Below are 144,179 nucleotides of genomic sequence, written 5' to 3'. Positions count from 1 at the left end.
TCCATTGCCTTGGTTTAATCACCATTGGAGGAAGATGGATGTGTCTATTCTAGGGAGTCTTAGACATAGAGTGCCTATTCTTGATGGAAAGTATTTTCATGAGTGGAAAAATGAGATGCTTGTAATCTTCAATCAATATCATTTGAACAAGTATATTGCTAGCCCTTGTGCACCCCATATTGATCCCTTGCATACTACCCTAGATGAAGATATTGACATGATTCGCAATCTTAGAACTATTGAGCTCATCATTAGAGGATTGCCCAAAAATTTGATTGCTAGTTTTCCTACTCAAAATAGCGCCTATACTATATGGAAATTTCTTGAGGAATGGTTTCCCAATCATTCCTTGAAAACTTTGGATGAAATTCTCCATAAATCTATTGCCTTGAGTAAGATGAACTCTAGTGATCCTAGTTTTGGTAAATGTCTTCTTGAACTTGCCAATCTTAAGCATGCTAAAGGAGATGTTGGAATCATTAATGATATCATACCCAAAGCTATAAGAATTCATAAAAGTGACCACTTTGATGATCATTTATCTGATGAATTACCCTCTCTAGGAAACGATGAATCACAAGATCATGATGAACATGAATATTATGATGATGATGATAGTGACTTCGATCTTGATGATGCAATGAGACATTTTGGTCTTATGGCAAATCTTCGGGGATATGAATCAGGAGGAAAGGAATGGGTTCTTGATAGTGGATGTACTGATCATATGACCGGAGATGAAGAGATGTTTCGTGAGCTTGCTGAAAATGACGGTCCTCGAAAATATGTCACCTTTGGTGATAATTCAAAGGGTAAAGTGGTTGGCCTTGGTAAGGTGGCCATCTCACATGATAGTTCCATTCAAAATGTCATGCTCGTTGAATCTCTGGGCTACAACTTACTTTCAGTATCTAGACTTGCTGATTTCGGTTTGAATGTCCTATTTACTGAGGTAGATTGCCAAGTATTTCGTCGAGACAATCATAAAATGGTCTTTACGGGTATGCGTAGAGGAGATCTTTACATTGTCGATTTCTCTAAAAAGGCACAACCTAAAACTTGCTTTGTTGCTAAATCCTCAAAAGGTTGGTTGTGGCATAGACGACTAGGTCACGTTGGCATGAGAAACCTTGACAAGCTTATTAAAGGAAATCATATCCTTGGAGTTAACGATGTCATATTTGATAAGGATAGACTTTGCAGTGCTTGTCAAGCAGGTAAACAGGTTGGAGGAAGACATCCCGTGAAGAACATCATGACCACAAGGAGGCCACTCGAGCTACTTCACATGGATCTTTTTGGTCCCAACGCCTACAAGAGTCTCGGTGGAAATTCTTTTGGTCTAGTTATAGTTGATGACTTTTCAAGATTTACGTGGGTGTTCTTTCTTAATGACAAGTCGCAGGTCCAGAAGATCTTCAGAAACTTCGCTAGGAAAGCCCAAAATCAGTTTGATGTGAAGATCAAGAAGGTTCGGAGTGACAACGGAACGGAGTTCAAGAACGCAAATGTGGACACCTTTCTTGACGAAGAAGGGATTTCACACGAGTTCTCGGCTACGTACACACCTCAACAAAATGGAGTTGTTGAGAGGAAGAACCGGACGCTCATCGAAATGGCAAGAACGATGCTTGATGAATACAAGACGCCAAAGCACTTTTGGGCAGAAGCGGTTGAGACAGCTTGTCACGCAACAAATCGCTTATATCTTCACAAGCTACTCGGCAAGACGGCATACGAGCTCCTCACCGGTAACAAGCCTCAAGTTGGATACTTTCGAGTATTCGGCTCAAAGTGCTACATTCTTGATAAGCATCGTCGTTCAAAGTTTGCTCCTAAATCTCATGAAGGTTTTCTACTTGGTTATGGCTCAAACTCTCACACTTACCGTGTCTACAACAATTTCACTCGAAAGGTTGAAGAGACGGTAGATGTGAAGTTTGATGAATCTAATGGCTCGCAAGTAGAGCAATTGCCAATTGATGTAGGAGACAAAGACCCTTCAGAAGCAATTCAAGACTTGTCCATTGGCAAAATTCGTCCAACGGAGGTGAAGGAGAGTACTTCATCCGTCCAAGTGGAAGCTTCTACTTCACGACAAGGTGAACCAAGAATCGACACTGGAAGCATCCACAAGTGGGACACACCAAGATGAAGAAAATGAGGAAATACGTCAAGACGAACATCAACAACCTCCTTCTCCACCACGACAAGAGAACGACGACGTCAACAATGAAGAAGGCCAAGAAGAAGAACAAGATGAAGAAGATGGTCAACGAAGACCCAAGCAAAAGCTCTCATGAGTTCGAGCAAGAATTGCCAAAGATCATCCCGTCGAGCAAATCCTCAATGACATACAAACCGGGAGAATCACTCGCTCAAAAACTCGTTTAGCTAACTTTTGTGAAAACTATTCATTCATCTCTAGCATTGAACCCATGAAGGTTGAAGAAGCATTGGAAGATCCGGATTGGATAAACGCTATGCATGAAGAGCTACATAATTTTGAAAAAAACTAAGTTTGGACATTGGTTGAGAAGCCCGACAACAACCACAACATCATTGGTACCAAATGGGTGTTTCGCAACAAGCAAGATGAAGATGGACAAGTGGTTCGCAACAAAGCACGTCTCGTCGCCCAAGGATACACACAAGTCGAAGGTATGGACTATGGTGAGACGTATGCTCCCGTTGCTAGACTTGAGTCCATTCGCATCTTACTTGCCTATTCTAATCACCATAATATCACCTTGTACCAAATGGACATTAAAAGTGCTTTTCTAAATGGTGAAATAGAGGAGGAAGTTTATGTCAAACAACCTCCCGGCTTTATCAATCCTAAGAAACCAAATCATGTTTACAAACTTCACAAAGCTCTTTATGGTCTTAAACAAGCTCCTAGAGCATGGTATAAATGCTTGACCAAATTCCTTACTACAAGTGGTTTTGAAATTGGTAAAATTGATTCTACTCTTTTTACTAAAAGGGTTAATGGAGAACTATTTGTATGCCAAATTTATGTTGATGATATCATATTTGGTTCAACTAACCCCCTCTTTAGTGAAAAGTTTGGAAAGCTAATGTCAGAGAAGTTTGAGATGTCTATGATGAGTGAACTCAAATTCTTTCTCGGGTTGCAAATCAAGCAAACTAAGGAAGGTACATTTGTCTCTCAAACAAAGTACACCAAGGACTTATTCAAGAAGTTCAATATGCAAGAATGCAAAGGTATGTCTACACCCATGCCTACTAGTGGACATAATGATTTAACCAAAGATGGTGAACCGGTTGATCAAAAGGTTTATCGCTCTATGATTGGTTCATTGTTATACCTATGTGCTTCACGTCCCGATATTATGCTAAGTGTGTGCATGTGCACGATATCAAGCTGCTCCTAAAGATTGTCATCTTAAGGCTGTGAAAAGGATAGTGAGATATTTAATCCATACACCCAATTTTGGCATTTGGTATCCTAAGAGGTCTTCTTTTGATCTTGTTGGCTATTCCGACTCGGATTATGCCGGAGACAAGGTTGATAGAAAGTCCACTTCGGGTACTTGTCAATTTCTTGGTAGATCTCTTGTGTCTTGGTCTTCCAAGAAACAAAACTCGGTGTCCTTATCCACCGCCGAAGCTGAATACATTGCCGCTGGTTCATGTTGCGCTCAATTACTTTGGATGACTCAAACTCTTAAAGATTATGGGATTTATGTGAAACATGTTCCACTGCTTTGTGACAATGAAAGTGCTATCAAAATTGGTCATAATCCTGTACAACATTCTCGGACTAAGCATATTGAAGTTCGTCATCATTTCATTCGAGATCATGTTGCTAAGGGTGACATCAATCTTAAGCATGTTCGCACCGATAAGCAATTAGCGGATATATTCACTAAACCGCTTGATGAGAAAGTGTTTTGCAGGTTGAGAGGAGAATTGAACATCATTGATGCTTCGAACTTGGAGTAGAAACTCCATTGGATACATGCAAGACATGAGCTTATGACTAATCCATGATATATCTCTTATGATAACTATCTTATGTCTTGGATATATTTGCACCTTGCATGTTGTCTAACCCATGTAGGTGCTTGGTTGAATCTAATTCCATGAGATTGCGACTCACTCATATTCTGAGCGATCTCTACATCACCAAGACTCTACACAATAGTGGTTGAAGACAAGGAAGCACAAAACCATTCAAACATATCCTTTGACAAATTCTATATTAAGCTTCATGATTGTCATTTTTGGATACACAAGTGCTTTTCCTTGCAAGAACTAACCCATGTAGGTAGATGAACTCAAACTCCAAATGGTGCTCCCAACTCTCGATGAGCTACATCAACCTTGAGCACTCACACAAGTTCAACTACATGAGCAAGAACCACATCACCCCCAAGGTATGTTATTTCATCTTAGAGAAGCTTTACTCCAAGACATGATTCAAAGCAACTCAACAAGATGTAAATACATCAAGATGCTTAAACGAAAAATGGTAACCCCATTTTGAGCTTAAACGATGAGTATGACCTATGATCAAGTGTTCTCACTTGACTCCTAAGTCAATATACTCTAACATAGGTGACTATGTCACTGCCCAATTCTAGATGAAGTTCTCTTGTGTTCTTTTCTGAGTTATTGCATTTGTCCCTTGCATATTTGTTTCTTTCTTTTTCAATCCAAAAAAAACTTCATCTAGAAACTTTCACTCTTTTCTTTTTGATTTTTTTTGTTCTGCATATTTCTGCATCAAATTCCTTGCAAATCTTTCAGCTAATTCATCGCAAATCTTTGTGAGATCTTACTTGACTAGTGAGCTGAGGTGACAAGTGTTTCTCTCTGTGATGAACTCGGTTTCACCGAATAGCTATTCTCGGTCCAACCGAATCCCTTCGGTACTACCGAAACATGCCACTCGGTGCCACCGATTTCAAAACAGGAAAAACTAGTTTGCCACACATTCTATATTTCTTCTGATCCAGCTCCACTCAATGAATCATGTCCTCTACAAGCATCACAGTTTTATTCACTGCTTTGTACTGAATCTCAAGGACCAAACCCATTCGACGGATTCCAGGAAAAACCTTCTTGGAAATTGATGTCAAAGGGGGAGAGAGAGATCACATCAAAGCTTATCATCAGAGAGAGAGAGATCACATCAAAAGCTTATCACCTACAAAGAAGAAATCTCCAAGGGGGAGAGAATACTCAAGGATCCCAATCCCAAATGCTTGATGCTCAAGAGGAGAGATGCCACATGTCTTTTTGGGGGGAAAGACATGTTCATATGAACTCATTTGAATTTAGTTCTACTCATATCCTTCAGCTCTGATTTTCTGTTTCCTATCTTCTCCCAATATCCCATGTAAGATTCAGGGGGAGCAAGACACCTAAGGAAAAGAAATCAGTCAAATTCATTGCATATCTTTATTCTTGGGGACATGTTGAATTCAATATGGTACCTTGTACTCACTCTCTACATGTCATCCCAATCTTGGTATTCTTGTGGTTTCTTTTGTTTGCTCTGGCTAGTGGACGTACCTGTGTTATCTAACCTTGTTTGTGCAGGTTCATTCCATCCTAAGCCAACTCAAGACCACAAGGAAAGTATATGCATCAAAATAATGAGTATGAGGAGTTCTTGCTTATGTACATACTGTTTGCAAGAAGGACTCATGAGCACGAAGGTATTTACATGTAAATATCTTGATGGTTATGGCCAAGATGCATATGGCCAAGATGCATGTAACACATTGCCTACTTTGTCATGGTTATGCTCTCACATGTCTCTATATTTCATATTTACATGAGTTCATACATGTAGGGGGAGCCTATGCTTGTTACATGTTCTTCCAAAGCTTTACCTGCTGTTCTTTATATCTTTATCTAAAGCTTTGATGTATGTTGCCATCAATTACCAAAAAGGGGGAGATTGAAAGCACAAGTGCTCCCTAGGTGGTTTTGATAATTGATGACAACATATCTCTTGTTGGACTAACATTTCGATCTAGCATGTTTCAGATAAGTTCAACAATGGAGTGGCATGGACTAAAGGTTGTGGGAACCCCTTCAAGATGCTAAGGACAAAGGATTGGCTAAAGCTTCAAGCACAAGACTCCTCATTTTACATTTTAGTGATCCAAGATCACATTGAGTCTTTAGGAAAAGCCAATACTATTAAGGAGGGATGAGGTGTTGCTTAATGAGCCTCTTGCTTCATGTGCTTAGTGATATGCTCCAAAACCCTCAGCTACTTTCCCACTTCCACATATGACCTAAACCCTAAGCCAAACTCGGTCCTACCGATTCTTCCTATCCGGCGCCACCGAGTTTCACTTGTCATTAGCCACTGCCAAACCCTAGCAATTCGGTCCTACTGATAGGGATCTCGGTCTCACCGAGATGGGGTTGCAAACTCTCTGTTTCCCTTTCGTAACTTTTCAGTCTCACCGAAAGAGCGAATCGGTCCCACCGAGATTGCAATGTAAACTCAGTGTTTCCCCTTTGTAACTTTTCGGTCTCACCGAGTTCCACTCGGTCTCACCGAAAGAGCAAATCGGTCCCACCGAGTTTGCCTGACCAACTCTCTGGTTAGCTAATTACCAAATTCGGTCTCACCGAGTTTGTGTAATCGGTCTCACCGAGATTACGTTATGCCCAAACCCTAACCATATCGGTCCTACCGAGTTGCATATCAATCCCACCGAAAATCTCTAACGGTCACTAGGTTTACATTTTCGGTCCGACCGAGTTTATTGATTTGGTCCCACCGAGATTGGAAAACTGTGTAACGGTTGGATTGTGTGTGGAGGCTATATATACCCCTCCACCTTCTTCTCATTCGAGGAGAGAGCCATTAGAACACACACACCATTCCAACTCATATGTTCTGAGAGAGAACCACCTACTCATGTGTTGAGACCAAGACATTCCATTCCTACCATATGAATCTTGATCTCTAGCCTTCCCAAGTTGCTTCCCACTCAAATCTTCTTTCCACCAAATCCAAATCCTATGAGAGAGAGTTGAGTGTTGGGGAGACTATCATTTGAAGCACAAGAGCAAGGAGTTCATTACCTACACACCATTTGTTACTTCTTGGAGAGTGGTGTCTCCTAGATTGTCTAGGTGTCACTTGGGAGCCTCCGACAAGATTGTGGAGTTGAACCAAGGAGTTTGTAAGGGCAAGGAGATCGCCTACTTCGTGAAGATATACCGCTAGTGAGGCAAGTCCTGTGTGGGCGATGGCCATGGTGGGATAGACAAGGTTGCTTCTTCGTGGACCCTTTGTGGGTGGTTGCTTCTTCGTGGACCCTTCGTGGGTGGAGCCTCGTGTGGACTCGCGCAACCATTACCCTTTGTGGGTTGAAGTCTCCATCAACGTGGATGTAGGATAGCACCACCTATCCGAACCACGGGAAAAACATCCGTGTCTCCAATTGCGTTTGATCTCTCCAAACCCTTCCCTTTACATTCTTGCAAGTTGCATGCTTTACATTCCGCTGCTCATATACTCTTTGCATGCTTGCTTGATATGTATTGTGTGTGTTGAAATTGTGCCTAAACTTCACTTAAACCAAAAAGCCTAAAAATTGCAACTTTAGCATTAAGTGTCTAATCACCCCCCTCTAGACACAGCTACTTCTAGATCCTACACTGAGGCTCCTGTCCGGCACCCCCCTCGGGAAGACAGCGAGTGGCCAAGATGGCCAGGGGGCTCGAGGCATGCCCTGCCCCACCTTGGCAGGTAGGAAGGCGTGCCTCTCATCGACATCAGCCCCAAGACCTCTGGGAGGGGCAATAATGGGATTACCAACAATCTCCAGCCCCACCTCCCGGCCGTGCCTCGAAGAGACCAAGAGATTCGCCACACCAAGGACCAGGCTCACTCCCTGAGCATCAGCACCAGCATGGGACAATAATGACCCCAAGCAGGAGTCCGGGGCTGGCCCCAGGCTTTTCTCTTCGGCATCGACAGCGAAAGCAGAGAACAAATGAAGAATAGGAAGAATGCAAAGATGGACGACTCCGCCCTCCTCTGCCCCGTCCTTTTTTAGGCCGGGTGGGGAAGGGCAGCCACTCCATCAATGGATGACCACCGCCCTTCCCCGCCAATTCAAGGAGGGTGGATCCTCTCCAAAATGCTCTCTTGCACCACGCACCTCCATTACCTACCCCACGTGATGCATGCAGCATACATGGCCAAGGATAAGGGCGTGCTATGGGAAGAGTAATTTGGCAATTTCTACTCCATGCATTAAAGTCATTCACGGGCCATCACTGGAGCGGCCCCACCACTATTGGCTTTACACCATGTGCGGGGAAACAAGAAGCTAGACCAAAATCAAGGCTGATGAAGCAGCAACGATAACCTCAAGGGGCCAACCCCTTCAGCAACCCTGCATGTGCACTTATTAGGCCCTACCCCGATGACGCTCAACATCGCGTTCGGGGAAGGCCCGGGGGCTTCTGTCGGTGCAACAGACCTTTTGTCTGTCGCCCAGACTCTGCACAGGAACGGGAACAAGATTGGAGGACTAGCCCAAGTCACAGGTTGAAGGACCAAGGGATTTGAATAACCAACATATGGCTCGGAAGGACCAAGATCGAGCCAGAGGAGCAAGATGTCAGCAAGAGAAGGGCCTCCCTTGCCGGGTAGGCGAGCCCAGCAAGGGCCGAGGCCACCACCAGAAGTAGGCAACCCAGGCACCCCGGCAAGGTCTGCCGGGGCTCGTGGGGGCAGAACCACCCCACCAACCACTCAAGCACGACCCCCGTCGTCAATCAGTGCGGTGTCAAGCCGCAAGATGATTAAGTGGCAGCCCTTCGCCACATGGCAACCATTTCCTATAGAAGAAACCCACAAGTGACACTCGTCCTACAACGTGTCAAGAGAACAGGTGCGGAGCTGGCAAGGTAGCCCAGCAAGCCTTGTCGGGTAGCCAGTGATGTGACACTAAGCAGTGCATTTAATGCACCCTGTCAGCCCGCAGAGTTAGGTATGATAGCACTATTTTCTATCATATCAATGGATAATGACTACTTTGCCATTGTGGTGACCCCTTAATTTATAAAAGGAGGCCCATGGGACCCGTAGGAGGGGTTAGAAGGTTAGAGAGTTGACAAACCCATACGCGCGTAGTCACAACTACCCATAGGCAACCCCTGTCGGGCAAGTGTACTACGCCTCACCACCTCCATGCCACCATCAATCCACAAAAGCAGGAGTACGGTTTTACGCCTCACGGCGGCCCGAACCTGGGTAAATTGCTTGTCTTCTCTCTGTCATGCTGCCATGCACTGGTCTACTCTTTGTGCAACGCGACGTCCCCCCTGCCAAACCAGCAAGGGGCCTCCTGGTCCCATAGGCGGACATGGATATCCCACGACATGGGTGGTGCAGGCAAGCTATGGTTCGAGCGGGGGGGGGGGGTCGGGTGGACCATGGAGGGGGTAGGGTGGTGTTTGAGGATACGCCGCGGCTACTAAAAATGTTAGTAATGGTGGGTGGAGATGGTGGTCGACGAGGGAGGGTGATGGCTCAAATGCCTCGGCTACTGGAATTTTACTATAAGGTCGGTGGTGGAGGAGTGGGGCCAAGGGTTGAGATACTGTAGCTACAAAAATTTGGGTAAAGGAATTGAAGAGGGGAGGAAGCAACCAAGATCGCACACCATGCAAAAAAAACAAGATCGCACACAGTCGAAATAGAATATGCGTATTTGATAATTAGGAAAAGAGGCAGAACCGCCGATTTTTGCATCGCTCGAGGTAGGTAGTTTGTTTTTAGATTTCTAGCTATCTGGTCCATCGCACACGGCTCGTACTAATTTTCATATGCAGACGTGGAATTCGTCCTAAATAAACTACCCACCTTGAGCTTGCGCAGTCGTGGTGACTTCGCAGCGCACTAGCATCACACACGTTTAAGCCAGTACCTCCACCCTTGCTCGTCCTTGCGTAGTTGTGGTGATTTTACAGTGCACTAGCATCACACACGGTCGCGCCATTACCTCCACCCTTGATCGCGCTTGCGCAGTCATGGTGATTTTAATGTGCACTAGCATCAACATGGTTTAGCCAGTGCACCCATGTCTGTTGCGCGTCATCCGAGTCTTCATATATAGCACCATTAGGCAGCAAAAAGAAATGTGAGAGAGGGTCAGAAGACAACCACACCAGCATGTGGCCCAAATATATATGAATGTAAATGGTGGCGTGTCATGTTCAAATTCCCAATGCACAACTCCGATCACTTGGGCCCACGGGTGGGTGAGGGAGTCCTGGACTAATGGGTCCTCGGGCGTCCGGCCTGCTATCCATGGGCCGGACTGATGGGCTGTGAAGACATGAAGGCCGAAGACTATATGTGAGTCCGGATTGGACTCTCCTTGGCATGGAAGGCAAGCTTGGCGACCTAATATGAAGATTCCTTCTTATGTAACCGACTCTATGTAAACCCTAGACCCCCTCGGTGTCTATATAAACCGGAGGGGATAGTCCGGAAAGGACACATTCATTACAATAGTCATATAGGCCAGGCTTCTTGGGTTTAGCCATCACGATCTCGTTGTATATCAACTCTTGTAACACCCATATTCATCAATATTAATCAAGCAGGACGTAGGGTATTACCTCCATAGAGAGGGCCCGATCCTGCGTAAACATTGTGTCCCTTGTCTCCTGTTACCATCGATCCTAGACGCACAGTTCGGGACCCCCTACTCGAGATCCGCCGATTTTGACACCGACATTGGTGCTTTCACTGAGAGTTCCACTTTGCCGTCCACGAAAGGTTTGATGGCTCCTTCAATCGTCTACAGCGACGCTGTCCATGGAGAAACCTTCCTTCCTGGACAGATTTTCATGTTCGGCGGCTTCGTACTGTGGGCCAACTCGCTTGGCCATCTGGAGCAGATCGATAGCTACGTCCCTGGCCACCAGGTCAGGTTTGGAAGCCTGAACTACCTCGCGGAAATCTGTGGAGACTTGATCTTCAATGGATTCGAGACCGCAACAATCGCTCCTCCTCGCTCCGATGAACATGACCTAAATTTGTCACCGGATCACATCCAGCGGATGGTCCCTGCTGTTGCAACGGCCTTAGAACCAGAGCAAATCGTGCCATCCGAAGCCACAGAGTCCCTGGCGATGGAATCGCACACGGACTCGGCACCCCGCGATATCTACGTCAATGGAACTCCGGACTCGTTTCCAGCTATGAGTTCCAAATCGAGTACGCCTGCGGACACCGAGCTGGATCAGTTATCGATTTTCGAATTTGGCGCCACAGACATCTTCCAGCATTCACCCTTGGGTGATGTGCTAAACTCTTTAAAGAAATTCTCCTTGGAGAAGGACTCAAAGCCGAACTATGTTCGGTTCGAGCAAGAGGTTGATGATGGGAAATTCTGTTTCCCACCCGCCACCCACTTCATAGCCAATGTCGATGATTTAACCAACGTGCTCGATTACGGCTCCGAAGACATCGATGGTATGGACGACGATGCCGACTAGGAGCAAGGCCAAAAGCCGCCATTTACTGGACGTTGGACCACCGCCTCTTCGTATGATGTATACATGGTCGACACACCTAAAAAAGCTAGCGACGATGCCAAATGAGATCTAGTTGCGAATAAACCTCCTGAGACACAGTCCAAGTGTCGGCACCCTCAACGCCACTCTAAGCCTCGTCGCTCAAATGACGGGAATACTGGCACCAGAGAAAATAGCACTCCGGGCGACGCAGAAAATAACGAAGACCGTGTCAGGGCTGCATGCGAACAGGAGGAACAAGACAACGGCCAAATTAACCCTGATAATCAGACCATGCCCAATGACCTAGACGATGATAGTTATTGTCCAGTCTCCGAGGATGATGAGATCCTCGGCAATGAGGACTTCATTGTGCCTAAGGCACCCCTCGAGCAGGAGCGCTTCAAGCGCCAGCTAATAGCCACCGCGAGAAGCCTAAAGAAGAAGCAGCAGCAGCTTCATGACGATCAAGACCTGATCATTGATAGGTGCACTGATGTCCTGGGAGCCGAAGAAAACGGCCTCAAGTGCACAGCCAAGAGTTACGCAAAGCCTAGACTGCTACCTCAGTTTGATGAGGAGGCACCAAATCTGATACCTACCTCACGGAATGCGAACTGACCGCCACGTGGTCTGGATGGTGCGGCGGATCGACCACCCCGTGGCCGAGATAAAGCGGCAACTCAGGCTGAAGAATAGCCCGCCCCACTACCTCGCAAAAACAGGGACAGAACAGCTCAGGACCATACATACGACCTTCGGCAGGAATCGGACAGCAGAGCATAACACACCATATCAATCTACGGATCACGAGGATGCTTCCCAACTCAGGATGACGGCTACCTATTCGGGCATGACAAAGCTAGTCACACCCGGGCCGATAACCGCAGACGCACTCCATCGGAGGTGCGCTGTGATGCGGCCCGATATAGAGGCGCCACACACCCTCTCTGCTTCACAGATGAGGTGCTGGATCACGAATTCCGAGGGATTCAAACCCGTCAATATTGAATCATAGGACGGAACAAACGACCCCGCAGTATGGATTGAGGACTTTATTCTCCACATCCACATGGCCCGGGGAGACAACCTCCATGCCATCAAATACCTCCCATTGAAACTCAAAGGGTCAGCTAGACACTGGCTAAATAGCTTGCCCGAGAATTCCATCTGCAGTTGGGAGGACCTGGAAGAGGCCTTTCATGACAAGTTCCAAGGTACATATGTCCGGCCACCCGATGCCTATGACTTAAGCCACATAGTTCAATAGTCCGGAGAATCAACCAGAAAATTCTGGACTAGGTTCCTAACGAAAAAGAACCAGATCGTTGACTATCCGGATGCCGAAGGCCTAGCGGCCTTCAAACACAGCATCCGTGACGAATGGCTAGCACGCCACCTCGGCTAAGAAAAACCGAAGTCCATGGCAGCCCTTACAGCACTCATGACCCGCTTTTGCGCGGGGGAGGACAGCTGGTTGGCTCCTAGCAAAAACACAACCAGCGAGACAGGCCCCTCCGAGGCCAAGAACAGCTCTAGAAAGATCCGGCGCAATAGACACAAACACCGAAGCAATGGCGAAAACACCAATGACACCACCGTTAAAGCCGGATTCAGCGGCTCCAAGTCCGGATAGCGAATGAATCCCTACGAAAGGAACATCGAAGGACCATCCAGCCTGGATCGCATACTCGACCGTCTGTGCCAAATACATGGTACCCAGACAAACAAGCCAATCACACCAACAGAGACTATTGGGTTTTCAAATAGGCTAGCAAGATAAATACCGAAAACAAAAAAAGGGATCACAAAGTGAGGATGAGGACAAAGAGCCCCGACAGCTGAACACCGGAGGGCAGAAGAATTCCCCCCCCCTCGTGTCAAAACGGTGAACATGATATACTCTACACACATCCCCAAAAGGGAGTGCAAGCGAGCACTTAGGGACGTCTACGTGGTAGAGCCAGTCGCCTCAAAATTCAATCTGTGGTCGTCATTCCCGATCACCTTCGATCGTCGAGATCATCCAACTTCGATCGCCGCACTGGTCCTCAACCCAATCATCGATGGATTTCACCTAACACGAGTCCTAATGGACGGCTATAGCAGCCTCAACCTGCTCTATCAGGATATAGTGCGGAAGATGGGCATTAATCCCTCACAAATCAAACCCACAAAGACTACCTTTAAAGGAGTCATACCAGGCGTTGAGGCCCGCTGCACGGGCTCAATCACGCTGGAGGTGGTCTTCGGTTCCTCGGACAACTTCCGAAGCGAGGAGTTAATCTTCGATATCGTCCCCTTCCGCAGTGGCTACCACGCATTACTCGGACGAACCGCGTTTGCTAGATTCAATGTGGTACCACACTATGCTTATCTCAAGATGAAGATGCCCGGTCCGCGTGGCATCATAACAGTCGACGGAAACACATAACGCTCCCTCCGGACAGAGGAGCACACCGCCGCCCTAGCAGCAGAGGTACAAAGTGGCCTTCTCAAGCAGTAGCACAGTCTGGCTGCCGAGCCCCTAGACATCATTAAGAGGGTCCGGACCACACTGCAACAAGACAGCGCGGCTCTTTAAGAGCTCGATTAGCAATTCGGCCTCCGTCCCAATCCCGATGAGGTAGTGGCATTCATACCACGCGTCCATAACTACGCACTCAAAATTCTATGGGCATCGACGGAGGGACAAGCTATCCTGGATCCACAGTTCGGCCAGACCGATCCCGGACACACATATAACTTTACTATCCCTTTTTCCTTGTTTCAGGTTTCTCCTATGGGGGCCTCCTTCGACCGCCTGATTAACGACCCCATCAAAGGACAAACACACCGTATTGACACGGAGAACAGGCATACATGGTAAGCCCTAGAGGCTAACCTTTTTCAGGACCCACGCGCAATCCGCCTTCGGGTATGGCATGTCAAATAGCCGGTTTCTTTTTGCATTATCTTGTACCAATGTGCTTGGACGCTTAAACCCAACTATAATGGAAACAGTTTATGAGCCAAGTTCAAGGCCTCTGGACCCTATCTTTGTTCTCCCTCTATTTTTCCTTTATATTACTTATTTCCTAGCAGTCGTACAATCTGGTACATACCATATTTTCCAGGGGCTTCCCATCGCCCCATGATACGGCAACAAGGTCCGAACAACCCCTAAAGATAAGTTCGGCACCCCGAATTTAGCATTATATGCATTGGCTCCGAATCATGTCTTTGGTCAATAGTTGGGTTGCCCGACTCCTGTGCTTGCTACCCTATGTTCCGCTAAATCGGCTAGGGTAGTAAAGGGAGAACTACTGCGATTGTGCCCTGGCCTTGACCAGATGAGCACCTCAGTAGAGAAAGCTGAAAACTAACTGTCATGATACGGTGAGAGCCGGTCAGCTGTTCGAGGGTCACAAATCGTTGGAGATTTTTTCCGCATTATGCGAAAGATCGGCACTTCCCGAACAGATGCTGACAGCCCCCTGGTTCGAACCAGGGGCTGCACCTATGCTTTATTATAAAACTCCTATGGCTAAGTGAGGGCGTTTAAGTCTACAGTCTAATTTCCTTGTTCGTTGCGCTAAACAACTCCTTCAAGGACCATACAATTGGATCAAGATTGTTTAGATTCCATCCCGAACACCTCCGTACTACCTACGTGAGGGAAGAAGCCGACGACTAGCCAACCCTCAGATTACATACAAAACAGCCGCGCTGGAGGAAACAATTCAAAGCATAACAATATTACATTACAAAATAGGCTTTGTTCCCATAATACAAGGCAAAGGTAACATGAATACATTTACTCAAATACAATATCCTATAAACATTGTGCTGCCGCAAGACGAGAACCCTCCAAAACATCCGCAAAATACCGTTTGGGTGTGCGGTGTTCCTTGCCGTCCGGTGGCCCTCTGGTCACCTCGACAGCGTCCATCTTCGCCCACCACATCTTGCAACGGGCGAAGGCCATGCACGCACCTTGAATGCAGGCCGAGCGCTTGACGACGTCCAGCCGAGGACAGGCGTTCACCATTCGCCTCACGAGTCTGAAGTAGCTTCTTGGCATAGCTTCGGCTGGCCATAGCCAGATTATGAAATCCTTCATGGCTAGTTCGGCCACCCTATGCAGCTCCACTAGCTGTTTCAGCTGATCGGTGAAGGACACGGGATGCTCTGGCGTCGCATACTGTGACCAGAATAGCTTCTCTGTAGAACCCCCTCCTTCGGCTCGGTAGAACTCCACGGCGTCTGATACACTGCGTGGCAAATCCGCAAATGCTCCTCGGGAACTCCGAACCCAGGTTAGTAAAAGGTACTGCTTCTCCGCATATTTGCTTTGCATCTTAAATGCCTTAACCGTCGTGATCTTCTTGGCCTCCTGGATCTCCTGGAGGGCAGTCTGGGCCTCATTTCATGTGGTCTCTGCGCTCTGATGAGCCTTCATGAGTTCGGTCCCTTGAACCGACGCGTCATGCTCCAAGGCTTCGCATTTCTTGACCGCATCCTGGAGCTCCTACTAGATTTATTTGACCTGGGCCTTGGACTTCTTATGGGCGGCCTGCTGCTGGACAGCCTTTTCCTCGGCCTCGCCCAGGGCCTTCTTCAGGGCCTCGACCTTGGTCGTGGCTCCTACACATATTACGACACAGCGGTCAATATACAACGCTTGTCCTTTCCCAACACACAGCAAGTAGTCACTCACGTTGCTTCTCCTGGAGCCGAACCTTAACCTCGCCGAGCTTGTTCTCAGTTCTCTCCAGCCTCTACCTCAGCTCATAGACTTTGGCAGCATGGGAGGTTGCGGCCAACAACGATGCATGCTCATTCATACATATTACATTAGTCTCCTACAATAGAAGAATTGATCCTCTGTCCGATTATTCCTGCCGAACACCAGACAGTGTCTCAGGGGCTACTGGCTAAACGGGGTTTTCTCTTTCTTACCTCGAAACCTGTCAACAGGCGGCTACAGGCTTCATTCAGTCCACTCTTGGCAGACTGAATCTTCTCGATCACCGCACCCATAAGGACATGGTGCTCATCCACGACAGAGGCACTTCGAAGATCCTCCATCAGGTTATCCAGCGCCCCTGGATGGACAAGGGCCACCGGTGGAAGTGGCTCATCCCCCCTTTAAAGGGTGTCTCTCGCCCGACTCCGGAGCCAGATGGGACTCCGAAATCATATTCGACTGAGGGTTGAACTGGATACGGCCCTCTACGCCAATCTCCTTGGGGATTGGCTCCACCATGTGTCCGGCAGTGGAGGTCTCGCCTTGTGGCGCCTCCCGGACAGTGCCCTGGGCTCCTCCCTGGTTAGGACCGGCCCTCCGAGATAACACTTCAGTGTCGTCCCTGGCCCCAAGGGAATAAGTGGGCAGTGGCGACATGCTCACCATCTCCAACGGAGCCAACGAACCCCCAGATGAGGATCGCTGGATAAGGTTGCGGGCCGGGCTGCAATAGCACAATTAACTATGTCATGATAATGAAGAGCCGGATGTGCGCATGAGTGAGCTGTGTCACTTAAGATGCGGCCTGGGGCTTAGTGCAGAGGCGTCTCTTCCAACTGCTATCAACGTCCCACGCGGTGTTGACCGCTGGGACGCTCTTCCCCTTCTTGGGCTTGTCCGCCTCTGGATGCGCCGAAGCCGTCCTCTTCTTCTTCCTCTCCTCAGGGGTAGGGTTGTTTTCCTCCTCCTCCTCCTCCTCCTCTTCCTCGTTGTTGTCCTCAGGGACAGAGTAATGGGCTTCGTCGTCTTCGGACATCATGTCCGAAGTGCCCTTATGACGCGGGCCACCCTTGGCCTTCTTCTTGGCTTTCTTCTCCGGCGCCTTATAAGGCACCAACACCAGCATCTTCGCTAGACGCGGGATGACCGGTTCTTTAGGCAGCGGAGATGGACACTGGATCCGCTTCGCCCTCTCCATCGAGTCCTGGAAATGCAATAATAAGCTCAGACATAATCCTCGAGATGATTAAGTTGGGGATGCATCGAAAATAGCATACCTCACTGGCGAGGTGTTTACAATCATGGCCACGGTTTGAATCTGTGGCCGGTGGCTTCTCAATTGCCATTAAAGAGAAATTTCCATGCGCCTTCGTGAGTAGTCTCGAAGAGCCTCACCAGAGTCTGATCCTTCTTTGGGTTGAATTCCCACAGAGGACGGCTTCGGCGCTGGCATGGAAGGATCCGGCGAACCAGCATCACCTGGATCACATCAACGAGCTTGACCTTTTTGGTTGACATGCTCTGAACGCGCATCTGCAGCGCTATAACCTCGTCAGGAGAACCCCAGTCCGGAAACTTCTCGGCCCATGAGGTCAGTCGCGTGGGGGCGCCGGAGCAGAATTCGGCAGCTGTGGCCCAGGTAGTGCCGCGAGGTTCCGTAATGTAGAACCACTACTTCTACCACTCCTTCATTGTGTCCACAAAAGTGCCCTTGGGCCAGGATATGTTGGACAGCTTGCTCACCATAGCTCCTCCGCACTCCGCGCGCTAGCCGTCCACCACCTTCAGCTTCAGGTTGAAGACATTGAGCCATAGCCCGAAGTGGGGTTGGATGTGGAGGAAGGCCTCGCACACAATGATAAACGCCGAGATGTTGAGGAAGGAATTCGGGGACAGATCATGGAAATCTATCCCGTAATAGTACATCAGCCCACGGACGAAAGGGTGGAGTGGAAACCCTAGCCCGCAGAAGAAATGGGGGAGGAACACCACCCTCTCGGTGGGCTTCGGCGTGGGGGCTAATTGTCCCTCGGCCGGCAGGCGGTGAGTGATCTCCTTCGCCAAGTATCTGGCCGCCCGAAGCTCCGTAATGTTCTCCTCCTTGGCGGAGGAAACCATCCGCTTGCCCTGACCTCCGGATCCGGACATGGTTGCTTGGGTGGGAAGGAGTCGAGAACTCGGGCGTTGGAGCTCGAGATTGGAAGGCGGAGACAGAGAGAGGGCATGAGGGAGGAAGAGGGAATCCTTATCCCCTTATAAAGGCAAGGAGTATTGAACGCCTCCTCACTCGCCTTAAGATTCTCCTATTCCCAAGGGTTGTATAAACGGCATGGTTGGGTTACCCACGCTTGTATTGATGAGAATCCCGTAATAAGGGGGCACGATCTCTGCTTTGACAAGACATGCCAATGGCAACCATGTCTCAAAACATTGAGCGGCAGACGAAAAACGGTCCAGAATTATTACCGGACAGAAGTGATGTCATACTGTAAAAGCTGTCAGCTGATTAGACTCGTGCAAAAATATATGTTCTCTCTACGATTATGAATGGTGTGTGTGACAGGTCTGGATACTATCATCGTGTCCGGAGATGCTACCTCTTGAGCACTGTGTTGGTTTTCCCTTGAAGAGGAAAGGGTGATGCAGCAAAGTAGCGTAAGTATTTCCCTCAGTTTTTGAGAACCAAGGTATCAATCTAGTAGGAGGCCACGCACGAGTCCCTCGCACCTACAAAAACAAATAAACTCGTCGCAACCAACGTGATAAAGGGGTTGTTAACCCCTTCACGGTCACCTGCGAGAGTGAGATCTGATAGATATGATCAGATAATATTTTTGGTATTTTTATGATAAAGAGAAATAAAGATGCAAGTAAGATAAATGGCAAAGGAAATAACTAAGTATTGGGAGATTAATATGATGGAAAATAGACCCGGGGGGCATAGGTTTCACTAGTGGCTTCTCTTGAGAGAATAAGTATTACGGTGGGTGAACAAATTACTGTTGAGCAATTGACAGAATTGAGCATAGTTATGAGAATATCTAGATATGATCATCTATATAGGCATCACGTCCAAGAAAAGTAGACCGATTCCTGCCTGCATCTACTACTATTACTCCACACATCGACCGCTATCCATCATGCATCTAGAGTATTAAGTTCAATAGAACAGAGTAACGCTTTAAGCAAGATGACATGATGTAGAGGGATAAACTCATTCAATATGATATAAACCCCATCTTGTTATCCTCGATGGCAACAATACAATATGTGCCCTGCTGCCCCTACTGTCACTGGGAAAGGACACCGCAAGATTGAACCCAAAGCTAAGCACTTCTCCCATTGCAAGAAAGATCAATCTAGTAGGCCAAACCAAACTGATAATTCGAAGAGACTTGCAAAGATAAGCAATCATACATAAAAGAATTCAGAGAAGATTCAAATATTGTTCATAGATAAACTTGATCATAAACCCACAATTCATCGGTCTCAACAAACACACCGCAAAAGAAGATTACATCGAATAGATCTCCACAAGAGAGGAGGGGAACTTTGTATTGAGATCCAAAAAGAGAGAAGAAGCCATCTCGCTAATAACTATGGACCCGAAGGTTTGAAGTAAACTACTCACACTTCATCGGAGAGGCTATGGTGTTGATGTAGAAGCCCTCCGTGATCGATACCCCCTCCGGCAGAGCTCCAGAAAAGGCCCCAGGGTGGAGGGCACGCCTGGGGGGTAGGCGTGCCCCCGTACCTCGTGCCTTCTTGGTTGATGTCTTGACGTAGGGTTCAAGTCCTTTGGATCACGTTTGTTTCGAAAATCACGTTCCCGAAGGTTTCATTCCGTTTGGACTCCGTTTGATATTCTTTTTCTGCGGAACTCTGAAATAGGCAAAAAACAGCAATTCTGGGCCGGGCCTCCGTTTAATAGGTTAGTCCCAAAAATAATATAAAAGTGTATAATAAAGCCCAATAATGCCCAGAACAGGATATAATATAGCATGGAACAATCAAAAATTATAGATATGTTGGAGACGTATCAGAAGACTACCTTGAAGTTCGGATAAAAGGGAACCCGCTTTGCAATGCCAAAGACAATCTGCACGCCAAACTCCTCGTCATTTAAGCCAGGTTCAGGGGCTACTAAGGGAGTCCTGGACTAAGGGGTCCTTGGGCGTCCGACCTATTATCCATGGGCCGAACTGATGGGCTATGAAGACATGAAGGCCGAAGACTATACCTGAGTTTGGATTGGAATCTCCTTGGCGTGAAAGGCAAGCTTAGCGACCGACTATGAAGATTCCTTCTTATGTAACCAACTCTATGTAAACCCTAGATCCCCTTGGTGTATATATAAACCGGAGGGGATAGTCCGGAAAGGACACATTCATTACCATAGTCATATAGGCTAGGCTTCTAGGGTTTAGCCATCACGATCTCGTGGTAGATCAACTCTTGTAACACCCATATTCATCCATATCAATCAAGCAGGACATAGGGTATTACCTCCATAGAGAGGGCCCGAACCTGGGTAAACATTGTGTCCCTTGTCTCCTGTTACCATCGATCTTAGACGCACAGTTCGGGTGTTTCCCCAACCCCCCACTTTGTGTCGGTGGGACGCATGCACGTGCTCATACTTTTGTCATACATGCATGTCGCCATGACCTACCATAAGATGGACCAGTGAATCTATCGCTTGGTCAAACGAACACAGTTGTTGTTGATAAAAATGGATAGAATACAGTGTTGGGCCAATAGATTAGACCATCATCAAAAATCGCACGAGAGGGACCACAAAACCAGCACCGCCCGCATGTGGACCAAAATGAAGTACGTTGTGAGGGGTGATGTGTTTTACATATCAAATAATGTAGAATTTAGATGTGGCGTCTGCCCCTTGATACAGATAACCCCCATGAAAGCCAGGTAATTAAGGATGGCATACGTAGTGTACGGTGTCGGTCCAACCCACCAATTCAAGTGTGTGGGAGGGACTCCTGATAATGCATGACCTTGAACTTTGCTTGAGCATGTCACCATGACCCTCCCTAACACGAACTAGGAGGAATCCATTGTAACACCCACGATGCGGCTATATCTCCCACGTGTCGGAGCACGACTTAGAGGCATAACCACATTGTAGGCATGTCGCAAGAGGGGTAATCTTTACACATCCCATGTACTGAATAAGAAAGAGATACAAAGTTGGCTTACAATCGCCACTTCACACAATACATGAATAAAGCATTACATCATCTAGAATACAATCAAGGTCCGACTATGGAACCAAATAAAGAAAGACAACCCCTAATGCAACAGATCCCCGATCGCCCCGACTGGGCTCCACTACTGATCAACTGAAACAAAACAACACAATGAGCAAGATCTTCATCGAGCTCCTCCTTGAGCTCGGTTGCATCACCTGCACGGTATCATCGGCACCTGCAAACTGGTTTTGGAAGTAATCTGTGAGTCACGGGGACTTAGCAATCTCACACCCTCGCGATCAAGACTATTTATGCTTATGGGTAGGAAAAGGTAGTGAGGTGGAGCTGCAGCAAGCACTCGCATATATGGTGGGTAACTTACGCAAATGAGAGCGAGAAGAGAAGCAAAGCACGGACGTACACTAGAAGTGATCAAGAAGTGATCCTGAAAATACTTACATTCAAGCATAACTCAGCCACCGTGTTCACTTCCCGGACCCCGCCGAGAGGAGACCATCACAGCTACACACGCGGTTGATGCATTTTAATTAAGTTAAGTTTCAAGTTCTCTACAAACCGGACATTAACAAATTCCCATCTGCCCATAACCACGAGCACGGCTTTCGAAAGTTCAAAACCCTGCAGGGGTGTCCCAACTTAGCCCATCACAAGTTCTAACGGTCAACGAAGGATATTCCTTCTCCCAGGAAGACCCGATCAGACTCGAAATCCCGGTTACAAGACATTTCGGCAATGGTAAAACAAGACCAGCAAAGCCACCCAGATGTGCTGACAAATCCCGATAGGAGCTGCACATACCTCGTTCTCAGGGCACACCAGATGAGCAAGATGCCGGGTTGGCATAAACCCTGGTTGCCTAGGGGGCGCCGGGCATCGCTCAGGTTGGACCAACACTTAGTGAAGCACTGGCCCGGGGGGGTTAAAATAAATATGACCCTCGAGTCTGCAGAACCCAAGGGAAAAAAGGCTAGGTGGCAAATGGTAAAACCAAGGTTGGGCCTTGCTAGAGGAGTTTTATTCAAGGAGAACTGTCAAGGGGTTCCCATTATGACCCAACCGCGTAAGGAACGCAAAATCAAGGAACATAACACCGGTATGACGAAACTAGGGAGGCAAGAGTGGAACAAAACACCAGGCATAAGGCCGAGCCTTCCACCCTTTACCAAGTATATAGATGCATTAAGTAAATAATATATATTATGATATCCCAACAAATATCCATGTTCCAACATGGAACAAAACTCCATCTTCACCTGCAACTTGCAACGCTATAAGAGGGGCTAAGCAAAGCGGTAACATAGCCAAACAATGGTTTGCTAGGAAAGGTGGGTTAGAGGTTTTACATGGCAATATGGGAGGCATGATAAAGCATGTCTTAGGTAGCACAGCATAGGCATAGCAATAGAGCGAGCAACTAGCAAGCAAAGATAGAAGTGATTTCGAGGGTATGGTCATCTTGCCTGCAAAGTTCTCCAAGAAGACAAAAGCTTGATCCTCGTAAGTGTACTCAACGGGTTCCTCGATCACGCACTCGTCTCCCGGCTCTACCCAAGACAAGAACACAAGAAAAGGAACCAACAATCAACCATGGTGCAATGCGCAAGCAACATGATGCAAAACATGGCATGATATGCGGGATGTGATATGCAATGCATATGCGTGCTCCGGAAGGAAAAGATTGAACCAGGCATCAACGTGGCAAACCAGATGCGCCGCTGGAAAGATGAGTTGATTTCGGTCGAAATCGATATAAAGATCACCGGAAACGGATGCACGGTTTGCAAATGGCAAGCAAAACAATAATGGCACAAATCTGCGATTAACAGCATGATGCCATCTAGAATGCAACAAGAAACTAAGCTACTTCACTCCAACATAACAACAAAGCACATGGCAGTGATCTACTCAAGATGCTTGACAAAAGATGAACACTAAGCTATGGCTAAATCACACAAGAGCAGGTTCAAACAAGCATGGAAAAAGTGCAAAAGATAACAGCATCACAGACTTGGTTAAAATAACATGTCAGGAATTAACATCGGGAAGCAATGTTTAGAGCAAGTTATCAACATGCTACAGGAACATATCATGGCAAGGCAAGGCATGGCATGAAACTACTCAAAGCATATAACAAAAGTCCCTTACTGACCATAAGCCAAAAAGGATCAGAAGATATGATGGCACCCACGTAAACATAGGAATTTTCGTTAACAGATCTAGACTTAGCAGAAAACTGGACATGGCATAAACAGAGTTACGAAGGCATGTTGGCGAGCTCGATGCACTCACCACAAGGCATTGCATGCCAAACTAATCATACTCCCAGCAAGAAGCCATGATCAAGAAGCTATACATGGCAAGAACAACCTCATAGCATGCATGGATAAACTACAACAACCTTGGCAGAATTGATTAACACGTAAACAATCTGCCAGGAACATTTTATAGAAAAAGTAGAGCAAGATTGAGTCATGCTAGGGCACTCCATAAATGCAAACAATAGCATGGATGGATAGAGCATAACAATATCTAAAAATCATCCTTACTGAACATACTCAAAAGAAGCATGGATCCCTCTATAGCAACATGAATACATGGCATAAAAATAACATCAGGGAAATGACTTAGAAGAATTATAAGTCCGTGAAATCAGCAACATCACGAGAGCTACTTTGCATGCTTGTGCTAGTCACCACATTGATCACAAAAATACATGGCATACACCCCTGTAAAGATGGCATGGCATATAACAAAACACATGTAGAGCTCATAGCCATATGCATCACACAATAATCATGATAAAATGACAAATGCTCATAAACTGATAAGAAACAGCACCTAACATTTTATAGCACAGCAATTAGGGCATCAAGATGGACTCAAACAATCATGGTGCAATGGAATGAAATGAAGAGTACATCCTAATGAACAATTTGATGTCTCAAGAACGCAAAATGGAGCATTACACAGGAAGTTATGGCATGAATGACATGGGCACATGAATCTGGAAACTTCGGGGACTTGGTGAAAAAAACAGTGTCGGGCGATGGATACTAAACACTGCACAGGGCGCGAGATAGAGGCTGGTGCTCACCCTAGGCCACTTGGGCCATCTCGGTGACGTGGGACAGAGAGGCCATAGAGGGCCAGGGCCCGCGCGGGGGAGTGAGGCAGGCGGCGCACCCGTCGTCGTCCTCCCCGACGGGAGCGGCAGAAGGCCGGAGCGGCACAAGCGATGGAGGGCACCGGGGAGCGCGAGACGGGATAGATCCGGCCGTGGCAACCCCGGATCCGGCGACGGCGGGGCCGGGCGGCGGCGAGGAAGTCCAGCGACGGCGAGGCAGTTGCCATGGCGACGGCGGCGAGCTGCTGGTCTGCGGCGGCGCTCGGCGTGGAGGCGGCGGCGAGGAAGGTGAGGTGAGGCGGCGGAGAGGCGCTGTGTGACGCCCTCGATTCAATCATACACTAATCATACACGGAAATGTGTACGATCAAGATCAAGGACTCACGGGAAGATATCACAACACAACTATAGACACAAATTAAAATAATACAAGCTTTATATTAGAAGCCAGGGGCCTCGAGGGCTCGAATACATAAGCTCGAAAACACAAGAGTCAGCGGAAGCAACAATATCTGAGTACAGACATGAGTTAGACAAGTTTTCCTTAAGAAGGCTAGCACAAAACAACAATGATCGAAAAGGCAAGGCCTCCTGCCTAGGAGCCTCCTAACTACCCTAGTCGTCTGCGGTCTACACGTAGTAGTAGGCATCCTCCGGGTAGTAGTAGTCATCAGTGGTGTCGTCTGGCTCCTGGGATCCGTCATGTAGTCGCAACAATCGGGTATGGGGGAAAAAGAAGTAGCAAAGCAACCGTGAATACTCATCCAAAGTACTCGCAAGACATACATCAGATCTAAACTATGTATGCATCTGTATCAAATGGAATGGGTTGTATTTTTGGCCTAAACTGCAGAATGCCAGAAGGGAAGGGGAAAGCCTAGCCTATCGAAGACTAGCATCTTCGAGCATCTTCAAGCATCTTGCAGCATATAGAAGAGTACAGATCAACATAATGTAAGTAGTAGTGTTATCAACCTCGGCCAGAGATCCTTTCTTGACTCCCTGCGAGAAAGTCCCAGAGCCATACTATCCAGTTATCATCTCATATCCAAGTCTCATCTCCATGTCTCATCTCAAGTATCCAGTTCTAGTTGTATCGATGGGGATACAACTCCAAGTGTCCGTTACCGTAGGACAGGCTATCGATAGATGTTTTCTTCCCTGTAGGGGTGCACCAACTTACCCACCACGCTCGATTAACTCCGGCCGGACACACTTTCCTAGGTCATGCCCGGCCTTGGCCAAACAATACGCCACAACCCGACCTAGGCTTAATAGAGAGGTCAACACGCCGGACTAAACCTATGCCTCCAGGGGTCATGGGCCATCTCCCCGGAAACTCCTGCACGTTGCGAACGCGGCTGGTGAGCAGACCTAGCTACCTCCTTCAAAAAGGCAGGTGCTGACGCAGTCCAACCCGGTGCGCTCCGCTCAGTCACCGACATATATTAAGCTTTGGCTGATGTATACGACGCAGAACGCCCATACAATGCCCACGTGATGGTTAGTGCTATCAGGCCAGAGGCCCCTCGGATCAAATATCCAAATCATAGTGGATTAGGAACGCACGGTAACAAGCAGAGACTCACGAAAGATGTGACCCCGTCGCCCCGTCTCGAGTACTTGCGGCAAGGGCTAAGAATGCCCGGCCACGCCTCGTAAGTATCTCGCGGGTACCTTCCAGGTCCACCCGACTCCTCATCACTCGCGGGTACCCCTCAGGGTCGACCCGCCTATCCAAGTAACAACTGTAAAGTCCAAGTATCCGTGTGTGCAAACATCAAGGGGAAAACCCAAGGAATCACCCCCAGAAAAGTCCACTCGATGTAATCATCAAGGTGGACGTAAGAGGAACCACCCTCGAGGTTCACACTTAAGGGGTTGCACGACAGAGCCGTATTGGAAGTGGTTAAGGAGGAAATCACCCTCGATGACCACGACCGATTAGCTACACTACAGACGTCTCATCAGGAATGATGTAAGAGGTTCCACCCTCGGCACTCGATGGTAACTCTGCAGAGTCGTCCAACTAGGGGGTTGATGTGCGGCGTCGGGGCCTGGACGTGGATCAAGTTGATCGAGTCATCGAACATAAAGCAGGGCAACTGGGACAAGGTGGGGGTCACTCATGGATCACTAACCATCCTATACTAAGCAGTTTAGGATAAGCAGATAAGGTATGAAAGCAGGTAACAACAACATGCTATGCATTAGAGTAGGATCATACAGAAAGCAGTAGCAATTCTAATGCAAGCATGAGAGGGAAAGAAATGGGCGATATCGGAATGCTCAATGGGGGTTTGCTTGCCTGGTTGCTCAGACAAGGAGGAGGGGTCGTCGTCGACGTAGTCGATCACAGGGGCAGCATCGGTCTCGGGGTCTATCGGAGAGAAGAGGGGGAAGAAACAGTAAATATAAAGCAAACATATTAAATAAACCGTAGCTCCGATCGAAAAACTTTATACATGAAAGTTGCTCAGAACGACGAGACGAATACGAATACGTGGTCCGTTTACCTGTCAGATGCCTCTAACTATCTGAACATGGAACATTCCCCCTCCGGTCATCTGTCTGACACTGGTCCGGAACCGGGATTACATTCCTGGTTGAATTCCCCCTTCACCTATATCGTGTAGCCATATAGGTCAACAGAGTTCTGTCATAGCCTAACAACCAATTAACAGTTTTAATTAACTAATAAAGTTAATTAGGTTCCAAACAGAGTTAATTAAGTTAACTAATTACCTATTTAATTAATTAACTAATTACTTATTTAATTAATTAAATAATCAACTAATTACGTACTTTTTAAAAAAACATTTTCTTTTAAACGTTTTGGGGGTGGGCCCCATTATCTGTCATATGCCCAGGGGCAACCGGGCGAAATGAGTGCGGGCGCCCGCCCGCATGGCCTTGGGCGTGAGGGTGTTGGAGCTGGGTGGGGTGGACCCAGGCGACGGTGTGGCCACCGCGGGGCTCTCCGGCCAGCCGCGGCAGGCGGAGGCGGGCGCAGGGGCAGCCGCGGTGTGGGGCAGCAGGCGGCGGAGGTCGAGCGGCGACGGCGGAAGGTCTGCACGGGCGGTGGTGCTGGCAGAGCAGAGCCGCGGGGCGGGGCTCGGACGCGCGAGAAGGGGAGGTCAGGCGCGGCTGCGGGCAGCGCCCGGTCACGGCGGCGGCGGTGATGGCCGCGAGCGGTGCAACGGGTGCGCGGTCAGGGCGAGGCGAGCACGCGCTCGCCGCGAGCGCGGGCGCGAGACGGAGAGGGCACGGTGATGGCATTTAGTCGACGCCGACGTGGAACGAGGGGGGGAAAGGAGGGCTCACCCCGTTGCAGGGGTACGGCAGCGAAGGCGGGATGGCGCCGGTGGGGAGGAGGACGGGGACGTTCCGGCGACGGGGATGAAGGCGATCTGGCGACGGGGTTGGCGCATCGAGGCGGTGAGGGCGTCCAGCGAGGCAGAGCTTCGTGGAGGCGAGGCGGCGGCAGCGGGGCGGCGCGTTCGCTGTGGCGGCGATTGGCGCACTTCGGCGGGGGCGAAGGGGTCCGGGCACGCCAGGGTCGCGGGGCCGGTGGAGGCCGCTGCCCCCGATCTGGATTGGGGGAGGAGCAGAGGGAGCGAGAGATGTGGTGGGGGGAATCGTGGGAGGAGTGGGGGGTTACGGGCTAGGGTTCTGGTCGGGGTGGGGATAAGGAGGGAGAGGTGTGCCGACCTGGCTGAAGTGGGCCGAGGCCCAATGGGAAGCCAGGGGCTCTGGCCCTTTTCCTTTTTTTGCTTTTGTTTTAACTTTTGCTTTTCTTTTAACAACTTTATGTTATAGCTATTTTAGGCCAGTTTGACAATTTGTAAAAAAAAGTTGGACCACCACCAATATTATCAAAATAATAATTGCCACATGATGAACATTTTAGTTTTCATGTCTGAGCATTTTGAATTTCACATGGAATTTGAATTTGAATTCAACTGGAATTTGAAAGAACATGAGACAATAATGATAAGGCTCATGTTTAGCAAAAGATTAACATAACCCTAGGGGTTACTGTAGCAACATTACACCGGGGTGTTACAACTCTCCTCCTCTAAAAGAAATTCTCATCCCGAAAATTAAGAGGTAGAAGGGAACAGTTCGGGGTATTCAGAATGGAGGTTATCCTCGCATTCCCATGTGGCTTCATCCATAGAATGATTTGACCATTGCACCTTGAGGAACTTGGTAACCTTCTGGTGTGTTCGACGTTCAGCTTCTTCAAGAATGCAGATCGGATGCTCCTTGTATGTGAGATCATCTTGAACTTCAATCAATTTTGGATCCACTTCATGTTCCGGATCCTTGAAGCATCGACGAAGTTGCGACACATGGAAGACATCATGAACATGAGAGAACTGAGGTGGCAACTCCAGTTGATAAGCCACCAGTCCACGACGGGCCAGAATGCGGAAAGGACCAATGTAGGGCGGAGCTAGCTTGCCCTTGACTCCGAACCGATGAGTGCCTCTCGAAGGAGTGACACGCAGATAAGCTTGTTCACCAGGTTGATAAGTTGAACCCCAGTGTTTCCAGTCATAGTTGCTCTTCTGACGGGACTGGGCCGCTTTGAGATTATCCCGGACAATGTGAACCTGCTCTTCAGCTTGTTGAATAATGTCTGGACCAATGAGCGTCTGTTCCCAGTTTCTGACCAATTCAGAGGGGTTCGGCACTTACGTCCATATAGCACTTCGAAGGGTGCCATCTTCAAGCTGGCTTGATAACTGTTGTTATAAGACAACTCCGCATAAGGGAGATATTCTTCCCACTTCTTGCCGAAAGAAATAACACAAGCCCGAAGCATGTCTTCAAGAATTTGATTGACTCGCTCGACTTGGCGTTGGGATTGGGGATGATAAGCAGTGCTCCAGGTAATATGAGTTCCCATTGCCTCTTGGAAACTATCCCAGAAATTTGAAGTGAAAATACTTCCGCGGTCTGAACTGATCTCCTTCGGAATGCCGTGGAGCGACGCAATTCTGGAGATATACAAGTTTTCTAATTGACTAGCAGTGATAGTCTCCTTGACTGGCAGAAAGTGAGCAACCTTTGAGAATTGGTCGATGACGAAAAAGATAGCATCATTACCTTTCTGAGACTTGGGAAGGCCAGTGACGAAGTCCATCTAAATCTTATCCCACTTCCATTCAGGAATCGGAAGCGGTTGTAGAAGTCCAGCCGGTTTCTGATGCTCTGCTTTGACGCGACGACAAACGTCACATTCTTCAATATATCGAGCAATGTCTTGCTTCATATTAGACCACTAGTTCCTCTGACGGATGTCAGGATACATCTTGGTACTTCCCGGATGAATAAAGAGAGGGGTGTCATGTGCTTCTTTCATCACCTTCTCTGTCATAAGCTCAAACTGGGGTACTACAATGCGATCTCTGAAGTATAAGGTTCCATCTTCACCAAGTGAGAAATCTCTGGATTTCTCTAAGGCAAGATCCTTTTTCATCAAATCAACGTGAGCATCTTTGTCTTGAGCAGACTTAACTGCTTTCAGTAGAGTTGGTTCCAGGACAAGGTTACTTAGAGAACCCTGTGGAACTAGTTGGAGGTTCAGCTTGCATAGCTCTTCATAAAGGCGGGGTTGAGCTTTGAAAACCATGCGATTGTTGCAATAAGACTTACAGCTCAGGGCATTGGCCATTACATTAGCCTTACCAGGGGTATAGGATATACCGCAGTTGTAGTCAGCAATAGCTTCCATCCATCGCTGCTGGCGGAGGTTCAGATCTGGCTGAGTAAACAGGTACTTCAGACTCTGATGATCGGTGAAGATCTCGCAATGATTACCGAGAAGGTATTGTCGCCATAGCTTGAGTGCAAAGATAACCATAGCAAGCTCAAGGTCATGAACTGGGTAGTTCTCTTCGTGAGGACGCACTTGACGGGAGGCATAAGCAATCACTCTGCGCTCTTGCATTAGGATACAGCCTAATCCTTGACGTGAAGCGTCGCAATAGATGACGAAGTCCTTGCGAGAATCAAGGGGAGCAAGCACTGGGGCAGAAGTCAGCTTGTCCTTGAGTGCTGGAAACTTTCCTGACATTTGTCTGTCCAATCGAACTTAACGCCTTTGTGAAGAAAATTAGTCAGTGGCTTGGCGATCTTGGAGAAGTTCTCGATGAAACGGCGGCAATAGCTGGCAAGTCCGAGAAAGCTTCTGACTTGCTTGACAGTCTTCGGAGGGGTCCAGTCAAGAATAGCCTGAACGCGCTCTGGGTTGACAGCAATACCATCCTTGGAGATGACATGACCAAGGTAGGTGACTTCAGGAAGCCAGAATTCGCACTTGGAATACTTGGCATAAAGTTGATGCTCTTGAAGCTTCTCTAGAACAAGTCGAAGATGTTCAGCATGTTGCTCTTTGTTCTTCGAATATACCAGGATATCATCCAGATAGACTACGACGAACTTGTCGAGGTAATCCATGAATATGTAGTTCATTAGACGAGAGAATGTAGCTGGAGCATTGGTCAAACCGAATGACATGACGGCGTACTCGTAAGAGCCATAACGAGTAACGAAGGCGGTCTTTGGAATATCCTCTTCACGAACACGGATATGGTGGTAACCCAACCTCAAGTCGAGTTTAGAGAATATTGATGAACCAGCAAGTTGATCATAGAGATCATTGATCCGAGGAAGCAGATATTTTTTCTGAATTGTAGCTTGGTTGATAGGACGATAGTCTTGGACCAAACGGTTCGTTCCATCCTTCTTATTCACAAAGAGAGAGGGTGCTCCCCAAGCCGAGGAACTTGGACGAATGAAACCACTATGAAGAGATTGGTCGATTTCCTCCTTAAGTTCAAGGAGTTCGTGAGGCAGCATCTTGTAGGGTCGTTTGGCAATAAGAAAGGTGCCTGGTTTCAAGTCGATGACGAACTCGACAGCCCGTGCAGGAGGTATTCCTGGAAGTTCTTCTGGAAAGACATCTGGGAAGTCGTGAACAACTGGAATCTTTTCAATTCCCTCAAGACGTGTTGCATTCAACACATTCAAGACATAAAGTCGAGCTTCAGCATTTTGAACCAGACAAGCATTGTATCTTACTATTTCATCTGAAGGGTGCAGAAGGTGGACGGTTTTAGTGGCGCAAACGATAGAAGCCGTATTTTCTTTCAACCAATCCATTCCCAGGATGAGGTCAATATTGGAAGACTTCAGAATAATGGGGGATGCAAAAAATTCCAACCCTTCGATTTCAACTGAAACGTTGTGGCTAACCATGGAGGTTTGGCATTGGCCCGCAGGGGTTTTTACCACTAGTGGAGTGTGCATCTCTTCGTATTTAATGCCATGCATGAATGCAAACTCTTCTGATATGAAAGAATGCGATGCTCCTGAATCAAATAAAACAGATGCTGGTACTGAATTAACGGGCAGAGTACCCATCACAGTGGCAGGTTGGTCTTGAGCTTCATTCAGATCAACATGATTAGCTTGACCACGACCATATGGTCTAGCATTGTGGTTGCGGGGTTGATTGATACCACGAGCATTAGAAGGAAGAGCCAGCTGATTCTGATTCTGAGGGCAGTTCCTGGAACGATTGTCTGGAAGGCCACACTTGAAGCACAGACCATCATTGGGATTGGGAGCAGAAGCTTGGGGTGGTACAGCCCGAAGGGGCTGCCTCTGCGGTGGAGGAGGCAGACGGGGTGCAGCATAGGTCTGTCTTGGTGCAAGTGCAGCTGGACGATACATGTTGTGGGGAATCCATATCCGACGCTTCTGCGCTGACGGGCCCGAAGATGAGCCAGCGTCACGGTTGCGCCTAAGGGATCCCTGGTGTTCCTGAAGACCAGTCTCAACCTGAATAGCCTTGTTCACCTAGGTGGCAAAGTCGGCAAAATCATGAGCAAGCAGTGCTAGCTTAATATCAGGGTGAAGTCCATCACGGAACTTTTCTTGCCTACGAGCATCAGTTGCAATGTCTTCTTTAGCATAACAAGACAAGTCCAGAAATTCCCGCTGATAAGCATCTATAGTATTGTTGCCTTGGGTGAGGTTGCGGAAATCTCGCTTCTTCCTGTCCATGATTCCCTAAGGGATGAAGCGGGCACGGAAGGCAACTTGGAAATCCGGCCAAGTGATGACCATTCCAGTAGGCAGGGTACGCCTGTGGCTGTCCCACCATTGAGCAGCGGGACCCTTTAGAAAGAAAGATGCAAAGGTGACATAGCTAGCAGGGGCCACACTAGCAGACTCCATTTCATATGTGATGTCACGGAGCCAGTCATCAGCATCAAGGGGTTGAGTTGAGCTATGGTAAATAGTTGGGTTGAGATGCATGAAGTCCTACAGAGTTCCTGAGGTTGGCTGTTCATTCATGTTCGGACGAGGAAACTGAGCTATCATTCCTTCCATGAACTGGCGATTCAACTCAAACTGTTGCATCATTCCAGCAAAGAATTCAGGCGGTGGTGGATCGTTGGCACCACGGCCACGACCAGCGGGTCTAACCATCCTGCTAACATGTAATAGGGGGTAGTTCAGCATTGAGCATTTGCAAAGACAAGGATCAATCATGATGAAACATGCATGATGAAAGAGGTACGATGGATACCAGTTAGTAGTCAACACGACAGTGTGTGTACTATCCAGAACACTATTCTAAGGAAAACTATGGCTTATCCAGCTTTGGGGTGGATGTGGTCACGGGATCCTAATGTTAGAGTTAGTAAAACCATTTAAACCCGAATAGAAGAGAGATCAGAGTCCCATAGTATAGATGAGGAATAAAAGATCCTAATACCACCCATATGGCGATGTGGGCCCGTAAGCCACATAGCCATGTTAGTAAAAGTTTTTGTAGTGACTAGACTCGACTTCGGCCAAGGAGTTGGAAAGGGGGCTACCTACAGGCAGTCGGCTCTGATACCAACTTGTGACGCCCTCGATTCAATCATACACTAATCATACACGCAAATGTGTACGATCAAGATCAAGGACTCACGGGAAGATATCACAAGACAACTATAGACACAAATTAAAATAATACAAGCTTTATATTACAAGCCAGGGGCCTCGAGGGCTCGAATACACAAGCTCGAAAACACAGGAGTCAGCGGAAGAAACAATATCTGAGTACAGACATGAGTTAGACAAGTTTGCCTTAAGAAGGCTAGCACAAAAACAACAACGATCGAAAAGGCAAGGCCTCCTGCCTGGGAGCCTCCTAACTACTTCTAGTCGTCTGCGGTCTACACGTAGTAGTAGGCATCCTCCGGGTAGTAGTAGTCATCAGTGGCATCGTCTGGCTCCTGGGATCCTTCATCTGGTCGCAACAATCGGGTATGGCAGAAAAAGAAGTAGCAAAGCAACCGTGAGTACTCATCCAAAGTACTCGTAAGACTTACATCAGATCTAAACTAAGAATGCATCTGTATCAAAGGGAATGGGTTGTATCTGTGGACTAAACTGCAGAATGCCAGAAGGGAAGGGGAAAGCCTAGCCTATCGAAGACTAGCATCTTTGAGCATCTTCAAGCATCTTGCAGCATATAGAAGAGTACAGATCAACATAATGTAAGTAGTAGTGTTATCAACCTCGGCCAGAGATCCTTTCTCGACTCCCTGTGAGAAAGCAATCCCAGAGCCATACTATCTAGTTCCAGTTGTATCGATCGGGATACAACTCCAAGTGTCCGTTACCGTAGGAAAGGCTATCGATAGATGTTTTCTTCCCTGCAGGGGTGCACCAACTAACCCACCACGCTCGATTAACTCCGGCTAGACACACTTTCCTGGGCCATGCCCGGCCTCGGCCAAACAATACACCACAACCCGACCTAGGCTTAATAGAGAGGTCAGCACGCCGGACTAAACCTATGCCCCCAGGGGTCATGGGCCATCTCCCCCGAAACTCCTGCACGTTGCGAATGCGGCCGATGAGCAGACCTAGCTACCTCCTTCAAAAAGGCAGGTGCTTACGCAGTCCAACCCGCCGCGCGCCACTCAGTCGCTGACATTCATTAAGCTTCGGCTGATGTATACGATGCAGAACGCCCATACAATGCCCACGTGATGGTTAGTGCTATCAAGCCAGAGGCCCCTTGGATCAAGTATCCAAATCATAGTGTATTAGGAACACGCGGTAACAAGCAGAGACTCACCAAAGATGTGACCCCGTCGCCCCATCTCGAGTACTTGCGACAAGGGCTAAGAATGCCCGGCCACGCCTCATAAGTATCTCGCAGGCACCTTCCAGGTCCACCCGACTCCACATCACTCGCGGGTACCCCTCAGGATCGACCCGCCTATCCAAGTAACAACTATAAAGTCCAACTATCAGTGTGTGCAAACATCAAGGGGAAAACCCGAGGAATCACCCCCGGTAAATTCCACTCAATGTAATCATCAAGGTGGATGTAAGAGGAACCACCCTCGAGGTTCACACTTGAGGGGTTGCACGATAGAGCCGTATCGGAAGTGGTTAGGAGGAAATCACCCTCGATGACTACGACCGATTAGCTACACTATAGAGGTCTCATCAGTAGTGATGTAAGAGGTTCCACCCTCGGCACTTGATGGTAACTCTGCAGAGTCGTTCAACTAGGGGGGGTTATGTGCGGTGTCGGGGCCTGGACGTGGATCACGTTGATCGAGTCATCGAACATAAAGCAAGGCAACTGGGACAAGGTGGGGGTCAATGATGGATCACTAACCAACCTATACTAAGCAATTTAGGATAAGCAGATAAGGTATGAAAGCAGGTAATAACAACAGGCTATGCATTAGAGTAGGATCATACAGAAAGCAGTAGCAGTTCTAATGCAAGCATGAGAGGGAAAGAAATGGGTGATATCAGAATGCTCAAGGGGGGTTTGCTTGCCTGGTTGTTCAGACAAGGAGGAGGGGTCGTCATCGACGTAGTCGATCACAGGGGCAACATCGGTCTCGGGGTCTACCGGAGAGAAGAGGGGGAAGAAACAATAAATATAAAGCAAACATAGCATCACAAAGCATAAACGTGGCAATATGTTGTGCCGGGTGTGACCTAACGTATGGCTACATGATATAGGTGAAGGGGGAATTCAACCGGGAATGTAATCCCGGTTCCGGACCTGTGTCTGACAGATGACCGGAGGGGGAATGTTCCATGTTCAGATAGTTAGAGGCATCTGACAGGTAAATGGATCGCGTATTCGGATTCGTCTCGTGGTTCTGAGCAACTTTCATGTATAAAGTTTTCCGATCCGAGCTACGGTTTATTTAATATGATTTTCTAAATATTAAACCATTTTCTGGATTTATTTATATTAACAAAAAAGGAAAAATGACGTCAGCAGAGTGTCAGCATGACTTTAGCAGGTCAACAGAGTTGACCAAAGTCAACCATGACGTGTGGGGCCGTTCTGTCATAGCCTAACATCAATTAACAGTTTTAATTAACTAATCAAATTAATTAGGTTCCAAACAGAGTTAATTAAGTTAACTAGTTACCTATTTAATTAATCAACAAATTACTTACTTAATTAATTCATTCATTAACTAACTATTTATGTATTTAAAAAAACATTTTCTTTTATACGTTTTGGTGGCGGGCCCCACTGTCATATGCCTAGGGGCAACCGGGCGAAATGGGTGCAGGCGCCCGCCCGCATGGCCTCGGGCGTGAGGGTGCTGGAGCCGGGCGGGGTGGACCCAGGCGACGGCGTGGCCACCGCGGGGCTCACCGGCCGGCCGCGGCAGGCGGAGGCGGGCGCAGGGGCAGCCGCGGTGTGGGGCAGCATGCGGTGGAGGCCGAGCGGTGGCGGCGGAAGGTCTGCACGGGCGGCGGCGCTGGCGGAGCAAAGCTGCAGGGCGGGGCTCGGACGCACGAGTAGGGGAGGTCCGGCGCGGTTGCGGGCAGCGCCCGGTCGCGACGGCGGCGGTGATGGCCGCGAGCGGTGCAATGAGTGCGCGGTCAGGGCGCGGCGAGCACGCGCTCGCCACGAGCGCCGGCGCAAGACGGAGAGGGCGCGGTGATGGCATTTAGCCGATGCCGACGCGGAACGAGGGGGGAAAGGAGGGCTCACCGCTGTTGCAGGGGTACGGCGGTGAAGATGCGATGGCGCCGGTCGGGAGGAGGACGGGGACGTTCCGGCGATGAGGATGAAGGCGATCTGGCGACAGGGTTGGCGCGTCGAGGCGGCGAGCGCGTCCAGCGAGGCGGAGGTTCGTGGAGGCGAGGCGTCGGTGGTGGCGCGGTCGCTGTGGCGGCGGATGGCGCACTGCGGCGGGGGCGAAGGGGTCGGGGCGCGCCAGGGGCGCGGGGCCGGCGGAGGCCGCTGCCCCCGATCTAGATCGGGGGAGGGGCTGAGGGAGCGAGAGACGTGGGGGGATCGTGGGAGGAGTGGGGGGTTACGGGCTAGCGTTCTGGTCGGGGTGGGGATAAAGAAGGAGAGGTGGGCCTGCCTTGCTGAAGTGGGCCGTCGCCCAATGGGAGGCCAGGGGCTCTGGCCCTTTTCCTCTTTTTTGCTTTTGTTTTAACTTTTGCTTTTCCTTTAACAACTTTATGTTATAGCTATTTTAGGCCATTTTAACAATTTGCAAAAAAAGTTGGACCACCACCAATATTGTCAAAGAATAATTGCCACATGATGAACATTTTAGTTTTCATGTCTGAGCATTTTGAATTTCACACAGAATTTGAATTTGAATTCAACTAGAATTTGAAAGAACATGAGACAATAATGATCAGGCACATGTTTAGCAAAAGATTAACTTAACCCCAGGGGTTACTGTAGCAACATTACACCGGGGTGTTACACGCTGGCAGCGGCGGCGAACTCTGGCAAAGCGCCGGCGAAGATCTGGCGAGGCGGCGAGGCGCGGGTCTCCTCGGGCCCGGCACGGCCCGAGGCGGGCCGGAGATGGGCTCCGCGGGCCCGGTGGCGTGGGGACGACGGCGGTGGACAGGTGGCGGCCTGGGAGTGGAGGAGAGAGGCGGTGTCACTGAGGTGTCGGCCTCTCATTGGCCGGAGTGATGTGGCGGCAGGGGTGGACGCGTCCGGCGTGGACGGAAGTGTCCGGCGGAGCGGTGGAGAAGGGGCTAGGGTTTGTATCGCGAAAAATTCGGGGAGGCACACATATATATAGGTAGAGGGAGCTAGGAGAGTCCAAATGAGGTGTGGTTTTCGGCCACGCAATCGTGATCGAATGACCGAGAGGATGGAGGAGGTTTGGATGGGTTTTGAGCCACTTTTAAAGGGCGTTGGGCTGCAACACACACGAGGCCTTTACGGTTCCTCGGTTAACCGTTGGAGTATCAAACGAACTCCAAATGGAACGAAACTTGACAGGCGGTCTACCAGTGGTGAACCAAGGCCGCTTGGCAAGTCTCGGTCCAATCCGAGAATGTTTATCACCCGCACATGAAAAGAGGCAAAAGAGGGCGCCGGAGGACATAGGAGTGCCGGATTGAGAAACGGACAACGGGGAAAATGCTTGGATGCATGAGACGAACACGTATGCAAATGCGATGCACATGATGACATGATATGAGATGCATGATACCCCAAAAAATGACAAGGCAACAACAGCGAATAACTGGAAGACACTTGGCACATCGGTCTCGGGGCGTTACATCCATTCATGGCCAAACCCTCCCTCGTTATCGGTCAAAGGGACTGTATATATATAGAACTCAGGGAGCCGCCAGATATGTGTGTTGCCTAAAATTGCACAAGGGAGACGAGGGTGATCAAAAGACCGCCTATACCCTGCATGCGGCCCAAAAATATGTATGGGTGTCGTGTGATATGTTCAAATCCCCAATGCACAACTTTGATGGGGCAACATCTACATTACAAACCGAACACCATACCGCCAAGCCAGGTTCAAGATGACTGATGTCAGTTCCCCAACTTTGAGGTGTTGTGGGGGAGGGTATCATCCAACACATGTGCTCAAACTTGATTTGGTCTAACATGGCACAAAGAGCAAGAGGAAACTGTCATGGCCAAACCCTTCTCGTACCTTGGGTCAAAGGGTTAGACGATGAACCCGTCATGGTCAAACCATTGTCATAAGTTGGGTTAAAGGGTTAGACGAGGAATCTGTCATGGTCAAACCATTCTCGTACGTTGGGTCAAAGGGATAGATTGTGTGGGCCTATACATCTCGATCATTCTCCAATTTTTTAGAACAAGAAATAACGAAAAAAACTTCATTCTACAAATTACCAAAACAAGGATCCCAAAGTTTATATAATCGACATGACAGGTCACTACAGACACATATTTAGATGTTAAAATTCTGTAATCACCGTATCATGGCGCTTAAATGAAGAGGGGTAGATTTTTTGGGTCCAGAGATCTCGATCATTCTCCAATTTTTTAGAACAAGAAATGTCAAAAAAGTATCATTCTAAAAATTACAAAAACAAGGATCCCAAGGTTTATATAATCGACATAATAGGTCACTACAGACACATATTTAGATGTTAAATGTCTCTAATGACCGTATTCTAGTGCTTAAATGAAGCTTGAGATATGCAACTTCCCACCGGGTCACCCATCCTTAGACACCTCCAGCCCTAGCACGCTTAACTTCCGCATTATATTCGACTCGGCTAGTGGTTGGGATGCCGCCCCTTGCTGATAAGAGTTGCCTCCTTGCCTTTTAAGGCGTTTCATGTTGGTCACTGTGTGGGACCTACTCCCTACTATCATACACGCTTGTGCTTTTAGAAACTGTGTGCAATGTTTACATGGCCGATGTGTCGCTGCCTAGTGTTCTATGAGCACTAACACTTGCAGCAGGAAACCAATTGTAGAAGAGGCGAGAAACTAATGGGAGTAGTGGTGGGAAGCGATAGCGCATTTGGATATATAACGCCATTAATATGGAAAACTTAGTAAAGAAGGAAGCGCAAGCTAGCACAACGCGTGCGCATAGTTCTTACCGACAGGTGCCGCACGGTTGACCGGAACTACTTTAAATATTCAGGGTTCATTTGGCCTTTTTATACATTATAATGGAGTTTTCCAAGCATTAATTTAATGTGCATAATTCAAATTTGAACTACAAGTACATGCTATAGTGAACAAAAATGGATACAAAAATCATACATGTGTGCTTGGATGCATGTTTAGGTCCCATGCAAAGAATGTGAATGATTTACAACCGTCTCGGTGTCTTGGCTTGGCCTCAAACATTGTGAATCTTGATTTTTAAATCCTCTCGTAAATCCAATACTCACCAAAAAATCATGAAACTTGCCATGGTATCACGACATGGCACATATATGTCGTGGTAAAAAAATTGTCCAATTTGGGGCAAGCTTTATTACAAGCCTCTTACGAACCAGAGCTTCTCTAAAGAAGCCTCTTGGTTCCGATAGGGGAACGTGTCCCCCTTGTGGGCAGAATGATAATCGATGCCTCTTCTCACCTTGTATTTTTTTTCTACGGGCAACATGGAACAACAGGAGATTCGAGCTGAAATTTGAAATTATTCAGGGTTTGTTTGCCATTTTATACATTAATTAAGTGTCCATAATTCAAATCTAAACAACAAATACTTGCACCAATGCACCAAAATGGCTAGAAAAATCATACATGTGTCCTTGGGTGCATGTTTAGGGCCCATGCAAAGAATGGGAATGAATTACAAATGTCTCGGCATCCTGGCTCGGCCTCAAACATTGGGAAACTCGTTTTATTAATCCCGATAAATCCCAAACTTACCAGGAAATCATGAACTTGGCATGGTGTCACAACATGGCACATATATGTGGTGGTAAAAAATTGTCCAATTTGAGGCAAGCTTTATTACAAGCCTCTTACAAACCAGAGCTTCTCGCAATAAGCCTCACGGTTCCGGTAGGGAATGCGCCCCCTTGTGGACGAAATGATAATCGCTGCCCCTCCCCGCCTTGTATTTTTTTTCTACATGCAACATAGAATAACAGGATATTTGTTCTGAAATTTGAAAGTATTCAGGGTTTGTTTGGCCTTTTGATATATTACTTGAGTTTTCTAGGCATATAATGTCCAGAATTCAAATTTGAACTACAAGCACATGCTCAAGTGTGCCAAAATGGGTTGAAATCATACACGTATCCTTGGGTGCATGTTTAAGTCTCATTGAAGGAATGGGAATGAATTACAAACATCTCGTCATACTGAAACATTGTGAGTCTTGGTTTTTAAATCCCCATAAATCAAAACTCACCCAAAAATCATGAAAGTTGGGATGGTTTCATGATATGGCACAGATATGTCGTGGTAAAAAAATGGTCCAATTTGAGACAAGGCACACACATTAATAACCAAAGTAGTCCTTTTGGAACAAATAGTTGACACGTCACTATCGCAAATGATTGTATCATTTGAACCGTGTGTGTGTTCCTGTAACCATTTAAGGCTGGCCACGCGCCCCACTTTTTATTGGAGAGTACTACCTCGGTCCTGGTTCATTGGTCCTCTTTCTATTTTGTGCCAAAATTAATTTAACCATAGTCGGTGGCATGTGTGCAGCTGTTTGATTAGATAGGATGGGTGCGAAAAGTCTGCTGTGTAGGCTCGACGTGACAAGTGCGAGCAATCCGCCTTGCAGGCTTGATGGGACTCATGTGACATGTCCACCGCGCAGGCTTGAAGGGACGTGTGCGACCTGTCCGCCATGCTTGCTCATCGAGAAGTGAGCTCTTTGACATCTATCCACCAGCCACCCGCTTCGCTCACAACTTCTCCATTTAGGGTAGTCGAGCAGCTATTTAACATGCGGTTAATGAAAGCACCTAGACGGAGGGTGTTTAGTTGTGTCCCCATGGCCCCGCTCAATGTTAGCATTTTATTTGTCTGTGCCTCATTGAGAACTTGATTTTAGCTGTCTTTCAACTCGTATTCCGTATAATTTAAAATGGCACATGCAACAACGGATAATACAACGACAAAATAAAATGGCAATGGATAATACGATGACAAATTTACAATGGCACAGATAATAATTGTCTTACATATTCTGGATAATTTCAAATGCCACATGCTGCAACGCCCGAAAGACACAGGGGCAAGAGAAAAAGGAAATCATAGACAACGATCTGGGTCTATACTGTCTCTACTCCTTGATGGATCGTCGGGCGATGAGTTTCTCCAGCTCCTTCTTCAAATCCCCATGAATTTGCTTGACAGAAGCCACGGATTCCTCCACCTCCATCTCGCACTCGATGCGAATCTTCCTCGAGTCTCCCATCAGTTCCTCGACGACTACTTTCAGCGTCATCACGGAGGCACTGCTCTGCTCATGGAGCTTCTTCGAGCCGGCGGCCTCCTCCTCCTTCTTGCCGAGCTCCTTAAGGAGCTCTACATTATCAACCATGAGTTGCACGACTAGGAGGGTCGCCTTCTCAACCGAGGCATCACTAATCTCGAGCAGCTTCACCAAGCCGTCAACCATCTCCTGCTACTTAATTAGGCCAGCGAGACTGTCATCGTCGCTGGCCAAGGACTTTAGCACCGCTAGCTCGTCACGATAGCCGATGCGGCGAGTGCTCTTGTGAGATCCCTCGCCTGCCAGTGAGAGCTCATTCAAGGGCTCTGCGGTGCACCAGCACATTGCTGTTGCGGCTGCCGCGTAGCGGCAGGACCTCTCTAGTGCTTCCGTGGCCTTGGTCTTTCACTACAGAAAAATACACTTCTGTGATGATACGTGTTTGTCACAATAGGTTACGTTTTCTGTCATGCATGTACATCCATGACAATTTTATGACAGAATCAAGATAGTCATACCCGTCCTGTTGTGGAAGTGTTCCACGACAATACTAAAGTTATCATCACGGAAGTTTCCACTTCCATGACGATAAATATCGCGTCATGGAAGTGTTTTCATCAAGGGTAACTGACACGTGGCTTGAACCATAAGGGGTCGATGTTAAGCTATCAGGTTCCGGTTTGCATCCGATGACCCATTAACAGCCCAGACCAATGGGGATTTTCCATGTGTAAAATTATCATTGGCCACAGGAACCACGTGTCAACTCGTCATTGGGACAGAGAGGCGCCCATTATATGTCAACATGTGGCATGCCCAACAACGGCCCATTTAGTTTACAAAGGCCGGCCCGTTTGACTAGGTCAAAATCTAGCAGGCCAACCCATGAAAAGCCTATTAATGGTCTGTTCGCATATAGCCCATTTTATGGCCCGGTAACTCACAACCCGCTCTGGTGTTCCCGAATTCAGCCCAAGAGCATCATGTGGGTCATCCAGTATAATACCGGCTCGTTTCACTTTCGGCCCATGTATGGCCCACGACGTTTTTCAGCCTATATAGGGCCTTTCGTATCTTTGGGCCCTTTAGTGGCCTGCGGTGACTTTGGCCTATAATAAATAGTAAAATTATTTATACCCATTAAGGGTCCATGATTCCCATGGGCCATTTCCAGCCCGTGTTAGCTTTCGGCCTACTGTCGGCCCATACGTTCTTGGGCTCCTATCCGACCCTCGATTACTTCCCGTCCGTTACTGGCATGTTCTCCTAATGGGCCAAATTGAGCCTGTGGTTAGAGTCGGCCCGTTTGTGGTTTGTTAACATGTTGCGCCGTTTCCAACCCGTCATGTATTCTGGCCCATTAACGAACCGTTATGCCAGTGATAGAATTAAGCCTTTGCTGTCTTCTAGCCTATTAACGGCCCATTACCATGTTATCCCAATACCAATTACGCCTATTTACGACCCATAATGGCCATTTATCCGATACCCCATAGGAGGCCCATTGATTCTATGGGCCGTAGGAGGCCCATTTATCCGACGGCCCATAGGAGTCCCATTTATCCTATGGCCCGTAGCAGGCTGAAGGTTAGCACAATCCGTACTTGGCCCATGGTTGTTGCAGCCACTAGCAAACCAAGGGAAAAGAAGACTAGGGAAATAGATAAGCCAGAAACTAATGCTAGGCTATTAAGGCGATTGCATAGATTACATCCACTGGGCATCAAAGTTTGCCACCAGTGCAAATATAGGGAACACCCTACACTACACAAAAATGGCTTGTTGTTTTCTTCGGCAGGTCGCTGCACCTTAAGAAAAAAAGTTATCGCAACAAAAAAAATTACAATCATAAAACAGAAGGAAGGCTGCAATAAAAGTTAACAGTCCGGCAGATAAATGCACCACCAGAAGTTTAGAAGCTCAGTTCATTTCACCTGAATGTTAAGTTTTCATGTCGTACTGTCCGATGGAGCACCATAACCTTCGCCTTCAATTCTCCTAGGCTCCTGAACAACATAGAAAATGTCTGATAGTCTAGTTTCAAAACCATGCATATCTTGACGACATCGAACAATGGTTGTCCTTGTTTCACAAAGGGTCTCTTTTGGGGATTGGACTTGTGTCTGGAGCACAGATATACCATTGTTTTGAGCTTGCATATCTTGATCATGAGGCAGTTTGGATGAGATCGCCTTAACAACCAACCCAGTATTACGTAGGAATGTGATTTTGGCACTGTTAGTGGTTAGGTACTGACTCACTACAGCAAGAGGTGACATTGCAGTTATAGTTGCCCCGTCACCTTCAGAAGGTGGTGGTTCCACCATTTGTTCCATAGCATGTTGAAAGTTGAGTTTCTACATTAGTAGTACTAGAATACAAGATATTAAGGAGACAGCAAAACCAAACAGAATAGCTTTGGTCTATATAAAGAACTTATTCTAGTGAACCCATGTAAAATATTAGTTGTATTTTACTAAAAAGTACATAATAAAACCAGGTTCCAAACATATGGCCATGTACCATGGCTAATGCATTGTCTATTTCTTCACATTGTATTGTCAGCTAAGGAGAAAGAGACAAAGTTTATAAAATTGTAAGCATAGTATGACATCATTCATATCACAAAACAACTGAGAACAGACAAACAGGCAATTGTACGTTGTGTGGGCAAGTCTAGGACGGAACTAGATTACCGATCAAGATCAAAGAAACATCACTCCTCTCTTTTAAACCTTGTAAGGTGCAATGATACGCTAATACAGTTGTGTATAAAATTGAAAAGAGTAAGAGACATTGGCTACAAACTATGCAGTTCAATGCACAAGTCAGAGTAAGTAGTAGTTAAAAGGCATGAGGATTAAGGACTTACAACAGCGGATTTGACTTTTGTAGACTTGCCCTTCATCTTGCTGGTGTGAAAGTCCTTGAAGATTTCCACAGCATTTGGTTCAGGTATTTTTTGGTCCTTGTGGGCTTTCCTCTACAATTGTAAGAAGTCAATATAGATTTGATAATATGGCACAGCAAAAACAGTGAAACAATAGGTACTTACAAGAGCCTCGTAGTGTGCAATATAGCTACGAGATCATGTCATCTATTGGAATTTCACTTTCATATGGTTGACCTTGTTCTTTGATAGTTAACCTACAAGAAGATAGATTTGTGAGGTACATGCATAAATAAGAGTTCAACATGTGATTTGGTCACATATATATAGCGTACTTGATACTTTGGATCAGACCAGTGTTTAACAAGGCTTCTCAAGTCTTTATCCGATATGTTTTCCACTGGAGTTGTTTGGGCAAGTTCACTGTAGCCTTGCCTTCAAAGTGAGTTTTCCTCAAGTTATATCGATAATGTTGTAGAGCAGACTTGAAAACATGGGTTCATCCTTGTCTGATTGCATCATCTTGGCTATCCAACTTGAACATCATCTGTTGAAAATTATTGGAGTCTCATTACCAGCAACCTCGAAAGTGCGGGACAAAGCAAGAAGATATTACTAATTTCCATACATAACCATACATAAGATAAATAGTCGAGGAAGGTGTTAAACTGGGTTTCGTCTTTGTCATTCCTGTACTGAATCCATGTTGGGAGGATACGTGCATGACACCTAACGGCAACGGCTGCCTCTAATACTAACTTGGCTGACTCTATAGCATCTCGTGGCTATTTTAAACCTGCCTCAAAACATATCTCCATTCTTCCTCCTATAGATTCAGTTATCATGTCGAGCATTATCCTTGATGTATGTTTCCTCTTGCGCCTAGGTGCTAGTACAACAACGAACATGGGAAGTGTTAGTGTACATCAAACTGTGAGACTACATATAAAGAAGCATGTAACTATAACATGACTCGAGCAACTACCTTCTTACTGTTGAAGCTCACAGGATTCATCTGATGTTGCCAACTCCTCTTGTGTCAAGAGTGCCTCATAAGTACTGTCAGGTGGCAACAGAGCTTGGGAACTTGCCGCCAGTACAGGTACCGAACGAGTAACTTGTGCATATGTTAGTACTATGGAAGGTGCTGCTACAACTAGGGCTATAGTTGCTTGTTTGGTGGCAGCTATTCATTTGTGTTTGGATTGTTTTGCAGCTGGTGTAGCAGGGGACACCATGTTTGTACAATTTTTCAATGGACTACGACCTTCTATTGCACCATCAGTACCAGCAGAATCTACATAATTCTTCTGCTTCCATTTATGTGTGTCCTAAGTAACGCCATCCCCTACCATTATGTGTTCCTTCCTCTTTCTCGTTGCCATGTCAAGTCAAGCCGACAAGAAAAAGGAATAAAGATTTAGTTCTTCAAAACAAATTGATGCGTGATACAGACGAACTGAACTGTGATGTTAGACAAACGCATGATAGGAGGATGTGATATGTACGAAGACAAGGACGACATGAGATAATCAGAACTATGATTTTGTAAACTAAGAAGAAGGCATTTCAATAAATTAGAAGAAATGCAATGGAAGCTAGACACCATATGAAAGATGATACAAATATCGCTCTGCCAAGTTAACAGTGTCTCGCTATCACTAGCATTTAAACAAATGTGAAGTAGTACATGAAATAAATCATATGAAAGATGCAAACAACATCACACTACCAAGTTAAGGGTCTCTTGTCATTAGTGCCATTGCATATTCACATCATTGCACATTCATAGCTATGACGTGTAAAAAAGCAAAAGGCATTTCAACAAATTCGAAGCAATGAAAGCTAGACACCATATGTAAGATGCAATGGATATCACTCTACAAAGTTAAAATTGTCTCGTCATTAGTGCCATTTCAACAAATTAGTAGTACAAGCTAGAAAATAATGTGAGAAGCAACTATCAGACTCCCAAGTTAAACGTGTCTTATGGTAAGTGATTGTTGAAGGTTACACAATAGTCGTACTTTGATGTAAGAACATGGTGTGATAGGCATACATTGCATGTTCTACAAATAGGAACATGTGTCTTATTCACAAGTATAATGTGTAAAGTAAGCAGATGGAATTTAACAAAATTAAAAGCAATACAAGCTAGGCATCATACATAATATTCAACCACATATAACAGTGCCATGTTAGAGGGAGCACATGTGATGGTGGACTAGGGGAGACGTGCTGATCATCAACACAACTACGTTGAGTGTCTATGCATGTGTTGTCTTCCAAATCTTGTTGGGGATGGCAGAGTAGAATCTGTAGAGGACCTCCATTTCAGTTGGTTGGAAGGAGCACCTTTATCCACTGCCTTGCTAGTTTCCTTCAGCTTTATTAATTTTGCATTGTCCAGTAAAACCAACAAGAAAAAACAATAAAATTCACTCTTCAGAACTCATTCATGCATGATAATGACAATCACTACCTTGATGTCAGGCAAACACATGATACGAGGATGGAATAGGTGCTAAAAACAAGACGGCATGGCATATTCACAACTATTTGTGTAAACTATGTAGAAGCCATTTCAACAAATTAGAAGCAATACAAGCTAGACACTGTATGCAACATGCAAGACAATATCACACTGCCAAGCTGGAGAAAGCACCTGGGATGCCGGTTTTGCCGGAAGACCGCCATCAGTCCCTGTCTTAATTTTTTCCTTCCTCTTACTTATTTTTATTGCCTTGTCAAGTCAAACCCACAAGAAAAATGAATAAGAATTCACTTTTCTGAACTCACTGATGTAGGAGCACTAATTTAATGTAAGGCGACTGCATGATAGGATGATTAAATGTGTATAATAAAAAAGGACAACTTTGCATATTCACAGCTATGATGTGTAAACTAAGCAGAATGCATTTCAACAAATTAGAAGCGATGAAAGCTAGACACCATATCAAAGATGCAACGAATATCACTCTACCAAGTTAAAATTGTCTCATCATAAGTGCCATTTCAACAAATTAGGAGTAGTACAAGCTAGGAAAGAATGCGAGATGTAACCTATATCACACTCCCAAGTTAAATGTGTCTTATGATAAGTGATTGTTGCAGGTTACACAACAATACTACTTTGATGTAAGAACATGGTGTGATAGACATATATCGTATGCTCTAGAAACAGGAACACGTGTCTTATTCACAAGTATAATGTGTAAAGTAAGCAGATGGAATTCAATAAAACTAGAAGCAATACAAGCTAGACATCATACATAACATGCAACCAGATATAACAGTTCCAAGTTAGAGGGAGCACCTGTGATGGTGGATTAGGGGAGACATGCTCATCATCAACACAGCTATGTTAACTGTCTATGAATGTGCTGTCTTGCAAATCTTGTTGGGGGGTAACGGAGTAGAATCCATAGAGGCCCTCCATTTCAGTTGGTTGGAAGGAGCACCTTTATCCACCCAAACTAAGAAGAAGCCATTTCAATAAATTAGAAGCAATGCAAGCTAGATACCACATGAAAGATACAACCAATATAACTCAGCCAAGTTAAAAGCGTCCCATCATAAATGGCGTTTCAACAAATTAGAAGCAGTGCATTCTATAAATAATATGAAAGATGCAACCAATATCACACTGCATGTACTAAAGGTGTCTCGTCATAATTGATTGTTGCGGGATACAAAAAATAGTAGTTTTATGTAAGGACATGCTTAATAGACAGATGTACTATGTACCAAGAACAGGAAGGCATGTCATGTTAACAGGTATAATGTATAAACTAAGCAAAATAGCACATGCAATTTAACCAAAATGGAAGAATTACAATCTAGACACCCTATGCAACATGCAACCATATGTCACGCTGCCAAGTTTGAGCAAGCACCTGCGATGGTGGTGTAGGGGAAATGCGGTGATCAACTATAGAGCTATGTTGACTATCTTCATATAGCCTTACTACTTCTTGAGAATCATGTGGGGAGGTTGAATCTACATTCTTTAAAAGAGGATATTTTCTCACAATAATCAACGGGCCTGACTATCTCATCATAAGTGATGATGAGGATACACAAGAACATTAGTTTGATGTAAGAACATGGTTAATAGACAGATATAGTAGTATGTACCAAAAAAAGGAAGGCATGTCATATTCAAAGGTATAATGTGTAAGCTAAGTAGATGCAATTTAACCAAATTTGAAGCAATACAAGCTAGACACCCGGCTGGAGTGGCGAGCATGCTCATCGAGGACTTGAGAGCCTGGTGGGAGGCGGGCTGCTTTGCCCCCACCGGCTTTTAGTTGGCTTGCAGGTGATGCATGTCTGTGTTACGCTTGTCACTAGCTCGGCCAGTGCCCTGACTAGCTATTTGGCTTTTGGTGCTCCCGGGATGGTGGTTCATGTAAAAAATATCTTTCCTTATCTTAATAAAGACCGACTTTGGCCTTTCAAATACAGACTAGACACCATATGCAACATGCAACCGAATATGACACCGCAAAGTTAAAGCAAGCACCTGGGATAGTGGTTCATGTCGAGCGAGATCATCAAACCCAGATCTACATTTATCGTCTCCATCTACTGACAGTGCACCCTTTAAAGTGCTGAAACGTGTCTTGCCTACCCGCATACAAAGCTAGAGAGACATCTCTCTTTTCTTTCATGTTTCTATCAACAGTTTGGCAGAGGCTGAAATACCCATGCATAAAAAAACAATAGTGAGAGTATGGGTGAAGTGTGTGCAGAACTAGTGCATTGTAAAAGTAGCAAATAGCAGGTGGCTGAAAAATAAATGGCAGGAGAGATATTATAGCTCTACAACAATGCATGGCAAACAAAATTAGATTCTACTCCGTATGATTTTGTAACATATGAGCACATGGATGGCTGGGAAATGCAAGTACTCCTCTAGCACGGAACCACATGTGATCCTATCAAAATAGCAGTCGACTAAAAAATAAATAGGTTAGTCAATTTTTTTCTAAACCGTCCGATCTACAAGGAACGGGAAGATGGCCTTCGTCTACCTCCCGCCAGTCACTATTGACGATCTTCTCGAAGCCAGAGACCACCGGCCCAGTCTCCTGCCTCGGCCGTCCCGCCCTCCCCTCGAGCTCACACCACCATCGTGCTTGGCAGCGCCCCCCCCCCCCCCCCGCCGATCATCTCTTTAAGCCCGACCAACCTCCAGATCGGGCTCCAGCAGCTCTTAGGCCCCACACACCCTTAAGATAAACATTGAGGCACTGCTTCCCCAACGTAATAGGTGGACTAGCATCTGTTACACCGGGGAATGCTTCCTTTAATTAGGAATCAACTAACTAGGAATTCAAATCTAGGGGTGACGGACCTCTAGCTAAGGTCAAATAGTATATGAGGAGAAACCTTGTGCATTGCGAGTTACTAGGAACATCTAGTATCAGAAAGAAGGTGCAGGAAGATGCATTCAACTAGTGTCTTATGTGGGATGAATACCATGCAAGCAAACACGTAAGATTTGCACAAATAAGGGAAGAGGAGTACCAGTTCCGGCTGCCAGTGTCGTGTCCTCCTGATTTCGCTGCGATTTTCTTCTTTTTACCGAGGAAACGATGTTGTGGACGAGGGTCGAGCCTTGGAAGAACCAATGGACAAATTGTTGACTGTGTTGCAGCGGCTGTCTATCGGTGGAGGGGAAGCATATTGGAGGCGATGAAGGACGGCGTAGCGGGAATAGCTCCGGTGTGGTGGACGGTGGTGAAGTTGGAGTGGCAGCGGTGAGGCGCAGGACGACGTGTTTGAACTGGATCGGGTACAGCGCACGTCGGTGTCCTTGAGGCAGCTCGGCCTTGGCTTCAACTACTAGCCATGGAGGGCGGTGCAAATGCAGTTGCTATTGGGGATATTACTATTGGATGTAAACCGGCCAGGAGTAGCCGGGTTAACTCTATGAAGATTAGAAGCCCATGAAGACGTAAGGATGGTGGCGCTTTACAAAGGCACAAGGCCCAAAGGCGGGTTAAGGCCTGGAGATGTAAACTGACTTTCTCATGTAACTTGTATTGTAAGATAGGAAGGTTAGAGACCGAGCCGGACACGTTTATGATCCGGCCTCAGGACTCTGTAAAACGGCGGGCGTTAACCTGTTTATATAAAGGGATGACCCGACAGCGGTTTAGAGACAACACACAACAACTCGAGATCTAGGCAAAGCGGATTCGCTCCCTGGTCATTGAAACCCTAGCAATACTAACACAATTAGACGTAGGCTTTTACCTTCATCGAAGGGACCGAACTAGTATAAAACCCCCGTGTCCCTTGTCCGGTTTAACCCCTTTAAGCTAACACATAGCGATGGCTCCACGACTAAGTCCTTTCACGAGGACATCTGCCGTGACAAAACCACGACAGTTGGCGCCCACCGTGGGGCTATCGCATGATAGTTTCGAGGTCTGAAGGGCAGCTTCAAAGGACTCAAGGGATACGCTGTGGGCCGGATGACCAAGAGTCATCACGACAAGCTCTACATCGACGATGCAGGATGGGGTCCTGAGGCCGGTTCAATTGAATACGGGTACCGGGTCCCCTTTGGCGGGATTCACGTCTTCATCGGCAAGATCGGCGAACCAGGCATTGAGCCGGACACCTGCACCGACATCATCGAGACAGCTCAGCGTGCAAGCCTTGCCCAGGTTTAGCCCGCAGCAAGGCATGTTTTTGTAGGTGTCATCCATGGAGCGGAATATGAGGATGGATCGCCATCTGATGGAGAAACCGTTGTCTATTCTGATGACGAGTCTTCAACTAGAGAGACCGAGTCGCTGTGTCAGCTGCAGGACAGCCGGATTAGTGGAGGTTCCGATGGCAACCGTATTCTGGACCCCCTCGATCTGCCAAGCTGGGTCACGGTCTTCATGGTCAGTACACAACCAGCGCAACACTCTCCTACCGCCACGGCAATTTTCTCCGGTTCAGCAACAGCAACGCTAGCAGGAGCAGGGGGCTCTGTGCCGCCTGTGGCTTAGGTTCTGTCTGATTTGTTCGACGCCTTAGCAACATTGCTGGTAGCAGAAGTGGATACGGCAACCCAAGATCAGCACAATGCGGAGATTGCAAAGGTGAAAGATCAAATAACTCAGGCTAAAGCGGACCTGGCAGCAGAGAACGCCAGGATGGCTACAGGACGGGCCGAGTTGGAAGCTCATGCCTACTGGCTTAGGCTGGATCAGAGTGCCTCAGACAATGTCATGAGGAGGAGATACCGGTCGCACCTCCTGCCGGGCTATGATCCAAGAAATCTCTTCAACACGCCAGGAGCAGGAACCAGTAACCAGCCGGTGGTAAACCGGACTAAGGCACCAGTAATAGGAGCCCGATTCAGCCGCACACGATGAACCCGCCTCGTCAGAATAACATTATGCCACAGTATGTTCCGACGCCCCCGGGGTATTACTCCAACCCGTTGGATAACATAGTGGCGACCGCCTAACAATTGGCGGCCCTCCCAATTGACGGCGAGTAACCAGTGGCGATTGAGACACGACGGGCCAGAGAGATCCTTCAAACAGCTTTAAACCAGCAGCAGGCTTATTCGCATAGTCGCGAGAGGATTCATTCCACCCCCCATCCGAGTCAGAGCTACAGCAGGCACGTTGAGGATGAACCGGCCATGTCAAGCAGTGCATGCCACCGTAACTCGCCGCGAGGGCATAACCCGATAGGTGGCGGTGCTAATGCGCAGGATGTGGTGGATCATGGTCGTGCACGTCGAGAAGTCGAGTTAGCAGCACAACATGCGGCTCGACAGCTTACTCCAGTTCGTCCTACTGCTTCAGTGGAGCCAGGCGTGGTCTTCAGTTCTTTAGGTGTGTCGTGTCTCACCCCCTCTTTGCGTAACGTACGACTGCCCAAGGATTTTAAAGGCCCTCGTAAGCTGCCCAATTACACTGCCGATTTACCTCCTGATTCATGGGTTGAGAGTTATGATATGGCGATGGAGATGCTGGATGTGGATGAAGCGGTGTGTGCTAAGTACTTTGCCACGATGTTGGAGGGGACAACTCGTACTTGGTTAAAGAGCTTACCGGCTAACTCCGTCGGGTCATGGGCTGAGTTAAAACACCGGTTTATCCGGAATTTTACAGATACTTGTAAGCAGCCTATGTCGATTGTGTACCTGGCCGCTTGTGTTCAAGAGGATGAGGAGTCTACAACCCATTAGGTGAAGCGAGTCTCTGCTATTCTGCATTCGTCGGATCGCGGATACGGTGGTTTTGACGTTGGAAGGCAATTGCCGGTTCATGCCTTTAAAACTGAAGTCAGGGAGGCTCAAGCATCAATTCAATGACATGTCAACCCTTATGGATGCTTTGGTTAAATACATCAATTCAGATAGTGCCAAAGACCCTGAGTCTGCGGATGACAAACCGGGGAAGGGGAAAAAGAATGGCAATAACAAGGGGCAGCAGCACAATCCGGCAGGTCATGGGAATAATGGTAAGTGCAAGGCAGACAATAGTTTGGACTTTGTGGCTAGCACCAATGCTCAGGATAACGGCCAGCGTCGTAAGGGAAAACCGCCGCAGAGGGGCGGAGGGTCAGGCCCCAATCTAGAGCGCCTGTTAAATCAACCTTCTCCAAAGCATCGATCAAAGGAGAAGCCAGCTTTGCATCTTTGGAAGGATTACTTCATCATGCGAGAGTTCAAAACTTCCAATATGTTCCAATACCACAATGGCCCGCCCGGCGGTTTAGGAGGCGGTTTTCATGGGCCGGGTTATGGAGGCAGCAGGTCCAGTTCAGGATTCCAAAGCCATCAGACCGGACATGGTAATCAAGTTAATCAGGGCAATTAGGGAGGTATAACCATCAGGGGAATCAGCAGCAGCAACAGTCGGGTTATCAGAGCAATCCAAAATAGTTGAATAGTGGGCAGTATTATGTCTTCACTACTAGCTTGTGTAAGCGTGATTAGAAGCTTCACAAAAGGGCCGTGAACTCTGTTGAACCGGCAGTGCCTCAGTATTTGCGCTGGTCTAAACAACCAATTTTATGTAGTCAAGAGGATCAACCACCCCGGGTTGATAATCCAGGTCATCTGGCCTTAGTGGTGGCACCTCTAGTTGGGGGGTATAAGTTCACCAAGGTGCTTATGCATGGGGGAAGTAGTATCAATATCCTTTATTATGATACCTTCCGCCATATGGGATTGACAGATAAGAATCTTAAACCGTCGAACACTGTTTTTCATGGTGTGGTGCATGGTAAATCGGCATATCTAGTAGGCAAGATAGCCCCAGAGGTGGCTTTTGGAGATGATCATGATTCAAGGTCAGAAACATTGACTTTTCAGGTGGTGAAAATCAAAAGTCCGTATCATGCCCTGTTCGGACAACCGGCTTATGTCAAGTTCATTGTGAGGATGTGCTATGTGTATCTACAGCTTAAGATGCCGGGTCATAAGGGGACCATCACAGTACATGGGAGCAGGAAGATTGCTTTGGAATGTGAAGAGGGTGACGCAGCATATGCTAAGTCGGTTTGTGCCATAGAGGACCTGAAGTTTTATAAAGACAAGGTTGATCCGGCAGACATGACTTCTTTGAAAAAACCAACTACGGAGCATGATCCAGCGTTGAAGTTTAAATCAGCTACAGACACTAAGATGGTTGATTTTGTTCCTGGCGATTCATCCAAGTAGTTCAGCATCAGCGCTAACCTGGATCCCAAATAGGAAAGCGCGCTCATCGAGTTCATTCATGAGAACCGGCACATCTTTGCACGGAAGCCTTCTGACATGCCAGGTGTACCGAGGGAACCCGCTGAGCACACACTTAATATAGATCCTAAGTTTAAACCGGTCAGGCAGTTTCTCCGCCGCTTCAATGAAGAAAGGCGTAAGGCTATTGGTGAGGAGGTAGCTCGGCTGTTGGCCGCAGGGTTTATTGTGGAGGTCTTTCACCCGGAGTGGCTGGCTAATCCGGTACTGGTTCTTAAGAAAAATGGCACTTGGCATATGTGTGTGGACTACACAGACTTGAACAAAGCTTGTCCAGCTGATCCCTTTGCCCTCCCTTGTATTGATCAGATTATTGATGCTACGACAGATTGTGGTCGTTTGTGTTTTCTGGATGCTTATTCTGGTTATCATCATATCAAAATGGCAGTTAAGGACCAGGAGAAGACAACTTTCATAACTCCCTTGGGAGCCTTCTACTATGTCTCTATGCCCATTGGGCTCAAGAGTGCCCAGGCGACTTATCAGCGTTGTGTTCAGAATTTTCTTCATAAGCAGATTGGGCGCAATATTCATGCATATGTGGATGATATTGTGGGAAAGTCCAGGAAGGAGGAAACATTGCTAGATGACTTGAAATAAACTTTTGACAACCTCCGGGTTTATAAGATGATGCTTAATCCAGACAAATGTGTCTTTGGTGTTCCGGCAGGCAAGCTCTTGGGTTTTCTGGTGTCTAACAGGGGCATTGAGGCTAATCCATAGAAGATCACAACTATCACCTCTCTGGCTAAACTGGCATGTATCAATGATGTTCAGCTTCTTGCGGGCCGGATTGCGGCTTTAAGCCGGTTTATCAATCGTCTTGGGGAGAACACTATCCCTTTATATCAGATGCTAAAGAAACCAGATGACTTTGTCTGGAGCGATGCGGTTGATAAAGCATTTGAGGATTTGAAAGGAGGCTGGAAAGGAGTATTCGGTTCAACGGCCGGTTTATTATATTAGTGAGGTGCTTATCGAATCGAAGCAGAGGTATCCGCATTGGCAGAAGCTGGTGTATGGGGTGTTTATGGCAAGCCGGAAGCTCAAACATTATTTTCATGGTCATCCTATCATAGTGGTTAGTTCAGCCCCTCTGGGAGATATCATCCAAAACAGAGAGGCGACTGGCCGGATTGCCAAGTGGGCTATTGAGCTTGGTCCTCACGGGCTCAAATACACACCTCGCACAACGATCAAATCTCAAGCACTTGTGGACTTGATCAATGATTGGATATAGTTGCAGGCACCAGAAGAAAAACCAGACAACACTTATTGGACTATTCACTTTGATGGGTCCACGCAATTGGAGGGCTCGGGGGCTGGAGTCATATTAACTTCCCCATGAGGTGACAAGTTTTGTTATGTTCTCCGTTTAATGTTCCCTTGCACTAACAATGCAGCTGAGTATGAGGCCTTACTCCATGGTCTACGGATGGCTAAGGAGATGAACTTAAGCCGGGTTAAGTGCTTCGGTGACTCGGACCTGGTGGCTCAGCAGGTATCTGGCACTTGGGATTCTAAGGATCCACCTATGGTTGCATATCGACGGGAGGTGGACATAGTGGCTGGTCATTTCAAAGTTATCAAGTTGACCATATAGACCGGCGGATGCTTTAAGTCGTCTAGGCTCTCAGCGTAAACCGCTGCCACCTAATGTCTTCCTCGACGTACTTCATAATTCGTCGGTCAAAATACCTACAGAGGAGGAGTTGGCTATTCCTGACCCGGAGGCCCAGTTGGTGGCGGCTTTGCATGTTATACCGAATTGGATGGTCCCGTACCTGGCTTACATGAACCAGGGCTAGTTACCAGATGATGAAACCTTGGCCCGGCAGATAATCCGGTGATCGAAGTCAATGACCATTATCAACGAGGAGCTGCATCATTACAACTTCACAGGAGCAATTCAACGTTGTGTATCTCCTCAAGAGGGTTGTGAGATTTTGCGAGAAATCCACAAAGGAGATTGTGGTCACCATGCCGGTTCAAAATCCTTGGTGGCTAAGGCTTTTCGTCACGGCTTCTACTGGTTGACAGCTCATGCTGAAGCTGAGGATTTAGTAAAAAGGTGTGACGGTTGTCAGAAATTTGCACGCCGCGCTCATGTTCCGGCTCAGGAGTTGAGAATGATTCCAATCACTTTGCCATTTGCAACTTGGGGGCTAGATATGGTTGGACCTTTTAAGAGGTCCAAGGACAAAAAGACACACATGTTGGTGGCGGTTGATAAGTTACCAAGTGGGTAGAGGCAGAGCCAGTCAGTAAGTGTGATGCAGCCACGACGGTTCAATTCATTAAAAAGGTGATATTCCGGTTTGGTTGTCCACACAACATTATAATTGATAACGGTACTAATCTGTCCAAGGGCGATATGGAGGAATCTTGTCAACGTGAGCACATTCGGCTTGATGTAGCGTCAGTGGCTCACCCCCAGTCTACTGGTCAAGCAGAGAGGGCAAATCAAGAAATTTTGATAGGCATTAAACCCCGGCTTCTGGTTCCTTTAAAGCGGATGGCGGGTTGTTGGGTGGAGGAGTTACCTTCTGTGTTATGGAGTATCAACACCACACCAAATAGATCGACGGGTTACACGCCTTTCTTCATGGTTTATGGAGCAGAGGCGGTTCTTCCTAGTGACATCCGTCATGACTCGCCCCGGGTGGCGGCTTACTTTGAAGCTGAGAATTAGAAAGCACGTCAGGACTCACTGGACTTGTTAGATGAGGAGCGTGATTTAGCAGCAGCATGTTAGGCGATTTATCAACAAGATCTATGATGTTATCACAGCCGCCGGGTTAAGACCAGAACTTTTCAAGAGGGCGATCTTGTGCTCTGGCTCATCCAGGATTAGACTGATATGCACAAGTTATCCCCACCTTGGGAAGGGCCTTTTGTGGTCAGCAAAAATTTGCACAATGGATCATACTACCTTATCGATGTTCAAGAGCATAAATACTCACGCAAATCGGAGGAGGAGACCCAGCGGCCATAGAACATAGCTCTTCTTCGGCCTTACTATACTTGAGCCACAGGCTCTTCTTATGTACATACTTATGACAATGTATATATTATATAATAAACCGAAGCCTTAGCTAAAGCAGGGTCTATATTCTTTTTTACATCATGTGTGGTTCCATGGGGGCTTCTACTTACAAAGCGGAGTTCTATTAACCCGGCCTATAAAGCTACACAGATATGAAGGAAATCACTAGGGGGCTTGGTCGTATCCGAACCATAGCCACACCTCTTGATGGGCTTAAGACCAAAGAGGGAAATCACTAGGGGGCTTGGTTGTATTTATACCATAGCTACACCTTTTGATAGGCTTAAAGCCAAAAGGAAATTATGTGGAACCAAAGAGAGTCTGTTGCATAAAGCACAACTCAAACATAGGTAACCACTGAGCATAGCTCAAATATTACTTGGGGGCTCCTTGCTTCTCAAAGAACAACGAGCTTGCACCCTGGTAATAGCTATCAAGCCAGCCTTGGAAGCCAGGTGTATTCACCTAATACCCCGGGTTATCCTGCCTCTTTAACTAAGCCACTCCGTCTAGGTAAACCTGGTATGACCCATCGAATGTTTGACAAGTCAATCTCATAGATCCTGAACTTGTCAAAGTTAAAACGGTGATTGGTTAAAGATTGAGGTCGATCTTAAAAGGCTTTGCAAAATGGTTTAGCTCAGCGGCCTGGTAGCCCATAAAAAGCCTTGCATATTTCTTTTGGATTTGTTGTTTTTAAAACATCTTCTGATAAGGGATTTATGAATATTTTCTGATAAACCGGTGTTTATTACAACCCGGTGTGGCTTTCAACGCTCAGTTGTCAGTATATGATCAGTTTTAAACCGGCAGTATGTTGCTCCGGTCTGGTTTTGACTAGATGTCACCAGCATTATACGAACAAACCGGTGGTTATCATAACCAGCAAGAGGGAAAGGAGTCATCAATACTCCAAATTGGTGTTTTCACCCTTAATATACCAACGGTTGGACAGCCAACAAGATATATCACATAGCAAGTTAAATAAAAGCCATAATGGACAATGCATATAAATCGCAAAGGCATGGCAAGTTCTCAGTATCAAGCGAGGCAAACATGCTCGATGGCATGACAAATAAAGTGTTCATGCTATCCTATTACAAGGCGCTTTAAACAGCCTAAATTGAACAATTGTTTTAATAAGAGTGACAGACTGCAACTGATAAATCGGCCTCCAGTTTATGATTCCTCATCTGGATGGCTTGAAGATTGAGGGTCATTTTGAATGGTCGCATTCTCCTCATCCCTACCCAGTCGCTGGAAATCAATCGTTGACTAATCGATTCTAGTTAAGGCTCGAAAAACGACTTCTTCATGAATAAGGTTGGAAGGGTCAATGTCAGGAGCATAAGTATGATTACGGATTGGCAGAACAAGATCTTCTACATTATGAATCAGCGCGGGCTATCCTTTCCCCTCAAAATCGTAAACCGGTTGGAAATGAGATAGATCTGTATCATCTGCCAATTTGCTTGCTATAGGCCACATCTCCTTTGTCAGCCTTCGGAGATCGTCATTATTGAAATATGAACCGTCTTCCTTCACACCAGGATAGCCTTTGACGATATCTGTCGGTTCAAGATCTGGAATCCACTCCTTAGCCCGAATTAGGGCGGTCAGCGCACCGGACCTTGCAGTTGATCTCTTCAGTTCATCCAACCGGGCAGGCAGCATGGCTAGCTTTTCGATGGTTTCTTTTATCAGCGTTGGAGGAGGCTTGTTATAAGTAGTTGTGCAAATCGCTCCCTGGGATCCAGAATACAGTTGTTCTATCAAAGTATAGAACGCTTTAAGCTTCATCTGCATGTCGGAGCCAAGATGAGTAATGTGGGCCCCTGTCATGGTAAAACATCAGTAAACCGGTCATTGATAAGATATTATGAATTAGAAAAACTTCATGAGAGGGTACTCACCAAACACAACAGAAATCATAGCATTAATCTGCCGCTTTAAGCCTGTCAGTTCTTCAACCACCCGCTTCAGGGTTGCTTCTGTGTCTTCGGCCTTTTTTGTTCAACTGGCCTTTTTCTGTCTCCTAGTCTGCACGCTCTTTGTTAAAGGTTTGTTTCAGCTTCTCCATGGCTGCTAAGGCATTTGTCAGCTCTTCCTTGGCCTTGGAAGCCTATGCTTGCTGAGATTTAACATTCTCATGAAGGTCAGCGGTTTGAGCATCCTTCTTACTCAGCTCGGCCTACAAAGGCAAGATATATCATCAATGGGCTATGAAGTACCAAGCGTATAACAAGTTATGCACTATGTACTTGGGGGCTAATGCCTATTTGCTTTGTCATCAAAATATTTTTTGCAAGTCTCAAGTACAATGCAAGCATTATCTTTGACACTTGGGGGCTAATGTACATCTGTTCAAAGTTGAAGCATTGATTCAAGACCTGGTTTACCTTGGAAAGATAAACCGTCCTTGGGGGCTACACAGATGGAAACTATAGGAATACAATGATAAAGTACCGGTTTATTTCCAAGGATCACCTGACATATGGAGGATAAGCATGCAAGGATTGAGGTATTACAAAGTCCCAATTTAAGATTGCTATCATAAACCGGCCCTTGGGGGCTACTTGGGTTGGTATTTACAAATTGGATTTACGAAAGGAAAAGTGATGAAAATACCTCATAGCGCTCCTTCAATAGATTTACCAAACCGGCCTCATAATCACGGTTTGAGTGCAGAAAGTTTAGGAAACCAGAATGGAGCTCTTGAGGACTAAGATGGGCATAGCTGGATAAATCGGTGCTCCATTTGCCTTTCTCCATAGCAGCACACTCTTCCTTGGCACTATGTTTTGCCAAAATAACAGGATCGCCAGGAGAGGTGTGACCAATACCAGTAATGATAACCTCGCCTTCTTTGTCTCCAGTAGCCTTTTCTGGAGTTGATGAAATGTCGGTAGTTCTCACTGGACTAGAAGGTCTGTCATCAGTCCGGATTGGATTTGCCGGTTCATCATCAGGCACAGCAGTATCAGCTTCTGCTTGTTCATTAGTGTTATGATCTTGAGGGGGTGGTTCATCAAATGTGGCTTTAGTATTTGGACCCTCCGGTTCAGCAGTTTGCTCCGGTTCAATAACCACCTGGTCTTCGGGCGGATTATTCACCCGAGCCTTTTTACTGGGTTTGGCTTTGGCTCTAAACAGAAGAAGATGCAAAGGTTAGCATACCATATAATGTATGAAACATCAAAAGAAGGGGTTGAAGTACTTACCCAGCTACGGTTTTGAGAGGAGGGAGTTGGGTCGTTGTTGACTCGCCAGAGGATGAAGGAGGCGTCACCTGATAATTCGAATCGGATGGATTAAGAGGTTGTCGGAAATAGCCTGCCTTGGGATAAGAAGTGTCAGAAGTGGGTGAGACCTCAGATCAGCGTTTTCGAACCGGGGTGTCCGGTAAACCGGTCGAAGTGACCTTTTGACCGCTGTGCTGGGTTGTGCGACGAGCCTCGTGTTGTTGTTTCTTCAAAATAAATGTTGGATCCAAGTGAGCAAGAGGATGAGAAAAACTTACTTTCTGGACTGCTTGACAGATTTTTTGTGTTGGTAGAGAGTCTGAACTGGAGGAAAGGATAATTACCTCTGCATTGTCAGCTTGGCTGCCCTCAACGTCCTCGTGATAAGTATCACTGTCAATGAGATGCATGAAAAGTGAACCAAGTGAATCAAGTTCTACCTCAACTTCCGGTTCATCCGGGTTGTTATCCAGTTCTAAACTGATGCATTCAGATGCCTTCCTCTTTGTGGTTTTCTTGACGGCTTTTGTTTTAGGACGGGAAGGCTTTGCCGCTTTTTCTTGAGGTTTCTTTTTTCTAGAACGGATCATCACCCTGTTTAAAAATAAGCAGAGGGTATTCAAAGATTGTACAGTCTAAAGATACCAAGTGTAAAGCGGAAGAACAATACTTACAGCAGGCGGTTTTTTTTGCGTGTAAAAGGTGTTTAATCCGGTTTGGCGACAGACAACTTCCGATTCGTTCAATATTTTCTTGACAGACTTAGTGACTTCTTCATCTGTTAGCTGAATATTGATATGATGTTGGGAGTCCTCTACTTCGCCAGTATACTCGCACATTAAGCCAGAGCGGCGACTTAATGGCATGATACTCCAAGATATCCAGCAACGGACGAAGTCTACACCTGTTAAACCATTGGCCAAGAAGGCTCTCAGCTTGGCGAGTTGAGGTGCGTACGGGGCCCGTTCTTGGGCACATAGTCATTGTGGAAGTGGATGAGTATTGGCAAGCCGGTGGGCACGGTAGCCCGGTAGAGGGTTCTCATCTTCAGGGGAGGTGTCTCTACAGTAGAACCAAGTTTGATTCCATTCTTTGGGGTGACTGTGCAGCTTGGCATGAGGGAATTCACCCTCTTTTCTTTTCTGAATAGAGACGTCACCGAGTTCAGTATTGGGTACATCTACAAACTCAGTGCGACGGTTCAGATGGAAGAAATCTCGGAACAACTCAACAGTTGGTTCTTCTTGTAGATACACTTCACAAAAAACTTGAAATTTGCATATATTGGATACTGAGTTGGGTCCAATATCTTAAGGGTGGAGTTGAAAGCTGGCAAGCACATCCCGGAAAAACTTCAATTCGGGCGGTTTAAAGCCACGGCCTATGTGATCAACAAACACAACTACTTCACCCTGCTTGGGAGTAGGAGGATTCTTTGGTCCAAGAACTCGCCACCGGATTTCATTTTTCTTTGGTAAGGTACCGATCTTGACCATTCCATTCAGTTGCTCCTCTGTAACCCGGGAGGGAGCCCAGTTGCAGGAATAAAACTGCTTGGCCACTGCAAGTGAAAAGCTGGAAAGAAATACCGGTTTACAATTCATTCATGGTGATGCATAAGGTACAACAGGACAAAGGAATCCAAGTATGTGAAATTGGGGAACCGGAGGCTGATACAATTATGAATGACAAAGCGATAAGCGGAAACAGAGATATACGCACCTCAACTGGGATAAAAGGGATTGCCGGTTTACAAATGGGACTAATGGTATATAATAGATTACTCTCTACAAGGGTAAATAGCCTATGTGATAAAGAAGGTACAGATCTAAGGCAAGAACGACTAAGTAAGATAAAACTGGTTTCACAAGATTGCATTGAAATTTTGGATCTACCGTAAGTAAGGAAAAGGAAAAATATTGAGACTTAAAAGTTTGGTCCCGAATCAGTTCACAAAAGGTCCAGATCACGTTATGGTGTGTTTATGGTTTGGAGCAAATGGTTGAGATAAGGAGTTTCATAGCTACTATGCGGAACACATCAAGATCAAGCTCTGTTATCTATGAGTTGACGAAGAAGACGAGGAGATAGAGATGAACCCGCATGAACCCTAATGGATCTATAGAGGAAAGAGGAGAGGCTTACAACAGCGGTTGAGGTAGCAGAGATGCTCCGCGTTTTTCTGATGCAACCAGGTTGATGCAGCAGCCAACGGAGATGCAAAGGTGGAGTTCGACGACGGCGGCGGCGGTCGGGTGCAGGGCGTCGTGAGGAGGAAGAAGTGAAGAGACGAAGGGGGAAAAGAAAATGACCCTTGGTCCTATTTATAAGTTAAGTGGAGAGGTGAATCGAGGAGCTTGGATATTGGATACCTAACAGAGCGGTCGCCTCGATTGTCGGAGGCTCATTAACTGAAGGTGAGATGTATCATTTTCAAATAACAAAGTGATGTCATGGCGATTTACCATGATCCTGGAGTATGACGTCACAACAGTTTACAAGATCAAAGTGAAGATGCAAAGGAGGAATTTTTCTAAGTGTTGAAGATTGACATGAACAAGTTCAAATCAATCTGGGGCCTAATGTTGGGGATATTACTACTGGATGTAAACCGGACATGAGTAGCCGGGTTCACTCTATGAAGATTAGAAGCCCATGAAGACGTAAGGATGGTGGCGCTTTACAAAGGCCCAAGGCCCAAAGGCGGGTTAAGGCCTGTAGATGTAAATTGACTTTCTCATGCAACTTGTATTGTAAGATAGGAAGGATAGAGACCGAGCCGGACATGTTTATGATCCGGCCTCGGGACTCTGTAAACCGGCGGGCGTCAACCTGTGTATATAAAGGGACGACATGACAGCAGTTTAGAGACGACACACAACAACTCGAGAGCTAGGCAAAGCGGATTCGCTCCCTGGTCATCGAAACCTTAGCAATACCAAGACAACTAGACGTAGGCTTTTACCTTCATCGAAGGGGCCGAACTAGTATAAAACTCTCGTGTCCCTTGTCCAGTTTAACCCCTTTAATATAACCCGTAGCGATGGTTCCACGACTAAGTCCTTTCACGAGGACATCTGTCGTGACAAAACCACGACAGTTGCGGTGGACGACGACGTCGGGGTATCGGGTCCAGCGTGATGGGGGAGAGCGGGGGCTGATGGGTCGAATGGGGTGGCACACAAAGGACACCGGGGTTTCATGGCTAGTGAGGAGGTAGTTTTGGCGCCCACGTAGAACAAATAGGGAATTGGGTGGGGGCCGGGGGAGCTATGGGGGAACCATGTGTTTGGTCTAGGACGCGCTTGTCTTTTTATAGATGGGACGCACTTGTTTGAAATTTGGGGAAAGTATAAAATTTACCCCCCTCTTAAATTTTGAACCTACTGCGGGTCGGGTGTAGGACGGTAATCCCAGGTGTCCCAAATAGTGGGCGGGAGTGATTTCGGCCGAGCGCATGTGTGCTTAGGCGGCCACGGTGTATGAATGTTTTCCGGAGGGGGTTGCATGGCGTCTAGATGAAGTTACAAACCTACCCTAGACCTTTGGACGTCAGGCCGGTAGGTTTCACAGGTCGGAGTTAGAAAAGTAATTTCCTTCTGCCAAACATTGGTCTCACACGGTTTCGAGTGAGTAGAGGCTCTTTTGGCGCTTCGTTCGAAATTTTGAAACAGAAGCATTCACGTTTAGAGTACTCTTGAACTTTGAGGATTGACCTAAATAGAGAACGTTAGATTTGACCTTGTATGTTTGAAAACCTCATTAAATTATGCGCTTCTTTTTGAAATTTTGACTCTTGAAAATCCTATAACTACGATTATTTTGGAATGGAGGAGGTAAATTTGAATCTTTTTGTACACGATTATATATATATATATATATATATATATATAGGAGTAGGATTTTCTACAAGTGCTTGCCACAGAACTAGTTAAGGGTTTCAACGGTGCAAAAGTTCTCAAAAATTCTGAAAAAAATACTGAACCAACACACCTATAATATAACATGATCCAACGGAGGGATTAAAAAATATGACTGTGGCAAGCTATGGTAGACACAGTTTTACCTATATATATATAGGGTGGGTCTATTCTAATAACACCCCTTAAGACCTTGTTCTAATAACAATTCCGCCTTATTCTGATAACACCTACAACCCGCACCGGTAGCTACAGACTAACTATGATAGAATTGCACCGCACAAAAATCCCTACTCCCACCTAATCCTATCGCCCCTTCCCATTCTCCTCTTCTCTGCTCCTCAACCCACGGCAGCCGCCCCACCTTCCCCGAATCCTCTCTCTCTCCCCCACGACCTCCCGGTTCCAGCGTCGCGCCGCCGCCCCACCTGCCTACCTCGCGCCACCACCCCTTCCCCCGCGCCGCCGCCATCTGCCTACCCCGTGCCGCCGGCTACCTGACTACCCCGCGCAGCCCACTTTCCCCCGCGCGCCACCCCACCTTCCTATGCCGCGCCGCTGAGCCGCCTCGTTTCCCTGCACCGCCGCCCATGAGCTTCCCCCAACTCCGCCACCTTCCTCCGGCGAAGCCCACCAGGCCACTACCCCGCCACCACCTTCCTCCCTGGTTCTTTATTCCCCGCCGGATCGGCGCACCACGGCTCCCCTCGTGGCTTCCCCCACCAGTGGATCTGATGCACCTACGGGAAATCACCGGATCCATGCCGTGTCGTCCTCCCACGTCTTCCCAACAATGGATGCGCCTGGCGGGGCCGGTCAGCACGGGGGTCGCCGGTGACTCTCTCCTGCCCGTTCCACCACCTCCTCCCTCCCATCCCGCTGCATCCAACTCGGGCTTCTTCCTCTTCGACCACGGCCCAAAATCCCTTCCCCGAGGTCCTCTTCTCTATTCATGGCCAGACGCAGGCCGGGGCATCATCTCCGTCCTCCGCCAAGATTCACGGTCACCGCGCCACCCCTCCCCCCTCTAAGGCCATGCGCCCCTTTGCCGCCATTGACGGCGAGGTCAACGGACAAGGCCGTGGCCACCTCACTCTTCCTCTCTGTGCTCCACCTTGATGCCCGGTGAGCAGCTCCATTAGCTCTGCCGTGGGACGTCGACGTTGCCGTCATAAGCACCAAAGGCGCAGCGCTGTGCTGCAGTTCAATTGCCGTTGGAGTTTGCTACCCCTGGAGTTGCCTTTTTTGCTGCGTTGTGTACGTACAGTCAAAAAAACTCTGCAGTCAGCTATTGTTTTCTTGTGGTTCCGTTTTGTTATTTTTGTAGAGACAAAAGAGGACCAGCAATAGAAAAGGGAAACAAAGTGAAGTGCGCACCCCGGATGAGACTAAAATGGAACATAATTCCCCAACGACAAAAGCTGCAGTGCGGCTACCGCACGGTTGAAGTTCAACAATAATTTTGTTGTTTTTCCGGATTTTGCTTGGGCGTCCTCCCAGGTCAGTAGTCCACTGACGAGACAGCTCGTGGTCGGATGTGGTCGCAATTCGCTTCTAGGATGTAGTACTGATAGTTTGGATGCCTTTTTTTGTTATAAAAAAATTAAGTGCAATGCGGTTCAGTTAACTCATTTTTTAGGAGAAGACGAAGATAAAGTGCACTGCACATTTTTGTTGAGCCTAAAAATGCTGAATTGCACATCTAGGTTCTAGAGAAAAAGGTGCAGTGCCCTAGTCTCAAGCGGTAGTCCACTTTTCTCACTTTCGAGGTTCACTGCTCACATTCCGGGAAGCTCGCTATATTTCTGTTTTGTTCTGGGGGTGTTCATACAGAAAGGCAATATTCAGTTTGTAATTATTTGAAGAAATCTCATGTAGTTCATTGTATGAAGACTTGTTGTTTGCTATGTAAAAACACAAGGAAAACAAGCAATGCAGTACACTAGCCTCGAGAGTGCAGTCCCAATGCATTAGTAAAAAATAGTTACAAATTTAAAAACTATTGCATTTCTCTTGCCTTGTCATGTAATTCAAAAACATGAGAAAAATCTCGTTTTAGAAGTTCACTCCATGCGGTTCAGTTATGCTCGAATTGAAGCACGGATCACTTCCTCATCTTTAAAAAATTTACGTCCCATAAAAAAGAAATCATGCAGTCCGCTATCCCGTCTAATGCAGTGTGCTTTTCAGTCTAAAAGCAGTGCGGTTTTCTTCCTCGTCTTCAATAATTTACGTGCCACAAAAAAGAAATTATGCAGGTCGCTTCCCCGTCCGATGCAGTGCGGTTTTCATTCTGAAGCAGTGCGGTCGGACATGTGATGTTGTTTATCCCGTAAGTGCAAAAAAAATTGTTAAGGAAGCAAAAAAGTAATGCCGTTCACTTCTTGATAGTGTTGTGGTTCATTTATACCCGATGTGAAGTGCACTCTACTTTCTCGTCCTTGAAAAAATATACGTTTGAATAAAAGAAACCATGTCGTTCTCTTACCCTCTGATGCAGTGTGGTTTTTCATTTGATGCAGTGCGGTTTTCAGTCGGATGAAGTACCCACGTCGATTTCGGTGTCAAGAAAAAACAAAGTGTCCGCATTTCGGTAATTTGAAAATCCTCTTAAACCGTAAAGAATTACAGAGAGTGTTCTACATGAAAAAGTTGTACCTCGTCGATATCTTTCCAACGGTGTATCGTTTGAATCATTCTGATCAGCGGTTTGTAAAAATTTCACGAAAAACGGCCGCTGCCACTCGTCGTCCACCGCATGATTTTCAAAATTAACTTAAAACCATAAGGAATCTCAAAAACATTTCAACATATGAATGTTGCGCCTCATCCATAGCTTTTCAATGGTATATTACACGCCTTGTTTCGACAAACGGTTAAAAAACTGGAGCGAAAACAGTACCGAAAATTTGAATTTTTTTGAAAAAGAATTTCGCGATTTAGTAAATATTTAACTGCTCTTAAACCATAATGAATTAGAGAAAATAATAGTTACGAAAAAGAGCGCCTCAACGATATCTATCCAACGGTGTATCATTTGCCTCATTCCAAGGAGCGGTTTAGAAAAAAGCAAAAAAAACGCTCGCTGCCACTCTTTGTGGGCCGCACCATTTTTGAAATTGCTCTTAAACCGTGGGGAATCTCGAAAAGTGTTCAACATGGCGAAGTTGCGCATAATCGGTAGCTTCCCAACAATATATTACACGCCTCGTTCCGATAAAGGTTAAAAAATTAGAGCGAAAACAGTACCAAAAAACACTACGCGCAGTTTTTTCCGACATGAAGTTCACTAGTCTCTTGCTAAAGAAAGTGCAGTGCCCTCGCGTTGAGAATGCAGTCGAAAGTGTTATCAGAATAACTATTCTGATAATATTATCAGAATAGACGGGCTGTGTATTTATATATATATAATAATAATAATAATAATAATAATAATAATAATAATAATAATAATAATAATAATAATAATAATAATAATAATAATAATAATAAAGCACAGATTGACTCCGTGGTTTCACCGTCACAATACGTTTCCTTCCCATGAATTTACGCTTTCAGTTTTTTCACCTATATTATTTTCTATATCCGAGGTGGTACTATTGCTTCTTCCCAACAAGTGGGATCGAACTCACAACCTCCACACCAAACCTAACAAGCCGTCGCCAGTTTAGCTGGGATGCGTTTGTGTTCGAATAAAAGGTTTCACACCTGTCAAATAGTCCCAGGTGGCCGATGCAAAATAATTCTGGACTAAGCTGGATCGCGACATATGAGAATACAATGTTGATTAATCTATTAAATAGTCCCACCTTCACTTATATCTTTCGGAGTAGTTTGTCATTTGCTCTAGTGCTTCACTTATATCTTTTAGAGCATGGTGGTTGTTTTATTTTGAAGAAATAGATGAACTCTCATGCTTCACTTAGATTATTTTGAGAGTCTTAAATAGCATGGTAATTTGCTTAAAATCCTAATATGCTAGGTATTCAAGAATAATAAAATTCTCTTACGAGTGTGTTGAATACTAAGAGAAGTTTGATACTTGATGATTGTTTTGAGATATGAGGATGGTAATATTAGAGTCATGCTAGTTGAGTAGTTGTGAATTTGACAAATACTTGTGTTGAAGCTTGTGATTCCCGTAGCATGCACGTATGGTGAACCGTTATGTGATGAAGTCGGAGCATGATTTATTTATTGATTGCCTTCCTTATGAGTGGCGGTCGGGGACGAGTGATGGTCTTTTCCTACCAATCTATCCCCCTAGGAGCATGCACGTAGTACTTTGTTTTGATAACTAATAGATTTTTGCAATAAGTATGTCAGTTCTTTATGACTAATGTTGAGTCCATGGATTATACGCACTCTCACCCTTCCACCTTTGCTAGCCTCTCTAATAACGCGCACCTTTTGCCGGTATATTGTGACGCCCCTGATTCAATCGTACACTAATCATACACGCAAACGTGTACCATCAAGATCAGGGACTCATGGGAAGATATCACAACACAACTCTACAAATAAAATAAGTCATAAAAGCATCATATTACAAGCCAGGGGCATCGAGGGCTCGAATACAAGAGCTCGATCATAGACGAGTCAGCGGAAGCAACAATATCTGAGTACAGACATAAGTTAAACAAGTTTGCCTTACGAAGGCTAGCACAAACTGGGATACAGATTGAAAGAGGCGTAGGCCTCCTGCCTGGGATCCTCCTAAATTACTCCTGGTCGTCGTCAGCGGGCTGCATGTAGTAGTAGGCACCTCCCGAATAGTAGTAGTCGTCGTTGATGGTGGCGTCTGGCTCCTGGGCTCCAACGTCTGGTCGGAACAATCGAGTATAGAAAGGGGAAAAGGGGGAGCAAAGCAACCATGAGTACTCATCCAAAGTACTCGCAAGCAAGGAGCTACACTACATATGTCTGCATTGGTATCAAATGGAATAAGGGTATCATATGTGGACTGAACTGTAGAATGCCGGAATAAGAGGCGGATAGCTAGTCCTGTCGAAGACTACGCTTCTGGTAACCTCCATCTTGCAGCAGGAGAAGAGAGTAGATGGTAAGTTCACCAAGTAGCATTGTGTAGCATAATCCTAACCGATGATCCTCCCCTCATCGCCCTGTGAGAGAGCGATGACCGGTTGTATATGGCACTTGGAAGGGTGTGTTTTATTAAGTATCATGTTCTAGTTGTCATAAGGTTAGGGTACAACTCCAAGTCATCATGTTACCGAAGATCACGGCTATTCGAATAGATTAACTTCCCTGCAAGGGTGCACCACATAACCTAACATGCTCGATCCCATTTGGCTGGACACACTTTCCTGGGTCATGCCCGGCCTCGGAAGATCAACACGTCGCAGCCCTACCTAGGCACAACAGAGAGGTCAGCACGCCGACTAAACCCTATGGCGCAGGGGTCTGGGCCCATCGCCCTTTGCACACCTGCACGTTGCGAACGCGGCCGGAGAGCAGACCTAGCAACCTCCATTACAAAGAAAGTTGTCTTACGCGGTCCAACCCGGCGCGCGCCGCTCAGTCACCAATGTCACGAAGGCTTCGGCTGATACCACGACGTCGAGTGCCCATAACTGTCCCTGCGTAGATGGTTAGTGCGTATAGGCTAGTGGCCAGACTCAGATCAAATACCAAGATCTCATTAAACGTGTTATCTCGAAATAACCGCAAACGCCGACTAGGGCCAGGGCCAGGCCCACCTCTCTCCTAGGTAGTCTCAACCTGCCCTGTCGCTTCGCCACAAAGATCCAAACAGAGGGCCTTTGGGACAAAGGTCCTTTCAGCCCCCAATCCGTGAATCACTCGCGGGTGCTCCACAAGCCGACCCGTCTTTAGTCACCACATGTATCATGTATAAAGTATATAGTATATACCCGTGATCACCTCTCGAGTGATCACGGCCCGATAGTATAGCATGGCAGACAGACAAGAATGTAGGGCCACTGATGATAAACTAGCATCCTATACTAAGCATTAGGATTGCAGGTAAAGGTAACAACAGTAGTAGCAAGGACAGGCTATGCATCAGGATAGGAATAACGGAAAGCAGTAACATGCTACACTACTCTAATGCAAGCAGTATAGAGGAGAGTAGGCGATATTTGGTGATCAAGGGGGGGCTTGCCTGGTTGCTCTGGCAAGAGAGAGGGGTCGTCAACACCATAGTCATACTAGGTAGCAGCGGCGTCGGTCTCGGTGTCTAGCGAGAGAAGAGGGGGAAGAAACAATAAATATTAAGCAAACATATGCATAGCGATGCATGACATGACAAGTATTCGGACAGATGAACCGGAGGGGGAAAGTTGCGTGTTTGCTATGCTAGGGATGCGTGGCGGACGAATGGGTTGCGTATCCGGATTCATCTCGTCGTTCTGAGCAACTTTCATGTTGAAAATAATTTAATCCGAGTTACGGATTAAAAGATATGATTTTCTAAAGATTTTATTAATTTCTGGAATTTAATTAATTATTTAATTTAGTTAAAAATGGATTTATGACATCAGCATGAGGTCATGCTGACATCAGCAGTCAACAGGGTTGACTGGTCAACCGGACCAGTGGGTCCCACTGGTCAGTGACACATTTTAATTAAACATTTTAATTACCCTAATTAATATTAATTAGGGAGTGGGCCCCACTGTCATACTAATTAATTAGCTAATTAACTAACCATGTTAATTAGATAACTAATGTTTAATTAGTTTAATTAGTTGTTTAGTTTAGTTAATCAAAATTAATTAAGTTAATTATTTCTTTAGTTAATTAATTAATTATTTTTATTTTTATTTTATATAATTTTTTAATTCCTTTTTATAAACGTTCTGGGCGCTGGGGCCCGCGTGTAAGTGGCCCGGGGCCTTAACGGGCGCCGGGCGTTGGGCGGATCGGGCGATGAGCGCCAGCCCGATAGGGCACTGCGGGGCAGCGGGAGAAGGTGCGGGCGCTCGGCTTGGCGCCGGTGGCCGTGGCCGCGGCCAGAGCGCGCGGGGGGGGGGGGGGCTCGTCGGGATCTGTTCGGCAGGAGGCGCCGATGGGGGAGGCACGCGCAAGGCGTGTTGCAGCAACAGGGGGGAAGCAGGGCGGCGGTGGCGAGGTCCGGCTGGCATGGTCATGGCAATGGTGGGCGAAGCCGGCGCAGCCTGGCGGCATGGAGGCGACGGCAAGCAGCGGCAGAGGCGGGGCGGGACGGAGCGAGGCGCAGGCCACGACGAGGGAGCAAGGTCGGGGCGCAAGCGAGGAGGTTCGGCAGGGGTGGACGCGAGTGACGCAGGCGTGGCCGGCGCGGGTGCGCGCCAGGGAGGCCAGGGCACGGCGCGTGCGCGAGCAGGCAGCGCAGGGATGTGGCCAGGGGCGCGATGAGCGCGCGCACGGGCGTGGGAGCGGAGCGGGCGACGGGTGGCGTGGTGGCCGCGAGCAGCAGCAGGGGGGTCACGGGCGGCGCGAGCGTGTGCGTGAGGCGGCGATGCGAGGCGAGGAGCGCATGGTCGGGGGACGGCGAGCAGGTACAGGGGAAGGAGAGGAGGGCCACGGCTCATGGCGGGGAGCAGGGTCCGGGGCAGTGGGGGTCGAGGAGGAGGTTGGGGATGACACGACGGAGAGGGGCAGACCGGTGGGGGAGTCCGGCGAGGCGGCGCGTGCTCCTGACGGCGGCGGGCGACGAGTGCCTCCTCCCTCGATCCCGATCCAGTCGGGGGAGAGGGGAGATATTTTTGGGGAGTGGGGGAGTGTCGGTGGGTTGACTGGGGGGAGTGGGGGTTACGAGGAGAGGGGGTGGGCCGGCCAGGTGGGTGGCCCAATGGCCTGCTGGGCCGAAGCCCAGTGGGGGGGGTGTTTCCCCTTTTTTGTTAGCTTTCTGTTTTTATATTTTTTATTTCTCTTTTTCCTTTTCTGTTTTAAATCAATTTAAAACATTTATGCATTTTCTAAACATGTGTTTTCTTCACCATAATTAACTATGTAATATTATGCACAAACTGAACATTTTTGTGTTAACGTTTGTAAACTTTTATTATTAACTTTATTTTTAAATTTGAACGTGACTCGGTTTTGAGCTAACGGCAGACTATCAACAGTAACTGTGGTGATGTGGCATGATTAGCGTTGGATTACTGTAGGACGATTATCCGGGCGTTACATATATTCACCCACCATTTACCTTCCTCAAAACTGCCACCACACCTACCTATTATGGCATTTCCATAGCCATTCTGAGATAGATTGCCATGCAACTTTCCACTGTTCCATTATTATGACACGCTTCATCATTGTCATATTGCTTTGCATGATCATGTAGTTGACATCGTATTTGTGGCAAGGCCACCGTTCATAATTCTTTCATACATGTCACTCATGCATCATTGCACATCCCGGTACACAGCCAGAGGCATTCATATAGAGTCATATTTTGTTCTAAGTATCGAGTTGTAATTCTTGAGTTGTAAGTAAATAAAAGTGTGATGATCATCATTATTAGAGCACTGTCCCAGTGAGGAAAGGATGATGGAGACTATGATTCCCCCACAAGTCGGGATGAGACTCCGGACGAAAATTAAAAAATAAAAGAGGCCAAAGAAGCCCAAATAAAAAAATAGAGAAAAGAGGCCATAAAAAAGAGAGAAGGCCCAAAAAAATGATATAAAAAGAGAGAAGGGGCAATGCTACTATCCTTTTACCACACTTGTGCTTCAAAGTAGCACCATGATCTTCATGATAGAGAGTCTCCTATGTTGTCACTTTCATATACTAGTGGGAATCATTATAGAACTTGGCTTGTATATTCCAATGATGGGCTTCCTCAAAATGCCCTAGGTCTTCGTGAGCAAGCGAGTTGGATGCACACCCACTTAGTTCTTTTGTTGAGCTTTCATATACTTATAACTCTAGTGCATCCATTGCATGGCAATCCCTACTCACTAACATTGATATCTATTGATGGGCATCTCCATAGCTTGTTGATACGCCTAGTTGATGTGAGACTATCTTCTCCCTTTTTGCCTTCTATTCCACCTATCCTCTCCACAACCACCATTCTATTCCACCTATAGTGCTATATCCATGGCTCACGCTCATGTATTGCGTGAAGATTGAAAAAGTTTGAGAATATCAAAAGTATGATACAATTGCTTGGCTTGTCATCAGGGTTGTGCATGATTTAAATACTTTGTGTGGTGAAGATAGAGCATAGCCAGACTATATGATTTTGTAGGGATAGCTTTCTTTGGCCATGTTATTTTGAGAAGACATAGTTGCTTGGTTAGTATGCTTGAAGTATTATTATTTCTATGTCAATATGAAATTTTATCTTGAATCTTTCGGATCTGAATATTCATCCCACAATTAAGAAGAATTACATTGAAATTATGCCAAGTAGCACTCCGCATCAAAAATTCTGTTTTTTATCATTTACCTACTCGAGGACGAGCATGAATTAAGCTTGGGGATGCTTGATACGTCTCCAATGTATCTATAATTTTTGATTGCTCCATGCTATATTATCTACTGTTTTGGGCTATATTGGGCTTTACTATCCACTTTTATATTATTTTTGGGACTAACCTATTAACCGGAGGCCCAACCCAGATTTGTTGTTTTTTGCCTATTTCAGTGTTTCGAGGAAAAGGAATATCAAACGGAGTCGAAACGGAACAAAATCAACTGGAGAAGTTATTTTTGGAAGGAAAGCTACCGGAAAAGCTTGGAGTGCACGTCAGGAAAGAAGGGAGGTGCCCACGAGGGTGGGGGGCGCACCCCCCTGGCTCGTGCCCCCCCTTCGGTCCACTAACGTACTTCTTTCACCCATATATCCTACGTACCCTAAAACTTCCAGAACAGACAATAGATCAGGAGTTCTGCCGCTAGAAGCCTCCATAGCTACCAAAAACCAATCTAGACCTGTTCTGGCACCATATCGGGAGGGAATCCTTATCAGTGGCCATCTTCATCATCCCGGTGCTCTCCATGACGAGGAGGGAGTAGTTATCCCTCGGGGCTGAGGGTATGTACCAGTAGCTATGTGTTTGATCTCTCTCTCTCTCTCTCTCTCGTGTTCTTGAGATGATACGATCTTGATGTATCGCGAGCTTTGCTATTATAGTTGGATCTTATGTTTCTCCTCCCCCTTCTCTCTTGTAATGAATTGAGTTTCCCCTTTGAAGTTATCTTATTGGAGTGAGTCTTTAAAGATTTGAGAACACTTGATGTATGTCTTGCCGTGCGTATCTGTGGTGACAATGGGATACCACGATATTCACTTGATGTATGTTTTGGTGATCAACTTGCGGGTTCCGCCCATGAACCTATGCATAGGGGTTGGCACACGTTTTCATCGTGATTCTCCGGTAGGAACTTTGGGGCACTCTTTTGAGGTCCTTTGTGTTGGTTGAATAGATCAATCTGAGATTGTGTGATGCATATCTTATAATCATACCAACGGATACTTGAGGTGACATTGGAGTATCTAGGTGACATTAGGGTTTTGGTTGATTTGTGTCTTAAGGTGTTATTCTAGTACGAACTCTAGGGCTGTTTGTGACACTTATAGGAATAGCCCAACGGATTGATTGGAAAGAATAACTTTGAGGTGGTTTCGTACCCTACCATAATATCTTTGTTCGTTCTTCGCTATTAGTGACTTTGGAGTGACTCTTTGTTGCATGTTGAGGGATAGTTATGTGATCCAATTATGTTAGTATTGTCGAGGGAACTTGCACTAGCGAAAGTATGAACCCTAGGCCTTATTTCCTATAATTGCAATATAGTTTACACTCACTTTTATCACTTGCTACCTTGCTATTTTTATAATTTCAGATTACAAATACCTTTATCTACTATCCATATACCACTTGTTTCACCATCTCTTCGCGGAACTAGTGCACCTATACAATTTACCGTTGTATGGGGTGTATTGGGGACACAAGAGACTCTTTGTTATTTGGTTGCAGGGTTGCTTGAGACAGACCATCTTCATCCTACGCCTCCTATAGATTGATAAACCTTAGGTCATCCACTTGACGGAAATTTTCTACTGTCCTACAAACCACTGCACTTGGAGGCCCAACAACATCTACAAGAAGAAGGTTGTGTAGTAGACATCACCGGATCCAACGACGGGGCCGTGATCCGCCGTCTCCTGCCTCCCTCCGTCGCCGGGTCCAACGACGGGGCCTTGATCCGCCGTCCCCTGGCTCCCTCCGTTGCCGGATCCAACGAAGGGGTCGTGATCTGCCGCCTCTTGCCTCCCTCCGTCGCCGGGGCTCCTTCTCCGGGGCAGTGATCCCCGCAAGATGCTGCCTCCCTGGACCTCTTCGCCAGACGTCCACCACAAGCAGGAGCTGCATTAATGGCGCCGCCTCCCAAGAACATGTCAGTACGCCGATCACGAGAGGAAGAAGAAGAAGAAGAAGTCAGTCCACTAGAGGTAATGTCTGCTTCCCACGTTTGTGTCAGTACATCAGTTCATCAGTCCTGCTATGAAGAAGAACCTGATAGTACATTGCAAATGCCTGTTCAGTTCATTACACCCCTGCCACTTGATGCACAATTTGGATGTCGAGGTTACTATTAGTACCTCTAATATGATAGCTTCAGTTCAAAACCAAAAAACATAAACTTATGCATCAGTCCAAGGAGCTACTAGGCTTTATATAAGGTTCAGCTGCCACTGCAAGTTGTATGATGTTATTTCTAATAGTGCATGTTGTGTAGTTGCGTCAGTTCGAACTAGTTAAAGAATGTTGTTGAAAAAAATATACACATGTTACACAGTAAGCTCAATGATACATAAACTCGGAGTACTTCTAGTGTAGTTGCATAAGTTATAGATGACCAAAAGAGAAGACACGCATCAGTTTTATATATATGCATATCCATACATCTCTGAAGTTCAATGTTCAGTTTACAAGTAGTGCTAAAAAACAGTACATCAGTGTTGAGCATGTACGGTTATACTATTCGAGTGAAAACGAAACCAGATATAAAATAGAGAACAACAGCTTAAATAACAACCAGCGATGCAAGTTCAACTTGTATAATGCCTTCAGTGCATGACATGTTACCCATAGCATGTATACGAGAAAAATGCAGAAAAGATTAATCCCAAAACTGTTGAATGTCATTGCAGAAGCGAGCAAGGCGGCACACGCAGCGAGCGTTTGATGAGCCAAGCAGATATGGGGCACCACCTGGTTGGGTAACACCAGAAATACCACCTAGATACTTCAACAATACATGCAAGTTTCAAGATACACCGGAATCATCAGAAGCACAGACAAGTTCGTCTATGCAACAAACACCAATATCTAGGAATACAAGCTTTGTCACTCGTGGGTTGCAACAAGGCCAACAATATCCCCAACAACAACTGTTTGCCTTCCCTAGAGCATGTAGAAAGCCAAGGATAGGAAGCCGTGGATGGGTTGCAACAAGGCTTCCACCAGTCGCTCCGTCAACATCAATCATCCGTGCTGCAAAAGCGGTTGCGACGGGAAGACCAGGCCAAAGAGATAGAAATTTTGGCCGCTCTAGCAGGTTCCTAAGTACAAGATATGAGCCATATAGACAGGAGCAACCTCACAACGAATCTGAGGGGAGACGGCCGTACAATGAGAGACGGAGATCTTCGTCAACATTGCTCCCTCCAAGAAATGCATTGCTGCATGTGCCAAGGGTGACACCACCCATGCCCATACACCAGGGTGAACAGCAAACACCGGAGGCAGCACAGAGCTATACACATGTAAGTATCCATATAGAAAAAAACATACAAGCAAAGTCCATACCATGGTACTGTGACCACCCCATCTAACATTTTCATAACTGCGTTTTTTGTTTGCTCATTGTTGCGTGCAGCCACCTAACATTGAAGCTTATGTTCTGCCAAGGCTAGAGATGCGCTTCGAAACTTTTGAAGAAGCAAAGAACTTCTACAATGTCTATGCGAAGCACGCGGGTTTTGCTATCAGGGAAGGCTCCAAGTTTAAGACCAGAGCCCACCTTTATTGCACGTGCTATGGAGTCTATCAATCGAAGGTGTCTGAAGCAAATAGACAGCGGAACAAAACGACAACCAGGACTAACTGCGGGGCTAAAATGAGGCTGAAGAAGGAAAAGGATGGAACATTTGTCATAAAAGAGATAGTCTGGTACCACAACCACAGGCTACAGCTCACTCCGCAAATGCTTGTCTTCTTGCACTCCCACAAAATCTTTGACAAAAGAACCTTTGAGTACGTCAAGTACCTGTAGTTCAAAGGCATTGAACACGCGCAAATCATGAGAATACTGGGCGGTGATGACCCTGGTAGCTACTTCCTCGAAATGAATGCCAAAGACCTGATTAACCTGTAAGTACAAACTTGTTCTCCTCCCATAAACCGCCTATGTATTTTTTCCTCTGTCAGTACAAACATATTATGCAACGCATGACCTGACACCAGTTCAACATGCATTTTTGAATGAACTTTTAATATGCAGGAAAGCAAAGAATTCAAGGGTGGATGATGTGGACGATGTCCTAAAGATTGTCAACTTCTTTAGGGAGAAGAAAGCTATAAACAGGGAATTCTTCTGTGACATGCAATTCGATGAGTCCGATAGAGATAAGAACATATTCTGGCAAATGCAAGCTGCCGAGGGGCCTATCAGGACTTCGGTGACTGCGTAACATTTGATACCACATATAAGACCAACAAGTACCATGTGCCACTTGGTGTGTTTATCGGTACTAACAACCACTTACAGACTACATTATTTGGTTTCGCCCTGATAAGAGATGAGGATGCAGAATCATTCAGATGGTTGTTCAAGACGTTTTTAAGGTGCATGAGAGGGAAGGCTCCTACATGCATCCTCACAGGTACAACGGCGAAAACCACCCCAAACCACCACCACCACCCCCCTTCCCTCAAAAAAATAAAAGGAAAATAACACGGTAAAAAATGTTGTGTTAGTTCTATTTGTATATATGCACCACCATATGCTGACAACTCCACATCTCTTTTCTCATTACCAGACCAGTGCCCGGCAATGGCTTTGGCGATACCAAAAGTTTTCAAGAACACAATACACAAGTTGTGTCGCTGGCACATTATGAAGAAGTACAGGGAACACCTCGCATACCTATACTACCTGCATGAAGACTTTAAGGATGAATTCACATCAATCCTCAACTAGCCCCTCATGCCAACTGAGTTTGAGGATGCCTGGAAAGGACTCATGGATAGGTACAACCTCCATGATGATGCCACGATGGTGGCCATGTGGAACAAGCGTGAGAAATGGATATCAACCTACTTCAAAGAAATTTTCTGTGCCAAAATGACATCCACACAGCAAAGTGAGAGCATGAACTATGTGCTCAAGAAGAACTTTGTAAGTGAGAGACAAAACCTACACCGGTTTGTCAGCCAGGTAAACTCATGCGTCAAAACTAGGAGGTAGACAGAGAACCAAGAGATAATGGGTAACAGGGTATAGCTCTATCACCTGTCATGAGACAAAAAACATGCGTACTAAAGTAAAACTTTATTAGTTAGACAAGTTTTTGCTGCGAGAAAACTAACAATTTGGTCATCATTCTTGCATGTGCAGAAGGAACAAAACACGCTGACCTTCTATGGGTTTGACACCCAGATGGCAAAGGTTTACTCGCGAGCTGTGTACAATGAGATTAGAAAAAGGGAAAACTGAGCACACTCTTCACGGCGACAGAGACGGAAGAGCCCACGAAGTACCTCGTGCGCTACAACAACCCACAAAAATTGTCTGCATGGTCTCAGCACGCGTTCCAGGTGGTTGCAGACCCCGTGGGAGAAACATATGAGTGCGAGTGCAAGCTATGGGACCACATAGGTGAGGACTACAAAAAAAGATGGTACATACTGTACTACTTTATTTGCAAAGTTATTGTTCGAATGAAATGACAAAAAACATGCACCTCTTCCAAAAACAATACAGGTCTTTTCTGCGTGCATGTCCTGTGCATGATGCAAACAATTAAGGCTGCCAGCATTCCAGAGAAATACATCCTCAGGAGATACTCCAAACGCCCGAACATCCAGCCAACATTCGACAGAAATGACTTGAGGACAGCAGCGTCAAACAAGGCTTCCCAATACTGCATTGAAAGCTCACTGCTGACGCTCAACATGAGGGTGCACAAAAAAAGTTTGAGAAGCCAAGAGCAAATGGCGAGGTCGCGGGTCGTCATGGAGAAACTTGAACAAGAAGTCGACGCCATGCATTCTGCTGAAAATGGAGGTGTGACGGATAATGAAGCCATTGAGAAGGATATTGCTACAATGTTATCCAAGATGAATCATCTGGGAGCTGTTGACCCATTCGACAACGAGGAAGAGGAGCAGCAGCAACCAGAGCTTGCCCATGTGCACACTCAAGAGCACCAACAAGCTCACATGCGAGATCACGAGCTTGATGGTGTTGTAGGCGAACGACATGACAACAACACGTCCTACTAGCAGCAGTAGGAGAGAGTGATTAAACCACCCATATTCTCCAACACAAAGGGAAGGAAGAGCAAGACGCAAGCAGCAAAAGCAGCGAAAGAAGCAGCCAAAGAGCCGCCACGCCCCATCAAGCATGTGGAATTTGGCCCGGACGGCAAACCTCCCGGGATAAGGGCATGCGGATTCTGCAATGTCGTGAGCAACCATAACTACCGCACATGCCCACTCCGCACAGATGGCACTGTCAACAAGCACAAGCAGATTGGATCCACCCAGGTTTCTACCAATGGAGACAACACACGTAACAGCTACACTTGCCGCAAGTGTGGGGGAACTCACGGGCATAATGCCCGCATGTGCAAAGTGGGCAAGGAGGTCATTGACGCTGAACAAACACAAGGCAAGGTGCAGAGTTCCAAAAAATCAAATGAAGATGATGAAGAAGAAGAGTTTGACGAGAATGACGACCAATTAGACGAAGACAATGAAGATGACAGTGTCAGGGACGAGGAAACTGAAACTGATGATGAAGCTGCTAAGGCTCAACCAGGAAAGGGCGCGGGCAAGGCACAACATTCGGGGCCAGTTAGGATAAGCTCAAGGCTGAACAACTAAACAATACATACTGGTCTCAGTTGCCTCGGCACACAATGAGGAAACATTTCAGAAACACTGTCGTTACCAAAACTTATTTAGCTTCATCGTCGATTTCTCGATCAGTACTATAGTTAAGATTTAATTTGTGATTTGTGCCTGCTGGACCAGTGACATTATTATGTAAACAATTTGATAATCATTTTGAATGCAGTCACAAATACATTTGAAAAAACTTATCTAGATTTATATGACGCAAACGCTACTCTCGACCAGTTCAGCAGCAAAAATATGTCAAGTAAAATTTAAACTCTTATAGTACATCAGTACTGATAGTTCTCAGTCGTCAGTACAAAGGCAGAGTACACATCAGTGCTGATATAATTTGTGATTTGTGCCCGCTGGAGTAGTCACATTATTATGTAAACCATTTGATAATCCTTTTGAATGCAGTCACAAAATACATTTGTACTGACGAAAAACAGTACTATCGACTAGTAACTCAACAAAAAAAATTTTAAGGAAAATTTAAACTCTTATCATACATTAGTACTGATAATTCTCAATCGTCAGTACAAAGGCAGAGTAAAACAAACACACCCGTGAACACCTCAAAAAACTTCGTTTTGAAAAAACAAAGCTATGTCTGCTTCTGCTAGTCCCAATTCAGAAAGGCCATCAGTACATAAAAATTATTACCTCAAAAAAATGTGAATATAATACATTCTGTACTGATCAAAATCTAATTTATCTGTAAAAAATACTCAGAGATTATCTTGATATAAAAAATCCTTTAAAAAATACAATTTTTTAAAAAAAAACATTAACATCAGACATAGTCTCACTGGTATTTGGTAAGTTCAATTACACTTCAATCACCAGTCCAAGACCCACAGTAGAGGAGTACAGACCTCCATCATCACCAACCCTGACACGTGCAAGTGGGATAAGCAGCTGATAAGTATAGCTTGACAAAGACGAATCAGTGCGACAGTAAAATGCCGTCATCACCACCCTTGAGACGTGCAAGTGGGATTTTGCAGGTCATAAGTACAGCTTGACAAGACTAGTCAGTGCAGCAGTAAAAACCATTGGACTTGGACGGTTACTTCTTCCAGGCCACCACCCGCGCCACCCATTGAGCGGTTGCCACAAGGGACTGCAAACGGCGATCCCACACCACTACACCCACGCCCCCGACGAACCGCCTCCCACAAATCCCCGTCGACGCACTGCAAAAAACCCCATTCTCTTCCATCTTTCCATCATCCCCACAAAAAACCATTGCCCTTCCATCTCCACTACACACAAACCACAAACTTCTCTCTCACAAGCCCACAGCCGCCGGAGGAGGGCGATGGCGGAGGAACCATCCACCAAGCATCATCAAGACGAGCCGTCGGACGAGAGCAGCAACCTCGTCGACGTCCACGTCCCTGACGAGAAGCGCGAGTACACCAAAACCCTCAGAGAGGATGAGCTCCACGGCAAGGAGACGCTGGAGATCGTCTGCTCCAGCAAACCAGACAAGGCCGACGAGGTGATCTCCAAGCTCTAGAGGAAGCTTGGTGGCATGCTTCGTAGGATCGTCGGCCTTGGTGTGCACTATACACTACTAGGAAAAGGGCTAAATATAGGAGTGACACTAATGGCGCACCAGAGAAGTGGTGCGCCACTACTATATACTAATGGCGCACCCGATGGAGATACGCCATTAGTGTGGAAGACACTCATGGCGCACCAGGCAAAAGGTGCGCCACTAGTAAAACAATTTTTTTTCATTTTTTCAAACATACTAATGGCGCATCCTGGCAAAGTGTGCCATTAGTAGTTAGAACTACTAATGGCGCACCGGCGACAGAGTGCGCCAGTATTTTTTTTTTACTTTTTGGCAAAAAAACATTCTAATGGCGCACCACTGTTGGGTGCGCCATTAGTAAGCTTCCCCCCACTCCACCTATTCCCCTCCCTCCCCACTCGACCTAACTGTACGCCCCCTACGCCCCAACCGTACGCCGCCGCCGCGCCTGCACGCCCCCTTCGCCCCTCCGTCCCCTCTGTCCCCTGCCGCCGCCGCCCCGACCCCCGCCCCCGCGCCCCCACGCCCCCTCCGTCCCCTCCGTCCCCTACCGCCGCCGCCCCGACCCCCGCCCCCGCGCCCCCACGCCCCCTCCGTCCCCTGACGCCGCCGTCCCGACAAAATATTACTATTATGATTTAAACAAGTTTGAACATATTTAAACACAAATAAATATAAAAAACAGCCCGCTCCGATCGCCGCCTCCCTCCGTCGCCTTACCTCCCGAGGTAGCACTTGTTTCCCCTGTTTCTTAGATGCGTAGGGGATGGTTGGATTTGTGTGGGATTTTGAGGCGCCCGTGCGGGTTCCTGGCTCGGATGCACGCGTGGGATTGGGAATGCGGGTGCCTGGACTAGGGTTTTTGGGTCAGGTTCAGGAAATCTTGTGGCTTGTTGGGACTGATTCACTTGTGGGTCACAGTATTCCCCACCCACGACGACTCCGCTAGGGCACTTGAACTCGTGATACAGTCAATCGATGGTAGAGATTATTCAGTTATATCGCCACAGGGGGGTTCGTACGGCTGATTTGATGGGGTTTGGTATGAAGCCTCAGCCTGCAGCCTGCTAGTTTGTGTTTTCGAGTTAGGTAATGATGTTTTGGTTGCTCTGTTTATTTCTACGTTGATTGGCAATGATTATAGCTCCTGCATGTTTGCTGGCATCTCCTTACATGAGGTGGAAAGATGTTTTATGTGATGAACTCAATGCCCCTGCACTTCTTGTTTGAGTTGTTCATTGCAACTTTATGCAAGCTGCAATACTAGCTGTAGTGGAGGTTCATGGAAGTGCCACCTCCTTTCCCCTTTCCTGTTCCACCACTTCATGTTTCCCTCTACTATCATGTTTCCTGCTCTTGCGTCTCCGCTCTTTCGAGTGAAGCAGTTACTAGTTATAGCTAGATTAGCTGACCAACCAACATGTCCTTGGTTTCCTTTGATACAGTTGAAGAAGGGGCACTGATGTGGTTCTCGCTGTCGGTGTGCATTGATTTTTCAACTAAATAAGGTGGTACTGAGTACCTAATTAAATTTTGATTCAGTTACATCGATTGACACTGAAGAAAACAACTGACTAGAAAGCTGAACACTTGGTCCATATTCATTTGCAGTGAACATACATTTTCACTGTTCTTATAATATTTGCTTGATGTCAGATTATGCTATGAGGATATTAGTCTAAGCCCAGTCTTGGATGCATTGTTTTATCCTGCGGTGGTTAAACCGGTTCTGAAAATTATCTAGTTTGACCTGTACTTGTCCAGCTATCATAATCTATTCTTTGACCTGCATCTTGTATATATCTTATCCTGCGGTGTTATGATAATTTCAGTATATATCTTACTGTCCTTTGCTGATCTCATTGTATTTTCAATTCACATGCAACTCTCCGACGAAGTGTCCTCCAGGTAATATATGTCTCATGCTTTCTAAAGAGTACTAGTATACTGACTAAACTATCCACTTGCTATGCTTAGCTACTCTATTGTCTGAATCGTGACACTTTGCCAGCTCAAACTTGCCTATCACATTGTCGCTGTATTGCTCAACTAAAAACACAAATATTTGTAGTTTTTGCCTGTCATAATGCAACTAAGCATACTAGTCTCAACGAAGCATACTAGTTTTTTGTAGGAGACAGTAAGATAGTGAGACAGTAAGAAGGAAACTTCCCAGATTATGTAGAAAGTAAATACTTGGTTTGACAGCAAGTACCATCACATGAATCAAAAAACATATACGGTGGGAAAAATAAAATGGCAGAAACCTGGGAGGTTCTGGTTGTTGTATCTCCACCAGTTTGGGTTGGTGAATGTGGATGATTTTTTTATCCTGTGAACTCATTGTACTACTACAAGAATTTGGTATCATCATGGTGTCAAGTAAAGAAATCTAAATGTTATCTGTATAATACCTTGCCTTGTTTGGTTGTATCGGTTATACCTATATGTTGTCCAGTAGGTTTGTTAGGTTTGATAGCATAGAAGAAATAGACAGGGTACTCCATATGTTTTATGATCTGTTGTAAGGGTACTAATTGGTCTCTTCTGCTGCTTATCAGAGATGGCGGGAAGCAGCCACCGCCGCTCTGCGACACCACAGTACGAGTTGGATTCTTCCGAGTTCTTCACTATCATACTTGGGACTTCAATATCATCCATGACGCAGGTATATAAAACGAGAGATCTCCCCTTCACCCATCTCATTATGATATCTGTTGTTGGACTACATCACTCATTGTCCCAAATTGCAGAGGCTGCCTGATAGTTTTATGAACATGCTGATGGGTGAAGATCCACCAAATAATGTGAAGCTGCGATAGGCCGGCAGCGGGTTTCACAGGCTGTGGGATGTGGAGTTGGTGATCAAGGAGGGCCACATGTACTTGTCTCGTGGGTGGGAGAAGTTCTACCGTGCCTACGACCTGCGGCTGGGGTACTTCCTTCTCTTCAGGTACGACGACGACGCCACCATGCTCATCATGAAGGTGTTCAACGTGACTATGTGTCGCATGCGCTACGCTGAAGATTATGATGCCGGTACGTTCTGCCTCTTCTTATTCCTCTACATTTGGCTTTGTCTCACATCGATTGTTAACGGTCATTGTTGGATTTGGACAGGTAATGGGAGCAGCAGCAGCGACCATGGCTGTAGCGAAAGCAGCAGCGATTCTGGCTGTAGCGAAAGCAGCAGCAATTCTGGCAGCAGCATAGACAACAAGAAGGATGATCCGGACTAGAGTGCGGGAGAAGAGAAGCAGAGTGGGGATGAGGAGCTGCAGGATGACGATGGGCATCAGGCTGAGGATGACCTAGCACTGGTGGTGGCTGACCAAGGGCAAGAGATGGTGGTGGCTGACCAAGGGCAAGAGATAGTGGTGGCTGACCATGGGCAAGAGATGGTGGTGGCTGACCATGGGCAAGAGATGGAGGTGGCTGAGGATGACCTAGCGATGGTCGTGCCTGAAGATGGCCTCGCGATGGTGGTGGTTCCTGACAATAACCACGCACCGGTGGTGGCGCCGGCGATCCCACAGCTGGGCGACATGACCACGCCAATTAAGGTAGAAGACTACATCCCACTGCCTCCACCGCCTCCACCGCCTCGCCGCTCTTGGCGCATTAGGCTGAGGAAGGAGAAGGAGAAGAACAATGCATGAGAACTGAACTTTGTCAGGTATGTCAGATCTCCAAAATGATATATATATATATATATATATATATATACTTAGTTACCTATGTTATCTCTAATATGCTTAGTTTCCTATAGGTTAGCTTCATTTTACCTAAGTTGGATCTAATATGCTAACTTAGAGCTTATATGCTTAGTTTCCTATAGGTTAGCTCCAAAATAACTTATGTTAGCACAAAATGATCAAGTTTACATAATAAGCCTATAGTCTTTTTCTTATTCTTCTTCTTTTCCAAAATGACATAGGTTAGCTTCATTTTACCTAAGTTGGCTCTAATATACTAACCTAGAGCTTATATGCTTAGTTTACTATAGGTTAGCTCCAAAATAACTTATGTTAGCACAAAATAATCAAGTTTATATACATAATAAGCTTATAGTCTTCTTCTTATTATTCTTCTAGTGTTCTTCTTCTTCTAGTATTCTTCTAGTCTTCTTCTTTTTCTTCTTCTAACTTCTTGTTTATCATTTTGCAGATTTGATTTAATTCACGGAAGCTTGCATGGATGGAGTGCTTCTTTTCCATTTGTGTTTTTATTTTGTATCAATGTGAAACTTTTGTGAATTGATGGATAACGGTGTTGGATGAACAATGTGAAACTTTTGTAATATGTAACGATGGAACTATGTGTTGGCTATGTATGTATATGTAACGATAGGTCCATATCTTGATGCACATGTTTCTCAAATTAATTTCTGAACTTGATATAGAACTGATGCACAAAGATGTATCAAGCACTAGTATAGGTCTTTTATTCAACAAAAAAGAAAACTAAACTTGAATCAAGCGGCACATACATCATTGAATCTGGTAAAATGATTCTTGAATTTGGTGAAGCATTTGGCGAAGCACTGAAGATAGCAAAAAAGAAAAATAACATCATGTAGTTGAATTTAATTTCAGGACTTTGTGTACTAGTTTCCGGACTACATTCATCCATGACTTATACTATATAAGCATCTACCTCATGGATTATCACTTTCAAAACCAAAAAGCAGAAGAATTAAATCTTCAAAAAAGAAGACTAATCTTTAAATGTGTGTCTCCCCCTTGCACGCCCAAGCGCCTCAAAGGCTTCCTACAAGAGGAGAAATTGTACACATTTGTTGGTTTCAGCATTGGAGGCGACAAGCGGATGCTGAACAAGTCTGGTCTGGAGATTAACCCCAACAACATCATTGACATGCAGCGCAAGTGGAAAGATCCAAGGAACAACAAATACTATGACTCCTTGGCCGATGTTGCAGGCGGCATAATCCACCCATTCTATAGTGGCATGAAGAAGAAGATGGATAAGGGAGAACACCAACTGTGGGGGACCAGCCCGCTGCCAGACAACCTCATCACGTACGCAGGAATAGATGCGTACGCCACGTACAAGTCATGGAAGACAATCGATAACATCGTGACAGGTTGGGATATTTCAAAAAAGCAGGAGGCTGACCCCTACTACCACTGCAACTTTGCGGGATGAAGATGCATGAAAGTCTGCATTCGTGTTGCTCGCACTTCTGCCTGTCCTTAATATTGTTGTTTCAGATTTGCAGTTTGCTTTCGTTATGTTGAACCAGCTACCTTATGTTATGTCTGTCAGGGTTTGAACAAGTTTGCCTATGTCTATCATCTACATCGTTTGCTTATGTCAGTTAACAAGTTTGCTAGCTTCCTATTTTTGTTGATCCATCATTTGAAGTTGAAGTAGGTTGAAGTTGAAACTAGTCATGCAGAAACAAAAATCATACATGGATATTTTCACAAAAAAAAACAAAAACAGTGGCATACTAACTTAGGACAACAGCAAAATAGTAGAATTGGACGCTCAGTATAGCTTAGACATTTACGGTAGTACTATCACACTAAGAAATCAGTTTTTAGTTCAGAAGAACACTAAAAAGACTATGTTTCTGCCGAGGACTACTAACAACATCGTGCTAATAGTAGTTAGAAATTTACTGAGTACTTCAATAGGAAAAGCAAAGAACAATCAGTACATATTTCCAAGCCACTAGCATGCTAGGACTGAGAGTTCTGGTACACTTGAACAAACGATACATTCATTCTACAAAATATAAAAAGGAACTGGAAGCTTCAGTTCACATTCCATAAAACATTGACACACTCAAGAATAACACTAATAGTACAACTGAAATGTCAGTACAACTTAGTCTGTAAGGCAGGTACTATGATCATACAAAACATTGCCTTGAGAAGAACCACAGCCTAGAAAATAGCCCCCCCCCCGAGACATATTTAAATGTAGCTAATTTAAACCAGTATTTAAATTTTACTATGAAGTTCAACTACTACAATTCAAGAAGTTCAAACTAAAATTTGGCTCTCAAATCTTGCTAAATTTCTTATACTTGAATAAAATCTGGCTAGAGATGACGTAGCAACTTGGTCGTAAATAATTTCAATCACAAAAAAAACTTTAGTTTTAATACATTATATGAAATCAGTTCTACATAACAAGGAAGCGTCACTCCACTGACGCTAGATCCACAAGTGCTATCGTGACACCAAATATTAAAAGCCTTACGCTGAACGACATTACAATTTAGTACTAACATAGCTATACTATAAGTACAAGAAAAGAGGGTACAGAACTATAAAGGTCCAAACTAGGTTGGGACAGATGAAAACCAAATAAATCTCACTTTTCTAGCAACAACTCGTAATGTAGTTGGGAAAAGGTGTTTTTAGTTCAACTAGTTTACATTGTTAAACATTGTGCCACACTTAAACACAACACAAAATAGACCAGTAATTACATAGTACTTGACTAGACATCCAAACACTACAATCAAAGCCTACAATGCTTTCAAGAGATATATCACACAACTATCCATTTCACTACGCAAATGATGACCATTTCTTCTATGCAACAAGAGCCAAAGGCTGAAACTCCTTGGGAAGCTCAGTCATCAGAAGCTAGTTATTCCGGTTGAACACAACTCTATAAAGATCCTCAGCATTCCAATCAACAATACGAGGCTGCAAAACATTAAAACAAATTATTAAAAATCATGACACATTAAAAAAGAAGAATACACAATAAGCCAAACACAGAAAAGTGAAAAGCTCAACTAGAACCCACATCATTATCTCGAATGTTCGCAACGATCTTTTCACCATCATAGCATTCCGCATACTTCAGAGTATAATGGCCACATCCATTCGCCCCTTGAAGTGGAACCTTCACAAACATTGGTTTCTTTGCAAAAAGCTCCCATTTGGGCTGCTTGCTCACATTGTACTGAGCATCACCATAAAAAGCCTTCATTACTTGGACCATCCTGGAGATCTGTAAAAAAAAGAAAAGAAACCACACATTTTCAGGTCTCAGAAAAGCAGAAACAAAGACGCGGAAAAATTAATCCAGTACAGATAATAAATGTCACTCACAATCTTCTCGCAGTCTTTATGATAGGTGTTCTTTGAAGGACGATGGTTCTTCGGATAAGGTAAAGAGTCAAGGATGTCGACGCTACTTCGGTACCTATTCATGACATATAAGTAAAAGTGGTTCACTTTCTTATCCTTTCCTAAAACCATAGGCTTGAATAGAGGCATCATGACCTAAAAACAAATGACCCAAAAAGAGATGTTAATTATTCAAAATAAAAAACAACATGACAAACAAACAATTAAAACCAAAAATCAGCTAGTAGAACTCACAAGGTCGGCAGTGAGCAAGTCTTCCTTTTCTTTGACATAGCTCTTGAAATCTCTCGCTGCACTCTCAACATTAAACGGTTTATTTACAGCACCGTAAAACGTACAGTCAAGCACAACCTGCAAAAAGCCCAGAAAAGAAATAGACAGGTGGAAAGGATCAACAAGCAAAGTATTATTAAAACTCGTAAAACAATAGGCAGTCTTGTTTGAGAGAAACAAACGATCTGATTGATTACCGTGATGAAATATTGACTCAGCAATACCCTTTTCCCAGACACAAAATCAACATTTCTATCGGGATATTTCTTCCAATCATCAATAAGGAAGTCCATTACATCACCCTCCATCATTTGCCCAGGTGCAAAAACTTCGCAGATGCGTTTCCCAGTGAAGCTGGTTAGGCTGTCATCGGGCTGAGGTATCATTGAGAATGTATTGCTGCAGCACGGACAAGAACAAAAAGCAGGGGAAGCAAGATAAGGCATTCATAGCAGTTCAAGTTGTATAAAAAGTAATAGTTCAGGTCATATGTATCTAGCAGTTACAAACAACAGAGGAAAAGAAGAGGAAACATAATGAGAGATACTCACTCGGCATACTTCTCACATGCTTCATCGTTAAGCAACATATTATACAACTTGCGAGCCTTGTCCAGGTGAGGGAATCTATGAGGGTGAAGCTGCTGCATAGGGGAGCAAAACTTTATAGGAGCTCTTTGTGCACGCTTCGTGCTTGTAACATTGCCAGAATCCAAAGCAAGATCCTTCCTAGAACCACCAGCTCTACGGGCCACTATTCCAGCAAGTGGGGATAAACCCTGGTAGTAGCAGCGCTCCTAGTGACTCTTCCCATGCCAGCAATCTTGTCAAACGCATCATCATCGCTGTCTATCAATTCCACAATGGGATTCTTGGGTGTAGAGGGGCTCTCTACACAAGCAGTCGTAGAACCTTTCAAAGCTCCCAACCGCCCCTTAATAATACCAGACCTTGTCTTTTCTGGAGAACGCCACTGGCTAAGATCAATAGATAGGCGCTCGAGCTCCGAGAACTGGCTGCCAAAGATCCTATAGTCATGCTCATTAAGATCCAGCCACTCACCTGCAAAACTAAAAAAAGAAAAGACCGCATCAAGGGTAAAGTTCAAATACGTAATTCATGATAGTACGAATCAAAGAAGTACAAGATGCAAAAAATTACAAAAGGTCATGCATTACGTACCGGGTTCGATGCCAAACAAACCACACAAGTCAACATCAAACACATCGCTAGTTGCACAGGTATACAGAAAAGTCTTCCTAATGTCAAGAATGTCTTCGTGGCTGTAATCTAACATTTCAATGACACCATCCTCCCAGCAATGATAGGTCTTGCAGCTTTGTATCATAAAGAATCCACAATCATGCATGTTAACAAAAGAAAAAACAAATGGGTGCATCACAAATCCGAAAACACAGTAACACCACCCTCCCAGCAACAAAAAAACTAACAAAAACTCATTAAAAACGGATACTCACGTGTTTTTCTGCTGCAACACCCGCACAAACTCGCAAGAGAAACCATCAATATGCGTCAGCGAGAACTGTTTCGCCCTATCTATGCTAGACTCCCTCCAAATCTTCTTTATGTTATCTATCATAGTCCTTTAGAATCTAACTGCATCACTACAGGTTTCATCGCGCGGTGAATCAAGACACTCAAAACGATAGAACCTCAAATTCAGAAGAATCAAGCACCAATGCCCAGATACTTCGCTAGGCTTCATGGTAGCCACAATGGACGGCAGATCTAAAGTAGGGAAGAGAAGCTGACAAAAAAATCACAGAGGAAAAATGAATTTAACAAATCATAATGAAACAAAAAAATTAGCCTCCAAACAATAAAATAAAAGAAGAAAATTGAAATTCAGAAGTACAAACAAAAAATAAGATAATCATAAGTTCTAATTGAGTAAGGAAAACACTACAAAAAATATATGCTACTCTAGTTAAAATTGCAACAAACATATCAGTTCAATTTCCTTGCGACAATAAGTTTGCTTCAAAAAAAGGAGCACACATCATTCATAAGTGCAGGGCTAAAAGCAGGCTGCTCAAGTTCATTCCACCACCTCCCAAACTTGCAAGAAAATAGGACAATTCTAGTTCATGAGTACAAAAAGTACAAGTTCACCTACTTGGTCAAAACCATCAGCGCACGATCTCGTGAACCAATTTAGCACATTGGAATCAATATTTCCATCACAGATCTTGGTCTATTGTACAAAAAGAACAACAACAATTAGAAAGTTGGCAAAACAAGTTATCATCCTATCTACAAAAGCAAAATACTGACCGTCACCCATCTGGGAACTATCAACTTGTCAGTGTCTCGGTACTTCTGACGTAGAGAATTTAAAACAACGTCAGCATTGTCTGAGTTAAGCATGCCAGTGGGGACAAACGCTTTAGCAATAGAACCAACACTGGCATCACATTCTTTATTTTGAAACATCGGCTTGTGACTAGAAAAACACAAAAGATTACATGAATTAAAATACTGCAACAACAACCATTCTCATATGAGAGAAAGAAAAAGAGACAAAAATGGTACGGGAAAAATCCCAAACTAACCATTTCATATGGTTCATGTGCAACCTCGTAACAGCAAAGAAAAACATATCAACCTTAACAACATTTCCACTTTTTGCTTGCAGAAAAAGAAGAAAAATAATAAGTACAAGCACTACAAGTGAACATGTCCAAAATGCCAAAATTGAGAAGTACGCCTCATTTAAAAGTCCTTACCTGCACTATCATTGTTTGACGACGACGATAGTTCTTGTGATGAGACCAATATGCCTCCAATTTCAGGGTTTGACGATGGCACATCTTGAGAGGATACCAATATCGCTGCGCTTCCAGGGTCTGTGGAAAGAAAATCCTGGGACGAAACGAGCGCCTCCTGCGTCAAGGGTCCAGAAGAAATCGACAGAAGTAAATCGTCATCCTCGGATGGCACCTCCTCCGCGCTACAAACATCTTGCAATGCATCACCATAATCAAGCCCTCTAGGCGGGAAATTTTCCGGCGGCAAATCTTCAAAATCAGAAAGATATTCATTCCCAACATTCCCAGATGGTTTGGCATCAAGTATGCTAGCAGCACCAACATCCTCATCGGCAACTTTGGCACCAACATCGCGCCCACTACTCAATGGAACACCATGAGCATCATCTCCACCACTAACGACAGCCTCACGCTCAACATCAGTCATCTGAAGAAATAAAAATTCAGAAAAAGTGAATAATATGAGCAAAACTAACAATCAAAAATAAGTTAGCGAGAGGTGCACAAAAAAACAAAACCTTAGAAGCATTCACAGAAACATCATCGATCTTGCTGTTGCTAACATTCAAAGCAACATCACCAACGGGCGAACAAGGCTCATCGCCAACAATAGGACCCTGATTTCATATGTAATGAACCAAAAAAAAACAATGCTATTATTAGCAACAATAAAACACAAGGAATTAAACCACAGTAACAAAAAATGTAGGTATCCCTGCAAAACCCTTAACGGTGTGGAATAGAAAATGAACAAGCAAAGCACATTGGTGCGCATGAAAATTCATGAAATATGAATAAACACATTAAAAACAAAAATAACCTTGCACTTATCAGTAGATGGATCATTAACTCCACGGTCAACAGCAGCGTCAACATTATGACTGGTCTCCTGCATCAAAACAAAAAATTAATAAATAGATAACGATCATGAAGTTCAACTACAATACTGACAACAGAACAACATAGTAAAAACATACAAACACCGAGGACTGATTCACATCAACATCAGGGTGCTCCAAGCCAACATCGTTCGTATGGTGATCAGAAACATTAACCTTAGTACCATCATCCGCCCTGCTGTCGGTGGCATCACCGTCATCCTGCTCAATCTACATGGAAGAAAAATTAATAAACATATGAAGATCAGGAAGTTCAACTACAATACTGACAGCAGAACAACATAGTAAAAACATACAAACACCGAGGACTGACTCACATCAACAACAGGGTGCTCCAAGCCAATATTGTTCGTTTTGTGATCAGGAACATTAGCCTCAGTACCATCACCAGCCCTGCTGTTGGTGGCAGCAGCCTCATCCTGCTCAATCTGCCTGATAACAACTTTTGCACTTTCTTCATATGGCTTGCAGCGAGAGTCTTTCATAGTTTTGAAACGCTCCGTGTTGTTCAACAGACGAACCGAGCTCTGAACTAGATCAGCAGCACCGTCACTCATATCACCAATAAGAACTCTCTCCATCTCAATATAGTCCACTGCTTCCTCAGCGTTAAATTGATGACCTTCAGGAAGGATACCATTGATACAGCTCAGATGCTCAACTGTTGTTGGACCTTTTGCAGCTCAGAACACACATTACTTAAAATATGCTCAACGTGCTCCAATGCAGAAACAGCAACATCAATACCAAAACCCTACCTCTGTGAAGTACTAGCATTGCTAGGGCCAGGGGAACATAACCAGCACCCTCAACACCACGGCCACCTCTCAACTCATCATGCAGAGATGAAGACTTGGGAACATCTCCAGGACTGGCCGTTTATACACTCGGAAAAAGACAACCTCCTCTTGAGTTTTCCACTACAAACAAGGGGAAAAATAGTTAATTAATCAATGCAACACACAGGGGAAAATAAAACATGATATTAACAGATTTAAATCAACAACACTATCAATCCTTAATTGTCAGTTCCAATTTCTTAGTATTTACCAACACGACACTTGAACAAAGATATTCAGTTCAACCACACATGAAAAAACAGTACTAAACATCGTACCTAAACCTCACAAAGCTTAAGAAATGACAAAAATCTAAACAGGTAACTCTGCGGGACACATGTTCACTCCAGCATAAATAGGTATACCTAAAATAAAAAAAGGTCTCCAAGACACGAAACAAATAAAACTCATCGGAAGCTTCCCAAACACCCAAGTCTTTGGATCTGCATTGCCTTTTTTATCAAATCTGCATCAACCAGATCACAAAGCTTGACAGGATCTATGAAACATATGCGGGGGACTCGCATGTCAGGCTCTGCAGTCGTGCCACGGATAAGGCAGTCAAGGTACATTTGTACATGCCCTATAGCACAGCCTGTGATTGCCTTCCCAAGGGTAACACCATCTTGGTAACTGACAACAGCCCTTCTAAGCTCATCAACCATCAGCTGACAATAATCGATATTAGCCATGTCCTCAAAGACGAGACCCTCAAGCATTGCTGCCTCTCTAGAAACACGCGGGGCGGCACCAGGCAACACAACCTTCATAAACACAATAATGAAGAACACTTTCAGAGCAAGGTCATCTTTGTTAGGATCCTTGACGAGCACCTTGAGCTTATTCCTCAAATACTTTGTCTTGATATCTATGTTCTTGCTAATGTCAAGCTCCGATCTTAACTTCATCAGAGCGTCGTCATATCCATCCTATGACGGCCTTGGTGGAGAACGACCACCACGAGGGAACCCAAATAATTATTGTATACCATCGCTAGTGATGCGAAGCTTCTTATTAGCCTCACCCATGTCAAGAGTCATCGTATCAGGATCTATCCTTAGGTACAAAACTCCCATCAGAGGGTGGGAAATGTTAGACTTCACCCTCTAATTAAAGATAGAACCAAAACTAGCTGCATGAACCCTAGCCACATGCCGACTCTCAAGCAATTTAGCACAAGCTTCAACCTCTCCCAACAAACATCGCACAATCAAGTTCAATTTCCGATGGTCACCTTCATCCAAGGCAATTATACGGCATTCCGTCCCACCGGCTTGACCAGACTCATAATGCTAACAGGCTGTAAATGAAAAAAAACAAGCCACACCTTAAATAAATGAATATAGAAAACAAAACAAGCATATTAAGGCAAGTAGAAAAAAGAAAAGATTGCACAAGTTCAACTATTGAAACAACATCAGTACCACCCTCGATTGATGCAAACAATGACCATCCTCGCCTGGCCAGCATACCAGCCCAGACACAATTAAATCATTGCAAGTACAACTACTCAGTCACATACAGTACAAAATACGTACCATTGCAAATTCATCTTCAGAATCAACTTCGATATCATCTTCTTCAGATACGACATCTTCAGCTTTAACACAAGCACGCTTCTTCACACCTTTGTTCACCTTCGCAGGATGAACTTTACGCTTATTATTTTCTTTCAACAAAGAACGCTCTCGAAGAGGAGGAGAAGAAGGCTTCTTATTTGTCAAAACCCGTGGACTACGACGAACAGGGGAGCAACCAAGTTTGCTTGGACTATGACACCCCGAGTCCGATGCGCCGGGTGTCCTCCAGTTATTCGATGTTGTTGCCTTTTCTTTTGCTAGCGTGTCGCATCTTGTCATGTCATCATGTGCATCGCATCATTATGTTTTCGAAACTTGCATTAGTCCGGGTTTCCCCAGTTCCGTCCATTGTCCGTTCTGAGCCCAGACACACTTGCATGCGCCTGCGGCATGTCCGAAATAGTATTTTATAAGTGGCCGGAAAATGTTCTCGGAATGGGATGAGAGTTGACGTGTGGTCTTATTATAGTGTAGATAGACCGCCTGTCAAGTTTCATGACATTCGGAGATAGTATGATACCCCAACGGATAACTATAGCGGCAGTATAGCCGGTCCAACGTCGGACGTTTTTGGTCTCCGGAAACCGTGCCAGGTTGCATCTCTCCCCTCTTCTCTCAGACCAACCCGCTCTTCACAATCCGCCAGACCCAACCTAACCTCTCTCGTCAGCCCGCGGTCCTCCTCGCGCGCGCGCCCAAAAAGTTGTCCCGGACCCGACCCAAACAGTCGTCACCATTGTGTCCAGATCATCCCCAAACGTCTACAAAACGTCTCCATTTTGTTAATTGGACTTCCTAACATATTTTTTTTCGTGATCGCCCGATTCCGATCGAAGGGACCAAATGCCCCTATCCAAAATCCACTTACTATATATAGACCCCTAACCTAATCTGGAAAAAACCCTAAAATCTAGGGGAGCTGTCCCATCCTCCAAATCCTTCCGCCGCCACGCACCTAGTTTTCTTCCTCGGGATCCCCTCACTCCTTCCCGAGCCAACCCAGCGCCGCCACCTACCTCCATCGATCCCCTCGCAGCGCCTCCTCCCCTCGATCCACCCGGCCAATCGGAGGAGCTCCTCTTCTCCCGCTCCTCCCGCAGCCAGCTCCTGTCCCGAGCGCCTCCTCCTCACCTCGTTCCCCCCTCCTGCTGCCCGGCCACCGGAGCCCCCTCCGCCGACGAGCACCAACAGCAGATGAGTGCCCCGAGAGTCCTGCTCCCTTTCCCTCCTGCTTCTGTTTCTCTCTCTCTCACTGACCTCCTTCTCTGAATTCTTCGCAGCGCCTCCAGGGACAGCCTCCTTGGTTGACTTCATGCGCCGCCCCGTTTGACCTCCAGCTTCAGTCCCTCGTCGCCCGACGCCATGGCTGATCGTCTCGCTGAGCTCCGTCAAGCCCGCTGCCCGCTGCCGTCTTCCAGGCGAACCACGCCTACCCGCCGCTTCCCGTGCCTGCCGGCACCCTGCTTGCTCCTCTGCTGCTGTCGTGTTGTGCTCTGTCGGAGACGGCGAGCCATGCCGATCTGCCGCGGACTGCCCTCAGAACGGAGCTCCACCGCCACCGAGTCTCGGATCCGGCCGGTTCCTGCACGCCCTCGCCCACGCAAGACCCTCGCCGCGCCCCTCCGTCGTCTCTTCCTCGCTGCCGCACTCCTGTTCCAACGCCTGCTTCTCTGTTTTCGTTCGAGCAGCGACGAGCAGGAGCGTCCGCGTTGACCGCGTCGCCAGCATACTGGGCCACCACTCGCCTTCACCCCACTACTAGGAAAAGGCCTACTAATGGCGCACGGGATTTGCTTAATAATGGCGCATCACCTATGCGCCATTAGTAGCACGCCACTAGTAATTTTTACTAATGGCGCACCACTGGTGCGCCATTAGTATCTGGTATACTAATGGCGCACCATCCAGTGCGCCATTAGTATATAACACCATGCGCCATTAGTGTGCCTCCCAGGGGCCATATTTAACCATGTGCTTTGGCACACTAATGGCACACTGTGGATAGATGCGCCATTAGTATACTTGGCATACTAATGGCGCACTCTGTCTTGATGCGCCATTAGTATCCTTTGGCATACTAATGGCGCACTCTGTATTGATGCGCCATTAGTATCCTTTGGCATACTAATGGCGCACCTTGTGGTGATGCGCCATTAGTATGAATATTTGTGTTTTTTTACTTTTCTGATGTTTGCATAGGTGACAAAATATATTATTTGACAGAATATAGACAGTAGCACACAGCAATAGCAGATTCATCGAATACAATAGAAGATTAGTCTCCGAATACAATTCATCATATTAGTCTCTGAATTCAAAAGACCGAACAAAGATAAAACATTACAAGTCTCGAGACCACGAGTATCGAGTTTGTCTTCACATTACAAGTCGATATCAATCATCTAAACTACCATCATATAGAAGAGAGCTGCGGTCATCACGATGAGCATCATCACGATCAAACTGGTCTTCATCCGGTTCCTCCAACGCTCCCTCCTATCTCCCGCTAGATAGCGGGCGTATCTAGATTCGGCCTTCGCCCTAGTGGTGTACCCTTTGTAACTATTACCGCTGAAACAGTGAACCTGTCTCCGACACTCCTCCCAGTCGTCGTAGACTCCGGGAACCTTACCCTTGTACACGACATACGACGACATCTCTATGCACAAGCCAAACAAAAGACAATACATACATAAGCAATATATAAGTATGCAACAAAAGGATTGGAAGAGAAAAGCAAGACATTAATAGCACGATTCATGGTCCTACTAATAAATAGCATCGATTACATCTAAGTTGAACGACTGTCCAAACCAAAGAGACATACACTTCATTAAAGTTTAATTACAACATGAGCCAATCAATGTTTCAGAACTACACATCACTACTTTCGACTCGACTCATGGACAGGAGCGTGGATGAAGCCGCCGTCTGTCGTGATGTTCATGAAATCGCGGGCATTGTCAGCCTGCATTTGTAGCATTCCGTCTATCTCAATGTTGGATGGTTGATATCTCAGGAAGAACTGCCCCGAGGTATGAAGGACATCTTGATGGATGATGTTCGCAAACTCCGACTGGATGCGAAAGAATTCTTGTCTGATGTTCGCGTCCTGGATTACTGACAAGCTCGCGGCCCAATCTTTGAGATTATTTGGTAGCAGAAGGTGACGATGGTCCCTTATGATAGCCCGCATGTGATTCAGGGCATAGTAGGCATCCTTCTGACCGCCAAGCGGCTGCTTGACGCAGCAGAACGTCGTATTGTGGGCGAACACGTGCTTGCCGTACTTACGAACCGCCCTGATGAAGGTGCCTCCAGATTTGGCGTAGCCAGGGAGAACACCATCAAGAACTTTCTTGATATTTGTGTAGTCTATCTTGGAGTTACGGTTCGGGTCGAAATATGTGGCCATGGAATATTTCGGGCTTAACAGGATGAGTGTGCAATGTGTGTCACTGCACAGAATACGGAATGTTAGAAAAAAAAGAACGATCGAAATCTAAGAAATCATATGTTACGGGGCGGTTAAGGGATGACTTACTCGGGAAAGTAAGGCACAAGGAAGTTATCCTTATCTGGGTTTGCCAGAATGACGTCTTTGAGGTGTGAACTCGCGACTTGGCGGTCCCCAGCGCTGCTCAAGAGCTTGGCACGCATGTAGAAGGGGTCGACGATCACGATGTTCGGGGTCTTGTCTCTAATGATCTGCATCTCCATACTCAGCGAAAATAGCCGAACGAAGGTGTAGTGTAGCAGATGAAGGTTGAACATAGCAAAGATGTCATCAAACCGCAGGACGATCGTACCCCCGATGGCGCCATCCACAAAGCCCTTGCCCTCTGGCACCTTGGCCACGAAAACCGGGTATGCCACATCATTCTCTCTGAGACGCCGCTTCTCCAAAGAAAGAACACTGTCGTGCAGACTCCGCATAGCACCGGTTGCAGCACTAAGCATATTTGTCGGTAGCATCACCCTACCCGCCACATGCACCCTCCTCGAGATATCCTTAGGTGAAGGTGGCCTGTCCTGAGCACGGATCGTACTCGGTGTCGGCTGGCTCGCACCGGCGGCCTTTTTAGTCGGCCGTTTCCGGCCCTTCTTCTTGATCTGCTATAATGGGACCGAGTTCTGCTCACATACCGCCTTCTTGAGCGTGTTGGGGCTGATAATATTTGGCACCTTCGCTATCTGAGGCTCGGTGAAGGCGGCAGCTGGAGGTGTCTCCTGAGAACTGAACGCCAGACGATGCCTGTTGCAATTGGGTTTCTCCGTCGTACCAGCTAGATCGCGGTCGTCTTGTTTGGGTTCTCGAGAAGGAGGCCCGCAGAACTCGTCACCGTACCCATGTTCGGCAAAGTACTTATCGACGTTGGTAAATGTACCATCATCGTTGTCGTCGTCGTCCGGATCCTGTGCCATATGCATGTCCGGATCCTGTGCCATAGGGATGTCCGGCATGTCCGGTAGCGTTGCGGCGTTCTTGCCATGGCTTGGCGCCGGCACGACTGGCGGTCTTGTCTGTGGGGTGGTGTCCCCCGCCCCCAAACGAATCTGGCTCTTCGGCCAAAGCAGGGGCCAGCTTACGCAGGCGCTGAGGGTCATCTCATCTTCTTCGTCGGCCCCAGCGGGTTGAATCAGAGGTAACAGCTCGTCGCAGCCTGGCAGCACCCGAACCACTTCAACCCTATACATTGTGGGTGGCCTCGGATTACCGTGGAACACGGGGTTGCCCGCTTGAACGATTCTGCCCTTGGCGACATCAACCAACTCGCCGCCCACGAAGTGCAGGAGAGTGCAATGAACGTTGGCGGCGCCCTGCGAAAACATGTAGGGCGTCAGGGATGCCCAATCAAAGGCAAGGAGATGAAGTCCTCGGCCGAGAGGCTTAGTTACCGTGATGCCGTCGAGCTCGGCTAATGTCGAGGCACCGCCAACGGCGGGCGTGCAACTGACGGAGGGGCCGCTTGCTGGCAAGGTGTCGGCTGGCGTACACCCGGGCGCATTAAGCTCCAATGCCGGCGTCGGAGCCACCAATACCGCCGCCGCCGGAAACACCAATGGTGCCGCTACCGTAGACACCAATACCGCCGCCGCCAGAGACACCAATGGCGCCGCCTGCGCATTGTGTGAGTTGCTGGCCGTGAAGCTGGGAATCGGGGGCGGCCCCTGCTGGCCACCCGCAATCCATGTCGTTATCCCATGAATCAAGGTAGGCATAATGCCGGTAAGCGTCGATCCCAGTTGTTGTTGCACTTGCTCTTGGACCATCTCCGGAATCCGCGCCACTTGCCTTGAGTGCTTCAACCTCGCGCGACTGGCTTTCCGAGCTGGTATTTTTCTCCTTTCGCCCACCAGCGCCATAGTATGACGACCATTTTGTGGACAAGCCTTTGTCGGCCACACGACCAGCTGACATCGGCTTATTGAGCTTATCCCTGTTTTTCATTACGTTCAATGCCCTATTCAAAGGGGTGTCGAAAGGGGAGCTCTGAGATGACCCCGCGCTACTGCTTTCTTTGTCCTGCGGAAGGAACGTGAACCATTTAGAAATATTGGGGATTAATTAGAATGCAACCATATGGAGCTAATTACGCGGGGATGTATTCCTTACCAGAACAAGCTCAAGCTCCTTGGTCTTCGGCTCCGTGGTAAGCTCCTTTATTACCGGGTCCTTCTCGAAGCGGGGCGGTAGGCCTTGCTCGGCACGCTCCGCGTCCTCCTTGTCCCATATAGGCTCCGCCACTCTGTAACCACCGGGACCGAGTTGGTGGACCCCTATGTTCAACTGCCGCATTTCTTTCCCCCACTGACTTGATTCGGAGGTTGCGGGGCTCTTGCACTTGATCTTGAACTCCTTGTAGTCATCTTCGCTCATCAAAGGATATTTTGCCTTGATCTTCTCATAACTATCACCTTTGTCAATCATTGCCTTCACCGTGCTTTTCCAAGTAGACAGGGTCGTGCTCATCGTCGTGAGGGCGGCACCGTTCACTTTATTACCCGAGAGGCATGTGTTTGCGAACTCAGCGGGGAACTTGTATCGTTCGTGCAGCTTCGTGAAGAGGAGGCTGCACAAATTCCCTCGGTCCTTATGCCTTAGGTTCTCGGTGTTGATCGAGGCGGTGCTCCAGAGAATGCACCCGAGCTGAATCGAGTACCCCTTGTGTCAGGACCCCGACTCGATGTCACATCGATCTAGCCGGTAACACCTCATATCACTTTGCGGCCTCACGCACGGTATCCCCACGGGTGTCGCCTTACCTTTGCCCGGGACCGTTTGCGCCTTTTGGCTCACGTATATGATAGTGTCGCTAGCATCCATATGATAAGGAGCCCGGGCTGACATGACTAGTCGTAAACCCAAAGTGGCACAGACTTACAGGGACAGGCATCCATGACCCAGCTTCGAACGTGTCGGTCATCAGCAAGTGGGTCCGGGCTGTAGCACTGGGCTAGCAGGACTCCGGTAAACCGGGCTGTAGCGGGCTAACAGGACTCCGGTACTCAAAGCGTGACATTTCCCCGAAGGGACAGACACAGGAACGAAGAAGGACACATGCCGGCCAGCCTAAGTGTTCCGGAGCAGTAGCAAGCTACCATGGCTCAGTGGAAACACTAGGAGACATTTCCCGGTAAGAGAGGCTACTAAAGATAAACAACTAGATGGTCAGATCCTACACATACCAAGCATTTCAAAAACATACACACAATATGCTCGATATGTGCAAATACAACATGGCATCACAACATGTCTCTACGACTCAAGTAATTATTCATTAGGCTCCGAGGAGCGAGATATTACAAACATGGGTCTCACGACCCAACAATCAGAGCATACAAGTCAAGCACAAGCGGAAGCTATCATGTCTGAGTACAGACATCTATAAATGAAAAAGGCTGAGAAGCCTGACTATCTATCAGATCCTGCCGAGGGCACAAGATCGTAGCTGAGGTATCAAGCTAAACGTCGAAGTCCACGCGGAAATACTAGTGAGACTGAAGTCTCTCTGCAAAAACATAAAATAGGCAAACGTGAGTACAAATGTACCCAGCAAGACTTACATCAGAACTATCTACATATGCATCATTATCAACAAAGGGATGGTGGGGTTTAACTGCAGCAAGCCAGCTTTGACTCGGTGGCTATCCTAAACTACGACTGCAAGTGACTCTTTGAGGTGGCGCACACGAGTCCACATATTCACCATATCAATACACCACTATGGATCCACTCCCGTCTCCCTACGAGAATGCCATCCATAGCACTCACGCTTATCTTGCGTATTTTAGAGTATCCACTTTCACTTGTCTATGAACTGATATAAGCAACCCAGAAGTCCTTTTCCGCGGACACGGCTATTCGAATAGATCATAGTTAACCCTGCAGGGGTGTACTTCTTCACACACGCTCTCACCACTTACCGCCGTTTACACGACATGTACTCGGCAACCTTCAAGCGGAAGCCCAACGTGGGTGTCGGCCACGGCCTACCTAAACACTCAAGTCTCTAGTCCAGGTTTATCGCCTATTCGGGTTCCATCCATGAGGAGATCCGGCCGGAGTTTCGCTCACAGCCCCAAACGATGTGAACAGGGTTCCCGAGACACCAAACGGGCGCCCGGTTACACCGTGCCACGTGCCTACCGCATCACAGCCCACCCCTACGGTCAGCGCTGCGCACGGCCTCCAGCATACTACAAACACCAGAAACTACTTGCAACTCCTGGACAGAGGACAAGGGTGATTAAGAAGCCGAGAGGGTCCATTGGTTTCGGGCCCAATGCGTGGTAGTAGCTGAATCATGGATCACAAACACAGAACTCAGTTCCTGAGGACGGCTGCGATGAGACAACCCACCATGTACTCCTACATGGCCTCTCACCGCTACCTTTACCAAAACGTGTTCACACACTTAGCTCACACATAGTAGGACATGTTCACACGCCTCTGATTCATCCCCGATGAATCAGACCTGACTCAACTCTAAGCAGTAGCAGGCATGACAAACAAGCATGAATGAGTAGGCACAACAGGGCTCAAACAACTCCTACTCATACTAGTGGGTTTCATCTATTTACTGTGGAATGACAGGTCATGCAAAGGATAAAGGGGTTCAGCTACCGCAGCAAGTAACAGATGAATCGTTGTTGTCCTAATGCAGTAAAAGAGAGCAGGAGCGAGAGAGTAGGATTGTATCGGAATGAACAAGGGGGTTTTGCTTGCCTGGCACTTCTGAAGATAACATTGAGTCTTCATCAGTGTCAACGATCACGTCATCGGTATCACATCTATCGAGAGGGGACAAATACCGGCAACACAGAAAGGAACACAATCAATGCAATGCACAGTATGATGCATGATCATGACATGGCAAAATGAATGTGTTTTGGGCTAATGCAACTAGCACCAGATTAAATGAAGTTGGTTTGAATCCAAGATTCAAATTCAAACTCCATATGTGGATATTTAAATGCCCTTTATTTGATTTGTACTAAACAGCAGCTATAAGTTGTTCTAACATGCATGAAAATGGTACAGATGGATTCCTTGAATTTTTCTGATAATTTTTCATATATAATTTATTTCATTTGGAGTTACGGTTAATTTTCTATGATTTATTGAAGTTTTAGCTATTTTCTGAAATTAATAAATCATTTTAGATTTATTTAAATTCCAGAAAGGAATTATTGCGTCAGCACTAGGTCATGCTGACCTCAGCATAGTCAACAGGGGCTGGTCCGGGTCAAACCTGACCAGTGGGGCCCACTGGTCAGTGACACACCGCTGGCATGAGTCACTGACGTGTGGGGCCAGTCAAAAGCCACGTCAGCAAGTCAAACTGACATCGAGGCCCACATGTCAGTGAGATAGAGAGCTAACAGGGGGTTATTTAACTTAACCCGTGTTTTTAACAGCAGCGGTCCCACATGTCATGCACAAGGGTTTAATTAACTGAGTGATTAGCACCTAACCTAATGCTCCACGTCAGCTAGTGACGCCGGCGACCACGGCGACGGCGAGACCTCGCCGGAGTTGCTCGGGACGGCGCTACAGGCTGCGGTTGGGCACCCTGAGGGCACCAGGAGGGAGCCCGTGCTCCTGCGCATCCAGCGGAGGCAGCGGAAGGTCGCGGGGCGGCCGGGGCTGACGGCGGCGAGCTCGGCAGCGGCGGCCGGAGCTCGGGTTAGTTTGGGCTCGGCGTTAGGGTGCTCGGGAGGAGGAGCTGGTGGGATCTGCGTGCTCCTGGGAGGGCACCGAACGCGTTGACACACTCAGGCACGGGCTGTGGTGGCTAAAACGACGGAGGCATCATGGCCGGCGGCGATGAGCTCTCGGCTCCGGCGGAATCGAGCTAGCGGAGAGAAACAGAGGGGGGGGGCGAGCATAAGGGAAGATGCAGGAGCTCACATGGGGTCGGAAGAGAAGCTCGGCGGGCTCGGGGAGGCTTCTGCACCGGCGAATTGACGGCGGCGATCTCCGGGCACCAGAGATAAAGACGACGACGCTCCGGTCGTTTTCGGCCTCCTCTGATCGCGTGCGTCGGTGGGTAGCTCCACGGGGTCAGGGCGGAGCTCAGGCATGCGGAGAGGGAGCGAGGGGGGGGGTGGATGTGGCCGTGGTGTAGCTCATCGGAGTGGCCATGGCGGCTTCGGCCATGAGGGGAAAAAGAGCAGGGGAGTGAGAGGGAGAGAGCAGGGAGGCAAGGGAGCGGACGAGGGGGTTCCAGGGGGGTGTCGTGGCATCCTTAGCCGATCCGGGGCGGGGCGGCAAGCAGGAGGTGGCTCGGGCGCGTGCGTGCGCGCCGCGGCCACACGCTCGTCCTTCTGTCCGAGGACGAAGACGACAGGAGAAGGGAGTGGAGATGGGCTGGGCCGGCTGGGGGGAACTGGGCCGGCTGGTGGGCTGCACGGGTGGGCACCAGGTAAGTCCTTCTCTGTCTTTTATTTCTATTTCAGTTCTGTTTTCTTTTTATTTTATTTTGCCACTGTTTTCAAATTCAAAATAATTTCATACAGTGCCAAAACATTCTGAAATATTTTATGTTACCTCTCTGGACTATTCCAAAAGTACATAAAACATTTCAAAGCATTTGAAAATATATTCATTGTATATTATGAATATATCCCCAAATTCAAATAGATTATTGATTTAAATTCAGAGACCAAATAATTCCTTAAAAATATTCCAGAATTTTGGTTTGATATATAACTCTTGCCAAAATTCACAAAACTATTTTTAGGGCATTTTGGATTCACAGAATGCAATTTAAAGGGTGCTTGCCCTTCTTTTAATTAGGGTTTTGAGGCTTCTGAATTCCTCAGTTCAAATTTCATTTGAATTTAAACATGATGCAGCAACCAAGCTAGTCCAAGGCCAGGGTAAAGCTAGGGATGTGACAACTCACCCCCACTAAACAAGAATCTCGTCTCGAGATTCAAGCGTAGGGTAAGGTGAAAGGTAACGCAACTAGTACAATCTTCACGATCCAGGTTGCACTTCATAGGAACGTTGATTCGATCACCATCTTTGTCTTGTCGTCTTGCTCTGAGAAATCCTGCCAACATGACCTGGAGGGAAAGAGACTCTAGAAGGGTCGATCTTCTCGAAGATCGAACAACTCACGGAATGAGACATAGCAACATCTCTTGAGCTGGGAGACGAAGCACAGATTTGAAGAAATGGAGTGGAACAGATGACGAAGGTTCACTAGGTAGACAACGATTCCACGCTTAAGAAGGTGGTAAACGATTGCCAACGTAGCGAAGAGTTGAGTTGCCATGATACCACGACGAAACATCCTGGAGGAAGGTGATCGTAGAGTATTACCTTAAGTGGCAAAAAGAATTACTTTTGATTCAGAGATCATTGAAACTCTTCATACCAGCATAAGGCAATTCACAACGATCGTTTGGAGGGGGTCTGTAGAATGGCATACTCGGACTTGGATGATGTGGATTACCTTGTTGAAGACAACGTAATGGATGAATTTGCTTATCACCGGAGGTGGAAGAGACCCATGGTAGAATGGCACATTGGCGGTGCAAGCTGGGAACAAAATGCAAATGCTGGGAATGATTCTGGTAACTGGGGAAGAACCCAACAATAAAGAGTGAATTCACTGTTGGAGTGGTTATAGCATAACCGAAGGGACTAGGAGCAATCCCGGTTAGTGCCGGCGATAACACCTAACGCTTGTGCGTGCTCTCAAGAACTTGAGCAATTCCATAATCATCAAGGTTTTACCAACATCCGTGTCAAGGGTCCGATAACACAAGTTACTACCATGATGAATGGTGATGGAGGATGCAGATGCAAAGGAAGATAACACCTTCTCAGATTTCACCCTTGGCGGGGCCAAGGAAATAAAATCTGGATGATCGACCGAGAGACATTTAGCACTCCGCTTCTAACGTTCTCCTTGATGTGCTAGTGTAACCCATTCATAGATATGGTTTGATATCTAGACCATCAAGTAAAAGGTCGGACTTCGGGATCTCAGAAATCCATAGGGGCAACTAGGGAGTAAATCCTACGAAATCCCTATGGGGGGTGGCCAACTTCCTCAAACAAGATACTATAATAATAGGTCTACCGGATGGGTGTGTTGGCCACGACATCCACCTTACCGGTTATCGAGAGACCAATATTATAGTTCTTAGGGAAATGTTCCAACCATCATATCTGCCTGAGATTCAGCTCTGGTTGGTGTTAGGATATTCCAGGCTCATCGAGTCTTAGGAAGAAAAATGAAAGTTTGCAACACAAATCGACGAGATGACGTTGCGGGATTCTCGGGAGATGAACTACGATAGCAAGCTCCAAAACATGAGCTGGTTCTGCTAGAAACATGTGAACACGTTGTCCCAGACAAGCATGACCACGTGGTAGTCTTACAATAAAACACTACCGAGTTCTGGTTGGGAACCATCACCGTGGATAACGAAGTCCTTGCATAAGTCATATGATTAGCTCTTATGAAGGAACTTCTTCCCCTTGAACAAATCAATCAGTGGCTTGGTGTGCTCGGGACACATATGGAATGAAGGTTGCAAGTCTCCAAACCACAGAATACTTCGCACGTGTGCATGACTAATTTGGAATGATTCCAGGAAAACAAAACAATCTTCCTCAAATTCATGGCGGCAACTTGCATCATATGCACATGAATTAGGGAAAATCACTACTTTCATTCAAACATATACCTCGTGAACGGGGCATGAAGAAAATGCTTTCAAAAGTTTCCAACACTAACTTAATGTTCAACAACATCATGGAAGAGATAAGCATGTTGTCAATGGGCTCAACAACAACTCATCAGAATTTCCATATCACTGGACTTCCACCATCGTGTGAACATGGTGATAGTATTGGTCAGACCAAAGATGTAATGGTGTATGCTCGAGGGATCAACCACGAATAAGACAACATTACGAGCATCGTTGGTACTGATTTGATTTGACGATAGCCCACACTCAAATCAAAGGATTGATAAGACAATAGGTCCAGCAACTGATCACAGGGACCAATCGATGAAGATATCATCTTTCTTCAACACACACTACACAAGAATATCCCTTTGGAACGAACTAAGTCAGGCAAGCTTTTATCTTCCAACCTTCCAAGTTATTGTTTAGCTTAACCAACTAGCTCAGGGATATCTAACACCGATTCTTGGAGAAGGATGGTTCACAAGAAACCAACTTGATCACGAGCTCAACATAGCGGTCAGGTGACAACCTGGTAATACTTCTGAGAAGATATTCAGAAAATCACGAGCCACCGGTATGTTACTAAGCTCGAGAACAATCTTGCTTTTCAGGGCAAGACGATATGATCAATAGAGCAAGAATTTGAAATAATCCCAACTCATCGATCGAGGAGTGAACCAGGAGAATGGACTAGGTAGCACGATCAATCTTAGAATGATGATTCAGTAACCAACACACTAAGAATAAAATTATTGTCCTTTAACTACCCAGCAACGAGGTTGCTAGGCGTATTGATTTCACACATCACAATTCATTTGTCGGTATTCCGGTTGCATCAACACGAAGACCGAGGAATGACTAATGACGGCAAGAAGTATCACTGTACCAGGAGTTCATAGGATGGGGTGCAATTCCTATAACAATCCCGATATAAAGATGGTAATACTCCAAGGTAGAACAGAACCAAAAGCTGGATTAGCAATTTGATCTGCGGAGCACAACTTCTTTGACCCAATCCTGGATATGGAAGAGGTACTGGAGTTTGTTTCTCCAAGTCATTCAGGACAGAATGGCTTGACGGACCACAAGAGTCATAGGCATCGATGAACGAACGCACGCATACTCTTGACTATCAATTGATAGACGAGGGTCAGAATGCAACTAAAGAGAACAGCTCAAAGGAACATATAACTTTCTGAGTTGTGGATGCATAGATTAGTATGTCGAACCAAGTTCAACATATTTCTTCCGGATAACCCATGCAGAAAGGTAGAACTGGCAGAGTCACGATTTATGAGTGGAGATCTCCTCAAGAGTCCTCTAATTGTGATCTTTTTTGATCCAATAAACATCTGCCATAAGTAGTTCATGGTATTTGGAAGAAGAAGATACCACGGACTTCAAGGACTATCGCAAAGGTTACTAATATCCTAAAGGCACTAGCAATTGCTATCAACATGAAGTAGGTAGAGTGAATCTCGGGTTCAGAACCCAGGAGTAGAATACCTACTACTAAATAGCATCACGGGATGCTTCCGAGAATAAAGGCCAGAATCATCACACTGGGAACACAATCATGGCTAAATTACTAGATGATCCCCTAAGACACCCAGGGTCATAATAATATCTCCAACATATACGCCGAGGTAACAAAGTACCTCAACTCACCGATTAGTGTGGTTAATCTGGCCCAAAGGAACATCGGAACGGAAGGAAGGGATTTTGCAAATGCTTCAGACTATTCAGAAACGTGGGGTGACTCGGACAGCATAACGGCTGTAAATGCTCAGAAAAGATTTGAGACATTCACAAAAATGGTGGCATAACCACTCAGAAGCACAATATCAAGGTTTCGAGATCAACAGTTAACATACGGAAGTAGTAGGAGCTGAACTGAGGCTTGAATCAACAATCTTATAAGTCTACGGATTAGTAACACGTGATCCTGATAGAAAGAAGAGATATCCTAGTTCTTAATCCCCGTAGAAGATAAGATGATGACTCAGATCAGAAGGGCATAAGGTATAAGGAATAAAAAGAGCCTTACGTTCCATCCCACAATCAATTCCCTTATATAACTAAAGAATTTCTAGACTCAACTTCGACCAGTTTGGCTTGGTAATCCTACAGGCAGTCAAGCTCTGATACCAACGCTGTCAGGACCCCGACTCGATGTCACATCGATCTAGCCGGTAACACCTCATATCACTTTGCGGCCTCACGCACGGTATCCCCACGGGTGTCGCCTTACCTTTGCCCGGGACCGTTTGCGCCTTTTGGCTCACGTATATGATAGTGTCGCTAGCATCCATATGATAAGGAGCCCGGGCTGACATGACTAGTCGTAAACCCAAAGTGGCACAGACTTACAGGGACAGGCATCCATGACCCAGCTTCGAACGTGTCGGTCATCAGCAAGTGGGTCCGGGCTGTAGCACTGGGCTAGCAGGACTCCGGTAAACCGGGCTGTAGCGGGCTAACAGGACTCCGGTACTCAAAGCGTGACATTTCCCCGAAGGGACAGACACAGGAACGAAGAAGGACACATGCCGGCCAGCCTAAGTGTTCCGGAGCAGTAGCAAGCTACCATGGCTCAGTGGAAACACTAGGAGACATTTCCCGGTAAGAGAGGCTACTAAAGATAAACAACTAGATGGTCAGATCCTACACATACCAAGCATTTCAAAAACATACACACAATATGCTCGATATGTGCAAATACAACATGGCATCACAACATGTCTCTACGACTCAAGTAATTATTCATTAGGCTCCGAGGAGCGAGATATTACAAACATGGGTCTCACGACCCAACAATCAGAGCATACAAGTCAAGCACAAGCGGAAGCTATCATGTCTGAGTACAGACATCTATAAATGAAAAAGGCTGAGAAGCCTGACTATCTATCAGATCCTGCCGAGGGCACAAGATCGTAGCTGAGGTATCAAGCTAAACGTCGAAGTCCACGCGGAAATACTAGTGAGACTGAAGTCTCTCTGCAAAAACATAAAATAGGCAAACGTGAGTACAAATGTACCCAGCAAGACTTACATCAGAACTATCTACATATGCATCATTATCAACAAAGGGATGGTGGGGTTTAACTGCAGCAAGCCAGCTTTGACTCGGTGGGTATCCTAAACTACGACTGCAAGTGACTCTTTGAGGTGGCGCACACGAGTCCACATATTCACCATATCAATACACCACTATGGATCCACTCCCGTCTCCCTACGAGAATGCCATCCATAGCACTCACGCTTATCTTGCGTATTTTAGAGTATCCACTTTCACTTGTCTATGAACTGATATAAGCAACCCAGAGGTCCTTTTCCGTGGACACGGCTATTCGAATAGATTAGGTTAACCCTGCAGGGGTGTACTTCTTCACACACGCTCTCACCACTTACCGCCGTTTACACGACATGTACTCGGCAACCTTCAAGCGGAAGCCCAACGTGGGTGTCGGCCACGGCCTGCCTAAACACTCAAGTCTCTAGTCCAGGTTTATCGCCTATTCGGGTTCCATCCATGAGGAGATCCGGCCGGAGTTTCGCTCACAGCCCCAAACGATGTGAACAGGGTTCCGTGACACCAAACGGGCGCCCGGTTTACCCGGCCACGTGCCTACCGCATCACAGCCCACCCCTACGGTCAGCGCTGCGCACGGCCTCCAGCATACTACAAACACCAGAAACTACTTGCAACTCCTGGACAGAGGACAAGGGTGATTAAGAAGCCGAGAGGGTCCATTGGTTTCGGGCCCAATGCGTGGTAGTAGCTGAATCATGGATCACAAACACAGAACTCAGTTCCTGAGGACGGCTGCAATGAGACAACCCACCATGTACTCCTACATGGCCTCTCACCGCTACCTTTACCAAAACGTGTTCACACACTTAGCTCACACACAGTAGGACATGTTCACACGCCTCTGATTCATCCCCGATGAATCAGACCTGACTCAACTCTAAGCAGTAGCAGGCATGACAAACAAGCATGAATGAGTAGGCACAACAGGGCTCAAACAACTCCTACTCATGCTAGTGGGTTTCATCTATTTACTGTGGCAATGACAGGTCATGCAAAGGATAAAGGGGTTCAGCTACCGCAGCAAGTAACAGATGAATCGTTGTTGTCCTAATGCAGTAAAAGAGAGCAGGAGCGAGAGAGTAGGATTGTATCGGAATGAACAAGGGGGTTTTGCTTGCCTGGCACTTCTGAAGATAACATTGAGTCTTCATCAGTGTCAACGATCACGTCATCGGTATCACATCTATCGAGAGGGGACAAATACCGGCAACACAGAAAGGAACACAATCAATGCAATGCACAGTATGATGCATGATCATGACATGGCAAAATGAATGTGTTTTGGGCTAATGCAACTAGCACCAGATTAAATGAAGTTGGTTTGAATCCAAGATTCAAATTCAAACTCCATATGTGGATATTTAAATGCCCTTTATTTGATTTGTACTAAACAGCAGCTATAAGTTGTTCTAACATGCATGAAAATGGTACAGATGGATTCCTTGAATTTTTCTGATAATTTTTCATATATAATTTATTTCATTTGGAGTTACGGTTAATTTTCTATGATTTATTGAAGTTTTAGCTATTTTCTGAAATTAATAAATCATTTTAGATTTATTTAAATTCCAGAAAGGAATTATTGCGTCAGCACTAGGTCATGCTGACCTCAGCATAGTCAACAGGGGCTGGTCCGGGTCAAACCTGACCAGTGGGGCCCACTGGTCAGTGACACACCGCTGGCATGAGTCACTGACGTGTGGGGCCAGTCAAAAGCCACGTCAGCAAGTCAAACTGACATCGAGGCCCACATGTCAGTGAGATAGAGAGCTAACAGGGGGTTATTTAACTTAACCCATGTTTTTAACAGCAGCGGTCCCACATGTCATGCACAAGGGTTTAATTAACTGAGTGATTAGCACCTAACCTAATGCTCCACGTCAGCTAGTGACGCCGGCGACCACGGCGACGGCGAGACCTCGCCGGAGTTGCTCGGGACGGCGCTACAGGCTGCGGTTGGGCACCCTGAGGGCACCAGGAGGGAGCCCGTGCTCCTGCGCATCCAGCGGAGGCAGCGGAAGGTCGCGGGGCGGCCGGGGCTGACGGCGGCGAGCTCGGCAGCGGCGGCCGGAGCTCGGGTTAGTTTGGGCTCGGCGTTAGGGTGCTCGGGAGGAGGAGCTGGTGGGATCTGCGTGCTCCTGGGAGGGCACCGAACGCGTTGACACACTCAGGCACGGGCTGTGGTGGCTAAAACGACGGAGGCATCATGGCCGGCGGCGATGAGCTCTCGGCTCCGGCGGAATCGAGCTAGCGGAGAGAAACAGAGGGGGGGGGCGAGCATAAGGGAAGATGCAGGAGCTCACATGGGGTCGGAAGAGAAGCTCGGCGGGCTCGGGGAGGCTTCTGCACCGGCGAATTGACGGCGGCGATCTCCGGGCACCAGAGATAAAGACGACGACGCTCCGGTCGTTTTCGGCCTCCTCTGATCGCGTGCGTCGGTGGGTAGCTCCACGGGGTCAGGGCGGAGCTCAGGCATGCGGAGAGGGAGCGAGGGGGGGGGTGGATGTGGCCGTGGTGTAGCTCATCGGAGTGGCCATGGCGGCTTCGGCCATGAGGGGAAAAAGAGCAGGGGAGTGAGAGGGAGAGAGCAGGGAGGCAAGGGAGCGGACGAGGGGGTTCCAGGGGGGTGTCGTGGCATCCTTAGCCGATCCGGGGCGGGGCGGCAAGCAGGAGGTGGCTCGGGCGCGTGCGTGCGCGCCGCGGCCACACGCTCGTCCTTCTGTCCGAGGACGAAGACGACAGGAGAAGGGAGTGGAGATGGGCTGGGCCGGCTGGGGGGAACTGGGCCGGCTGGTGGGCTGCACGGGTGGGCACCAGGTAAGTCCTTCTCTGTCTTTTATTTCTATTTCAGTTCTGTTTTCTTTTTATTTTATTTTGCCACTGTTTTCAAATTCAAAATAATTTCATACAGTGCCAAAACATTCTGAAATATTTTATGTTACCTCTCTGGACTATTCCAAAAGTACATAAAACATTTCAAAGCATTTGAAAATATATTCATTGTATATTATGAATATATCCCCAAATTCAAATAGATTATTGATTTAAATTCAGAGACCAAATAATTCCTTAAAAATATTCCAGAATTTTGGTTTGATATATAACTCTTGCCAAAATTCACAAAACTATTTTTAGGGCATTTTGGATTCACAGAATGCAATTTAAAGGGTGCTTGCCCTTCTTTTAATTAGGGTTTTGAGGCTTCTGAATTCCTCAGTTCAAATTTCATTTGAATTTAAACATGATGCAGCAACCAAGCTAGTCCAAGGCCAGGGTAAAGCTAGGGATGTGACACCTTGACTACATGTTTGGGCGCCGTCGGATGCCCGTCGGAGTTCACTTCAATAAATTCCTCCCTGACGGTGCTGAGCATGTTCGGGCGCCGGTCCTTCCGTTGCCTCTTCGGTTGGCTGCCATCTGTGCGTGCGCCACCATCATCAGTGGTGGCATCCGTGGCGCCATCATCAGTGGTGTCATCCCCGACGCCACTAGGGGTTGTGTAGTCAGGATCGGTGTCTTCTGCGGCGTCCTCATAGTGGTGAGGTTCTTCCTCCAACTCCTGGGACAGCTCCCAGAATTGCTTGCCGCCCGAACCGCCGGCATCATCATTGTGGGCCATGTTTCGCCCTAAATAGGAAAAAAGTTTGGTCAAAAAGTTGGTTATTGTCAAGGAACAAGATCATGGTCTCATCATTTAGGGTTTGTCGACACCGAGGCATCCTAAAAGCTAAGCTTTTATCATTTAGGGTTTGTCGACACCGAGGCACCCTAAAAGCCTAAGCGTACATCATTTAGGTTCTCATCGACATCGAGGCACCCTAAAAGCCAAGGTTTCATCATTTAGGGTTTGTCGACGCCGAGGCACCCTAAATGCTAAGTTTTCATCATTTAGGGTTCATCGATGCCGAGGCACCCTAGGTTGGGCCTAATCACTTGGCACTAATCAGTTGGCTCTATTGCCACCTATGTTGGGTTTATCATCTAGGGTTTATCGATGCTGAGGAGAATTTCTAAGTTGGGCCTAATCACTTGGCTCTATTGCCACCTATGGTTTAATGCAGCAAGAATAAAGGGGCAGTTGATCCTACTTAATTAAGTACTAAGATACCCCGGCCCATGCATTAGTAGAAAGTACCTCATATTTCCGATTTTTAGCAAAGTCATGCAAAAATTCACGGAAAATTTTAGCATGACCTTTGCTGAAAATAGGACATATGGAGTACCCGAATTTGCCGGAACAGAAGTTAATCGACATTCCGGCAAACTCAAGGGCCTCTCGGGGTACCTGCAAAATCATCACAACACGAAGGGCCTCTCAAGGGCCTCAAGCAGCGGCGGCCTCTCCCAGGACCCCATTTTTTGCTAAATTTCTTTGAGCAACAATTAGAGCAGAAAATTCAGCATATTTCTATACAATTTTTTTGTACACATAAGATAGAAATGTAGTGCTGAAAGTTTAATGCTTACAAAAGACTTGCTGAAATAGTGAAAAATATGGAGTCGCCAAGCTGGCTAAGAAACTCCCAAAGTCCACTAGCAAATCCAAGATCTAATCCTGTTACACACATCATAACAATTTAAGATAATTAGGATAAGGATAGTAGGAAATGAAAAAGAAAGAGCTCAAAAAACAATCACAAATGAAAAATAATAAAAACCTAGTCCTAGAAGAAAATAAATCCTAAAAGAAAAGAAATCCTAAAATTTGGAGGAAGTCCTAGCCGTAGTAGTCCAACTAGATGGCTACCACTACTACTCCTATCTCTGTTTAGCATCATCCACACGATAGTCCATTGGAATTTTGTTTGACATAGCTGAACAGCAAAGAAGGTGCCGTAGAAGCAGCTGCTACTGCTAGCTCCACTACATACATACTAGCCACTCTAAAACTTGTTTAAATCATTCACCCAACTCTAATCAATTCACCCAACTCTAATCAATTCAACTACGAGTTGCTGATTCGACAACCTACAAACTGATGACAAATTTATCTGCCATGACCACATCCAGGAACAGTTCTATTATAACACAATATTTCAGGGAAACACACAAAAGAAAACAATTCTTGTAATACATTGTTAACAGGGCATGGATTTTACTCCTACAGCAAGAACAACAACCCTAGGAGAAACGCATGCTCAAAAATCAAAAGCTTCTGCAATAAATAAATAAAGACAATTCCCAAAACTTGCTAGTAAAATAGTACTATGTGTACTAGAAGAGTCTTGTCAGGCACACAGATGCATATTCAGAAACCAAAACAATGATAAGTATAGGCAAGTGTAACTGGTCACTGAAGTAGCTCATGTCATTGCTTCTATCTGTCATGGACTGGTTTTCTGTAACTGATACAATTCAGTTGAGTTTTAAGGTTGACTAATTGTGCCCTTGTAAGTGCCTAGCAAACAGACTACAGGAATGGCATAAAGAAAGGAACATGCCAATGCACTCCAGGGTTTGCAGCAAGTTGTACTTAAAATATTCACCTTAGACAATCCATGACTATGTATTGCGTTAGATAATGCAAACAAGAACAGAAGGCAACTTTGCTTATATAGAAATGTTGGCAAATGCAAACTCCCAAGTCTAACCAGGAAGCATCAGACGCCGATGCATAACACTGCTCACTCGCTTACACACACTACCGCCTCAAAATTCAGAACATAACCTAGTACTTGGCGCGTCGGCTCAGTCAGGCATGGGGCGAAGCAAGGGGAAGAGGAGAGGGGAGGGGCACCTGCGCAGGGGCCGGGCAGTGACGGACGGCGGCCAGGTTGCACGGGCGACGGACGGTGGAGGCAAAGCCGCTCGGCGAAACAGAAGGCGGTGGCGATGGCAAGATGGGGTCGGTCAAAGGAAGAAGACGTGCTCCGGCGGGGGTGGGGGCGCGAGGGCGGCGGGGGTGTTGAGTTCGGCGAGGGTCGGGGCGGCGGGGGTGGGGGCGTGGGGGCGCGGGGGCGGCGGGGTGGAGTCCGATGAGGGTCGGGGCGGCGGCGTCGTGGGTCGGGGCAGCGTGCGGGTGGATCTGGTGGCGAGGGAGAGAGGGTCGAAGGGGATCTGGCGAGGGAGAGGGAGATAGCTAGGGGGAAGCTTACTAATGGCACACCACACCTCGGTGCGCCATTAGAAATCTTTTTTTTAGATAGCAATGGCGCACCCCGCAGTGGTGCGCAATTAGAAATCTTTTTTTTAGATAGCAATGGCGCACCCCGCAGCGGTGCACCATTAGAAATCTTTTTTTAGATAGCAATGGCGCACCCCGCAGAAGTGCGCCATTAGAATTTTTGTTATTACAGTTCGAGCACAGGTTATATTGCACCTAACCCAATCCACATTAGAACCCGCCCACTAGCTCGAATGGTCAGCACGCAGCACACACACCAGGAGGTCATGGGTTCGATTCCCAGTCTCCGCAATATTTTTTTTTTGCATTTTAAATGCTGTTTGATATTTATTTGTGTTTAAATATGTTCAAACTTGTTTAAATCATAATAGTAATACTTTTTATAAAAACAGTAATAATTTTTTTAAAAATATATTCAAATTTGTTACTTGAAAATATCATCGGCGGCGGCGGTGGAGCGGGGGAGGGTGCGGGGGGTGCCTGTTAGCGGCGGTGGAGCGGGGGAGGGTGCGGGGGGCTGGGTGCTCGTCGGCGGCAGTGGAGGGGGATCAAGATCGAGTGTCCTCATGAATTCAAAAAGTGCCCGTGAAATTTAAAAATATTCATGATATCAAAAAGTGCCCATGAAATACAATCGAGAAATGAAGACTACGATTTAAATACAATCGATCTTAGCTAGCTATCTGTTCACAATCTTCTTGCCCTTCTTTTTCGCAAATGGAGTTCTTCTGTGGAACGGACGTCCTTTAGGTAGGGTGGTCCTGCTTCTTCTTGTGGTGTGTGCTGCTACTTTATCTTCGTCGTCATGTTCGATCTTCGGGTCGCCGTACTTGTCGAAGTCTTGCTCATTGGCTACTCCATCCATTCCGATGATCTTCCTTTTGCCTCTCCTCACGACAACACGACTGGGCTTTGACGGGTCGGTAATGAAGAAGCACTGGTCCACTTGGGAAGCCAGTACCCATGACTCATTTTCCGCGGTGACGTTTGCGCCCGCGGTCTTGGAATTGGCTTCGGGTATAACCATGGTGGTGAAATACCGGTCTTCTTTTAGGACGCTCTTGGCCCATCTGACACGGAACATCGGGACCTTCTCTCCAGCGTAGCTCAGCTCCCAGATCTCCTTGATCCTTCCGTAGTATCTGTCCTTGTCGTTACCGGTGTAGGATTCCATCCTTACCCCGGAGTTTTGATAACCATCGCTCTTCATATCCTTGTCCTCCGTGTAGAATGTGTAGCCGTTGATATCGTACGCCTCATAGGTCATCAGGTTGTGCTCGGTGCCCTGTGACAAGGCGAATATGAGTTGTTCTTCCGCGAAAGAATCCTCATGTAAAGGGTACGACAGAAGCTTCTGCTTGAACCATGAGTTGTGCTCTTTGATTATATCTCCGTCCGTCCTCTGTTGACCTCGGTCATTGTACGTCTTCTCAATAAAGGTTTTGTGCTCTACCACCCAAGGATCGACCACATCTATGTGTTGTAGCGCGACTACGTTTGCTCTTTGAAAGTCGGCGAGTCGACCCTCGAAGTCGACATGCATTTCGCGGCGACCCTCACGGTGACCCCATCTAGCGAGCCTGCCGAGGTGCCTGTCGACAGGCAGACCAACGGGGTTCTCGATGCCTAGATAATTCGTGCAGTAGGAGATGCACTCTTCGCTCAGAAAGCCCCTGGCTATACTTCCGTCTGGATGTGACATGTTGTGAACGTATCCTTTGATGACACCATTCATCCTTTCGAACGGCATCATGCTGTACAGGAACGTCGGCCCGAGTTGGATGATATCCTCCACGATATGGACCAGCAGATGCACCATAACGTCGAAGAATGCGGCCGGGAAGTACATCTCAAGCTCGCATAGTATCACCACGATCTCTTCCTGTAGCCTTCTGAGTTGCCTCACGCCAATCGACGTCCGAGAGATGACGTCAAAAAAGTTACATAGGCCAAATAGCGTTTCACGGACGTGCGTGTCCATGATCCCACGGATTGCAACTGGAAGTATCTGCGTCATCAACACGTGACAGTCGTGAGACTTCATCCCGCTGAACTTCTGCTTCGCTGGGTCTAGGTATCTGCTTATCTTCCCCGCGTAACCGTAAGGAAGTTTTACTCCTACGAGGCAGGTGAAAAACTGCTCGATCTCCTCTTGACTTAGAGTGAAGCACACGGGAGGGTAGTCACTTCCGATCTTCTTGGCCTTTTTGCCTTTGCGACGAGTTTTTGTGTCCTGCATCGCCTCATCATCATCATCATCATCATCATCATCATCATTAGCGTGAAGCTCCTGCCTGATGCCCATTGATTTCAAGTCCGCCCTTGCTTTCGGCCCATCTTTGGTCCTCTCTGGAATGTTGAGCAGGGTACCAAGCAGACTCTCGCACACGTTCTTCGTGATATGCATGGCATCAAGGCTGTGAGGCACATTGTGGATCTTCCAGTATGGCAAGTCCCAGAAAACAGACCTCGTTTTCCATACCTTCAGCAGCAGCTCTGGCGCCTTTCGCTTCTTTCCCGGCTCTGGCGCCTTTTGCTTCTTTCCCGGCAGTGGGCAATCTTTCCAATTTTTCAACAGCTCGTCTATTTCCTCGCTGCTCCTTGTACGCGGGCGCTTTCGGGGTTCGGTTTCACCATCGAATAGATCCTTGCGTTTCCTCCATGGGTCATCGTCGCGAAGCCACCTTCAATGTCCCATGAACACGGTTTTCGAAGATCTAGGATCTCTATCTAGCTGGCGATACGTTGTGTCATCCATGCACCTTACGCATCCAGAAAATCCGTGGACTACCTGCCTCGCGAGATATCTATAACCGAGATAGCCATGCACCGTCGTGAGCAGTGCGGCTCTCATAGGGAAATATTCTTTCTCTGTGGCGTCCCATGTATTGGCTGGCGTTTTCCACAGCATGTCTAGCTCCTCTTTCAGCAGCCCCAGATACAGATTGATGTCGTTCCCTGGTTGTTTCGGCCCTTCAATTAGCATACTCATGGGAATGTACTTCCTCTTCATGCACAACCAGGGGGAAGGTTGTACATCCACACAAACATAGGCCACGTGCTATGTGTGCTTCTCTGGCTGCCAAACTGATTGACTCCATTGGTGCTCGCGCCCAGCATGATGTTCCTTGGATCCTTCCCAAATTCTAGGTATTCGAAGTTCAACGCTTGCCACTGGCTCGCATCCTTAGGGTGACTCAGCATCTTGTCTTTTTTATTTATCTCCGGATCATTTCCGTCATCTTCCCGCTTCTTCTCCTCCCTATCCGCGTGCCAACGCAGGAGCTTTGCTACCTTAGGGTCCGCAAAATACCGCTGCAGACGAGGAGTGATCGGAAAGTACCACACCGATTTTCGAGGAGCTTTCTTCCTCTTCTTGTATCGAGTGACGCCGCACACCGGACATATGGTAGACTCCGCGTGCTCGTCCCGATAAATGATGCAATTTTTCATGCACACATGGTATTTCACGTGCGGTAAATCCAGAGGACACACGATTTTCTTCGCCTCCTCGAAACTGGTCGGGCACTTGTTCCCCTTGGGAAGACGTTCGTGCCAGAATGACATGTTCTCGTCGAAGCATGCGTCGGTCATTTTGTGTTTTACCTTCATCTCCAGAGCCATGAGCGTTACTTTCAGGCGGGTATCCTCGGGCCTGCATCCTTCATACAATGGAGTAACCGCGTCTATCTCCAGTTGATCCAGCTTGGCTTTCTCTCGGGCGGCAGCTCTTGCGTTATCCGTCTGCTTGAGAAGCAGCTCTTGAATATGAGGGTCCTGCACCCAGCCTCCATCGTCGTCTGCTCCGGCATCTTCATCTTCATGATCATGCCCTTCGTCTTGATCTTCCTCATCATCATGTACGACATCTTCTACATGATGACTGTGTACAGCATCACCGTCGTGATCATGTCCTGGAGATTCTTCGTCTTCTCGCCCGCCCTCGCCGCGGTGGTACTTGTCTTGTTGCCCTTCCTCATTTCTTTCCCGGCCCCCATGGACGACTTCATAGTCATCTTCATCACCTTGCCACCGATAGCCATCCATGAAACCACGCAAGAGCAGGTGGTCCCGCACCTGCCCGGAATCCGGGTCCGCAATAAGGCTCTTCAGATTGCATCTTCGACACGGACATCTTATCTCTGTCTCGTTCTTTTTAAAGCATCTCGTCCTTCCCGGAGCTCAAAAACCTATTCACGATGCCTTCGGTCATCGTGCAGACCATGGTGGCCTGCGGGGTAGAGCAAAACGATATTTTAGAATCAAGAAAAAATTTGGCATGACCTTCCCTAAAAATAGGACCAAAAAGAATGCATAGTGCCAAAATTCTCGCCGAAACGGAAATGAATCAACATTCCGGCAAAATATTGGCAACTATCGCATTTCAAATACCGGTACCTGCAAACACAAACATATATGCAACACCACAAACACATGCAACACCACAAACATACATAGATCTAGCTAGGCCACAAAAAAGTGCATGTGTACGTTGTTGGAGCGAGCTAGGGAGAAAAAAGTAGATCTACATCATGAAGATAGCTTTCCCCTTACTTACCTATCAAAAAAAGGTAATTTCACCACTTAATTTTGATGAATCTATGGTGGAAATGAGGTGAGGAGGAGGAGGCAGCCGAAAGCTTGGAGAAGGAGGTGGAGGGAATGAAGTGGGGAAAGTGAGTGGGTAGGTGTGGGGCTGTCCAAAATATCTTGTTGAGGTCCCAGGTTACTAATGGCGCACCACCTGCAAACGTGCCATTAGTAACCCTGGTTACTAATGGCGCACCTGCAGGTGGTGCACCATTAGTAGTTTTGCAGAAAAGTAAAAAATATATATATACTAATGGCGCACTTTTACAGGGTGCGCCATTAGTAGTTTAAACTAGTAATGGCACACTGTGAGGCGGTGCGCCATTAGTAGTTTTGCAAAAAAAAGAACAAAAAAAATTCAGTACTGGCGCACTCCATGTCGGGTGCACCATTACTAGTTAGAACTAGTAATGGCGCACTTCGGTAGGATGCGCCATTAGTATGTATGTAAAAATGAAAAAAAATATCACTAGTGGCGCACCAGTTTTCTGGTGCGCCATTAGTGTCTTCCACACTAATAGCGCATCACCAACTAGTGCGCCATTAGTATATATTAGTGGCGCACTACTTCCCTGGTGCGCCATTAGTGTCAATCCTATCTATAGCCCTTTTCCTAGTAGTGCCCGCCTCAGCCCAGTAGCGCCAAGGCCCGGCTCCCTGAACCCCAATGTGAGGAAGCCCACCTCCTGTTGGCTCCTGTGCAGCCCAGTTCGGGCCAGTTTTGGCCCGACTCATGTTTTTTTTCGGGGAGTGAATTATCTTTTATCCAGTGTTATACAGATTTGCAGAAAAGACCCTCATGTTCATACATTTAATATCTCACGAACCATGCATCTTTTGCAAATAACTTATATATGTAAAATGCTGAGTTTTTCATCTAGCTTCATAATATGTCACTTTCATGCATGTTTAAAACGTTTAAACTGTTGTTTGCATATATTTTACCATATTACCATGCTAAAACGGTTGATTTCATAACTAAATAACCGTAGCTCGGTTTTAAATAAACTTTTATTAAATGGGGTGGAAAATGCCTAGTTTAACTTGGTGCACTTTATTTTCCTGCTTAACAACAATAAAATATGGCTTAGGGCAGAACAGTACCAAATTCAAATATGCTCATGAGGAGTTTCCGGAATTGTTGTTCATTGTTTCCGGCCTCATTTAAACTTGCCTAGTTAGGTAGTTTTATTATGCTTCACCCTCTTGCCATGTTAATCAACATTTAATCTTGTTGGGTACATAAATGAGAGAGAACTAAATAAGTCATGTGGTGTTTTCTTCAATATGCAACTCCGTTGCATATTGAGCTCCACTTAAGTTGTAGTGTTGTTTTGTGCTTTTTGCCATGCCATGTTTCATTAAACCGGACATGCATCATACTTGGTTGTGCATCATGCCATGTTTATGTGGTGGTTGTTTACTATGTTGTGTGCTTCTTTCCTGCGTTGCTTCTTCGGGTTGGTTCCGTTAACGTCGCGTTTGTGAGGACCCGTTCGACTATGTCCGTTTGTCTTCTTCATGGACTCGTCTTTCTTCCTTGCAGGATTTCAGGCAAGATGACCATACCCTTGAAATCACTTCTATGTTTGCTTGCTAGTTGCTCGCTCTATTGCTATGCCTATGCCGCGATACCTACCACTTGCTATATCATGCCTCCCATGTTGCCATGTCAAGCCTCTAACCCACCTTGTCCTAGCAAACCGTTGTTTGGCTATGTTACCGCTTTGCTCAGCCCCTCTTATAGCGTTGTTAGTTGTAGGTGAAGACTGGAGCTTGTTCCATGTTTGGAACATGGATATTTTGTTGGGATATCACAATATCTCTTATTTAATTAATTCATCTATATACTTGGTAAAGGGTGGAAGGCTCGGCCTTATGCCTGGTATTTTGTTCCACTTTTGCCGCCCTAGTTTCCGTCATATCGGTGTTATGTTCCCGGATTTTGCGTTCCTTATGCGGTTGGGATATAATGGGAACCCCTTGACAGTTCGCCTTGAATAAAACTCCTCCAGCAATGCCCATCATTGGTTTTACCATTCGCCACCTAGCCTTTTCTTTCCCTTGGGTTTTGCAGACTCAAGGGTCATCTTTATTTAAACCTCCCTGGGCCAGTGCTCCTCTGAGTGTTGGTCCAAACTGAGCTGCCTCCGGGGCCACCTCAGGGAAACTTGAGGGTTGGTTTTACTCATAGCTAGTCTCATCTGAGTGTGCCCTAAGAACGAGATATGTGCAGCTCCTATCGGGATTTGTCGGCACATTCGTGCGGTGTTGCTGGACTTGTTTTACCATTGTCGAGGATGTCTTGTAACCTGGATGCCAAGCTTGATCGGGTCTTCCCGCTAGAAGGAATATCCGTCATTGACCGTGAGAGCTTGTGATGGGCTAAGTTGGGACACCCCTGCAGGGATTTGAACTTTCGAAAGTCGTGCCCGCGGTTATGGGCAGATGGGAATTTGTTAATGTCCAGTTGTTGAAAACCTGAAGTTGACCTTAATTAAAATACATCAACCGCGTGTGTAACCATGATGGTCTCTTCTCGGCGGAGTCCTGGAAGTGAAAACGGTGTTGGAGTAATGCTTGACAGAGGTTGTTCTAGGATCACTTCTTGATCATAGTTGTTCGACCGTGCTTTTGCCTTCTCTTCTCGCTGTCATTTGCGTATGTTAGCCACCAAATATGCTAGTCGCTTGCTGTAGCTCCACTACATAACTTTTACCCTTCCTATAAGCTTAAATAGTCTTGATCGCAAGGGTGTGAGATTGCTGAGTCCCCGTGACTCACAGATACTTCCAAAACCAGCTTGCAGGTGCCGTTGAACCATGCAGATGACGCAACCAAGCTCAAGGAGGAGCTCGATGAAGATCTTGTCCTTTATGTTGTTCCGTTTCCAGTTGATCAGTAGTGGAGCCCAGTCGGGACGATCGGGGATCTGTGTAGCTTTTGGGGTAGTCTTCTTTTATTTTGGTTCCGTAGTCGGACCTTGATTGTATATGGTTGATGTAATGCTTTATTCATGTAATTGTGTGAAGTGGCGATTGTAAGCCAACTATGTACCTTTTCCCTTATTCATTACATGGGTTGTTGTGAAGATTACCTCACTTGCGACATTTCTTTCAATGTGGTTATGCCTCTAAGTCGTGCTTCGACACATGGGAGATATAGCCGCATCGAGGGTGTTACATGGACCAATCTTCACAGCAACATTATCCCCATCAGCTTTGCTATTACCAGGTTGGGAACCAGCTTTCACACGTGGGCTACGCATTTGTGTGCCATCGGGATTTCGATCTGACATCTTCCTCTTCAAAACATCTTTCTTCTCATTAACTACATCATGAGTGAACACTTGCGTCAAATGAGTTTGCATCAGGTTTGTCTTCACAGGCATGTCACTTCCATGAGATCTAGCATCAACAGTTGAAAAGGCCGCGTCACCACCTTCATCACCTACACCTTCAGGAGATTGAGCAACATCCTGATCACCTCTTTGAACACAGGCAGCCTTTTGACGCTGTTCCAACTCCTTTCTCCCCTGGAAATCACACTTCTTCTTTCTTATCATTTCATCCTCGAGCTATAACTGCATAGGAACATCCTCAGCCTGACTAACAGGCTCAGTGCCATCAACACTCTGTGACTGAGTAACAGACAACTGCAAGCTGCCATCAACATCATCAACATTAAGAGAATACATTCCATCATTATTATCTCTGACAACATCAGCAATGTCCTCGGCAGCACCATGGCTGTCATTAACTGCATAAACCAACAAACATAAGCACGCACGTATAAAATCAAAACAAAATTAACATTGCAGAGACAAAATAAATAAAGCGCATAGCATCAGATCCAAACAAAAAGGAACAACTGATGTAGCTAAGCATATTTATGTATTCAAGGCTGATAAAAAAGAGCAAATATAAGGGAAACACTAGCAACATCCGCAAGTTCTTCTAGCGGATTTGGTGTCTCGAAAATAACATTCACAAGATCTTGAAAGTGATCTGATTTTCCAGAATCAGGAGGCACCGGCACTCCAACATCTGCAACAACATCATAATTAGCAAAAAGGTACATGAACAAGCAATCAGTTCAACTATATGAACACTACAAGTGCACCCAATAAAACAATATGAACCCACCACTGGCGCAACAAACTTCAGAATGAAAACTCTTTCAACATCATACTAGTTCTTCACTGACTACTACAACCTATTCAAATGCCAGGAGAACAGTTCAAACTACAGATGGTGATCAGTACTACAACATGTCTGCAGGTCACACAATCCAGGGCAAATTTAACAGCTATCAAAATACATACAACATATAAAGTCGATACGACCACACCTATATAACCTAAAAACCAGATATGTTAAAACATCATCCAAATTACAGGTAAAATCACCTGCATTCAACTTGTCCGGACTAGATGATGTACCCATTGAGATCAACAGACCTAAAACCTGCTGAACCAGATCTACAAGACACATGAACAAAAATTAGGGCTCTGACCTATTTCAGAAATGAAGCACGCCATACAAAGCAAAACTCTTACAAGCAAACACAAAATCCGCCACAGAATCGAGTGTCACTGTTGCCAACCGCTCGTTCAAGAGCAATGGAACCCTAGCGAATCCAGCCTGAAACGGAATGAGAGCAAGAGCTAAGAAATATAGGGAAAATTTGTACATAAGAGGACGCAAGGGAAGTTAATCGCAGACCAAAAGGAGCAAACAGAGCACCCAGACCTCCACCCCTGGGGTTCAACCCGCCGGCCAATGCTCCCGCGGCGAAACAGGAGAAGCAACTTCTCTGCCAGAAGAGGGGAACGAAGAAAGAATCAATTTGGAGAGGGGAGTAGAGTGGAACGGGGGAGAGCGGAGGTTAAAAGGTGAGTGGGAGAAAACCGACGGCTAAAGCCCAGAACCATGGCGAAGCCCACTATCTCTGGGCAGTTACCAAAGATAATAGCAAAAAATAAATACAATAAAAAATTAATATAGAGGGAGAAAACAAACAGCTAAAGTACAAATAATAACTCACAATAGTACAATAAAATTTATAAAAAAGTACAAATGAAATAATAATTCATAACTTTGCTGGTTTTTCACCCAAAAAATAAAGATAAGATAAGGGGGGCGAATCATGTACTACTATGCCCCTCGGTGCGGTGCGCTGCAGTGCGGTGCGGGGAACAAGTCATGTTACGAAGATGTGTCAATACTACTATGCCCCTCGGTGCGGTGCGGTGAGCACCGAAAGTCCATACAAGGATGATGTGTCAATACAACTATGCCCCTCGGTGCGATAAGGTGTGGGGGAAAGTCATGTTACGGACTCGCCTCTGCATGCGACGCCGCGTCACGCCGCATCGTCGCCTTCTACGGCTCGTTCCTGGCTCGGCCTCGCCGGGATGGGGGAGGGGGGTCCCGATACCCCTGCCCCCCAGTTCGGCCTCGCGCTAACGCGGCAGTGCGCTCGTTTGACAGGCGCAGTGCGGTTATTCTGTTTCCTGCCCACATGCACCCACACACCCCCTAAAAGATAGATAATGGGGGCAAGTCCATACAAGGAAGATGTGTCAGTACAACTATGCACCGAGGGGCAGTGTGGTTATTCTGTTTCCCCCCCCCCCCACACGCACCCACACACCCCTAAGATAGATAATGGCAGCAAGTCCATACAAGGAAGATGTGTTAGTACAACTATGCACCGCGGGGCAGTGCGGTTATTCTGTTTCCCCCCATACGCACCCACACACCCCTAAGATAGATAATGGGGGCAAGTCATGTTACAGACTCTCCTCCGCATGCGATGCCGCGGCACGCCGCGTCGTCGCCTGCTACGGCTCGTTCCTGGCTCGGCCTCGCCGGGATGAGGGAGGAGGGTCCCGACCCCCTCGGTTCGGCCTCGCGCTAACGCGGCAGTGCGCTCATTTGATAGGCGCAGTGCGGTCATTCTGTCCCCCCCCCACACGCACCCAGACACCCCCTGAAAGATAGATAATGGGGGCAAGTCCATACAAGGAAGATGTGTCAGTACAACTAGGCACCGAGGGGCAGTGCGGTTATTCTGTTTCCCCTCCCCCCCCCACACGAACCCACACACCCCCAAGATAGATAATGGGCGCAAGTCATGTTACGGACTCGCCTCCGCATGCGACACTGCGGCACTCCACGTCGTCGCCTGCTATGGCTTGTTCCTGGCTCGGCCTCGCCGAGATGGCGGAGGGGGGTCCCGATACCCCTTTGCCCTGGTTCGGCCTCGCACTAACGCGGTAGTGCGCTCGTTTGACAAGCGCAGTGCGGTTATTCTGTTTTCCCCCACACGCACCCACACACCCCCTAAAAGATAGACAATGGGGGCAAGTCCAAACAAGGAAGATGTGTCAGTACAATTATGCACCAAGGGGCAGTGCGGTTAGTTTGTTTCCCCCCCACACACACCCACACACCCCTAAGATAGATAATGGGGCAAGTCCATACAAGGAAGATGTGTCAGTACAACTATGCACCGACGGGCAGTGCGGTTATTCTGCTCCCGCCCCCCCCCCCCCCACACACGCACCCGAACACCCCTAAAAATAGATAATGGGGGCAAGTCATGTTACGAACTCGCCTCCGCATGCAACGCCGCGGCACGCCGCGTCGTCGCCTACTACGGCTCGTTCCTGGCTCGGCCTCGCCTGGATGGGGGAGGGGGTCCCGACCCCCCCGGCTCGGCCTCGCACTAACGTGGATGTGCGCTCGTTTGACAGGCGCAGTGCGGTAATTCTGTCCCCCCACACGCACCCACGAACCCCTAAAAGATAGATAATGGGGGCAAGTCCATACAAGGAAGATGTGTCAGTACAACTATGCACTGAGGGGCAGTGCGGTTATTCTGTCCCCCCCACACGCACCCACACACCACTAAGATAGATAATGGGGGCAAGTCCATACAAGGAAGATGTGTTAGTACAACTATGCACCGCGGGGCAGTGCTGTTATTCTGTTTCCCGCCATACGCACCCACACACCCATAAGATAGATAATGGGGGCAAGTCCTGTTACGGACTCGCCTCCGCATGCGATGCCGCGGCACGCCACGTCATCGCCTGCTACGGCTCGTTCCTGGCTCGGCCTCGCCGGGATGAGGGAGGGGGTCCCGACCCCCCTCAGCTCGGCCTCACGCTAACGCGGCAGTGCGCTCATTTGACAGGCGCAGTGCGGTCATTCTGTCCCCCCCCCCACACACCCACACACCCCCTAAAAGATAGATAATGGGGCCAAGTCCATACAAGGAAGATGTGTCAGTACAAGTATGCACCGAGGGGCAGGGCGGTTATTCTATTCCCCCCCCCCACACGCACCCACTCACCCCTAAGATAGATAATGGGGGAAAGTCCATGGAAGGAAGATGTGTGAGTACAACTATGCACCGAGGGACAGTGTGGTTATTCTGTTTCCCCCCCACACGCACTCACACACCACTAAGATAGATAATGGGGGCAAGTCCATACAAGGAAGATGTGTCAGTACAACTATGCACCGCGGGGCAGTGCGGTTATTCTGTTTCCCCCGATACGCACCCACACAACCCTTAGATAGATAATGGGGGCAAGTCATGTTAAGGACTCTCCTCTGCATGCGACGTCGCGGCACGCCGCGTCGTCGCCTACTACGGCTCGTTCCTGGCTCGGCCTCGCCGGGATGAGGGAGGGGGTCCCGACCCCCCCTCGGCTCGGCCTCGTGCTAACGCGGCAGTGCGCTCATTTGACAGGCGCAGTGTGGTCATTCTGTCCCCCCACACGCACCCACACGCCCCCTAAAAGATAGATAATAGGGGCAAGTCCATACAAGGAAGATGTGTCAGTACAACTATGCACCAAGGGGCAATGCGGTTATTCTGTTTCCCCCCCACATGCACCCACACACCCCTAAGATAGATAATGGGGGCAAGTCCATACAAGGAAGATGTGTCAGTACAACTATGGACCGAGGGGCAGTGCGGTTATTCTGTTCCCCCCCCCACATGCACCCACACACCCCTAAGATAGATAATGGGTGCAACTCCATACAAGGATGATGTGTCAGTACAATTATGCATCGGGGGGCAGTTCGGTAATTCTGTTCCCCCCCACACGCACCCACACACCCCTAAGATAGATAATGGCGGCAAGTCATGTTACGGACTCGCCTCCACATGCGACGTCGTGGCACGCCGCGTCGTCGCCTGCTACGGCTCGTTCCTGGCTCGGCCTCGCCGGTATGGGGGAGGTTGGGTCCCGACCTCGCTACCCCCCTCCCCTGGCTCGGCCTCGCGCTAACGCGGCAGTGCGCTCATTTGACAGGCGCAGTACGGTTATTCTGTCCCCCCCACACTCACCCACACACCCCCTAAAAGATAGATAATGGGGGCAAGTCGATACAAGGAAGATGTGTCAGTACAACTATGCACCGAGGGGTAGTGCGGTTATTCTGTTTCCCCCCCACACGCACCCACACACCCCTAAGATAGATAATGGGGGCAAGTCCATACAAGGAAGATGTGTCAGTACAACTATGCACCGAGGGGTAGTGCAGTTATTCTATTTCCCCCCACACGCACCCACACACCCCTGAGATAGATAATGGGGGCAAGTCCATATAAGGAAGATGTGTCAGTACAAATATGCACTGAGGGGCAGTGCGGTTATTCTGCCCCCCCCCCTCCCCCCACGCACCCACACACCCCTAAGATAGATAGTGGGGGCAAGTCATGTTACGGACTCGCCTCCGCATGAGACGCCGCTGCACGCCGCGTCGTCGCCTACTACTGCTCATTCCTGGCTCGGCCTCGCCGGGATGGGGGAGGGGGTCCCGACCCCCCCCCCCGGTCGGCCTCGCGCTAACACGGCAGTGCGCTCGTTTGACAGGCACAGTGCGGTTATTCTGTTCCCCCCCCACACACGCTCCCACACACACACCCTAAAAGATAGATAATGGGGGAAGTCCGTACAAGGAAGATGTGTCAGTACAACTATGCACCGAGGAGCAAAGCGGTTATTCTGTTTCCCCCCACACACATCCACACACCCATAAGATAGATAATGGGGGCAAGTCCATACAAGGAAGATGTGTCAGTACAACTATGCACCGAGGGGCAGTGCGGTTATTCTGTCCCCCCCCCCCCCACACGCACCCACACACTCCTAAGATAGATAATGGGGGCAAGTCATGTTACGGACTCGCCTCCGCATGCGACGCCGCGTCGTCGCCTACTACGGCTCGTTCCTGGCTCGGCCTCGCTGGGATGGGGGAGGGGGTCCCGACCCCCCCACCCACCCGGCTCGGCCTCGCGCTAACGTGGCAGTGCGCTCGTTTGACAGGCGTAGTGCGGTTTCTGTCCCCCCCACACACGCACCCACACACCCCGTAAAAGATAGATAATGGGGCAAGTCCATACAATGAAGATGTGTCAGTACAACTATGCACCGAGGGGCAGTGCGGTTATTCTGTTTCCCCCCACACGCACCCACACACACCTAAGATAGATAATGGGGGCAAGTCCATACAAGGAAGATGTGTTAGTACAACTATGCACCGAGGAGAAAAGCGGTTATTCTGTTTCCCCCCACACGCACCCACACACCCCTAAGATAGATAATGCGGGCAATTACATACAAGGAAGATGTATCAGTACAACTATGCACCGAGGGGCAATGCGGTTATTCTGTACCCCCCCCCCCCCCCCGCCCACACAGACGCACCCACACACCCCTAAGATAGATAATAGGGGCAAGTCCATACAAGGAAGATGTGTCAGCACAACTATGCACCGAGGGGCAGTGCGGTTATTCTCTTTCCCCCCACACGCATCCACACACCCCTAAGATAGATAATGGGGCAAGTCCATACAAGGAAGATGTGTCAGTACAACTATGCACTGAGGGGCAGTGCGGTTATTCTGTTCCCCACACACACACCCACACACCCCTAAGATAGATAATGGGGGAAAGTCCATACAAGGAAGATGTGTCAGTACAACTATGCACCGAGGGGCAGTGCGGTTATTCTGTCCCCCCCCCCACACGCACCCACACACCCCTAAGATAGATAATGGGTGCAACTCCATACAAGGATGATGTGTCAGTACAATTATGCATCGAGGGGCAGTTCGGTAATTCTGTTCCCCCCCACACGCACCCACACACCCCTAAGATAGATAATGGGGGCAAGTCATGTTACGGACTCGCCTCCGCATGCGACGCCGTGGCACGCCGCACCGTCGCCTGCTACGGCTCGTTCCTGGCTCGGCCTCGCCGGTATGGGGGAGGTTGGGTCCCGACCCCCCTACCCCCCTCCCCTAGCTCGGCCTCGCGCTAACGCGGCAGTGCGCTCATTTGACAGGCGTAGTACGGTTATTTTGTCCCCCCCGCACTCACCCACACACCCCCTAAAAGATAGATAATGGGGGCAAGTCGATACAAGGAAGATGTGTCAGTACAACTATGCACCGAGGGGCAGTGCGGTTATTCTGTTTCCCCCCCACACGCACCCACACACCCCTAAGATAGATAATGGGGGCAAGTCCATACAAGGAAGATGTGTTAGTACAACTATGCACCTAGGCGTAGTGCAGTTATTCTGTTTCCCCCCACACGCACCCACACACCCCTAAGATAGATAATGGGGGCAAGTCCATACAAGGAAGATGTGTCAGTACAACTATGCACCGCGGTGCAGTGCGGTTATTCTGTTTCCCCCCATACGCACCCACACACCCCTAAGATAGATAATGGGGGCAAGTCATGTTACGGACTCTCCTCTGCATGCGACGTCGCGGCACGCCGCGTCGTCGCCTACTACGGCTCGTTCCTGGCTCGGCCTCGCCGGGATGAGGGAGGGGGTCCCGACCCCCCTCGGCTCGGCCTCGTGCTAACGCGGCAGTGCGCTCATTTGACAGGCGCAGTGTGGTCATTCTGTCCCCCCACACGCACCCACACACCCCCTAGAAGATAGATAATAGGGGCAAGTCCATACAAGGAAGATGTGTCAGTACAACTATGCACCGAGGGGCAATGCGGTTATTCTGTTTCCCCCCCCCCCACATGCACCCACACACCCCTAAGATAGATAATGGGGGCAAGTCCATACAAGGAAGATGTGTCAGTACAACTATGCACCGAGGGGCAGTGCGGTTATTCTGTCCCCCCCCCCCCCACATGCACCCACACACCCCTAAGATAGATAATGGGTGCAACTCCATACAAGGATGATGTGTCAGTACAATTATGCATCGAGGGGCAGTTCGGTAATTCTGTTCCCCCCCCCACACGCACCTACACACCCCTAAGATAGATAATGGCGGCAAGTCATGTTACGGACTCGCCTCCACATGCGACGTCGTGGCATGCCGCGTCGTCGCCTACTACGGCTCGTTCCTGGCTCGGCCTCGCCGGTATGGGGGCGGTTGGGTCCCGACCCCGCTACCCCCCTCCCCTAGCTTGGCCTCGCGCTAATGCGGCAGTGCGCTCATTTGACAGGCGCAGTACGGTTATTCTGTCCCCCCCACACTCACCCACACACCCCCTAAAAGATAGATAATGGGGGCAAGTCGATACAAGGAAGATGTGTCAGTACAACTATGCACCGAGGGGTAGTGCGGTTATTCTGTTTCCCCCCCACACGCAGCCACACACCCCTAAGATAGATAATGGGGGCAAGTCCATACAAGGAAGATGTGTCAGTACAACTATGCACCGAGGGGTAGTGCAGTTATTCTGTTTCCCCCCACACGCACCCACACACCCCTAAGATAGATAATGGGGGCAAGTCCATATAAGGAAGATGTGTCAGTATAAATATGCACTGAGGGGCAGTGCGGTTATTCTGCCCCCCCCACGCACCCACACACGTCTAAGATAGATAGTGGGGGCAAGTCATGTTACGGACTCGCCTCCGCATGAGACGCCGCTGCACGCCGCGTCGTCGCCTACTACTGCTCATTCCTGGCTCGGCCTCACCGGGCTGTGGGAGGGGGGTCCCGACCCCCCCCCCCCCGGTCGGCCTCGCGCTAACGCGGCAGTGCGCTCGTTTGACAGGCGCAGTGCGGTTATTCTGTCCCCCCCCACACGCACCCACACACACCCTAAAAGATAGATAATGGGGGAAGTCCATACAAGGAAGATGTGTCAGTACAACTATGCATCGAGGAGCAAAGCGGTTATTCTGTTTCCCCCCACACGCATCCACACACCCCTAAGATAGATAATGGGGGCAAGTCTATACAAGGAAGACGTGTCAGTACAACTATGCACCGAGGGGCAGTGCGGTTATTCTGTCCCCCCCCCACACGCACCCACACACTCCTAAGATAGATAATAGGGGCAAGTCATGTTACGGACTCGCATCCGCATGCTACGCCGCGTCGTCGCCTACTACGGCTCGTTCCTGGCTCGGCCTCGCCGGGATGGGGGAGGGGGGTCCCGACCCCCCCCCCCACCCGGCTCGGCCTCGCGCTAACATGGCAGTGCGTCGTTTGACAGGCGCAGTGCGGTTTCTGTCCCCCCCACACACGCACCCACACACCCCATAAAAGATAGATAATGGGGGCAAGTCCATACAATGAAGATGTGTTAGTACAACTATGCACCGAGGGGCAGTGTGGTTATTCTGTTTCCCCCCACACGCACCCACACACCCCTAAGATAGATAATGGGGGCAAGTACATACAAGGAAGATGTGTCAGTACAACTATGCACCGAGGAGCAAAGCGGTTATTCTGTTTCCCCCCACACGCACCCACACACCCCTAAGATAGATAATGCGGGCAATTACATACAAGGAAGATGTATCAGTACAACTATGCATCGAGGGGCAATGCGGTTATTCTGTACCCCCCCCCCCCCCGCCCACACAGACGCACCCACACACCCCTAAGATAGATAATAGGGGCAAGTCCATACAAGGAAGATGTGTCAGCACAACTATGCACCTAGGGGCAGTGCGGTTATTCTCTTTCCCCCCACACGCACCCACACAACCCTAAGATAGATAATGGGGCAAGTCCATACAAGGAAGATATGTCAGTACAACTATGCACTGAGGGGCAGTGCGGTTATTCTGTTCCCCCCAAACGCACCCACACACCCCTAAGATAGATAATGGGGGAAAGTCCATACAAGGAAGATGTGTCAGTACAACTATGCACCGAGGGGCAGTGCGGTTATTCTGTCCCCCCCCCCCCACACGCACCCACACACCCCTAAGATAGATAATGGGTGCAACTCCATACAAGGATGATGTGTCAGTACAATTATGCATCGAGGGGTAGTTCGGTAATTCTGTTCCCCCCCACACGCACCCACACACCCCTAAGATAGATAATGGGGGCAAGTCATGTTACGGACTCGCCTCCGCATGCGACGCCGTGGCACGCCGCATCGTCGCCTGCTACGGCTCGTTCCTGGCTCGGCCTCGCCGGTATGGGGGAGGTTGGGTCCCGACCCCCCTACCCCCTCCCCTAGCTCGGCCTCGCGCTAACGCGGCAGTGCGCTCATTTGACAGGCGTAGTACGGTTATTCTGTCCCCCCCACACTCACCCACACACCCCCTAAAAGATAGATAATGGGGATAAGTCGATACAAGGAAGATGTGTCAGTACAACTATGCACCGAGGGGCAGTGCGGTTATTCTGTTTCCCCCCCACACGCACCCACACACCCCTAAGATAGATAATGGGGGCAAGTCCATGGAAGGAAGATGTGTTAGTACAACTATGCACCGAGGGGTAGTGCAGTTATTCTGTTTCCCCCCACACGCACCCACACACCCCTAAGATAGATAATGGGGGCAAGTCCATATAAGGAAGATGTGTTAGTACAAATATGCACTGAGGGGTAGTGCGGTTATTCTGCCCCCCCCCCCACGCACCCACACACCCCTAAGATAGATAGTGGGGGCAAGTCATGTTACGGACTCGCCTCCGCATGAGATGCCGCTGCACGCCACGTCGTCGCCTACTACTGCTCATTCCTGGCTCGGCCTCGCCGGGATGGGGGAGGGGGGGCCCGACCCCCTCGGCTCGGCCTCGCGCTAACGCGGCAGTGCGCTCGTTTGACAGGCGTAGTGCGGTTATTCGGTTTCGCCCCCCCCCCCCCCCACACGCACCCACACACCCCCTAAAAGATAGATAATGGGGGAAGTCCATACAAGGAAGATGTGTCAGTACAACTATGCACCGAGGAGCAAAGCGGTTATTCTGTTTCCCCCCACATGCATCCACACACCCCTAAGATAGATAATGGGGGCAAGTCCATACAAGGAAGATGTGTCAGTACAACTATGCACCGAAGGGCAGTGCGGTTATTCTGTCCCCTCCCCCACACGCACCCACACACCCCTAAGATAGATAATGGGGGCAAGTCATGTTACGGCCTCGCCTCCGCATGCGACGCCGCGTCGTCGCCTACTACGGCTCGTTCCTGGCTCGGCCTCGCCGTGATGGGGGAGGGGGGTCCCGACCCCCCCACCCGGCTCACCCTCGCGCTAACGTGGCAGTGCGCTCGTTTGACAGGCGCAGTGCGGTTATTCTGTCCCCCCCACACATGCACCCACACACCCCGTAAAAGATAGATAATGGGGGCAAGTCCATACAATGAAGATGTGCCAGTACAACTATGCACCGAGGGGCAGTGCGGTTATTCTGTTCCCCCCCCCCACACACGCACCCACACACCCCCTAAAAGATAGATAATGGGGGAAGTCCATACAAGGAAGATGTGTCAGTACAACTATGCACCGAGGAGCAAAGCGGTTATTCTGTTTCCCCCCACACGCATCCACACACCCCTAATATAGATAATGGGGGCAAGTCCATACAAGGAAGATGTGTCAGTACAACTATGCACCGAGGGGTAGTGCGGTTATTCTGTCCCCCCCCCCACACGCACCCACACACTCCTAAGATAGATAATGGGGGCAAGTCATGGTACGGACTCGCCTCCGCATGCGACACCCGCGTCGTCGCCTACTACGGCTCGTTCCTGGCTCGGCCTCGCCGGGATGGGGGAGGGGGGTCCCGACCCCCCCCCCCCCACCCGGCTCAGCCTCGCGCTAACATGGCAGTGCGCTTGTTTGACAGGCGCAGTGCGGTTATTCTGCCCCCCCCCCCACACACGCACCCACACACCCCGTAAAAGATAGATAATGGGGGCAAGTCCATACAATGAAGATGTGTCAGTACAACTATGCACCGAGGGGTAGTGCAGTTATTCTGTTTCCCCCCACACGCACCCACAGACCCCTAAGATAGATAATGGGGGCAAGTCCATACAAGGAAGATGTGTCAGTACAACTATGCACCGAGGAGCAAAGCGGTTATTCTGTTTCCCCCCACACGCACCCACACACCCCTAAGATAGATAATGCGGGCAATTACATACAAGGAAGATGTATCAGTACAACTATGCACCGAGGGGCAATGCGGTTATTCTGTACCCCCCCCCCCCCCGCCCACACAGACGCACCCACACACCCCTAAGATAGATAATAGGGGCAAGTCCATACAAGGAAGATGTGTCAGCACAACTATGCACCGAGGGGCAGTGCGGTTATTCTCTTTCCCCCCACACGCACCCACACACCCCTAAGATAGATAATGGGGCAAGTCCATACAAGGAAGATGTGTCAGTACAGCTATGCACTAAGGGGCAGTGCGGTTATTCTGTTCCCCCCACACGCACCCACACACCCCTAAGATAGATAATGGGGGAAAGTCCATACAAGGAAGATGTGTCAGTACAACTATGCACCGAGGGGCAGTGCAGTTATTCTGTCCCCCCCCACACGCACCCACACACCCCTAAGATAGATAATGGGTGCAACTCCATAGAAGGATGATGTGTCAGTACAATTATGCATCGAGGGGCAGTTCGGTAATTCTGTCCCCCCCCCCACACGCACCCACACACCCCTAAGATAGATAATGGGGGCAAGTCATGTTACGGACTCGCCTCCGCATGCGACGCCGTGGCACGCCGCATCGTCGCCTGCTACGGCTCGTTCCTGGCTCGGCCTCGCCGGTATGGGGGAGGTTGGGTCCCGACCCCCCTACCCCCCTTCCCTAGCTCGGCCTCGCGCTAACGCGGTAGTGTGCTCATTTGACAGGCGTAGTACGGTTATTCTGTCCCCCCACACTCACCCACACACCCCCTAAAAGATAGATAATGGGGGCAAGTCGATACAAGGAAGATGTGTCAGTACAACTATGCACCGAGGGGCAGTGCGGTTATTCTGTTTCCCCCCACACGCACCCACACACCCCTAAGATAGATAATGGGGGCAAGTCCATACAAGTAAGATGTGTTAGTACAACTATGCACCGAGGGGTAGTGCAGTTATTCTGTTTCCCCCCACACGCACCCACACACCCCTAAGATAGATAATGGGGGCAAGTCCATATAAGGAAGATGTGTCAGTACAAATATGCACCGAGGGGTAGTGCGGTTATTCTGCCCCCCCCCCCCCACGCACCCACACACCCCTAAGATAGATAGTGGGGGCAAGTCATGTTACAGACTCGCCTCCGCATGAGACGCCGCTGCACGCCGTGTCGTCGCCTACTACTGCTCATTCCTGGCTCGGCCTCGCCGGGATGGGGGAGGGGGGGCCCGACCCCCCCGGCTCGGCCTCGCGCTAACGCGGCAGTGCGCTCGTTTGACAGGCGCAGTGCGGTTATTCTGTTTCCCCTCCCCCCACACGCACCCACACACCCCCTAAAAGATAGATAATGGGGGAAGTCCATACAAGGAAGATGTGTCAGTACAACTATGCACCGAGGAGCAAAGCGGTTATTCTGTTTCCCCCCACATGCATCCACACACCCCTAAGATAGATAATGGGGGCAAGTCCATACAAGGAAGATGTGTCAGTACAACTATGCACCGAAGGGCAGTGCGGTTATTCTGTCCCCTCCCCCACACGCACCCACACACCCCTAAGATTGATAATGGGGGCAAGTCATGTTACGGACTCGCCTCCGCATGCGACGCCGCGTCGTCGCCTACTACGGCTCGTTCCTGGCTCGGCCTCGCCGTGATGGGGGAGGGGGGTCCCGACCCCCCCACCCGGCTCGCCCTCGCGCTAACGTGGCAGTGCGCTCGTTTGACAGGCGCAGTGCGGTTATTCTGTCCCCCCCACACACGCACCCACACAACCCGTAAAAGATAGATAATGGGGGCAAGTCCATACAATGAAGATGTGTCAGTACAACTATGCACCGAGGGGCAGTGCGGTTATTCTGTTTCCCCCCACACGCACCCACACACCCCTAAGATAGATAATGGGGGCAAGTCCATACAAGGAAGATGTGTCAGTACAACTATGCACCGAGGGGCAGTGCGGTTATTCTATTTCCCCCCACACGCACCCACACACCCCTAAGATAGATAATGGGGGCAATTACATACAAGGAAGATGTATCAGTACCACTATGCACCGAGGGGCAATGCGGTTATTCTGTACCCCCCCCCCCCCGCCCACACAGACGCACCCACACACCCCTAAGATAGATAATGGGGGCAAGTCCATACAAGGAAGATGTGTCAGCACAACTATGCACCGAGGGGCAGTGCGGTTATTCTCTTTCCCCCCACACGCACCCACACACCCCTAAGATAGATAATGGGCCAAGTCCATACAAGGAAGATGTGTCAGTACAACTATGCACCGAGGGGCAGTGCGGTTGTTCTGTTCCCCCCACACGCACCCACACACCCCTAAGATAGATAATGGGGCAAGTCCATACAAGGAAGATGTGTCAGTATAACTATGCACCGAGGGGCAGTGCGGTTATTCTGCTCCCCCCCACACGCACCCACACACCCCTAAGATAGATAATGGGGGAAAGTACATACAAGGAAGATGTGTCAGTACAACTATGCACCGAGGGACATTGCAGTTATTCTGTTTCCCCCCACACACGCCCCCACACACCCCTAAGATAGCTAATGGGGGCAAGTCCATACAAGGAAGATGTGTCAGCACAACTATGCACCGAGGCGCAGTGCGGTTATTCTCTTTCCCCCCACATGCACCCACACACCCCTAAGATAGATAATGGGGCAAGTCCATACAAGGAAGATGTGTCAGTACAACTATGCACCGAGGGGCAGTGGGGTTATTCTGTTCCCCCCACACGCACCCACACACCCCTAAGATAGATAATGGGGCAAGTGCATACAAGGAAGATGTGTCAGTATAACTATGCACCGAGGGGCAGTGCGGTTATTCTGTTTCACCCCCACACGCACCCACACACCCCTAAGATAGATAATGGGGGCAAGTCCATACAAGGAGGATGTGTCAGTAGAACTATGCACCAAGGGACAGTGCGGTTATTCTGTTCCCCCACCCCGCCACCCCCCACACGCACGCACACACCCCTAAGATAGATAATGGGGCAAGTCCATATAAGGAAGATGTCTCTGCACAACTGTGAAACGAGGGGCAGTGCGGTTATTCTGTTCCCCCCCCCACACGCACCCACACACCCCTAAGATAGATAATGGGGGCAAGTCCATACAAGGAAGATGTGTAAGTACAACTATGCACCGAGGGGCAGTGCGGTTATGATGTTTCCCCTCCCTCCACACGCACCCACACACCCCTAAGATAGATAATGGGGGCAAGTCCATACAAGGAAGATGTGTGAGTACAACTATGCACCGAGGGGCAGTGCGGTTATTCTATTTCCACCCCACACGCACCCACACACCCCTAAGATAGATAATGGGGCAAGTCCATACAAGGAAGATGTGTCAGTACAACTATGCACCGAGGGACAGTGCGGTTATTCTGTTCCCCCTCCCACACACACACGCACCCACACACCCCTAAGATAGATAATGGGGCAAGTCATGTTACGGACTCGCCTCTGCTACGGCCTATTCCAGGCTCGGCCTCGCCGGGATGGGGGAGGGGGTCCCGGCCCCGCCCCTTGGCCCCCGGCCCGGCCTCACGCTAATGCGACAGTGCGCCCGTTTGACAGGCGCCAGTTCGGTTATTCTGTTTCCCACCCCCACACGCACCCACACACCCCTAAGATAGATAATGGGGCAAGTCATGTTCCGGACTCGCCTCTGCATGCGACTCCGCGGCACGCCGCGTCATCGCCTGCTACGGCCTATTCCAGGCTCGGCCTCGCCGACATGGGGGAGGGGGGTCCCGACCCCCCCCCCCCTTGCCCCCCGGCCTGGCCTCACGCTAAAGCGACAGTGCGCTTGTTTGACAGGCGCCAGTGCGGTTATTCCGTTTCCCACCCCCACACGCACCCACACACCCCTAAGGTAGATAATGGGTGAAAGTCCATACAAGGAAGATGTGTCAGTACAACTATGCACCGAGGGGCAGTGCGGTTATTCTGTTTCCCCCCCACACGCACCCACACACCCCTAAGATAGATAATGGGGGCAAGTAATGTTACAGACTCGCCTCCGCATGCGACGCCGCGGCACGCCGCGTCGTCGCCTACTACGGCTCGTTCCTGGCTCGACCTCGCCGGGATGGGGGAGGGGGGTCCCGAGCCCCTGCCCCCGGCTCGGCCTCGCGCTAACGCGGCAGTGCGCTTGTTTGACAGGCGCAGTGCGGTTATTCTCTAAAAGATAGATAATGGGGGTAAGTACATACACCGAGGGGCCTATTCCAGGCTCGGCCTCGCCGGGATGGGGGAGGGGGGTCCCGACCCCCCCCCCCCTTGCCCCCCAGCCTGGCCTCACGCTAACGCGATAGTGCGTCCGTTTGACAGGCGCCAATGCGGTTATTCTGTTTACCACCCCCACACACACCCACACACCCCTAAGATAGATAATGGGGCAAGTCATGTTACGGACTCGCCTCTGCATGCGACGCCGCGGCACGCCGTGTCATCGCCTGCTACGGCCTATTCCAGGCTCGGCCTCGCCGGGATGGGGAGGGGGGTCCCGACCCCCCCCCCTTGCCCCCCGGCCCGGCCTCACGCTAACGCGACAGTGCGCTCGTTTGACAGGCGCTAGTGCGGTTATTCTGTTTCCCACCCCCACATGCACCCACACACCCCTAAGGTAGATAATGGGTGAAAGTCCATACAAGGAAGATGTGTCAATACAACTATGCACCGAGGGGAAGTGTGATTATTCTGTTCCCCCCACCCCCCACACGCACCCACACACGCCCTAAAAGATAGATAATGGGGGCAAGTCCATACAAGGAAGATGTGTCAGTAGAACTATGCCCTTTGGTGCGGTTCGGTGCGGGGCAAGTCATGTTACGGCTCATTCCTAGAATAGAACTCACAAGAACTAGAACAAAAATGTATCAATCCATGTTACTGGTGGAGTCAAGTACTAGATTCAAACAACGACAAAAAAAGGAAAAATTGACCGCCCAAGGATCATAAAGTATCAGTCCAAGTTACTGGTGGAGTCAAGTACTAGATTCAAACAACAACAACAAAAAGAAAAAAATTGACGCCCAAGGATCATAAAAGTATCAGTCTAATTTACTGGTGGAGTCATGTACTAGATTCAAAAAACAAAAAAAATTGACCGCCCAAGGACAGGCGCAGGCCCTGATGGTGCTAGATACTTGAACTCGAGCCCATTGGACAATCCCTAGTAGTCCACACAACGCAGGGCCCACCGATCAGGGCCCATAAGTCAAGAGAGAGAGCGAGCGCCGTGCATAAGCGCCCTCATAAGTTTTCAGAGGAGTTCGACTGGTGATCCTCGGCTGCGCTTAGAAACAGGTCTAAAGCCCCCTCGACTAGCCAGGTGGGACTAAACCCATATCGCACGTGCATGTCGCGATGCACATCCGCGCGGACGAGCTATCTGGGCCGAACACAACAACTCAGCCAGATGGCCCAGCACATTACTTCGCCCCATTACAAAATTCCAGCGATCACACACTACAAAAAAGCAAATATTAAAAAAAAACCTCACAAAAAATAAGTTCAAAAACAAATAATGTAAAAAGTTCAAACACATATTAATTGTAAGAACTAAAAAAATAGAAATGCATATATTTTTTTGGAAAATTAAACGTATAAAATTGTAAATAAAAATTTCAGAAGCAAAATTATAAAAAGTTCAACTACTACAATTCATAAGGTTCAAGTAAAAAAATACTGTGCAGCAAAGATAAAAATCTTTTAATTGTAAAAAATGTAATCCAAAATTCTTCTAAAAAAGTAAGAAAAAATGTTATACAAAAAACAAATTTGATTGGTAATTGACAACCTAAAATAGTTCAGTACTATCATTAACAGAATGTAAGTTCAACAATCTCGAACCCAAAAAAGGGGTTCTACAAACATCATCAGTGTATAGTTCCTTCTGCGAGCTATGTAAATGAAAATATACCAATCAAAACAAAAGGATGCCCATCAGTTCCACTATAGAATTGTTCCAGTACTAATATAAAGAATATATAAATAAAGTAGTTATACTTGAGCAAAACAGATAGGAAAAGCATTAAATAAGTTGTTCCAAACCATCTGATAATACAATAGAATTCAACCATCTCACAAGCAGAAGTTTTATAGAAAAAAATACTGCAACATAATCAACCACACACAAATCTCACAAACCAGCGTCATTTGCCACATTTAAACCTACAACACATAAATTCTGAATGTCAGAGAGTCATATTCCCTAGAGAACATAACCATAACCACATCACCATCCTCAAATCCAGACTCTGCCACAAACTCCTTCCACCCAGTTGTTAGGTTGATGCAACCATCAAAGTCGATGTGGTAGGCAACTTCCATCAACTGATACCCATTTTTGTCTGAAGTCTCCATCTTCAGAACACCAGAACTAGGAGCAACAATCCTGATCCTGGGTGACATTTTCTGTAAATGGGCATGGGAGTACAAAACAAAAGTGAACATCTGACATAACTGAATTTTTACACAGATATATAAACAGTTTGCATAACAAACTGTAAAGAAAAAATCTGGACCAGAACAATAAAACATAACTGACTAGTCATGTGAACTAACTAAACTGAAGAAATATAAATATCAACACACATACAGTAAAAACAGCTGACAAAAAACAGATCAAGGATTATACAAAAATGGATAAAAGTTGTTTAGTAATGAACAAATAGAAACAGAAATCCCCACTGTTAAATCCTGATAAAACCAAATAAAAAATATAGACAAACTATTCATAACAATAAACTACAGATCCAGTCCATGGGATTCAAAAAGAGGCCTACAAAAAAGTAGAAAACAAAATGAATAGC

The sequence above is a fragment of the Triticum aestivum genome, chromosome 4A (assembly GCF_018294505.1).
Source record: "Triticum aestivum cultivar Chinese Spring chromosome 4A, IWGSC CS RefSeq v2.1, whole genome shotgun sequence".
Taxonomy (NCBI): domain Eukaryota; kingdom Viridiplantae; phylum Streptophyta; class Magnoliopsida; order Poales; family Poaceae; genus Triticum; species Triticum aestivum.
This window is presented reverse-complemented; position numbering follows the sequence as displayed.